This window comes from Uranotaenia lowii, chromosome 2, assembly GCF_029784155.1.
Source record: "Uranotaenia lowii strain MFRU-FL chromosome 2, ASM2978415v1, whole genome shotgun sequence".
In the NCBI taxonomy this organism is placed as follows: Eukaryota; Metazoa; Arthropoda; class Insecta; order Diptera; family Culicidae; genus Uranotaenia; species Uranotaenia lowii.
The window spans coordinates 241,840,963-241,985,141 of NC_073692.1; the positions used below are offsets into that span (position 1 = coordinate 241,840,963).

A 144,179-nucleotide genomic window follows, 5' to 3' on the forward strand; every position below is an offset into this window, starting at 1 on the left:
TTGATTATCGAAACGGAAAAGACGAGAGAGAGAGTCCGCTAATGCTCGCTCGGATAGGCAAAGCGCCTCATCTTCTAGGCGGCTAATGAGTGTCCGTAAGCCAAAACCCCGAAAACTCGTCGATCAGCGCCTAAATGGGTCCCCCCGAAATGTAAAGTTTCGCTGCCAAAGGGGTATTACGAGATGGAGGAGACAAAAAAAAGAAGAAGCAACCTTCTCTGGACCTTTTTTTTCTCCCCACTCTGCCCCACCAAAATGGCGCATAAAAAATTAACGGACTCCTTTTCGAAGTATTTTGATAACTTTGGTTGTTGTTATTTTTTTTTCCTTTGGAGACGTTCGGCAGCTGCTATCGCGTTTCTGGTTTGCCGTCCAAAATTGATACGGAGGAAAGTTTCGGATATTGGTGCGGAGAGACGAAAAAAAATTCGGCCAACAGAAGGCGGACATGAACCCGACCAGCTCGCAAATACCTGTTTTGAATTTTTGTGTATGTTGTTTTTTTTTATCTGTTTCTTCAGAGTATCATGTTTTTTTTCTCCCGCTGCTGTCTTGTCCATGTTAATAGCCGGTGTTGTCGCCATCATTAAAGTTGTTCAGCCGGGTTGACATCGACGGTTAATTTTTAACATTTTTTGCCCCTCGCCGAAATATTTGGAGAAACTTTTGGTGCTGGCCCAGCGGCAGATGTTGTAGGTTCAGCTTCGCCATGTTTGGTTATGTTGGTGTCCTAGATGATCGGGGTGAATGTGCCTCATAAATGCTTGGACAATATCATGTTGGATCCAAAAATTGATAATTTTTGCAGTTAATTGAAAACTATAAAATGTTTGGAATAATTTTAACCTACCAGCAATTTTAAGTTGATATTAAAACCATTTTAAATAGGAAACGGTTACAAAAAAAAGAGCGTTCAGTTCTTTTTTTTTTTTTTGAGTACAAGTTTGAAGAACAACAGTCTGTTTCTGAAATTTTGTTACGTAAACTTAAAATAAGCTACCTAAAAATGATGTTAATTTTGTTACACTAGCATTTCTCTTGGTAAAATTATTTCGAAATGTTTGTTTGTAAACATATCAAAATTAAGCATAAAAAGTTGACCTCACGTTATAACGCTTTATTGCATACTTGTAGGCGACACAGAATCAGTACCACCACTTTAAGTTTTAAACCTCATATGAAGAACATTCATTTTTTTTTCTTTTAAAAACTAAACCGAATTTCGTTCGATTCTCCGAAGATTCGAATTCAAGGTTTAGTGTTTATTCAAATCATAAATGTATTCCAACTTACAAAGAAAGACTCTATTCGATGAATCTTTTGTACGACGAACTTCAGTCGCTTTTAGTTTTGGAAATCAATTGCCAATGATATGAAAAAATCACCATTTTTAGAACCCGATATGTTGGTTGGGAATTCCAACCTTATATTCAGAATTCACGTCTTCGCATCGGATTTAAATCACAAACCTTCAACTTTTTGTAGTTATAATAGTGTGGATCAGTTACCACCAAATCTCTACTGGAAAATCCAAACCTTGCGTGCTGTTTTCCTTCTTCAAGGAACCGAGAACAATCAAGACGAAGAACTTATCAAGTCAATTTCATCTAAATTACCTTCCCTCTTCTCTCAACTTTCGATATTCTGCAGTAAAATACTCGGATCTTGTAGATAATAATAAAGAAAAAAACATAATCACAGTCTCCTTTGCTCAGCCTCGATCGAATGTTATGCTCCGATCTTCTCACTAGCTCGCACTCTTCCATTCTCCATCCGTGATCGTTAATTCTAAACAAATAATTTATTTTTTCCGTTCGTTCTGTACGACCTGACTGACGATCATCATTTTCATTTCGTTCTTTTTTCTTTCTCTATTTCAGGTAAGGTCACTGAATTCAACAAGAGAGGTAGACGGAAAAAAAAGATTTGTGAAGGCTAGTTTTCGTCTGCGCTTCTTTACCTTTTGGGATGGCGTAAAAATCGCAGCAAGAGATCCGGTGCTAATCGCCGGTATAGGATCTCCGAAATTCTTGTTGCTGCGCCCAGCTAGAATTTGAACAAGCATCGAGCACGTAAGTGAAATCTCCAGCCAGACAAATGATTTTCGGGATCTGATGGGATCTTTCAAACTAATGGAAAAAAAACCTCCATTGAAGAAGTGGTTGGAAGATTTTGCCTGTCTTTTGAAGATCGTAAATTATAAGTTGTTTGGATCATCTTGTTGTGCGCTTTGTTTGTGATTGTTTTTGAAAGGAAGAATTTTCAATGACTTCTGATCTGCCGATAGAATCATTCATACTTTTGTGTTAAACACGAACAATTGTTGCATGGCCAATTTTCAAAATTTCGATTAAAGTTGATAAGTTTTGAGACGCTCCTTTTATATTCAAATTCTTGAATCTTAAATCTCAAATAAAATTTTATTTTTTTGTTACCATAAAAGTCGATTTGCGAAGAAATAAATGTAGGGAAAAACGGTACAATATGCACCAGTTAAGCATAAATGCTTTTTTCAGCTCTACCAATCGTTTAAGATCCAAATTGAAGGTTTAAGACGATTCAGGGATCTGATTTACGTCTTACTAAAAGGAAAAATATAGAAAGCTAGATTTTGGAAGAAAACATTTTTGTAAAAAAAACGAATACATCCAGAAAACACGTCGTGGTGTAAAACGCCAAAACTTGTGGACAGAACGCACCATACCGAAAGGGTGCTTAGAATTGGAACGATGATTACACGTTATATATTTGAAATCTTGTTTTTAAAAAACAAAAATCCTCATAGGAAAAACGCCTTCAAGTAGGCAATGATGTTGAAATTCTTGGCTGCTTTTGAGGCAAATGTGGCGGCAGATGATTTTTTCGAATCAAAGATTGGTGCACTTTTTAAACTTTAACATTATTATGAATTTTTATCGCAGCAAATTAAAAGAAAAACATTCGTTGTGATATTTTGTTTTTATCAAAAGTTAAGAATACCATCAACTGGGGCAACATGCAACAATTTCCAACTTCAATGGCTTCTAAAAAACTTATGTTCACAGTTAATCCTTTCCCTTATGCATCAAAAGTTTTAAGGATGTTGGAACATCAAATTGGCGTAGTTAGAAAAACTATTGGTTTCTTTAGTTATTTTCTATTTTCTAAAAACCTGCGATTTTTACCCTCCCTAGAAAATGGGGTAACTTGCAACAAACTTTGTTTTTAATGAATATTTTTATGAACACGTATGCAAATTTATAGTTTTAAATATATTTGCGATGCCTTAAAGACCACTACGCATGAAAACATCAATTTCAGTAATTTTTTTGTCTGTAAAATCAAATTTTCCCATTTTTTCTGAAACTAAGGATGTTGCATACATTAAGGGGTTAAATAATACTATGAAAAATTCTAAATTCTGAAATCATAAAAATTCAAGCCAATCCGTCATACTGAGTAATGTTTTTTTTGGCATCAGAAAATGTTAAAATTTGTACAATTTTTTTTCGATTTTTCAAATTTTATTTAAAAATAAAAGAAAACTTTAAAAAACTAGCTTAAGATGCAAAAAATTATGTCATCATCATTTTGTAATCATTAAAAGATAACTTTATTACAATACATTAAATAAAAAATTGATTCAGTGTGGTATATATAAATGTTGCATCTAACCCCACTGTTGCGTTAACCATAAAACCTTATATGAGCTCAGATAAGCGGGGTTATACTGTATTTTCAATAATGAAAATCGTTGTTCGTTCATCGATGCAAAGCAATTATGATTTGCGGAGATGAGCCATGGTTATAAAACGTATTTCCACGAATATATAAATCCATCCAGTGTAGAGGAACATGATTAAGCTTAACTTTGGGATACCTTTCGAACTCTTTGAAGAGTAGGGGAAACCTGTACAAGACGCACCAGTTAAGCATAATTGCCATTTACAGCGATTGCAATCATCTAAGAACCAAATTAAAAGTTGACGACGATTTAGGGATCAGATTTACGTATTATCAAAAAAAGAATATGATAAAAAACCGTTTTTGACTATATTTTTGTAAAAAATAACCAAACAGCCTGAAAACAAGAAATTGTACAATGATTGTACGGAATGTGGTTATTGAAACATCAAATGTTTTATTACATTTTCATCTTATTTTTGTAAACTAACCATTCTTTGGTAAAAATACTTCTTTGGTTAACTTACCGAAAATTCCGCTTTTCAAAATACACTGTTCTATATGCTTAAAGGGAAAACGCCTTCAAGTAGGCAATAAAATTCAATTGCTTGACTGATATCGCGGCAAACATGGCGGCACATAATTTTTTCGAGTCAAATATTGGTGCACCTTTTTAATTCGAACTAGGATGAATTTGATATAATTATGCATTGTTATCGTTATTTGGGAGTCAGCAAATAAAAAGAATGGCATTTTGTTTTGATACTCGGGTTTTATCAAAAGTTAAGAGCATTCAAAATTTGAGCATAAAACACGTGGTCTTGTGGGCATTCTGCCGCAATTTTGATATGATTGATTTTAGTTAGAATTTGTGTGTGGGAAGTTAGTAAAATACAACAAAATATTTATAGTCTTTCAAAAGTGCATATGAGTGGAAAAACGATAACGCAGGATGGTTTACCATAAAACCTTATATGTCACCCATGAATATTAACAAGTTTCAAGCTGATTCCATTCACTCTTCTGTTCTAAGAACTTAATTCGTTTTTGTGGACATGGACATCTTAACCCGCTGGTTCGTCTTGTACAGTTTTCCCCTACATGTACTCTTTTACTAAATGTACTCTTTTTTTGTTGAAAGACATTCGATCAGAAAAATCAACGTACTTTATCCATTTTATGAAGCTGTTTTACATCTGATGCAAAAACTACGAGAGAAATACAGCTTAGAACAAATAACTGTAACATTTTGTTCTAATTAACCTAAATTTGTGGTGATGATAAACGCCTGCAAGTATGCAAATAAAATGTACACAATTTATTTAATATGTTTAAATGAGCTCAAATCTCAAATATTGATTGTAAAAGAAATGTACACGTCAAAAAAATACTCTTTTTGAAACGATTTTTTTTATAATTTATTTTGTGGTTTGTCAGCATAAATACTGATATTTATGCACCTGGTACACTTTTGCAAAAACATTTCATGAAATTATTTAGAGCTTTTGCAAGCGAAGTCGGCCGTTTTAAAATACTTTTGATTTGATTGAGATTTTGAATTTTGTAATGATTCTAATCTTTTAATGAAATACTTAGCTGCTTGTCATGTTAGCTAAGCAATGAATCTTAAGGATAGTCAAAACCAAAAATCAAAGACCAAATTTATTTCAAGCTTATTTGAATTTTCTGGATGATTTAATATGAAGACATTTGTCCTTCCATACAAATATCCATACAAAATTAAAACGCATTGCGCTAACTCAGGAATCAACTAGATTATCTCAAATTTTACACTGATGCTAGATGACCCAAAAGGCATCGAAAAAACATATGGAAGCAAAAAAGTAATTTTTGCAGCGGTCTAATGTACATCCTTTTCCTTCTTTTTTGCATACCATCCGTGCGCAAAGCTCGATAATTATATGGATCTTGAATTAACCTGATGGCTGGGATAACGCAGAAACCGGAGATCGGAATAGCGAGGTTCTACTGTATTTCGTTTCTCCTGACTTTTTCGTTAAATGATCTCAATGTACGACTCTTTTTAATGTTGCGTGATATGGAAACCCAAGCTCAACTACCAAATATTTTTCTTTATAAACCTGGATGGCAGTTAGTGACAAAACTTTTACCGGTTCTGAAAGGTAGTGTTTTGAAGTAAGGTGTTATAAAAATTAGATAATGTCAAATTCTGGTCTCGTCATCAACATTTTCAATCAGTTTTACCTTCAACAGTCATAATTTAAGGAAGTATTCGCATTTCCGACAACAGACGAAAAAATAATGTAAATCCAACGACTATTCCTTCCAGACGATCGCAAACGGGCGGAAAACTTCACTGAAACCTTCACCGAAGCATCGGAAAGTAATCAAAATAACCAATTTGCTACGCCCGCTAATCGATCGCAATTGTTTGGGTACAATAAAATCTATATCTGCCGCCAATAATCTTCAAGTGAGAGAAGGGAAGCGAAAAAGTCATAGAAAAAAAGACGCCGTGTGTCACATAACGAAATCCCAATTTGCCAGCGGCCAAAAACCTCCGGCAACTAACTGGTCAAATTCAAGCTCTTTTCAAACATCGAACGCTACCCCTTCCTCTATCGTCCGCCCCACCTGGAGAGGAGGCTTGATCGGTTCCACAAACATGAATCGGTGCTGCTGCGGTGACACAGTTAATTTTTCTTCCGGCCACTAGATGGAGGAACATTGAAAGTTGAGGGATGAAATAAATATGGCCCCAGCTCCAAAACCAGCAGACAAACTAGCAGTGGATGTAAGTTGTGTGTTATTTTTTTTCGCCGTTCAATGCCTATATGCACGAGAGCGGGTTGGCGAACGGGTTCGAGATGTGAAACACGTTTTTCTGTTCGTCTTACGAGAGCCAGCACCTTCGAAAAAAGTTGTCGAGAGCGTCTTGCCCTCCTTCACTCTGCCATGTTGCGACCATCTGACCTCGGGATTTTCCCTTCAGCTGAGCTGTGGTTTCCATTATGACTATACACAGCGAGGCGCGACGACGACGTTGAGGACCAAGCCATTCGACAATCGACAATCGGTAATGGCTTCTCGGGAACCAACATTGCATTGGTTGGGGTCTCTCTGTTTGTGGAATGGCGCGAAGGAACGTGAACGAACAGTCAAACAGTCATAATTTATCCATGGTTTTTTTCTGCTATCCGTTTGCTTTCTCCAACTCGTTCAGCCTCCACACATTCATTCGCCCGTTGGACCCAAAAGCAGCCATCATGTATCGACGTCTAGGTTCCAATAGTTGTAGATTTCGTCTACCCCTTCATCTCCAAACCCCCACATTATTGATAGCCAATAACAATATCGGGCATCGCCGAACACATATGTATGAAAGGGAACCTTTGGCGTGGAACTTTGTGACCCCGGGACAAATCAATGCAGATATCTCTCCAGCGTTGGACATTTGGCTGATTTTCTCCTTTAATGAGCAGACGCGAGCGTGCGTGTGTGTTTGGGTGCCAAAGATTGAGGTCACGTGGCCCTGGCAGGAATTTTGGTGATATGTGCCCTGAGCCTTTCCTTCACTGAAGATGTTGGAGAAAGTTTTGAACATTCGATAAACCAAATGGGCGACTCTTTTAGCTCTAATCATCATTGAATGGATATTTCATTTTTTACTTTGAAGAAAGGTGAGCACACCACGTAAAAATATTGATTTAAATAACAAAACCATAATTAAAAAGAATTTTGCTGACATCCAAGTGAAAAGGTTTATTACAAACCTGTAGTTTCTTAACAAAATTGTTAAAAAGTTTAAACAAAATATTCTGGTTCGTAATCAGAATGTCATTAATTTATCTACTCCGTATCTTGTTCAAACTTTGGAGAAAAAAAAACCCTAAAAGTATGCAATAAAACCTGAACATATGTTCAAAAAGCCTGTTCAAAATTGAAATTATAACAGTGGTCAACTCCAAATTTCCATCAATACAAAATATTGATTTAAATCTCAATTGTTGCTCTCTTCAACAGAAAAGTTTTAATATGAATAATCGCCTGTTATTGCCGTATTTATATCATTACAGCAAATTACACTTACCGAAACTGAGTTCATTGGAACGTGAGTTTTGAAGGTGTGAAAAAATACTTCTCGAGATGACCATCTGCTACCGGCTTCAGACACGATCTTCAACTTCCAATAGCCAAGGTTGCGAAAACAAAGCCCCAATCCACAATCACAGAAAATCTTGGTCTTGGCTTGGCTCGGCGTGGAGCTCAAGCTGCTGCTCCTTAAAATGCTTTGCTTGTTTATGTTTCATTTAAAATCATCTCTTCGATCATCATCTTCTGTGCACGTACTTTATTGATCGCGCACTGCCAGGTGAGGGTCGGTCATTTGCGCAACCCCGGCAGACGATCTCGTAGGCATCTCAGTATGATATCACTAATCATCTCGCGGCGAGAGGTTCTGTCGAGATTACGCTACAGCAGAACCAAAACATGGCTCTTTCGCTAGAATGGATTCGAACATTTAAAACTATTCAGAAATCATTGGAAACAAAAAAACCTAAGCCATCAGCAGTCTCTTCTCTGATTCATTCGAGACGAAGTTCAAGATGTTTTTTATTGCCTCATTATTTTGATTTTCAACCGCACGTACCACAACGTCGAGGTCTGGAAGACGGCGCTGCTGCCACTCCTTCTTCCATCTTCCAACAACCAACGCTTGGCGCAAAATTAATGATGGAGAATCGACTTCTAGCAGCCTCACTTTGGTTCGCCAGCATCACCCTTTTGAACCCTTTCCCCCAGGCTGTTGTTTCTTCTGGTTACCTCTCCGACCCTTTAAGTACAACTTTTCGTAATCTAACGAAAGATTTCGACAGATACTCATCAACCAAGCCAAAGTTTCGAACCCGCAAGAAGAAAATTACCACCTGAGCGAACACTCATACGAGAATTGCTCCGGTCCCTCGGCTCTGAAAATCCTCCCGCGAATTCTCGGTTCTGTACCTATGTGTAGAGTCTTCTAAGCGAAAAGTATCGAACCACAAAACTGAAAGAAGAAAAACAACAGGGAAGGAGGTAAGAGAATTTTAATTGCTTTCACTCCTTCGAGAGCGCTGAAGAAGAGCTGGAACGGCGATGATGATACTTCATTCTGGATTCATAGCTTTTCCACCCAACTTTGGGCGGCGGCATTCAGCCAAGGTGTTATTTACTTCCAATCCGGTTCGAAGGACCAGCGAAACGGCAAAAGGGGTTCATTTATCTAAACATGGAGTAAAGTTTTTATTGCAATCGTCGTTAGTGTTTTTTTTTCGGGTTCAGCATAAAACTATGCGCTTCTTTTGTGGTTTCGTTGTACACTGGACTCTCGGCCCATTCAAGAGTTTGGACAGAACACTTGACCACACCGCGCGGTCCCCACCGAAACTTCAACGAGCTCAGATTAATGATGATGATGATGACTTCGCATATATAAGACACCGTAAGCTGAGGCACAATTAGCACATCACAGACATTCTTCCGCACAAGTTGGGTTTTTTTCTTTCTATTTCTAACTCGCTTTGTGTAGTTGGGCGGGTGTCGAGTGAAGGTGGAGACGATGTCCAAAAATGCCGCTACGACAAATGGTAGGCAGATCCCATCAATCGATAGGGTTTCTTCCTGTGATTGAGTGTATTGATGGATTATCGAGCCGTCGCGACCTGCCGCCGCACAGGCACAGAGGTTGAAGGTCCCCTAGATGAATGCTGAGACTGATTGGTTGGTGTCAAGCGATAGCAGTAGGGTTTTAAATTCATGAGTATCATTAAAATACTCAACTGGTCATGGGCACAAGAGAACTTGAAAAGTAATTGAGGATTGATTTCAGTTAACATTGAAAATAGTTAACGTAAGCTGAACTAGCATCATGCAAAACTTACCGGAATTGATGCATTTCTATTAAAAAAAAAATTAACTCACTCGTTGCTTGCATACAGGCGTTTATTTTTTCGAAACCTCATGAGAAATTTGAGACAACATGATTTAAGACTAAAATTAGGCACAAATACTCAAAGGAATAAATTAGAAGTTGTATGTTGTACAACGTTTTATTTTCAGATTTACTTTTTATTTCTTGTTATTTATTCTGTTGAAACCATCAGTGGACTTAAAAATGTTTCAAACGTTTAAATAGATTCAAATTTCATCAAACTCACTACAGATGCAGCTAGACAGAAACCGGAAATGCCGGCAAAAGTGAGCACTAGCACAAAACTCAGTCAAGAGCTGACGGTGAGGGGACCAGGTTGGAAACTTTGCTATAATCATAACGACAGCCCATTCAAACCGAGCAGGGGAGAGAGAGCCAAAAAAAAACTACAAAAACATCAAAACCATTTCCTCCGAAAACTGACTCTGAACCGTAACACACCTTTTTCGTGTTTCTGCCACTTTCCACCAGAAGAATCCCTGCTGATGGCTGAACAAGAGTGGAGTGTTCCACCAGCAAAGAAAACTATCTGTTGAACCGACTGTGAAGGAATTTTCGCTCCGCTCTTCTTGTTTTCTGCCAAGTTCAAGACTTGTCTTGTTGGCCAAACGATGCAAACACGAAATTATTATTGTTTATCACCCCTTCTTCACCTTCCGGTTTCGGTTAGGTGAGGTTGGGGTGCTGCTCGGCGACCGTGACACTTTGTCGAACTTTTCCAAACGGTAACCTCCTTAACATCCAACGTACGAATAACGACGGTTGGAAACGCCCACGCCACGGAACTTTGAGCAACTGAACTCGTTTGCTAGCTAGCATTCATTCTTCGAGCGAGCGTCTTCGAGTCTGGGGCGAAAATTGAAACTCGAAAAAAATAGTTTCCAACAATAAGGAACCGGCAGTTTGCCGTCAATCCGGTGAACCGTTACGCTCAAAGGCGGCCACCAGTGAATGACTTCGAGGCTCGTAGTGGGTGTATGACGTTCAACACCCAAGGTCTGAAGGAGCATAATACCCTTGGCTTCTTACATCGTCAATCTGTTACAGCAGGGTACTGGTGGAGTTTCCCCAGATAGGTTGCCGTTTGTTTTTAGTCTATTCCGTTTTCCCCTATCAATGCGAGTAAGTGCGGAAAACAATGACTAGAGAAGGATGAAAACAAAAACACACAAAACTTCCACTTGTCGTAGACGAAAAACTACGATCGACGATTGCATGCAGTCAGCACATGCGTTACGGTTGAAGAACTGCATGGCGGTCTGGTGCCTTGGACGTTCCGCGTTCCTCAACGCTCAAACTAGACCTTTTGAAGGCTCAATCAAGGTGGGTTGCGTACGAACTACTCTTCCTAATTCCGAGGAGTTCAAAGTACCATAGAAAGTCTTTATTCGGTTTTCGTTATGCCCATTTGTGCCTAATAGTTGAATCATATCTCGGTGATGTCATCCGGTGCTTTCTCTACTACAGATGAATCCTCGATGTTTGCATATTGAATCTCAAGAGGACGTTAATCAATGAGGGTAACGGATCTGTTTAGGACCGCTTGGTGAAGTGGCGTTGCTTTTTCTTTAAATAAAAAAGTGCATGTTACAATTTTTTACTTCTGTATCTATTTATGAGGTAGATAAAGGCTTTTTCTATCGAAAAATATCGTCGTTCGTTGCAATTCAACAAGATTTAATCCTAAAAACTCGTTTATTCGATAGTTACTCTGGTCGGTATGATTCTATTTTGGACCACCTTCGGGACCTATTTTGGACCACCCTCAAACGAAACAAGATATTTTTCAGATTTTTGCTACAATTTTGACAACAACTGATTTAAGTGTTTACCTAATTGAGTTGAACTTTTCTTTTTATTCTCGTAGTCAAGTTTTTTCACGTTTATTCTTCCGTTAGCCAGCTTTCGTCAACTTTTCCTCAGCTTTTTTTTTCTAGATTTATTTGTTGGATATTTAGTACTTCATACAACCATCTGTTTTTATTTTTGTTTTACAATGCTGTTAAACAAAAGTTGGTGATATGACTGAAGTTACCCAACAACTGAAAACTCCCTCGTTGATATAGTTCGTTATAAATGTTTAGGAAATTCCGAAAGCATACTGCAATCTCGACGAAACTTGTTCAACGTGATCATCTTTCTGTGGCCTGTTAGCTTAACTTTAGGATCAAATTTTGAAACGCAACACTAATCACTTTCAAGCAACTCAATGAAAGTCCTTTATCATCAGTTCCGCTTCTTCAATTGATTTCTCTTGACTTTCTGAAGTAAGAGGATTTGGTTTAGCTTAGGGTGGCCATTTAAGCATATTACCTAATTTGTGTACATATTGATTACTGTGTACATACTGATTATGTTGTAAGTCGTATTCCTTTCTTAGTTTAAGCATAAGATGTGAAACAACCTCATAAAATGGTGGAAATGCGTAGGCAGTGTTCGGCATCGCTAACTGGAAAATTAGCGCCGCTAATTAAATCGCTAACTCATTCAAAATTAGCGATCGCTAATTCAGTACGCTAAATGTGATGAAAAACTTATCGCTTTAAGCTTAAAGGGCTAATCGCTAATTGTTGACCAACATTAATCCCGAAACAAATATCAAATAAATCTTTCGTCACGCCCTTCCCTATTTGATTTTAACAACTCCCAAGGAGGGATACATAAAGTTTCAAGTATTTCATTTAAAATTCGATAAATTGATCGAGTTTCCATACAATTTTATGAGCAAAACAAAACTGTCGAAGATGGGAATAAACACGAATTTTCGAACAATTACAAGAGCAAAAGAACAGAATGTGGAAGATGGGAGCTATATCTCCTTTTTTTTAAATTTTGGTTGAAAAATAAACTGGATATATCAGTTTTGTGCAAAGAAGATGCTACGCAATTTCGTGGCAAACAATTTTTTGTGTAATTTATTTCATTTTTAATTAAATTTTTGCATTTTACAATATCTTCATTTAAAATCTTTGACCTGTTTTCCTTTTTCAAACTTGCAGGAGCATTGTCAAACGTGAACATTTATACAATTTCTATTTGAACTTAAAACGAAGGCTAAACTGAATTATCAAGAACTTAACAATATCAATTCATTCTGTAATTTTATCTAATTTTAATATAAACTGATCTATAAATTCTCTAAAAAATTATTGTGAAAAGCAAATGTCTCAACCACTTTAAAACACAAGATGATTAAGGGATGTTCAAAATAGTTTTATACTTTTTATTGTTCTTCTTCTGTAAATGTTGCCAAAAAAGTACTAAAAGAGGGAAAATGATCTTTCCTCTAACTCGAGCACACATTCCTCCAATGAATCCAATCAAGCAATCAGAATGATGCCCAATGTCACCCCGATCAGGAGAGCATATCAAAATAATAACTCAAGCGTATCTCACCAAGATATTTACATATGATTCAGTTATGATTAAGTACTCCAAATTTTCGATTTTAAGTTTCTCCAATCTGAATTATATCTTATTCTGATTGACAAACTTGAATGGGGTTGAGCTCATATTCATTGATCAAGATTTTTTTTCGGATTGTGCTAAAATAAAAGGATTATATCTTATTTTGATATACGTTCAACTTTTTCTGAAACACGGCCATCGAAGTCAACGGCTCAAACCTTACATTAACAAGTTTCGCTCAACAGATTCATATAATTGAATCAAATTTTTTGGAAACCAAAAATAGGGCATGGTTTTATCAAATTACGTGGTTTATTGACCTTCCACTAGAAAATTTTCTCGAAGCACTCATATCTTGATAAGTTATAATTTTGATATAATTTGTTCTGTCCAATATCAACTATGCTATCTGAACGAGATATAATCTTGATAGGAGCATATCAAAAACTGATATAATTTAGCTATGATCGTATAGATTTTTTGATATAATTTGAGATATTTTAACATCCTACGAGTACTAAATTATAACTCATCCAGATAGGAAAAAATTGAATATCAATATATCTCATCTTGATATAATTTAGTTTTTCTCTTCTGATCGGGACCTTGACTGCCTTGACTGGAATTAAGACAAAAAGTTTATTCTATTGCTAATAAGTGATTCGAGAGATTGATACAAATATATGGAAGTTAGCGGTCTTCAATTAGCGGAAAAATAGCTGAACTATTTAATTCGCTTGATCAAACAAAACTTAGCGGCAAAATTAAACCGCTAACGAAAAGTTAGCGGACTGACTAGCGATTAGCGGATTTGCGCTTTTATTCCGAACACTGTGCGTAGGTTTTTCAGATGAAATGTATTTCGACAAAAAAGAGTACATTTGGTGAAATTTCACAAAAAGAAGAGTACGCCTATTTCTCGACCGAAAAAGAGTACATGTACTCTTAAAAGAGTCCGTATGGTAACGCTAGTTTAGCTTCAGTATGATTTAGTATAAATTACAAGAATGAAATGTAGCTTACTTACATAGATTCAAGCACTTCAAAAATTGAGCGAGAATAATGCGATTCTCTTAATCCTCTTAGATCCATTTTTTTGCTGGAAAATGCACAGAAGTTTACTTTCATGAATGCAAACCATTTTTGTTTTACAAGAATCCTTAACGGTGAGAAAAATTTAAGAACCTATTTTTAAATGGCATAACTACAGGGGCTGAAGAACTTCACTGTCAGTACTTTTTTGGTTGTAGTTTTCACACATTTCAACATTGATTCATAAATTATTATTTTTCTTTTGTTACGATTTAAGTCATTATACCATCTTAATGACATTCGCGACTTTATCAACATTGCAATTGGCGAATCGTTATTGAAAAACTTATCCGGTACAACTGTGTTCGATGTTTACTCTTGGGCTCGAATTCGCGGACATCGGCTCAGCAGACAACAGACTTGCCAACTGAGCTATATCTCAAGACCAATTTCTAAATTATGAATTTTATAAAAAATTTCTAAAAGTTATAATTTTATTTAGTTTTTGTTAAAATTTATCCACAAATATCTGAGATATTTCAACTCATATAAAACTAGCTGAACCGGTGTGCTTTGCGACCCCTTCAATGGCAAAAATTAAGTTCGTTAAAATTACTATAATTTAAAACTACTTCCTGTAACATTAATTAAATTTCAACATGATTTAAAAGCGAACTATTTTTCATGTCATCTGAGCTTCTAGATTGTCCCGAGTCTTGTCTTTTCCGAAAATTGTTCGAAATGTGTCAAAGTTTTGTAAATTTTGTATGAGAGCCCCCCCTTTTTAGATTCGAAGGGGTTTAAAAGTATCATAGAAACCATATCCGTTCTTAAAAACCGCATCGCACACAATTTCATGTTCATCGGTTAAGTAGTTTCCGAAAAGTGTTCGAAATGTGTTGAAGTTTGGTAATTTTTTATGGGAGACCCCCTTTTTGGATTCCGAAGGGTTAAACAATTTTGTAAAAATCATTTTAGGTCTTGAAAACGGCTTCACACCCTATTTCACATTGATCGGTTCAGAAGTTTCCGAAAAATATTCGAATTGAGTCAAATTTTTGTTAATTTTGTATCAGAGCCCTCCCCTTTTTTATATTAGAAGGGGTTTGAAAGTATAACAGGACTCATTACCAATCTTAAAAACGGTTAAACATCCAATTTCAAGTTGATCGGACAGTATGTTCCGAAAATTGTTCGAAATGTGTCAAAGTTTTGGAAATTTTGTACGAGAGCCCCCCCTTTTTGGATTCTAAGGGGTTGAAAAGTATCATAGAAACCATTATCGGTCTTGAAAACGGCTTCGCACACAATTTCACGGTAATCGGTTCAGAAGTTTCCGAAAATCCGGGTAAAAAAGTCATTTATACATGTTTCAGTAATATTTGATCGAAATATTTTCTCTTTTGAGTAACAATTTTAAACCGTATGCTGCTTCATTTCTTATCGAAACCCGTCAATGTTTTTATTCAATAGTTTCACATATTTTTCACATGAAGTTCCATTAAAATAAGAAATTAAAGACGTGAATCAAAAAACAATCTAAACATTTAAAACACAAATAAGCACAATACTTACAGCGTTTTTTTTGCTGTGAATTTTCAAAAACAAGTCAGTGGCTTAGTTGCAAGATTTAACAATTGAACATTTTTATTAACTCCACCAGTGAGGTTAACTACAAAGAGCAGACAAATTTTACAAAAGTAACCTTGTTCAGTTTTGGAAAAAAAACTAGCCAACTTTTGAATGCTTCCAAATGCTTTGCACTTGCGTATCGTTTTTCTATTTCAGCACTTCAACTTTTCTCGTAGTATGGAAACGAAAACTGTGGTTGAGGTCCCCAGTGTCTAGTTAAAATGTTTATCATCAATAGTTGATTAAGGATTTCATTTCATTTTCATTTCATTTATTTGACGTCAATCATTTGCGTAGACCGTTTTACATGTTTGCCTTAAATCTATATAAGTATAATGTTATGATAGAAGCACTCTCTTCAGTTCATTTTTGTTCATTGTTATATCAATTATGGTGCAGTATTTGTTATAGCAGATCATGATCTTATTTATAGGTCCATTTTGGGCATAGTTTGTTCTTTGTTTATTTATGTAGAAAAGATTCCTGTTTCTTAAATACCGAGTGGGAGAATAAAAGTTAAGTTTTTCTAAAATGTTTGCATCATTTACTCTTTGCCCAATAACATCATTTATAAAAGCTAACATTGCAAAATCACGTCGTTTACCAAGACTATCTATTTTAATTAACATACATCGAGATTCATACGAAGGTAGCTGATACGAGCTCCAACCTAACCTGCGTAAAGCATATAATAAAAACTGTTTTTGTACTGACTCAATGCGGTCTTTATGTGTACCTTGATATGGAGCCCAGACAACACTGCAGTGCTCAAGAAGGGGCCTAACATATGTTACATACAGTGTTTTGATGGTATAGGGATCATTGAATTGAAAACTAAACCCTTTTATAAACCCGAGCATATTACTTGCCTTGTAAATTATGTTATTGTAGTGTTCTACAAAGGTCAGTTCAGAATCTAGTATGACTCCTAAGTCTCTGACTTGATTGCATCTTTCTACAGATTTTTGACCAATGGTGATGGTGTCCTGTCTTACATTTCGCTTTTTGGTAAATGAGATTGAGATGCATTTTTTTACGTTTATCTCTAGCAAGCTTTTTGTACACCATACATAAAAATTATCAACTTCTCTTTGGAAGGATTCAATATCAGATGGTTTACGTATTTCCATGAAAAGTTTCATGTCGTCTGCATATATTAAAACATTTAAATGATTTAAAATGTGTTCAACATCATTGACAAATAAAATAAATAGTAAAGGACCCAGATGGGATCCCTGTGGCACTCCTGATGTAACATGCACAACAGACGACAAATTTCCTTCAAATCTTACTTGTTGCGTTCTTCCGTGCAGGTATGACTGAACCCACTTTAATAATTTATGATTGAAACCTATTTTAGATAATTTGAAAAGCAATAAAGGAATATCAACTCTATCAAATGCTTTGCTAAAATCAGTATATAATGTTTCAACATAATTCCCTTCATCTATGGCATTTATCGAGAAATTTACAAAATTTAGTAAATTGGTGGAAGTAGAACGTCCTCTAATAAAACCATGTTGTTTAGTAGTGATTGCATTTTTAACTTGAGAAAAAATGTGTTGATTAATTATTGATTCAAATAACTTAAGGATGCAAGATAATATAGCAATTCCACGATAATTTTTAACATCTGACTTTTTGCCGGTTTTGAAAATCGGAACCAAATACGATTCTTTCCAAATGGGGGGTAGTATGCCGCCTTTTAAAGATGAATTGAACAACCAAAACAAGGGTTTCACTAACTCATTTGATAATGATTTCAAAAATACTGGCGGCAATCCATCAGGACCTGCCCCTTTAGAGGCGTCTAAGGTGTTTAAAGCATTCAAAATTTCGTTGGGTGATACATTATCAACAGTGATATTTAATGAAGATTCAGGAAGATACGAGAAATAATCATAATCTCGATCCTCTTCGTTACGGGTTGTGTAAACATCTTGAAAAAAATTAGCAAATAAGTTACTGATTTCCGCAGGATTTTTACCGATTTTGTCGTTGAACTGCATATTTGTCGGAAAATTGCTAGACTTCTGTATATCTTTAACTAGGCTGAAAAATGATTTTGGGTCTGATTTGATATTACTTTCTATTCCTCTATTATACTCCTCGTGTGCGATTTTCATTTCCATATTTAGTTGATCACAGATAGTCAAATATATTGTGAGGTTCATATCATTTGCATCTTTTTTGTAGTTTTTATGGGCTTTCTGCTTTCTATTTTTAAGATTAAGTATCTTCTTACTATACCACTTCGGATTTCTATTCGGCTTTTTTCTACGTTTTTTGGGTACTGCAGACTCTAATATATCGAATATGTTTTGGTAGAAAAAAGTTACAGCCTTAGGATGAGCCTTTAAAACAGCACCTATATCCATTTCATAGACTAATGGATCTGCAGCAGATGCAAACGACTGATCATTCTGGAGGTCAGATTTGCTAGTAGAACTTGAAACCATTTCGATGCTTTTACGGTTCAGTTGCAGATGTATGGTACTTACCCCTTATCATTTTCGGTGGCATGCATGTTCCTGAAAGCAGAGACTAATCTGCTGTCATGCTTAAGGAAATTCCTTAGGGAGTGAGGTGCAAGCTTAATCCTTTTCGCGCGTCCGAAGCCACGAAAATATACATGCGCATAATGTTTATACTCAATTCAAGCATATTTTTAAGCAACTATTGAATTCTTGAACACGCGTAAACATGGTAATGTCAATGTTAAAATATTTTGACACATGACAAAGTTATATTTCATCTAAATTGAGTTAAAATATTTGTGACCATTTTACTGGTGATTTATTTTTTCCGCCTGGGGGGGGGGGGAAGTGATTGCTACACTATTCCCAGATAATTTTGAGACTAATTCTAGATAATTTTATTGTAAATGTCCAATTTTTCTCTAAATTTAACATTTTTGCCAAAACTTTTGATTTAAAATCATTTAAAAAAATTTTTTGGAGGTATTATTTCTTTTTGAAGAAATTTTGACACATTTGAAGTCCGTAGGAAAAAATATTAGCGATAACTTGAATAATTTTCTCGTGTATTTGGTTCGCAAATCTTCAAAAAATCAATGGTCCTGGACTCCCCGATCAATTTTTTCCCTGAACATTAGATAGGGGAGTCTCCTCTATAATGAGGCAAATTTTCCGAGATGCCGATTTTTTCTGTTAGAAGGTCATAAAAAAGACACCGTGCTTAAAGTTTTGTGGTAAAACGTTTCTTATCAATTTTAGCGTTCAGGTTTCATTAGAAGTAGTTAAAAATTTGCTTTATACTGTAAAGAAAATCTTTTCCTATCTCAAATGTTACAAACCTGCTGAATTGATGCAATATGAGTATATTTTGTAAACATAAAGTGAAAGAAATTTATTAACAACTTTTCCTCAATTGAGCAATCAGTATCAACAGCACAGCGCCTTCCTAATGGGCAGAAATGCAAGATGGTGATCCGCTGGCAGCACCACTCACTAAATTGTCATTTGCTTTAAAAGTTCAACCTGTCATTCGGAGAAAACCCGTTTGACCTATCATCAGGAGGCTACACCTGTATCTTCATGACGCACCCACCCCACCAACAACAGCGTAAGTAAACACCAAGATTTTCCTCGTCTTTAGGAAAACAAAACGCTGTCGCTCCCCTTCATCAACCGCTATGAAAGGAAGACTCACGACGACAGAGCAGCAGCGGTAGGACCAGGCTCATAATTGCTTTACACGGAAATGAAATATAATTGTTACAGCCACTAGTGTAATAACAACAAGCTTGGCGGTACGTACGCAAACAGTAAACGCGTCTCTCTAATGATGATGGGTGCTGCCCTAGAATGTTGCACAGCGCGACTTTGAGAACTTTTAGCTTTTTTCAGTAAAGACAAATGTCTGTCTAAACCAGATGAAAATTTTGAAAAAATAATTTCAATCAGATTTTTAAACGAAATTTTGATGAAAGTTTTCTGTATCAGACTTTAGAATCAATTTTCTAAATCAGAACTTTGTAACGAAATTCACAGTCCCTAATCTATCAGGGTGTTTAAGTACTTTTAATTAATTGTTTATGAAAGCTCACTTCCATTATAAAATTCATATTTACCGAGAGTAAGCAATAAACGTAGTTATCGATAAGACGGTTTTGGTTGATTGATACCAACTCACGAATTAACGAAGAGGTTTATTAAGTCTTCACTTAAACATTTGCGCCTTTGGGTATGCAACAAAGTACACTTTTATGAAAGACGAAAAACGCAAATCAATCAGAAGGAAATTTAGATTTAGAACTAAGCCATAAATTCCAATTGAATGAAGGTAAAAAATCCAAGTCAAAATATTGAACCTTTCTAGTTCCATCCAACTGTCACTTGGTTGGTGGAGTTTGAGGTTAGGGTTCTACTTCCCGGGTGTAAAGCCGCTGTCAGTTACAGCGCACGGCTTTTACCGAAGACGAGACATTTCCAGCGTTCTTCTTTCGCCTGCTCGGGATTCCAGATTGTAGAATAGGTATGCGAAGAGTTAGGGAGGTTGGTGTGCCAATGTTTGAAGCCAGTGAAGACGGTAAAGCGAATGTTATCCCATCACGACAACGATGACGGGTGTCACATTGCTAGCGCTAAAAGAGTTGCGCCCTTTCCTACTGAAGTGAGGAGTGGATTGGATCGGTTCGGAGTAGGTACGAATCAAGAAAAGCTCTAGGACTTCTAACTAACGCCACAGTTGGCAAAAATGACTTTCCCATCTGCACTGGCTCGGCTGATGCTGGTCGCAGCGTGATGATTGCTATGCTTTAGAAAAATGAGATCCGCGGATTTTCTCGGAAAGGGTTAGGGAAAGTCGCTTTTAGCTGACGGAGAAGTAAAGGAGGATTTTCTACTCCGATGTCGCTACCAGATCTTGAGAATACCCGACTCAAAAAAACACTAAATAAGCAAAACTGGAAAGCTGAAGTCTTCCGTTTCATCCATGACCATTCAATTATTATTTTTCCAATTTTTGGTTCGAACTGATAGGTACATTTTCAAATTGGAATCACTCCCTTGTTGGCCGAAACACTCAACAAAAAGAAAAATCTCAGCCAAAATTTTGCAACTTTGTTACAAACGAAATCTGACGATAATTAAAATGATCGTTCTCATTTCGTCGGGTTCTCACAAACTTCACCTTCGCGCCATCCATCCTCCGCGTCGTATTTCTTTGTTGGCATGTTTTCTTAGGAAATATTTCCACAATGCCATAATTGTTCTTACAGAAAATTAACTCAACGCTCTTCGTTTTGTCTCGCTGGAAAGGGTAAAATTCTCATGTGCGTGCAGAGATTCTTGTCGTGTCGGATTTTCCAACCATGCGCTGGGAAACGCGAAGTTTGAAAAAATAAAAACTCCATTGCCCGGGTAGATTTGGGCTCCTGTTGCGCTTCTAGAACCAGTCCTAAACGACGACACACGGTTACAACCGCTAAGAGTGTTAGATTCAACTCCCGCCACTTTCTCGACATTTGCACGGTATGGCGGCGTTGTAGCGTTTTTCATAATTGCAACCACCCAATGTCACACGTTTTCCCATGTTGCCTCCAGCATTTACGCGACTCCGCTGACAAAGGTTTTAAATATTTGTTCTTCAATTTCATACCCCCTCCTCGTGTGAAATCTTAGAAACACACTCATGTGTACAACCCATTAGGACTCCCGGTTATTGCCACTCGAAACGCTCGAGTGGAGGTTAAGTTTTTCACGCGCCATGTGACATACTGAGCCGAAGTATTTTCTGCAAAGTTTACCCGTTCAAAGTGAACCATCGGCAGAGTCTGGGGCGAAGAGGCAATTTAATCAATTACACCGCACCGTCGTCCCAAGCCAATTTTGCTGCTTTTCAACGGCGGAAATTACCACCGACCCGGCTTCAACACGGCTAATCGTCGCAATTTGAGACGAATTTTTCCCGTTTGAGCCGGTGCATTTTTCGACAATCACCATCCTCATCTTCTTTGTGTGTCCCATCTATCCATGATGGTTGCTTGAATGGTGGCGCTGATCTTAGGTTTTTCCTCATGAGCCGATCGACTACGACGACACGTGAACTGGTGGCTTTCAGGCCATCGAGGTCACAAAATGCTGAACGCAGCCGCGCAGCAGAAGCTTCCAATCTTCAAGTAAGTAGCGAGCTAAATTGCGTTGAACAAATTATGTGAATTCTTTGTTTTTGCGATCCACTCGCCATTCTTATTTTGTGCGTTTGGATCTTCCGATGAACCGATGGACCTTTGAAGCCATTAAGCGCGCTGGGAAGGTCATACTCTGTACGACATGGCGCTGCTGTCCCAGTTTTTAGATTGACAATTTTCGAATGGATTTGTTTTGAACACGCAAGGCAAAACGATTAAGCCAGTTGATGGTGTATGACTCACGCAAATCCAAATTTTGAAAAAATAAATCTCCTCCTCTCAAAGCCTTCTAAATTGCTGTAGTTCATTCCATTCTTGTTATAAGTTAAATCTACAATTTGTCAAATGAAAGAAACACCTTTCAAAAATAACAGGAAACAATCTCAATATAGGTAATCAACTGAACATTATTCGTGATAAAAAAAATTGAAAGTAAACATTGAAATTTCAATCTAGTAAAAATTTATCCACATTCAACAATCTAAGTAGAACAGAATGAGGCGAAAAAAGTTTTAACTCTGTTTATTTCATGCAAATTCTGTAAAATTTTGAACCTAATATTCTCTAATTCACTGATTCCGAATTCTAAATTTTGATTCTTCATTCTTATTCTGAAGTTTGATTATGATTTTTGGATCTGATTCTGAATTATGAAATACAATTCTGAACTTAAATTCTTAACTATGATATTTGGTTTTTAATCTGAAATCTAATTCTGTATTCTGATTTTGAATCCTGATTTTGACTTCTGATTCTTAAATCTAATTCCGTATTTTGATGATGAATTCTGCTTCTGACTACTATTAACTAAGATTAATCACCGTGTATTTTTTTTTTTATTAATTTTTACGGCCTTATCTGTGAATGTTATGTTCTCGTAGTGAGAACATTTCAAGATTTGAAAATTATGGATGGAAAATTACAGGAGGAAAATTGCTGGAAATTTAAAATTTTTAAGAAGCATTTTTACCACATACTTAACTTTTGTTCAAGCACGGTCAAATATTTTGAAGTGTAAGCTTCTGACTTCTGATTCTGGATTCTGATTCTGATTTCTGAGACTGACTTTTGATTCTGAATTCTGAGTCTGATTATGAACGAAGATTCCGTAGAATGAGGAGGAGAATGAGGATACTTGAACAACTATATCTCGAAACTGGAATGTCTTACAAAGATCAAATGTTCCAGAAAAATGTGCCAAATGGAGCAGAACAACTATGCTATTAGCTAAAAAATGCACTTTGTTTGAAAAATTTCATACAAAGTGACTTGAAGATCTTTTTTCATCACATTGAAATTTGAAAATAGCGCCCTTGAGCATGAATATATGGTTAATGATAACATTTTAGAATTCTGTTTTCTAACACTTGTAAACTGTGAGATGAGAACTTAAAACCCAAAACCCAGACCCAAAAATGAAGCTTTCACCTTTCGATTTTGTTTAGAGTTTGGAGCTAGAGATAGGGCCCCCTGAATCATGGATCTACTCTCTTTTTAAAAAGGATCAAATCTCCCTCAACTTACAAAATATTACTGTGTTTTTTTATGTCCCCCTAGAATAGGGATACGGGATACCATACGAACTCTTTTAAGGGTAGGGGAGAATGAGGATACTTGATCCCTGGGGATACTTGATTCCTTAGCTATATCTCGAAACTGGAATGTCTTACAAAGATCAAATGTTCTAGAAAAATGTGCCAAAATGAGCAAAATAACATTGCATGTAGTTTAAAAAATTTTAACAAAATAATTGTTTGAGTAATTGAACTTTGTTTGAAAAATTTAACAAAGTGTAACTTGAAGATCTTTTTCAATCACTTTAAAATGTTCCTTACATGGGAAAATTATGAAAAAAATATTTGTTCCAATGTATCAATCGTTCGAGCGTAAAATGAACTTCATAATGCCATATTTTTAAAGCAATGGAAAAATCTCAACTGTTTTCAGAAAAAGTTTTCGAAAATGTTGATTATGGGTACCATTGATCCCCTAGAGTTGGGTACAATTGATCCCCCTTCCAAACGGCTTATTCTTCTTCTGAATTGATCGTTATGATTGCTGATTACGAAATTACTAATATTTTCTCAAAAACAATAATTTATCACACAGTTGTCCGAAGAAAAGAGCAAAAATAATTAGTTTTCTCTTAATTGTAAAAAATAGCGCCTTTAAGTATGCAATGTAATTAGCGTTGAGACAAAATTATAGAATTTTCTTCTTATGTCTGCTATAAATTGTGAAATGAGAACAAACATGACCAAAATAGTCAATTAACATTCTATCTTGGGGTTTTGTTTGATTTTTATACAAGTATTAGAGCTTCCTGAATAAAAGATCAAGCCTCCTTCAATAGGAGATCAAGTCTCCCCTAACTTCAGAAAAATCGCAATGCTTCTGCGAAAATGCTTCTAGTTCATCAACGGGTTCAAGTATCGTTCTAATTTTTGGAGCATAGAAACTTGAAGTTAAAAGCTGTCGGAAAATGTCAAAGACGGTGAGTTGCTAAATTTTTCCAAAAAGATATGGTGAAAATGAGAAAAGGAGATCAAGTAGCCCCACTCTCCCCTACATATACTCTTCTTCGATCAAGAATTGAGCATTTATCACCTTAAAAAAAATGGCAAACTCAGTAATGATATGCGCCGGTTCTGTAAAACTGAAGTAGAAATTGCAGAGCACTTAATGTGTGACTGTGGATATCTTATGACACATCGACTTAAAGTTCTTGGTAAGGGAATCCTAACGCTCGATGATATTTGGAAGATGAAGGCCAGTAAGGTAGTGGGATTCATAAGAAACCCCATTCCAAACTGGAATTATATCACGATTTCGTCTACAACTGACATCTCAATAATTGATGACAGTACGAAGTAATCAGACAAATATTAAATTAGGTTATTCCTTAATAGATCAAATTAATTTGTCGCAGTGGATTTGCTCATACAAAAAACAAATAATTGAGCGTACCGTAAAACGGGGTAACATTGATCACCGGGGTATCTTTGACCAACAATAAACTTTTCCACATTTTCATCAATAACTCAGTCTATAGTTTGAATTTTTGAAAACTGTTTTCTACGTTTGAAGGCCTATAAATTGAGTATCAAATAGACGAAATTTGGTATGAATTTGAAATTTTTTTCTGTTAGAAAAAATTAATTTCAAAATCTTGAAATATCTACTTTTTCCAAGGCTTGCAAACAAACAGCTCTCCTGATGAAACCAAAAAGTAATTAGAAGCAAACGGGTTGTTGAATGTGAAAGAACTAGTTTTTTTCTTTGTATATGTATAGCTATGTGCTGTTTTTCAGGTTTTTTAGAGATAAATTTTTTATATTTAATAAATAAGGACATTTTCCAAGAGTAAGCCTGTATTGGACAAATGAATAGAAACCCTATCAAATGGTTAACTTTGAAGAAAAAATTAAAATGGAAATAGTGAGTGGGCCTAGAGGAATGTGTAAAGGTAAACTCCCTTTTGTATTTTTTAGCTCATACTATTTAGCAATTGTTTTAACTTTTACCCCTAAATGTATGCAACATAATAGTACTTTTTTCAATTATAAATGTTTTAAAAAGAAAACGTTAGAAAGCAAGATAAAATTGATACACTGGCATTTGTAAATATTATGAAGGTGTTTTGTATCCTTCATAATCGAGAAAACTCGTTAAAACCGTCAAAATAGAGACTGATCAATGTAACCCCAAAGCATCAAACTCAAAACAGAGACGAAATCGATTTTTTAACGAAATTTAAAGTGGTCTAATAAATTTCTGCAACCATGTTTTACGTTCATTGGGGTCCAGTAAAAAATATGACTGATTTAAAAAATATGAAAAATGCCACATTCCCCTTAACTGAAAAAATAATCGAAAAGTATTGAAAAAAGTGATCAATATTACCCCGGATTACGGTACTCTTTTTTGTGAAATTTTACGGAATGTACTTAAATCGGCGCCTTTGAGTATGCAATGAACTCCCGGACAGAAGACAAAGTTTATAACAACAACTTACCTACTTAAAAGCATAGCCCACGAATCAGCAATAATGATTTCAAAGAATGAAAAAATACGCATCTTTAAAAAAAACTCTATAATGCAGATTTTAATCAACTTTGGTGTGCTTTCGAAAACTTTGAACAATCTAACTTAAAATTTCGAGCATTCGTCATGTAAGTCTTATATCTCGCAACAAATTGGCGGTATTTGAATAACCTTGTGTCGTGTGTCTTTACAATTTTGGAAATTTTTCTCAATGTTGCTCTTTTTGGCGTTGCAGGATATGGTAACCTTACACTAGTATGCTTCCAATTCATCAACGGAATCAAGTATCGCTCTAATTTTTGGAGCATATAAACATGAAAATACACGCTGTCAGAAAATGCAAGAGACTTGTTGCTAATTCAATCCAAATAGGGTTAGTTGCCCTAATTTAGACCCTTTAAGCGGTGTTTAACCATGTTTTTCTCACAAATTAACGGTCGTTCAATATCTTTAAAGAAATTTATTAATAGTTCATGATCTTATCTGCAAGTTCAATGAGAATTTTCAACAAAATTTTGACCGTTTTTTAGAAGATTTTCAAAGATATGGATGGTCAAATTTTCCAACTTTGAACCTACTGTCCCTATTTTGGTATGAACTGGTACTCTTCATTGGACCTAGAACTAAAATTCTTATAGACTGTTTAATTTTTCGAAAAAAATAGAATAAACACACTCTTTAAAAGTGTTATCTCCAATCAAATATGATCAAAAAGTGTATTGAAGTCTTTAAACGATAAAAAGCACCTAAATTTGTGTTTTTAATATCTCAAACATTTACAAACAGCTCTATCAGCAGCACAATAATTAGAATTTTTTGAGTTTATAACCTTGTATTTTGTTTGCATCAAGCTGACAAAAATAAAGTTATAAACGTTCAATATTGGTGCTGAATAATGGCCTAATCAAAAATTCTGATTTGGGTTGATCTGTTAATACTGAAACAAAACTTGAATGATGACTGGTCTAAAAATGGAATATCAAAGTTGATAGTGACCTATTTTTGGACCTTTTACAAATTTTCCGAGTTTGCCATTGATTTTCTTTGATTTTAGGAAAAATAGGTATAATGGCTCATATTCATCACAATGATAGGAATTGGAGAGAAAAAAGGTGATTTTTTCTTATTCATTCTATTTTCTCAAAATGCGTATCACTAATTGAGCTGTCTGATTTACCACTGATGAGAAGGTAGGGGAAAACTGTACAAGACTCATCAATGGAGTAAGATGGCCCACGTCATTTTTTTTTTAATTCGCTGGCTTGGAATGATGTCTTTCCTACTTTTTTTATAGTTGCAAACAATCTTTTCTATCATTTCTTAGGTGAAAATTCCACTAAAATGACTTCAATTCTTGGAAACAAAAGGATTAGTCGAATCTGTGTAAACTTGTAATTTTTCATGGTTAACTCACATATAAAGTTTATGGTATAACAGCCTGCGCAGTCCGATAAAACTGCAGCTTTTCGCTTATCCTCTCGTTTGCCCTTTCGAATGACTATAAATATTTTGCTTTATTTTACTAACTTTCCACATTTTATTTTTCTAAAAACAATCATTTTACGCTTAAATTTTTAATGTTGTTAACTTTTGAAAAAAATCCGAATATCAATACGAAATGTCATTCTTTTTGTTTGCAGACTCCCAAATTATGATAAAAATGCATAATTATAACAAATTTCGTTCTTTTTCAAGTTTAAAAAGTGCACCAATAATCGATTCGAAAACATCGTCAATCGCCATATTGGGATGAATACAAAGTCAATAACCATATTTGCCGCGATATCGGTCATGGTTGAATTTGGTTGCCTACTTGAAAGCGTTTCAACTATAAGGATATCAAAAAGTGTATTTCAAAAACCGTCATTTTCGATAAGTTTAGCAATAACAAATTTTTTTTTGCCATAGTAGGGGTAATTTAGAAAAATACAGTGAACATGTCATTAAACATTTGATGTTTAAATTATTTCATTTCGTATAATCTTTGATCAATTTCTGACCACCCTTTTGGTATGGTGGGTTCGATATACTAGTTTTAGTGTTCTACCACACGATGGGTTTTCTAGGTGTTTTTTTTTTTCAAAAAATCATGAAAATCTAGCTTTTGTCTTTAGAGTTATACGTAAATCAGTTCCCTGAATCTTCGTAAAGGTTTTATTTAATTCTTAAACGGTTGGTAGCGCTGTAAAAACACGTTTATGCTTGATCTTCACTGTTTTCCCCTACATTTTTTTTTAAACCTTCTCAATTTTAATAGAATTACTTTTTATGGCAAGAAGCGTTATGGTAAGATTCGGGAAGAATAAGAGTTAATTGTGTGCATATGAAGAGCTTAATCCTATGTCAGCAAAATAAGTTATAAACAGTTTTTGGAATTTCAGGGTCAAAGTATTTTCTAGGTCTAGAGTAAGAGCACTCACCCTCGATATGATGGAAACAAGAAAATGGGATCAAGTATCTTCATTCTCCCCTATGGTTATTTTAATTTGAAATTGTGTTTTTAATGTGGAGCATTGTGATTTTTGTTATGATTTAGAGTTCTAAAGCTATAATCATGAATCCTAACGTTTTTTTCCAATATTTTCTCAATGCGAAAATAGCAGTGAAAATGGTAAACTGTACTTTTTGACTTTTTTGAATTAATGAATTGCTTAAAATGTGGTTTTTTTTTTTTTTTTTAAAATATGTCTTTATTTGTATCAAATCATGATTACACTTATATTACATTATTGCATTAAACTAGGTGTTCAGCTCAATAATGAACTGTTCATAGCCCTATAAGTAACTAGATTATAAAAATTTATTTATAAGATTTAAATTTGCTGAGCGCAATCAAGTTTTTAATGTAGGAGAACATCCTGTAATAGCAAAAATATTTTATACTTAAAACTAAACACTTTCTTAAAATTAAACTATACATAAAGAGAACGAATCTCTGCGATGGAAGACTGCATCGATTTGCCTCTGAAGTTGGAGATGATTTTGTTGGCCATCTCTTCGATAGATTCAATGCCTGCAATCCGATGAAGATCTTCGGTGCTGTGCCAAGGTGGAAGCCGCAAAATCATTTTCAGAACTTTGTTCTGAATCCTCTGGATGACTTTCTTCCTCGTCGCGCAGCAGCTAGACCAAATCGGAACTGCATACATGATCGCTGGTCGGAAAACTTGTTTGTAGATGAGCATCTTATTTCGCAGACACAACCGGGATTTCCTGTTGATGAGAGAATAAAGAGATTTAGTGTATTTATTACATTTAGATTGAATATCTTCAATGTGATTTTTAAAAGTAAGATTCCGATCAAGTGTAAGTCCCAAGTACTTCACGTGATCAGACCATTCTAATGAAACCCCATTAAAAGTTATGGAATGATTTTCATTAGGTTTTAAAAAATTTGCTCTTGGCTTATGGGGAAATAAAATAAGTTGAGTTTTGGAAGCGTTAGGAGAAATTTTCCACATTTTCAAGTAATTCAAAAAGGAATTTAAATTTTGTTGCAATCTACTGCGTACCACCCGTAAATTTCGACCTTTTGCTGAAAGCAAAGTATCATCAGCAAATAATCTTCTACCTTTTCCTTCTGGTATATCAGGAAGATCAGAAGTAAAAATATTGTATAAAATTGGCCCAAGTATACTGCCTTGAGGGACACCAGCTCTAATGGGTGTCCTTTCAGAGTATGAATTTTGAGCTTAAAATGTGGTCAAAATTGTTTCTTTGTGATGTTTAATAAGAGAGCCAATTTCCCGACCATTTTAGCGTTCTTGGGAATCGGGAAACCTGACTATCCTTTTACTGCGTACGAAACCTAATCTATATGGTACTTTTAAATTTTTAGGTAGTAGTGTGCCTCAAATCTTCATTTAGTAATTATAAAAACCAAGACCAACTATTCTTATTTTTTTCAAAATATGTCATTTCGTTGCCAATTATTTTGCTACTGTCAACAATTTGCGCAATGGTTCCAAATGATGAGTGTTGCAAAATAGAACATTCAGATCCTTTTCGTAGCATTTTTTTTTATTGGAATTGTTTGGTTTGATAGATTTTTTGTCGTTTTTCACTTTTACACTAAGTTTTTGAAAGGAATTTTTTTTATCATTAATTAATGTATTAATTAGTTTTTAGAGAAAAAAAAAGTTTTAGGTCTAAGTCATATATCAAGGTAGAACTATCCTTTTCCTTGCTAAAAATCTGATCCATTTCTCCAATTTAGTTCGTGTAAATTTCAAGTTTATATTGGCCTCGGGAATTCCGGAGATTTTTGTAGCGTTTTCAGGGATTCTGGAATTTTACCCCGTTTTACAATACATAACATTTCAATAATGACATGAATTACAAAAAAAAAATCAAGGCATCCGAATATCCCAAATTTATGATAACCAGTTTAAAACCAACCATTACATCAATCAATGATAAGTTTAGTACAGAGAGATCAATCTTTTACCTTCCAAGCTCAACGCCCACAAGGATCTGTAATTTCAAAACACGAAATCAACCCCAAACGAAAAAAGAGAGGTACTTCTGGCAGAAACCAGAACCATGCAAGATATTAAAATGTAAATTGGAGTTCAACGAGGTGCTACGAACTCGACCGTAAACAGCCACAAGTGGTCGATTATTATGATGTGGTTTGTTCCTGGCTCTCGGCTGGTCGGTTGGCTTGTTGGACGTCTCGTCATCGTCGTCGGAAGCAAAATTACGGGATCCGTGAGAAAATTACCCGGACTTTTCCCATCTCTGGCACCCCGAAAGAATAGGCGGTTAACGTCTTGGCGATGACAAAAACAGCACAAACACAACACCCGGGACCTAAAATAAGTGGGAAGAAGCGATATTCCTACGTAAGTATATAGGTGTTGTCGAGTTCTTAAGACGACCATTTTTGAAAAGTGCACCTTGCGTGAAATCCCGCAGAGACGAGAGAGAACAATAGGCCCTGCTCAGCCAACAGAAGAAAAAGATCAAGTCGGAAGATTAGCTGCAAAAGATAAAATTAATTTACTTTTTATTGTTCTAACTGGTCTTCCGGTGTAATTTGGCAGGTTTCGGAGCTCGACTTGTGCTGAAAGTTCTCGTTTAACGAAGTTTTCAGCTTCGGGTTCTGAGCTAGAATGTGGCGAGGGTTCGTCGCTTATTTTTTCTTAATGGGACCGCGCATGTCTCTCACTTCTTCCACTATAGTCAAGTCAGTGCTAATTTATTTGAATCAATTAAAATTCATTAGTTTGATTTTCTTTTTTTCGGACCATCCAAATGCTCCCTAACAGTACGAAACTATTCTCACGATTTCTCGAGCAATATTTCGAGCCAGTAAAGGAAGTCACACCAATGTTTTTTTGGAGGTTCCAACTTTGAAGCCAATCAACAATTCCCCGCTTCGGGGCAAATTAAAACACAGAATTTTGTGCGTGAAATTATAACAATCAACATGGTTGCGTGCCGACAATGGCGTTGGATCATGCTTCAAAAGTCCAACAATAATTGCTGGGCTCTTTCTTTGGCGAGAAAAGGAAACCGAAGAAAGTTTGGTTCTAGGATTTGGGGAAGCTGAGAACAAAACGGAAAACGGGAGAAAAGAAATGAACGAAGATCATTAAATCGGCTTAAATTGCCACGATCTGATCGGTTTAGCTGGAACAGATAAATTTCGATCGTTACCTCGGGTAAACATCATTAGAACTAGCCGAATGGATTAAATATTTAAGGCTTGGTGAATGTTAACGGTGCAGTAGTGGAGGGGGCTTAAAGCGGCTAGTAGAAATCCTATTTTACGACAATCGATCGGTCCAGCCTGATATTCGGTAGCACATTCGAAGAAGCGAGGCCATTGGTGTAGTAAATAGAGATGTTTCGAGATGGGGTGTCGTATTTCTCGAGCCTATCGGTAGCCTGGCTTGGAATGCGTAGACATTTTAGTGTTAAAGATAATTAATTCTTGATGTACGAGCTTTAAGGAGCTTCATAAAGCTGAAATAGGATTACATTCTGGAAGGGAAAATCTCCAGAAGTTAATGACCTCTAAAATCCGTATTCAGGAGAACTGCCGGACAATCGATCTTCGAATATAAAAAACTGAAAGCTTTTTTGTGGCAGGGCTCTTAGAAAACATAAATGCTTAATGTTGACAATAACTAGTCAAATCACAGAAAATGCGCCGCATACTTTCGGGGGTAAACATTCAATCACTATCACCAACAGCTTTATTCAAATGGCGGGTACACACCCAATCTCACACCCGATTGAAGCCCTACCCTAATCGAGTCACAAATTCACAATAAACGAGCTCATTTGAACCGCACCTCAAAATGAGACGAAATTCGCGTTACCAACTTCATCAAGACTGATCAGCAGAAGTGTGAGATCACGAATTGCAGCTTCCCCTGGCACTACCGGCTGAACTTTCTGTTAAGTCGAACTTCAACCAAACAAGCTTACGGCTACAAATTGCCGCTCAATTTGGAGGAGTAGGAAGTATGACGTCCATACACAAACTTTAAGAGTGCTCGAAGTTGGTGGTTGAGGAGAAGGAAGATCAAGATCCCTGAGGTTCATTGCCATTTAGGGGACTATCTGGCTGAGGATTGACGAATGTTTCCCTTTCCAAATCGGTCGACTACCTCGTCTTCAGGCGGAACCTTGCCGTAACTCTAAAATAAATTAAGTTCAAAAAGCATGGGGCATTACAATTCATCAACAGCCGCTTTTTTAGGCTAAAACATTGAAAACAAAAATAACCCAAGGTGTCTTGCCGTCGCAGACCCTTGGCCAAATCATATCGGAAGAAAGTGAGAGGAATGCCCAACCCACACCGACCGCAGAAAAGAAAAGCAAAATTCGTCGGACCGGTAATTGGCTGATATGATCTAAATTTCTTTCAGTCCACTCTTTGGGTGACTTGAGAAGTTGAGTGGAGCTTTAAGAGATCACTTACCAGCAGCAGCAGCAACGACGACGTGCCGATTCAAAAAGAGTCTCTTTGCGCGTAGTTTAAAGTGATGACCGAAAATGAATCCGCCATTTCGCCTTTCTTTTTCATCCGCTTTTCGGACGGCTGAAAATGTTGTCCAAGTCCAAGTTTGACAGCTGTTAGATTAAAAGTGGTACCATTTGAAGAGATGGGAATAATAAAACCGACGCAATTTGGGATAAGATTGCACTAATGTCTTTATTTCTCCCTCGAGTGGATAACTCGAATTCACGGAACGCAAAAAAAAACACTGAATGAAACCAAAAGCAGCAAATAAGAGAGTTTTTGCATTGAAACAGCTAGGAATAGAAAAAAAAATTAAAAACAGACCCAAAGGGTTCGATTTCCTGGTACAACATTTGAGTCATGCCTTATATAAATGAACTTGTGCGAAAAAGTACGGGCTTATTATATCACGGCACAGCACACAGATCACAGATCGGACGACGACGACGACGGTGGAGAAATCGGAATCTCGTTCGTCAAGCATTTTGAAATAGAACGGACAGCTGGATTTAATCAGTGTAACATGAGATTTTAATGCGGGCTTTTGTCTGCCCGGAGAACGCCAGCGTCGTCGTCGTTGGAAATGAACGAACCTACATATATGAAGTGTCATTGAAATCCCAACTACCAGTCACTAAATCAGCAGAATGTAGGTCAACAGTTCACGCGTCTATTAAGAAGGAGTGACATGATGGGGAAAAATGATATGTGCTGCAGATTTTGATCCGGATTGTGCGGCAAGAATAAAAAGGCGTTAATTTAATTTTTATTGAAAATATTGTCAAACTTTTATCTTGGTTCTGTCAGGGTTTTCTTTATGGTTTTTTTAAGGCGTGCAAACATGATTCTAAGATGTAATTAGTGGCTCTTAGTAATGCTTAAAATCTTCAGTTCCAAAACTACACATATCTACAAACATAATTTCAAGCAACAATTGACTGAATTTACATGAAAAGAAAATGTTTAAATAATACTTCATTCGAACTTTTGTGTATGGCGACCGTCAAAAGCCATTAAAAATGTCCACAGATAATCATACCGCTTGTACATCGAAAGTTTCAATGTTCATGGGACATCAAATTGATGTATTCAGAAAAATTCTTGGTTTCGCCAGCTATTTTTTTAATTTTCCAATACAAAATACGAGCTTCACCCTACTAAGGAAACGGGGTAAGTTGCAAAAAACTTTCTTTTTAATGAAAAATTAAATGAAAACTTATTGTGACATTTTTGATGTCATAACGCACCAATTCCAGTAATTCTTGGATTTTTTTCGAATTTAGTTTTACATTATTTTTCTCCAAAATGTTTTTATAAAAATAATCATAAAAGTGTTGCATACATTTAGGAGTTAAAAATACTACAAAAAATTCTACTACCTGGAATTATAAAAATTAATGTTTGAATGAATGAAATTTTAAAATAAACAAACGTGTAATGCAAAACAATCATATTCCAGCATATGGAAACGAGGTTTAAAAGGAGAATCTATGATTTGCATTTGGATGCATTTTAGCTCAGACTGTCAACTGATTTATTAAAACGCTAGCTGAACCGGAAAACTTTGTTGGCCCTTTGAATTTTCACAAATATAATATTCATGGAACTAAATTGGTACCGTAAAATGAGGTAAATCGGAACAATTTACGGACTGTTTTCGGAATATTTCTGTAAATTATGTTAATTGAACCTTAATCAAACTCAATTAAACAAAAAAAAAGGTGTTCGTATTTGTTACTATCAGTTTTAAACAGCTATTTCTGTTTAGCCCCTAAGTTGTGTGAATAGGGACAGTGACTATTAATCGAAGAATATTTTCATTTCTGCTTCTAGATATTGAATGTGAATTGGTGCGTTGTTTTGCGCTTTGCATATATATATATATATATATATATATATATATATATATATATATATATATATATATATATATATATTGTTTGTTCTCTTTTCCTGTTATTACCTTTACTTATACTTGGAGAAATGATAATTGTAGTGCCTATCTCCAGGGGCAAAAATTATCTTAATCTTAATAATTTAATAATTTTTATTGTGTTGGTTTCCAGCGAAAGCTGAAAGCGAATATCATCTGAGTTGAGCTTAAACGTGATTTTTTTCGTTTTTTATTATTTTCTTCGTTTACAGAGGAACCTAGACGCTGTTATGTCAATTTTCGATTAACCCCAAGAAAAGTGCGCCAAAGAATGTTTTGCTGAAATGTGTTGCCATTTAACACGTTTGTCGCCACGGCACCCATATTCGGGTGACGGGTGTATTTCCTGGTAGGCCCCGTCACATCAAAAAGCGTGTGACGCTCTCTTACTTCAGTTTACTTATTCTCAGCTCAGCTTCGCCACACGTTTCAAATATGGGAGTTCTCCCTCTTTGCTTTCTCTCTCTGAAAATTTATTTGGGCCCGGCTAGTAAAACTACCAAAATGAGCGTGGCGACGAACGTGTTAAAGCAGTTTTAATCAACCTTTCTCTTTTTTCTTCAAAATAATTTAAGAAATATTCTTCATCGTACTTATACCAATTTTGCAGAAATGGCTTATCCCTTATTGCAGTGAAGAATAGTGCATAGTTTTTAAACAACACTTCTCATGGTATGAAACGCGAAAATTGAAATTCAGTTCCAATTCTGATTCACAGCATCTTCACCCAATTGTTGATATGTAAAAATTAAAAGACTGTACTCGAAAAACGCGACAAAAGTTATTCACAACAGAAGTTGGTGCATGAATTTACGTTACAGTCCTTAGTTTCGAATATCGATTTTCAGTAAGATGAGACTCACTAAGGTTTCCTGATAGTCCGAATTTTGTTCAAATGATTTTAGTTTATTTGCAAAATCAAAGAAAAATTCAAATTGTGTGATAACAATTATGTATTTGCGTTCAAAACAATTTTTTTTAACAAAGCCTATCACAATAAAATGGCTGATGTGTTTTGATAAAAAAAAACAACTTTTCGAGTTTTTTTCCTCGATGTTAATTGAAGAATTCCTAAATTTTCCTAGATATTTCTCAGATTTTGGGTTGTGAACTTTGAAATCGAATATCCGGAATGCACGGGTAAGTGCGGAAAAATATGTGGAAAGTTTAGGTTTAAATCATTTCTGATGTTCTTATTCCGCTTTTTTCATCTAAACTTGTTGCCTGTGACCGGATTGTGGAATCTATATCCAGTTTATTATTCTTGACTTTCAGTTCGATTCATCTTTGGGACAAAATTCTGGTTCGAATCTTGGTTTAGCTTCTAAAACTAAAATTAGATTTATTTTCTATGTTCGAAACTCATCGTTCCCGGTTATTAAAAGAAAATATTTAAAATACCCAACGATTTTTAGATTTGGATTTGAAATTTTTACTTTTTATTCTTATGCAGAATCGAAACTTAAAAAAGTTCCATAATGGTGATCCAGAATTGAAATATCAGAGTCTGAGAATTTTCATCCAGATTTACTAGTTGAAAAACGAAATAATTTAAGAAAAAATTCATATAGAAAATCAAAGATTTAAAATTCAAATAAAAGATTAATGGTTAAGGATACTGTCTGTTCTGTAAATAATTATTAATAACTTTTGATTAGAATTTCGGTTCATAAATTGATTTCAAATTTGGAATTAAAATTTTTTATTCATTGTCAAAATGCTGAATTCAGATTCACTTTTTAAAATAGCATATAAACTCATTCTCCAAACTGCGTTTTTAAATTTCAAATGAAATCTTAAAGATCACTTATTTATTTTTGAAAGCTTCAAAAAAAAGATGAACACTTAGAATTTATTTTCAAAAGTAATGATTTTAAACGAATATATTAATATAAAAGAACTTAAACCCGAAAAATGATATACTCTTAGTATTACATTTTCATTCGTGTGACGGTATTTAACAAAAAATTGCAAACACAACTGAAAAATTTATTTCTGAGAACAATTTTCTCAGTGGCCCGTAATAATTTGGTTTTACTAGCATTACATAACAGAAAAATCCGGACTTTTCCCCGGATTTGTAACATTTTTAGACTTGAGCGTTCATACTCGATTACGATCAACTCTTTTTTTATTGAAAGAAACTTCACATCGCATAATAATTTGATATTTTGCAGTACAATAAGCTCGACTTGAAAACCCCTAAAAGTATGTGAAGTATTTCATTTCAATTTATTCATCTACAAATCTCAACCGAAAGCCCTGCAGGAATTCTAATCCTACACATGACGCAACCTACAGATACAAATTCAACAACAGCAACAATCAATCTTCGATTGCTTCAAATGGTTTAACCGAAAGCAATCATCAATGATAATTGCCCCTACATTTGATCACTTTCATGTGCGGCTTGATTTGTTTTTTTTTCTCCTCAGATTTTCTCCCTTTTTCCGATTTTTTCAAACCCTTCCTTCGCCGGCCATGGCGAGACATGTGGCCATGGTGAAATTCATAACCTTTTCTTCACGCTCTTTATTTTTGGCCAGTTTAAACAAAACCATCGAAAGGGTATTTTTCGATTAACCACGGATCATTTATCATCATTGCTACGAGACTTGCCTCTTTTTTCTTTTGCTATCTTAACCACGCATGCATGCATTGATTGACTGCTGGTTTATCAGTCTTTTTTCTTTGGTTCACGGCTGGAGTTTCGTTTATTGTTTGCAATTTACTTTTTTCCTTTTTCAATAATCACACTGAATTACTCATTTTATTGCTATATTTCCATATGAATGATACAACAATTGCGTTTCGTAGAGCAACGTCAGTTGATGCTGAGAATGTACGAATCCGAAGAAGAGCAGTTCTTTGTACTCGTTCATGAATGACATTAAATTCTGGTTCGAAAATCATCATTCTTTATTCAAGGGGATGAATAAATCGATACTTGTCCTACCAGAATATAGTTAAATTCTATAACTCAAAGAAAACGTAACAACAATTTTCAAATAATCAAGATTTGATTTTTCGATTGTTTTCAATTTACAAAGCCGATTTATTTAATTTCCCCAATTTTTTCTCTTTCCAGGTGAGCACGAGTCAACGAATTGCAGCTCTTTGTTCAAGTAATTCCAAAAATTGATTCAATAAGTAAGTAGTTTCCCAATCAACCTTAATAACTACTTTCATCGGAAAAATTTCCATCATTCAGCGCCATTCCATACATTGAAATCTATCCGTTCGATGCCGAATTCCACTTGAACGAAACCAAACCCAAAAGAAACACTTGACGAGGGCTCGTGAGATGGCGAGAGTGTGATGCATTCCGACGAAAATAATCATTCTATAAGAGGCACGTGCTTCAAGAAAAATAATGAGTTCCATTCTGCTGCCCATACGTAACTTATTAGTGAAAGATAGGTTTGCCAATAATGCAGTCATTGATCGAGCATCATCACGCACGATTCTTCGAGCCGATTGCCATATGGTCACACACAGACCATGGCTTGGATTGGTGGATAATCCCGGATAACTCTTCGCTCAATCAATTTTCTCCATTTTCCTCCCTCTCGTGATGGCGGTAATTGATTTCCATCTACAAACGGCCACTGCACTGATGGGTGGAGAATGGTTAATGTTTGTGATCGGCAACAATGTCGAGAATTGGCTAACCAGTAATATGAACGGTTGTTTGTGAAGTTTTCGAGTAAATTTAAATATATTGGAACTCTTTGACAGATTTAGGGTCCTAAGAAATAATTTTTGGTTTATTATGATCAGCACAACTTCGTTAGGATTATAGCATTAATCGTCATGAAAAGCTAAAGAGCATTCTTTGCATCATCAGAACTCTAATCAGTGATGGTAAATTTCGCCCGTCACGCTTGACGCGACTAGTTTTTTTTTCATCAAACGACTGGCACTGTTCTCAATTGACGGAGCCTCACTACTCGCATGACGGATAAAGCACGACAACAATCAACATTTCTCCATCATCGACTGGCGAAGCTCCTACACATGGTCAAAATTTCTCCTGAGAGTGACTGGCAAATCTCTTCACCCTTCGATCGGCTGCTGACGGCAGGTACAACTAATTGAACAACTTGCTGGCAGAGAGCAACAATAGCAATAAAAAACTGAAAACGAGCTTGCTGGCAGGAGCAACAATATTAATAAACGTTTTTTTTTTGTCATCGGTCGTTTGAATGCGATTGCTTGACTAGGTTATTATTTTAGCTTCAAATGACTGGGCAATGAATGACCGGCAAACGAAGTGACTGGTCGTTAAGGAACAGTCAATTGAGTTTGACGGACCAAGAGGCTTCACAGTCACAGCTTCACGCCTCATGACGATGACTTTTGCCAAGCCTGACTCTAATAAAGCTAAAATTTGACCATTTTTGTTGTGTTAGTTTGCAAAATCTTTAGATTTGAGCAGTCCAGGAGAAACTGTGTGGAAATTAAGGATTACTGCTTTCCTTTTCCTGTTTACTTCATAATTTTAAAGAAAAATTAACCAATTGAAACCTTAACCTTGAAACCTTAAACCTTACATTTACAAAATTACATACTCTTATTTTTATGATTATATCCATCTGTTGTCCGACGAAAAACTTTCCACTGAAAAATTTTGTTTGGCAATTTTGTTAACATTGCATAACCACAGGGGCTAAGGAACTTGTCTTTCAGTAAGCTTTTTCGGTTGTAGTTTTTACACACTTCAACTTGTCTCAAGTCTAATTTAGGACGTTTCGACTTCTCAGTCAGTTCAAATATTATTTAAAAAAAACAGCACAGCACGAAACGTCCTGTGACAACATTCACCAGTCGCAGATCCATAAATGTACCATTAAGAACTGAAATATTGAATTTGGATTTATCGCCGCGAATGTTTGCTCTTGGATTTTATCGACTTTTTTCGGCGAGTTGAATTTTAAAACTGCTTACGACCCTGTCATTGCTAAATTAACACAGACACTGACAAAGAAATGTAAACGAAAAACAAAACAAACTGTCCAAAATCAAAGTAGTTTAGACGATGGCCAGTAATTTGTAAGTTCCAATTAAAAATTAAAATTAAGATTGAATGTTTAAAGAAAAATATAATTTTAGTGTCCACTGAAGAGGAGCGAAAGCCAGAGTAGCTCGAAACGTCTGGACAACTGGTAAAAATTGGTTTTTTATATTAAAACTCGCCGAAAAAAGTCGATAAAATCCAAGAGTGAACTGAAATATTTCAATTCATTCGAAAAGTAAATATTAACATACTTTTCGAATTGTTGTCGTTGTTTTCCAACCCGTTCTTAAGCCGGAATTTATGTTCCATTTCTTCCACATTGGGTTTTTTTTTTCAAATTTTCTAAGGTATAATTCAATGGTTTTGTTTTAATTATCTATTGTGAAATTCTGTTCTTTTTTTTTTAATATTCCATGGCAAAAAGACTATAATCGATACAAAAAAATTGTTTTAAATATCTCAGTTCTTTGTAGTACAATTTAAACAAAAATTATCTAACAGTATAGCTATGAGACAGGTTTAAGTTTGTAAAAATTACAACCGAAAAAGTACTGAAAGACAAGCTGCTTGGCCCCTATGGTTATGCAATGTAATAAAAGATTACCAAAAATTTCCTCTGCGAAAAAGTTTTCCGTTCGACAACAGATGGGTATAATCAGTAAACTAAGCTTTAGTGATTTTTTAGCGAAAAAAATTAATTCTTAGGTGATTAATTTTCCCTGAATCAGTAATCCAAACTTCCCCCACAGTTTCTCCTGGACTGCTCTCCAACCCATCATGTGAATATGATTCTCAACTAAATATTTGAAAAAAAACCAAAGATTTAGCAATTTAACGCAACAAAAATCGTTGAAATCGTGGGTGACAAATTTTTTCTTAGAACAATTTTGCTGCAACAATGCACACCCAAAGAAAAAATAATGTAGGCATGTGCTAAGAGAATCTCATTAACAGGTTTAAGTTCTCTTACATAAGGCCATTAAGTTGGCAGTCTACTTTATGAAGTTTTAAAAAATAAATAAAGGATCTTGAAGGCTTCATTTGAAAGAAAAATATTGGTGAAAATGTATAAAGTATTGAACAATAAAGGTAAGAGATTAAGTTTGCGGTTTAAATCAGATTTATTTACAACTTTTGTAAACTTAAATAGAATTTGAGATTTTTGTTTAAAACATTGTTTTTGAATGATCTATGATATAAATAATGTTGAACAACAAATCAATTAATGTACTTCCACTTACATTTTTTCACCAGAAGATTAATTATGAATTTTTTTTATCAAAAAAATTATCATTTATCATTTAAATTTCATTTTTAAAATCCTGTCAAAAAAAATTCAAATTAAAATCTAATTTCTTTCAAAGAAAGCAATCTTCAAAATAAATTCAAATCTCATTTTTTAACTGTTCTGTGTTTACAAACAGATGATTATTAAAAAAAATTAATAAATTTGAATCTACAGTAGAGTTACCATACGTACTCTTTTAAGAGTACATGCACTCTTTTTCGATCGAAAAATGAGCGCACTCTTCTCTTTTGTGAAATTTTACGAAATGTAGTATTTTTTTAAAGAGAGCTATTTATTCATTACTTGAAAAAAAAAAATATGAGAAAATTTATAATTATCATATACCTTATACCTAAGTTTGAAAGAATATTTTCCAAGCGTTTTCGGGTCGAGCAAATTCAGACATTTCTACCCAAAAACTTTGCAAAATCCGGGCATTGGATTTCAAAATTTTCAGTTGAATAACCGGGCCATATCCGGGGAAATCGGACCGAAATCCATGCTTTTCTCATGAAAATTCAAGAGAAAAATTCAGCGGTATTCAATTGAAATTTTTCATTCCCAAAAAAGGTTTGCACGTTGCAAAAAATCATTCATTATGTAAAAAAGTCTAGTTATGGATTTTTGCTTAGATTTTGGATAAATCAGAGCATTCGGACCTCAATATCTGGGAAACCGGGCCGGACCGGCCTTTATTTTTTTTTTTCTTTGAAAAAGCAGTCAATCTGGAATGCTTAATCTTACCTATTAATCCCAAAAAATTGAAAGCACTTGAACGACTTTAAGTAATCTGTTTTATTTTGATTTTCTTAGCATTTGTCTTACTCTTTTGGTATTTTTTTTTATCATTGTACTCTTTTTAGCATTGCGGGATATCGCAACCCGAATCTAAAGTCAAAATTTTTGAATTTTAATCTTATTCACACATTGACATTTAATTCAATAAAAATATCTGAACTTCGAATCGATTTTTGAATCTGAATTTCAGACAAAAATTCCCAAAAAATTTGAACCGAAATGCGAATTTGGTATCAGAAAAAACAGAAATCTCTTATTCGAATTTTAATTTTTGGTTTTCGATATGAATTCTTTCTTCAATTATTCAAATTAAAAAATTTAAGGGTAAAATTTCTGTCCCAAATACAAAATGGTTTGTAATTTTAAATATTTTCTATTCATATTTCCAAATGATGAGTTTCAAACATGGAAAATTAGTCCAATTTTTGTTTGAACTGCAAAACCAAGATTTAAATCAGGATTTTGTTTCAACGATGATCTGAACTGTACATCAATACTAATAAACTCGATTACAGGCAACGAATTTAATTTTTTTTAAATCAAAATTAAGACCAGAACATCCGGGAAGATTCTAACTTTAGCTTACCAGATATTTTTCCCCACTGATCCAGCCTGGGAAAATCCGAGCTATTATATTTGCCAACCGCAACGTTGATATAAAGTCGCGAATGCCATAAAGATTGTAAAATGACTATAATCGACACAAAAAGAGCTATTTTATCTTAAAATCTTGCAAATCCGGGCATTCCATTTCAAAGTTTACAACCCAAAATCTGGCAACATCCAGGCAAATTTGGGATGTCTCAAATTTTTAATCAAGAAGAAAAATTTTTTTTATCGAAACACATCATCCAGTTAAGTTTCCAGAAAAAACTTTCATGTTTATTTGGATAAAATTTGATTTTGCATATTTTTTAACATTGATTTTGCAAAATAAAAAACTTCAGCTAACAAACTGTCTACTAATTTTGCAAACGTTAACAATACATTAATAGCTAATTTTGCTGGAAATTTCAATTAATTCCGTCCACGCATTCAAAACTTATTCACAAGAAAATATTTCGAGTTTCGAGTAATAGCCCTTAGTAGACAAAATTTTATTTCTATGTTCATTTCGTTTGTGATTTTTCTCAAAAACCACTAGACAGATTGTCAGCAAATTAAATTACTAACTAGGTAAATTGCCCAGTTAATTGTTGAAAATGAATTTCAAATACAGAAATTTTTCCACATAATCATCAAAAACTGAGTCTAAAGTTAAAATATATCAAAACTTTTTTCTACGTTTAAAACCCTATAAATTGAGTTTCAAATTGGGAAAAACTTGGTTTGTTTTTAAAAATTGCAAATGTAAAAAAAAATATAATTTCAAAATCCAGAAATAACTATTTTCGAAGGCTCGCAAACAAACACCATTCTTGATGAAATCAAAACGTTAAGAAGCAAACAGGTTGATTTATGTGAGAGTTCAACTTTTTTCCTTAGGAAATGTATAGTTTTGGTGTAGTTTTAAGTTGAATTTTGAGGTAATTTTTTATATTTAAAAAAAGGGACACTATCCAAAAGTAAGCCAGTCTAGGACAAAAGGCTAGAAACCCTATCAATAGTAAGGTTTGACGGAAAAAATTAATAATATCATTTTTTTAATTAAAATTTTATAAGAAATACTAAAATATTAAAGCCCCTTACTAAAAAATTAAAGCCCCTTAAAATTGCGTTGTATTTTTTTGGACCGCAAAGAAATCTAAACCAAGAAACACTGAAATTCAGCATTCTATATCACAGGATTCACTGGACCAAGAGTTACAAATTTAGTATCTTTGAGCCACCGAAAGTGTTGTGTTCAATTTTGAAGAGTTTCATGATAAATTTTATCTCATTTGAGTTTGTTCCGAACTGCCTTAGCAATTGATAAACTAGCATTTGTTAATATTATTAAGGTGTTTTGTATCCCTTATGATCAAGAAAACTCGTCAAAACCGTTAAGAGACTGATCCAAGTATCAAATTCTAAAAAAAAGACAAAACCGATTTTTAAATCAACTTTAAAGTATGTAGTCTAATAAATTTCTGCAACCATGTTTTACGTTCATAGGAGTCCAGTACTGGTTTAAAAATATAAAACATGCCACATTCCCTTTAACATAAAAATAATGGAAAAATATTGAAAAAAAGTGATGAATCTTACCCCGGAAAACGGTCCTTAAATATCTATCAACAAATGGGATTTTTTTTTTGAAAAATTGTAGAAGAATTGTGAAGCTGTTATAAGGTTTTGAGGTTTTGGACTTAGTTCTGAGTCAAAATTTTAACTCTTGGATCATTTCAATCGATCATCAAAATTTGATTAAAAATTTAAAATTTTGAGTTTATAGAAGAACATTTGGATTGACATTTTTGGACCCTCATGGTGGGGAGTTTTAGGATTTTTAATTTACCTTTTCGTTGTTCTGAATTATTACGCCCATAGTATCTTGATGATGATTTTGAAAGTTTAAATCATTTTCACTCGCCTTACTTGATTTTGTGAAATTTGGTACTGCATTTTTGTCAAGATAGAGAAGCGCCTTTGTGTAGGCCAGCATATCTTTTGAATGAACATTTGTGTCAGGAACAAACTATATGTAATTTAAAAGGATATTCGAGAAAACTTTCTATCGCAAAACTTCATTCTTCGTTTAAATTTTTCTTCACCGTAAGGTTGTGACGTATCTCGCGTTCACAAATCGTCACCAGTTTCGCAAATCGTTCACGAACTCCGGAATTCGAATATATTTTGTTAACTTCAAGACTTGATGTTCCCGATGATAACAGATCTCTTAAATGTCATTTTGTATAGTCAGGTAAAAATAAAATTAACTTGTAACTGTTTTGTTTCAATATTCCTCTAATAAAACAGAAAATTATCCAGGAAAAGTAAACAAATGAAATTATATAGACACAAAATGTTTTGGTATAACTTTACCGCCATTACGTTTCGATTATTAATCGATAAATCAGGGGGTAACAAATTTCGCTTCAGTGTTTATATCAGAGCAGTTTATCAGAGCATCAAAACTTCCACCATCCATCGGAACGTTATGAACAAATTGTTCCTGCAGGCTCCGTGTGTATTATTGGCCCATTGGGAAATGAGAAGTGCAAAACGAATAAAATAACCAATAGAGCCGAGGAGTGGGCTCGCCTACAATATCGTCTAGACCCGGATCGATTCTCCGGGAACATCTCTTCTCGCTATTAATTTGGTTCGCAAAAAGGAATCTAAAGCATAGACACAAAACATAACAGCCGCTACAGAAAAATAAAACAACAAACACAGTCTATATAATCGAGCGGCGAAATGAAACATTTATCCGGATCAGATCGCAATCTTTTAATTATTTTCCCATTTCGGGCTCTCGTGTTTCGCTTATGGAGGCTACCGTTGAACGGAGTGTCTTGTAGACACCGACCTTGTTGTCGGCAGGTTTATTTTTTTATGGACATCTAAATCACTCAATGCTACGGGAAATAATTATTAAAATGCTACAGTTCCTTATTCGGGTCAGGTGATAGAAACCAAAAGCAATTATGATGCTGTTTTGTGTCATGAGCTATGCTACAAAAAGTAAAAAGCTTTGTTCTCGTTGATTACCTTATGGTAATAAATCAAGGATATTCCAACCGTCTAATAATGGTTTACCAAAATTAGAACAAGTTTTATTGAAGGTGGCAACTGATTTGTGGCTTTTATCCTGTTTTAATCGTTAAACTTTTTTTTTTAAATTTAATTAAGATAAAATTCTTCAAAACAAACAGACCCCTTCTAACGGTAGGTTTTCGTCGCTCTTCAAAAACACATTGAATGTGCGATTGAGTTCAAGAGTTTCAAGCTAAATTTTGTTCTTTCATATGTTCGGAAACGTTCTTGAATATTGAACTGAAACTAAACTGAATTGCAATCGATGAAAGATCTCGACTAAGAGGTGAGAAAACATAAAATTTGTTTGAATTTTTTTCATTTGAGATTGCTTTCCGTAAGACTGTAGAATTTTTATGTCAACTTCCATCCATTTCCAATACTTCACATCATTAAATATGTACCTAATTTTGAAAAAAATTTACAACTACCCGACTTGAAGCTTAGGTATGTGATTTCCAAACACATTATGCAGTTTGCACTTGCCTTTTAAAAAGAAAACATAAAAAGAATCGGTTCAGTTAAGTTCTCCGATAGTTTATTACCATACCTTTAAATTCCACGTGAAGGGAGAAAGCTTTCTGCCATTCGTTGTTGTTTATATGTATGTTTAAAGGCTCATGACGAAAAAGAATAAAATGAGACTATTAAACTGTCGATTGCAATGTTTTGGCTGCTGTTTCTGACGTGCAGCAAGCAGCAAACCCAAGTCTACGAGTGGGAAGAGACGAATAAAAAGGGAAAAAAACAATGAAGCTTCATTATTATTTTCATTATTATCTTCCAGAAGATAGCCAAGAACACGGAACACAGAACGAATTAAAAACTTCTAAATGGTTGGTTGAATCGAAATGGGAAATAAAAACAAGACTTGTTAGGATAATTGGGGTCGATGGCTTTCTGCGCCCGGGGATCTATATGGCTTCTTGGAAAGTTTCGGTAATTGGAACCTTCTTTCAGACAACAAAAGTTCCACAATTACGATTATCTGGCGCAATCTGAAATCCGAATATGCACAGACTAATTTCTCTTGTATATCGGAAGCCAAAGAACAAAATCGTTATCACGTTTTTAGAAACCTGTATACCATCAGTAAATTTTAAATATTCTCAAATCAACAGCGTATCGGTTTGGCGCCTATATGTATGCAATCAATCCTTCTCGATGTGATGTTTTCATTAATTCTAAAATAAATGGTCATGGAATTCTCAACTGAAGCAAATGTTATTAAATTTTTCTAAGGTTTCGATCAAGAGCGCAGGATGCAAATTTTTCAATTGGTTGCTTCAATTGGAACTGTTGGTTCAATGTGTAACATTGAACGAAACCTCAGAACCAAAATTTACAAGGACTTAAAACTTCTGGATTGAAGTTGACTTTAATTCAATCTTTCTGATAGTAGTTCAAAGATAATTTAAAAAAGTCCATGAAGCACAAATTAATGAATTTTCGTTGGACCGTTCGTTTTTTCACAGGTCATCAAAAGAAGAAGGGTTCGAATCTTGCACTTCAAAGGGCTTTCAATTCCACTAATTTAAATTTAATAACATACACGTCCTCGCCACGAAAAGTCCCCACTCGACCTGGTTTTTCTTCAAACCGAAAAATCAAAGCGTAATCTTTGTGGAATCCTTAGTTGCCACTTGCTGTCACCCCTTCCTCTGTTGTGGAAAAAGTCAAACGAAAAATCCCCAGAAATCGGATAATGAATGATGAAGAGGCACGGACTGACTGTCTCTCGAAGATATCATCTCATGTCTTCCATCAGTGTTTTTTGGCTTGTGTTTTTCTTCGCAGACTTGTGGTTGAAATTGTGGTTTAATTAAAGGTTTCACTACAGCGCCACAACTCCCCGATCCATTCCGGGCTTTTGTTCCCGCCCTTTTCCCGGAGAAAATCTTACCGAGGAAGACATTGGCCTCACCAATAATAAAGCATGGCTGGTTTTCTTTCGTTTTTTCCTGGTTAGGGGGCATCTGAGGTTGTGGCTCCGGTCTCTGAATAATCGACTTCATTTTCCTTCGGGTATCAATTTTCAGGGACCCGGTCGCCCCAAGCCTGTTTCATCCCAATCAATTCGAAGGTGGGGGTGGAAGCAACTCTTTCACAGATAAAACACACCGCAAAAGCTCGCTGGCAGCATTGAGACAGATCACTATCACTCGGTTCTTTCTTTTCGGTTTCGAGGAAGTTGTCGTCTACACACACAAGAATGGAAACTCATCAATTTCGGAAAAGACGAGACAAAGTCTTCATCGTCGATGTTTGTTTCCTCTTTGCTATTGGCTGCTGTTTACTGAACTGTACATTGGAGAAGACTTTTCTGCCCCCCAAAAACGCTAAGCTTCAAAAAGTGGCAAATGGCACAAGATTAATTACTTTTCGACTTGATTTCTGAACTACCAAACGGGATCCTTTTTTGACTCTTTGGAAGATTTTTTTTTTCTTCCACTCTGGCAAAGATCCGCTCTAGAAGTTTCAAAAAGCCTGATCCAACCTCCTTCCTACCATTCTTCTTTTTTCCGGCCGACGCTCTTTTTGAGAAGACATAGCTTCGGGAAATTTGTTGGCAAGTTGATTTTTGAAATCCATCTTCCGGTTTGGCCAGTCGTCGTCAAAGTAGAAGTGTTCGTTTCTCAGGTGCCGAAGCGTGAGCTCAAGTGAAGAATAACCTCTTCGCAAAGCAGCTGAAATGGAAGGGGGCGAAATCCGAAACTGTTGCCTGCCTCAAGGGGGGGGAGGCAATTAATTACTCTGCTGATTCAATCAAATGGCGCGGTCCTTTGTTTTGAGTTGGGTAAACAAGTGCGTCGAATTTGCTGTTTATCTATCTCGACATCTGAATACGAAAGAAATAACGTTGGATAATTATATCAACATGAAATCATTTGCAACTGGTCAAGCAAAATGCCAAAAGCATCCGGCGCGATTCATCAACTCGAGACATTGTTAAAGTCGCGAATTCGATATCTTCTTTTTATTCGACAGAATTATTTTTAAACTAAAACCTTCTTGAATATGAAACACTAATTAATAGAATTACTTACTTAATTCTAAAAAGAATGCACCTATCAAATTTCAACAGGTGTTCTCTTACCGCATTCTTCCAGTCCAGAGGGGAGTTATGTTCTCTAGAAATATAAATTGCACCCTTAAGAGGTGGCATCCAACTACAAGTGGCGGACAATTCCGAATGGACCAAAAAGTCTGTCGACAGACAGCAGCAAACGTCGTCGTCGTTTATGAGTCTCAAAACTGCCACTCTCAACTTGGCTTAGCTTCACAGCTTCTATCCGCCATTCATTCGGGGCCCTTCAATTCAGCCGAAAGATGAACGGTGTTTCTTAATTACTGTGGGATAATAAATTACGGCGAGACGCTTGGGGCAGCAAAATGATGGCTAGATGTTATGTCTATGTTTAGTGTTTGCCACTTGCTTCTGTGCGGCAGTGCAGCTTATTTACAATTGCATGTGTTAAGCCATTCTCATTTAGTTTTGGAATGATCATCATTTTTATTTGCCTAAACTATTTTTTCTTCTATAATATTGTTCCTTTAAATCTAATAGCACAAGCACAAGACTTCGAACACCATCTTTCGGAATCAACCAAATTGTTCCAAAAATATCTTTCTAGTTTATGTCCTGAATTTTTTTTTTGTTTATAATATGTTTTATGATTAACTTTAAACTAGGGTTACCACCTCCTGCAACGCCAAAAGAGTAATGAGAAACGTTATGTTAAAAAAAAAAACAAAAATTATTAAAGTGATTCAAATAACGCCAACTTTTTCAAAGTACTGTGACTTTCGTGACAATTTTGGCATTTCTAAGAGTGTGCATATTGATTACTGTATGGAAGTTCATTGCATAATCAAAGGCGCTTATCACACTCTTTGTTTATTACGATTTAAAGATGCCTTTATGAAAACAAGATATTTAGGGAAGTTTTTGTCAGTTGTAGGTATTTTTTGGTATAGGCTAGTTTACAATTCTCGTCAAAATGAACCGGAAAAATCGTATTTTGTCAACTAGCATGCGTAACATTGAGAAATCGATGGGGATTGAATGAAATATGGTAATAAAGCCGGGCTCGTTCTAATAAATCTAAACTGTTTTTATTTCGATTCTCCCAATTTTTACCTGGTAAATTTCATCATGTCGGGGGAATCGGAATAAACACAGTTCTAGGAGGTTTTTTTTAAATGTTTTTTAACGAAGTTGAAGTTTCATCTTTCAAACCTTTCTCATCGATTCCAACATGCTACAAAACCTAGTTTCGTCGCGTTGATGAGTTGTTGCAATCTGATAAATAGTAGGGGAGTATGGGGGTCTTGATCCCATTTTCAACAAATCTTTTTAGAATCATTTAGCAACCCGCACCCTTTTATATTTTCTGACAGATTGTAATTTCAAGTTTCCATGCTCCAAAAGTTAGAATGGAACTTGAACCCGTAAATGAACTAGAAGCATTTTCGTGGGAGTATAAAACCGATATTTTTGAAGTCAAGGGCGACTTGATCCTTTATTCAAGAAGCTCTAATACTTGAAAACAAAAAAGTCCAAGATAGAATGTCAAATGACTTTTTTTTTGGTAATTTTTGTTCTCATTTCACAAGTGTCAGGTGAAGAAATCTCCGTAACTTTATCTCAACCCTAGATTTATTGCATTCTAAAAGGCGCTATTTTCTAGAATTAACAAAAAATCAATATTTTAGATCTTTTTTCAGACAATTGTTAGATAAATATTAGTAATTGGATGAATATTAGTAATCTGGTACTCAGCAACGATTAGATTCCATTAAGAAGAAGAATATAAATTTTTGAAACATACGGATCAATTGTGCCCATAACGAACATTTTAGAAAACGTTTTCTGAAAAAAATTTATAGAGCATAATGAAGTTCATTTTACACTCTAACGATTGATGCATTGTAATATTTTTTTTTAATTTTATCTTATTTTATTTTTAACGTCAAAAATATTTTTTCAACTTTTACCAGCCAAGAATTATACATAAACAATAATAACTTGTTTGATAAAATATAAATTGTGCTACAGCTTTTTAATATTTTTCCTAGCTTCAGAGAAATACCATTTCAAAGATTCAAATTTCGTTTCACAAATAACTCAAAATTATTTGAACTCATTTATTATTTTTGCACATCAAACAACTTCGTTGTAGAGCGGAAAATTTTGACGAATGCAACAAAAAAATCGGAAAAGTTTTAATGGTATCACCACCCGGAATGAAATACTTGGCTCCACAGAAAAATAAGTAAAATTTTGAAGGCTTTTTAGTGAATCATCGGTAGTTTTGGAAAACTTTATACCGGACACATTGATTCGAAGGGTTTATTTCGTTATTGCCTTGAACTTTTCAAAGTTTTCTGAAGGTTTCCGGGCCGAGCAAATCAAGGCATTTTGAACCCACAAATCTGGTCAAGTTCGAGTTTGAGATTTTAAAACCGGTAAATACCCGACCAAATTCGACCAAAATTCAGGAATTTCTCATGAAAATGAAAGGGAAAAGGTGTAATATAAACGGTTGTACTGGGAAATGTTCCGTTCTGGAAAAAAAAAATCTGGTAAATGATGCATTCTGGGAAATGGTTCGTTCTGGGGTTTGATTTCGGGTATTTGTCATTCTGGGGAAAAGTCATTCTGGGCAATAGTTTTCGGGTAGGGGGAAGTGTTCCTAAATGCGCATTTTAGGTAATATGCGCATACAGCCGATTGACGATATGGCTAGAGATTCAGCATATCTAATCAGTGCAGTTTGAGGGTAGTACGCTTTTAACACATGGCATGAAAAAATTAAATTTTTATATAAAGTCGAAAAAATTTAAAAATTCAAACAAGATTTTTGTCAGTTTTGATATAATATATTGAATTTTAATTATCGTGCGTACAGATTCTGTGAACAAAAATTTTAATGGTTTTTCTTTCTTATTCATCTGGAAATCGGAGATTCAACAAATTGAAGCTTTTGGCAAAGTTGTAGATGATAAGATATTGGAATACGAGACAGGTTCTGAATGCCCATATCAAGGCAGGTTAAATGCCTATATCAAGAAAAAATAGATAATTCTTATAAATTTTATACTTTCTATCATTTAAACATTAAATCTACGCTCAAATCACGATCTTACAGCGAAAAAAGAAGAACTTCATACTGATCCGATAAAAATACAATATGAACAAAATATTACCAAGAAATATGGCCATATGGCATACTTTACTATGTTTCATGCAAAAGAACTAGTGATGTAAAAAATTTCACCAAAATTTCAGCCTTGACGTATGCCTAACATCCGTTTCTACCATTTTCAATTAAATAATTTCAAAATATTGCGAGTGTGAATGAAATATAGCTTAAAACATAAATATGCGCATTTAGCCCGCCGGTTTCGGAAATCGGCTATTTTGACTTCTTTTATTATAAAATTATTTTCACAAAAACTGTAAGAGATTTTAACAGAAAAATTGCTCTTACGTATAGAAAACAGATGTCCGCTCATGTGCATATAGTTTTCAGGCTCCTATCTATCGGAATATGGGAGAAAATGAGTGTTTTCCTTAATATGCGCATATTACCTGCCTCTCCCCTAAATGGGATACAATCATATAAACACATTGAAATGTATTTGAAATCGAAACAAGTCAGTGGCGTTCAAATTTAATGCTACAAATAAAAAACAATATGAGTTTATGTCGATGAAACAAGCTAAAATAATATGTTACTTAAAACAAAAATCATAAATAATGTTAATTGAACTTTAGTTTTCGGATTGGACTTTGCAAATACTGTGGAATCCTGGCTAAATCCGGATTTGTTTCCTCAAAATCCGAGAAACCAGGTTCCTCATTTTTTTATTTAAGAAAATGATCAATCTGGAATTCGGTTGTTTTGGAGCCTAGAATAAGATTGAAAATCTTTCGATAAGTTTTGATGAAGACATTTAATTTTTCCATTTCTTTTATGTTGATATTTGTTGAATAATTTTTGGACTGTGACAAAATTTGCCCGGATATTGCCTAGATTTTTGGTCGTCAATTCTAAAATCAAATGCCCGGAATTTTGCAGGTTTTTATATAAAATTTCCAGGATTTGTCCGGCCCGGATACGTGCAGAAAAAATTCTGGCAACCTTAACTTAACACAAATTCTGAATTTTGGCTCGAAGATCTGTTTCTAAATTTCGAACTCTAATTGAAAGTTTGATTCTGGAAGCGGATTCAGAATTATTTTCTCTCACTTGTTTTGATTGTGGATTTTAATCTGACTTTGGTTCTAAATTTAGACGCTGCCTTTTTTAGAACAGCCTTTAGAACATAATTTGTTCATCTGTGCATCCTACGAAATAAGAAGTCAAATTAAAAGTTAAAATCGTGAATTACCGGATATGATGAAACGAATATAACCTCAGTCGAGTGACAGTGTTTTTATGCAGCTGAAGATAAGTTTCCTACAGCAGAGAGAAGAAAAGAGCCGCCCACAAGTTGATGATCGTTATTCGTGCGCCAAAGTTTCCCAGCAAATTGTCTCGGCGTCGAGTTGTAAAATCCTTTGAATATTGAGGAAATTTATAAAACACTCATTTCCACCAGGTGACAAACGGGTCTTCCGCTGCTGTTCTGCTGTTGTTGTTCAACACGCGAATGCGAGCACGGAGCACGATGGAAAAGGTGGTAGTTGGTGGTGGGTGGCGAACGAAAAATTGAGGAAAAACTCCGATGACGAATGAAAAATATTCCCCAATCCACTTACGGTCTCATTCGGCATCAGCTTGGGAAATTTTCTGCAGAATGAAATTTCTTCTCTTTTGTCCCTTCTCGCTGAAAGTTGTCTAGTTTCCGGTGAGTTGTTGCCGGAATGGAAGAAAAATACTTTTCCTGCGCCGGGGTGTATAGTTTGAAACTTTGTTATTGGAGCTTCCGAGGGACCGAGAGACAGCCCGCGAAAGATGAGAAAAATTCTCATGGCCGACAAAACATATTCCTTCTTTCCATACAATACCTGGAAAACTGGAAGCGGTTTTCAGTTTTTTTTCTTGCTTTCCCTCCTTCCAAGGGTTGCCAGTGTAGTATAACTAGAGATAGCGCGAACGCACTTGATGGAGCAACTGTGCTGCTTTCATTCGATTTGCATCAGTTTTCTTTGCTTCGCCAAGATGTAGCAACTCTCTGGCGGAAAGTGTTCTGTAATTGTGTGCGGTAGCAGTTCGCTAGAAAGCTATTCAAATATAGAGAAAAAAAACTATTGCACAATTGACTCCAAATTTCAATGTAGCAGCTTCTTGTACAGAATCGAAGAACGCGAGCTTTCCGCAGATCCCAGGTTGATCATGCGTTATGCAATTTCATATCTGAATGCGCTTCGGTTCAGATGAATGAAATGAAAACACTTCGATTAATTCCTTTGTATGGCTCTCAATTCGGGCGTTTTTGCAACCAACTGAAGGGAATTGAATGAAGCCTTTTGCTCATTGATCGCTACCCCCGCAATCTTGTTCAACTTCCAAAGCCTGACTGCCCCGATTAATTCAAGTTAAAGGAAACCTCGTTTGTGTGAGCCTAACTAGGGCCATATCAAATATCTGAAAAGACCCGATCTTACCTGGACCGCTCCATTCAAGAGTTTGCAGCATTCGGCCCGTGTTAGATTTAGCTATGAGCGGCTAATCGCGGTGGGTCAGTCGGCATTAGTGAATAGCCAAACCACACCTTTGTCCGGGGGCCGCAATCAATCAAGGCAACAATCTCCTCCCGGTTAAAGCAGATCAACCTTCTTTTAACCACACAGCCCATGATAGAAACTATCCGAGCGCCACCGCGGCCGCCGAACTTTAGGATTTTGATAGTAGCAATTAAAATTGACAGCTTCTATGGAGTTTTGTAGCTGACCTAAAGTTGAACCGTTATTGTTGAATAGCAAATTTACGATATTATGTAACTGAAAAAAAAAACAATCTTCATCCAAACTTACTTTTCTCATGCACTAATCTATTCTTTTTTCTGCTCTATTTCCAGGTTGGTAGCACTGTTTAGACCAGTTGATCTTAAACTTCTTCAGGACACAATCAGAGAGAACGTATGGCAAGTACCAGAAAAGTGACATTTAAGGACATCCGTCAAACGGGGCGTCATGCAACAGCAGGGTTAGATTAGGGTTACCATGTCCAGCAATACTTAAAAGAGTACAATGAAAAAAAATCCCAAAATACTAAGGAAAACCCTATAAAATTACAAAAAAAAAGAAACATAGTTATTTAAAGTTATTCAAATACTGCCAATTCGTTGGGAGTAAAGGTATGATTAAGCATTCCGGAAAAAGCCCGGTCTAGCCCGGTCTAGCCCGGTCACCCAGATATGGAAGAAAAATGACCGGATTTATCCAAATTTAAGCAGAATCCAAACCAAAACTACATTTTTCTATACATAAAGTATAATTTTTTTAGCTTGTTTCATATAAATACAGAGGCAAACATTTTTTGGAAATTTAAAATTTGAATTGATCATAAACTCAATAGAAAATATTTTTTCTTGGATTCATTTTTCACTTTTTCTCTTGAATTTGCATGAGAAAAGCCTGGATTTTGGTCAGATTTTCTCGGATATTGCCCGGTTTTTTTCATTTAAAATTTTAAAATCCAATGCCCGGATTTTGCCAGGTTTTTGGGTAAAAATGCCCGGGTTTGTCTATCCTGAATCAGCTCAAAAAAATCCGGAAAGCTTAGGTATGACGTATATAATAATAATAAATTTTCTCGTAATTTTTATTAGGTAACTAGTGAAAAGAGAAAAGTCATGGACTGAATATTCCTATTTGGATTATTCGTAGAAAAAGAAGTATTTGATGATATGCCAAAACACACCAAACCCGATAAAATACTTAATTTCAAAAAGAGATTTTAGGCGCGTAATTCCTTTGAACAAACAATTTGTTAGATTTGTGCGCTACGAGTATTCGAGTATATTGGTCTGTGCTCTTTCTTCTGCTCGGGGATTTATTGCATACTCATAGGCGCTTTTTGCGCTCACTGTAAATTACGATTCGACGATGCCTTCATGAATACGGGATATTTTGGTAAGGTATTCAAAGTTTTTGAATGTTGTGTTTCTTTCGTATTTCTTGTATAAGATTTGGTAAACACACTTCATATACAGAAATAAACAATTTGATTGTTCTGATTAAATGGCTCTCATGAAAAAGAGAACATTTAGTAATAATTTACTTAAAGAAGAGTACGCCCATTCTTCGATCGAACAAGAGTACATGTACTCTTAAAATAGTAGGTACGTATAGTAACCCTAGGTTAGATGCAACATATGTTTACCACTACACTTATTCAATTTTTAGCCTTTGAATTTTCACAAAAATAATGTTCATGTAGGTAGACGTTAAATCATTATTCATGTTCATGAAAATGGATTGGTAGAATGAAGTGAATCGGGACAGTTTACGGACTTTTTTTCGTAATATTTCTGTCAAATAAATCCATCAGAGACCAAAGGGGCAAAGTGCAAAAATGATCTACTTTGAGAAGATGATGCCGTAAGATTTTTCATATTTCCAACTATATTTGGTTATTTTTTCAGATGGTTAGAATATTATTTACATACTTTTATGTTCGAGAGAAAAATACTTATTTACGAAAAATGTATGAAAATGGTCAAACACAACAACTTAAAAGCTCTGGCTCTGAAGGCTCCAAACTATTTTAAAGGGATCAAATCAAAGAAAACCCCGTAGTTCGGATTTGTACTATCAATTTAAAACAGCGTTTACTCCCCATTCATTAAAGCTTTATCGTATTAACGGTGGATCAGGGCATTGTTTTTCGCTTTGCAGCAATTTTTTGTTTATTCCTTTTCCCTGTAATCATCTTTATTTATATTCGAAGAATTGTTATTTGTAGTGCCTACTTCCAGAGGCAAAAATTACCGTAATAAATAATTTATTAGATTTTATTTTTCAATTTCCAGCGAAAGCTGAAAATGAATATCTTCTGGGTTGAATTTAAAAATGTTTTTTTTTACGTTTACATAATTTTCTTCGTTGACAGAGGACACTGTTATGTCCAATTTTGACAAACGCAAAACAAAAAGCGCCAAGGAATGATTTGTTTGAATGTGTTGCCATTTTCAGCAGTTTTAATCAATTTGCATTCTATTTTTCCTCAAAAATCATTTTAAAAGTATTCTTTACCGTATACCAATATAACATTCTGTTTCTCGTTATCTGTAATAATAACATTAAACAGATTCATCGAAGTCTGATTCATAGCAACTTGGAAACATAGGGTTATGAACCTTTTTTTATTCAAAGAAAGCATTGATAATTCTCAAATTTAAGTAAAGAAGCATTCTTCATTTCTTCTTTAAACTCACTTTTTAAAATAAAAACTCACGATTTCAGAGTCTGTACATAGAGTTTGGAAGCCGGGTTTCTTTTACAAATTTCTCTCTTAGTGTTCGGATTCCTGAAGTAAAACGAAAATTGAAATTTTTCGCCATAAAAATTATTTTAATTCCTAGTTTTATAATATGTATTAAAATAAGAAATAAAATTAAAAATTGTAAAATTTCATTAGTTTTGTTACTTTTTCTCATCAATGTTCAAAACTGGCTAGAAGAATAAGATATTTCTTTTGATTCAATAATTGGATTTTCATTGCTATGTTGAGTAAAAAATCAGAACTGAAACTCAAAAGTTTTCTTTGCAAATCTTTATCATTTTTCATGATATGTAACATTTGAGTGTAAATCAATGTTAAGTAGTACAAGTACTTTATTCTTTTTTTTTCTTTATTGTTTTTTTTCTTTTTTTTTCACTGATATAATCGATTTATACTATCTTTTTTATTCTAGCTCTTGATTTATGTTATTCTTAAGACACAAATTTTATTGTCAAAGCATCATGTGATTGAGATGTAATTGAATCAATACCTTCTTCTGACTTCTTATGGTGAGTGTCGGATATAATTATGAATTTTATTTCTACAAAGTTAACTTTTTACATAAATTCCGCTTAGTTTTAAGCATCTAAGCATAAAAGGAAAAAGAAAAGCTTTTCTAACATTTTATAATTTTTTCACTTGTTCCTTTCCAAAGATGAAGTCCTCGAAGAATCACAATGCAATTCCATTCTATATTCAAACTAACTTAACATTTGATAAAAAAAAAAATCAACTCAAGGTTGCCATACTGATGAGTTAAAAAAAACATTCTCGTAGTGTTACCATAAATATGTAATGGAATATTTCATCGTTATCTGTTTATTTGTGTGGACCATGTCAAAATTTGTACAGTCATATCGTTGAATAATATTTTCCTTGAGTAATATGAAATTCTCTAATATGACCGTAAAACTTATCTGGGCTGGGCAAATCCGAGTTATTTTATCAAAATCTGTTGAATTAGAGTTTTATGTTTGATATTGCAAATAAAGTAATTACCGGACTTTTCTCAACAGTATTCAGGCAAATCCAGATATTATGGCAAGCGTTGAGTATAACAGTCAAAAAAATGTTAAAGTTGGCTTGATTCTAAAGCAAAATTCACTATTTTCGGTAATATGCTCCTTTCCGGCTATCAGCGTTTACTTCATCACATAAGGAAGAGTAAAATAAAAATCGGAGATTCGCCTTTTAAATCATGTTTCCATATGTTGGAATGTGATTGTTTTGCACCACGCGTTTGTATATATCACAATTTCATCAATTCAAACCATTATTTTTATGATTTCAGCTAGTAGAACTTTTTGAAGTATTTTTCACCCCTGAATGCAAGCAGCACCCTCAGGCATTGTTCATTAAAAACCTTTTTGATAAAAATTTAATTCAAACACATCCAAAAATTACTGCAGTTGAATCTTTATGCATTATGACTTCATAAATATACCTAAAACTGCAAATTTTTAATCGTTTTCAATTGATTTTCATTAAAAACAATGTTTGGTGAAATTTACCCCTTTTTCTAAGTAGGGAGAAAATCGCAGTTTTTTTTGTAAATTTAAAAACATCTGGTGAAATTTGATGTCTCATCAACCTTGAAACATTCGATGCAAAAGTGGAAAGATTATCTGTGAATAATATTTTTTAGAAGCCATTGAAGTTGAAAAGTGTTGCATGTTACCCCGATTGACGGTAAACTATCAACAAAATACCCCTAACTTTATTCAATATGTTGAATATTAGAATCTTGGTGTTAAAAAATTGTGACAAATACATTTTTAACAGATGAGCTAAAATAATTCATTTGTTTCAAAACATGTTTCTGAGAAAAGTCGCATTTTCTCAAAGCTGTGGAACATTTTTGAGCTACTCTATCAAAATTTAATCTTATAGGCCTTCGTAAAGTTTAACGGGCAATAAATACACCGATTGCGGAAAATGGTATTAATTATAGAGCGTTATTACCTTATATACCAGTGTTCGGCATCGCTAACTGAAAAATTAGCGCCGCTAATCAAATCGCTAACTCATACTAAGTTAGCGATCGCTAATTAAATACGCTAAATGTGCCAAAAAAGTTATCACTTTAAGCTTAAAGCGCTAATCGCTAATCGCTAATCGCTAACTGTTTATTTACCAACATTAAGGCCGGAACAAATATCAAATTTTTCTTTAGTCACGCGCTTCCCCCTTTCGATTTTTCCAACTCCCCAAGGGGGAATTAATGAAGTTTCAAGTATTTAATTTAAAATAAGTTTGATCGTATTGTCATAAAATTATATGGACAAAACCAAAACTGTCAAAGCTAGGAGTTTTAACAAGTCTCTGTGTTCTATAAATTAAAACAAACGATTTTCGAACAATTAAAGAAAGAGTAAAAAACAGAATGTGAGAAATGGGGGCTATACTTCTCTTTTTTTTAGTTTAAATTTTGGTTAATAATTTACTCGATTTATCGGTTTTGTTCATAGTAGATAGTATGCAATTTTGTTGCAAATAATCTTTTGTGCCATTCATGTTTTTTTTTATTTTGGCGTTATTTTGCATAATCCTCATTTAAAATCTTTAACCTGCTTTCCCCTTTTTCAAATTTGCAGGAGCATTGTCAAACGTGAACATTTATACAATTTATATTTGAACTTAAAACGAAGGCTACAAAAGTGATTTCATCTTATTTCTATATGAACTGATCTGTAAAATCTTTAAAAAACTGTATTGTGAAAAGTAAATAGCTCAACCACTTGAAAATAAATGCTGATGAAGAGATGTTGAAAATAGTTTTATATTCTTTAACACCTTTTATAGTTATCTTCTTCTGTAAAATTTGCTAAAAAAAGTGCTTAAAGAGAGAAAAATGACACCAAATACTTTTTTCTCTAACTCTAGTACGCATTCCTCCAATGAATCCAATTAAACAATCAAAATGATGCACAATGTCACTTTGATTTGATAAATGAAAAAAAGTTTATTCTATCACTAAGAATTCGAGAGATTGATAAAAATATGTGGCAGTTAGCGATCTTCAATTAGCGGAACCAAAAAAATAGCGGAACTTTTCAATTCGCTAAATCAATCCAAACTTAGCGGCAAAATTAAACCGCTAACAAAAAGTTAGCGGACTAACTAGCGAATAGCGGATTAGCGCTCTTGTGCCGGACACTGTTAAATACTTACATAATCCATTTAAGATGATGATGATGATGATATTTATTTAAGATATTAAAACCTCAGAGGTTATTCGGGTCTGCCCATTTAAAAATAATTTGATAAATTTCATTTTTATTTTAATTCTTAGCAATAGTTATATTGACTAAGAATTTGTACACAATTTGTGAAATTTGAATTCACAATCAGCAATGAATCATCTGTAAGGTTGAACATTTCATTGGAGCTAGGCATCAATTTGATCGTGGTTTAAGACGAACTGTCATAATCAATCGAAGCCCGATCTTCGAATCAAGATAGCGAAGACAGTCGGACGGACAGCAATATGGTCGGACTGTGTTTAATTGATGAGAATCTATCCATCTATCGCACTCAACAGGACGTGTAGGTTAATTCCGAATGCAAAGCAGAAGCGACTCAGCCAAACGCACCATCTCAATTTGGCGAATGATAAATAGACCTGATCATAACCGAACTTGGCAGGCAAACAACAGTTAACCTCCTGTTTTGCCGAGCGTTTACTTTGGATCGAATTGTCTCTACTCTACAGCCTCAAAATTATAAATTTTCCTGTGGCTGGGTTGAATTTAAAACTGGCACATCTGTTATTTGAAATTTGGATCAGTGTATTACCGGATAAAATAAATTATTTCCAGTTGCTAAATTTTAACGAAAGACGCGTGTTCTAAACTCAATTGGTTAAGACAATGTTGGATATTGAGACATTGAGATACAAGAGACCGTAATGCATGGTACGCCTGTGTAGTTGTTCATTCATCGATTTTGCATACATTACGGCTCAATCAGTGCAGAGCCAGCCGGGTCGGTCATCGCGATGTGCGTTCAAAATTGACCATTTCTACATCCACCCGAGTCGAGTGTAGGGCTCAAAAGTGAAATCGATCACCGAGACCGGCACGAGGCCATATTGCTGTTGTCTTTCGCTTGGCCGCTTGGCACAAAATGTCTTTGGGGAGCAAGACCACAAAGCAGATCATCTCTCTCGGTTGTGGATTGAAGCTACTCCTAGCTTTTCGGATGCTGTAGTTTTGCGGAACCGATGCACTCGAAGGCCTTTGTTCCTGCACCCGGGGTCAGTACCGGGAAATAACGAATCGGATCAATGTCGTCGTCGTGATGCCACTGCATTCAACCAAACTCTTCAAATATGCATTAGAGGCCCTGTGTGACAAATCAGATTATGTCTGTTTGTGAGCCAGTTAGCATCATTCGAGCTGAAGGAGTTATGTATTCGCCACAACAAGCAGAAGGGGGCGGGCCGCATCCGCCTTTGGCTCGTACCCTTTTTTACTTTCGCTCTCCTCCCAACCTAAGCTTGTCACGGCAAATGACTCGAATCGGATTTGTTGCTTCCGTTTAATTTCGATTTTAATACTTTCTCCGAGCTCGGCGCTCCGTGTCAGCTCTTTTGAGAAGTTGTGGTCTAGTTTTATTTCTTCGGGCGTTGTTAATCTGCGCTGAAGTCGCTACTTGTTGTCTAATGCCAGAGTCCTACCCTCCGGGAGGTCTCCTCTGAACCGTGAGTCACACCATTTTTGACACACGTATTATCGTCTTGATGGTTGGTTTCTTTTTTTTTACGTTTTCGTCGTTTTCCGGCTTTGTTCCGAAATGGCGTCTCAAGACCAACAGAAGAAACAGTGATCTGAACGTGTGTGGCTTTCCGAACATGTCGGATGACCCCCAGGGAGAAATGCATTTTTGCATCAGCCATACTGCAGATCAGATGTTAACCGCTGATTTATTGCTGTCTAGATATCTTTCACGGTGCACTGATTTCTATCTGTGGTAGTCGTAAATTATCATAATGGCGAAATGAAAATTATATGTTGTGCTGGCATGTCATGTTACATGATTTTTGTCCAATATTATTTTCCTTTTGACTATCAGTCTTAAAAAAACATTCCCGCGTCATAAAACACCACATTATAGTCTGCCGGATGTTCAATACTCGAAGACTAAAAAACAAACAACTTTCATTTGGCAACTATAGCCGTATTCAGGGATCGTCAATCACCCTGGGAATCTTTTCTTCCGGAAAATGGATAGACCGGTTGCTTCAGGTATGGTAAACGTAAGCCCTAGCGCTATTTGGTGTATCAATAGACTATATTCGAAGAGCTCCTTAAGGCGGATCTTCTCTCAACAACAACGACGACGATGGCGACAACGGGTGGCAGACCAAATTGATTGCTCAAGATTATAATCAATCCCGGTTGTTCCCTTATCGGCCAAAGGAAGCACAGCCCATACATGGTGTATAGAGTGCTACTTCGGCGGAAAACGGTTCGTTATCGTTCCATCGAGCGCGCTGCAACAAGAACAATGCCCGTTGAACAGAGTCGAATCTATTCCTAATCTGCGGAGAAATTTTGAGCTTAAAGTATCAGTCTTCCATTCCTTTTTAAACTTTTGTCGATACGTTATTTTTGAACGCGAGCCAAAAAAAACCCACAGTTGTTTGTCACATTTAGAACAGCTCTTTTCTGCCTGCCTCAAAAAGCAACCGACACACCGGAAAGTAAGATCCGGAAGCCAGCCCTGCTTCCGGAATAAATCCCACCGGGAGTAAAAAGCATTCAACCGAAGGAAACAACATGCATCCTACGAAGCCTCCAGTAGCGAAGAAGATGCACATTCATATAGAACATGGAGCACATGCCCCACCGGGAGTGCACTTTGGAGGCTGTATGCTAGCTCGCTACCAATCTACGTATGTGTAGGTATGTGGCACGCAAATTATGCGCTCACTCCGGTGTGCGTTCAACTCCTTACTTTCTTCCCTGGTACGCTTCCGCCACTTCCCAAAACCATTCAGCCATACTCACAGCAGCTCGCTTGGTTGCACCTGAAAGATCCGATTTGCATCTCTAGCGATGGGGTGCTTCCCGCGGATAAACTGCACGAACTAACAACAGTGCGATAGTCGTCGTCGTCTTCGTCGACGTCGTCGTTGTCGGTGAGTGATGAAGGACAACGGTAATTAATCATGATTCGAGATGGATCCCATCCCATTTTTGTTTGCCGCTGCACACTTGGAAGCTGCTGGAGAAGAGAAAAAAAGGGGGACATATCGGTATTTCGTAGATAGGTAGATAGTGATGGTGTGTTGACGCGCTTCCCCAGTTTGGCCCTGCGCCGGGAAGACGAGTGATAAAACCGTTAAAAACGCTCATTCATTATCGCGCTTTGACTGTAGCGTCTCTGGCATCCACTGTCGTCGAGCGAGGGAAGAGAAACTGGATCGGCAGCCAACAAACACACGACCAACGATAGGTAGGGATAGAAGAAAAGAACTAGATTTGTCAAATTAATGCTTACACATGCGGGGCTCTTGGGTGATGCACTTCAGGCAGATTACCGGAAGATAAGTGACGGCTTCGGATGCTGCGGATGGTTTTTGAAAGATGTTTCAAGATTAGCAGGAATTAGTGTCAGCAGTCCCGGCTTGAAACAGATGTACTGAAAGGTGTTGAAATAAAGCACCTTTTTATGTTTCTACCAACAATCTTCTGGATGTAAGTAGAAGACATTCCTAGTTTACTTAATTTGAGGATAGTGGTTCAAATCCCATCAGAAGTTTAGCACTGTTTTGTCAAGTAGTTGCAAGAAGTAGTAATTTCAAGATTTCCATGACTGGCACAAAACTGCCTAGAAGAACGTTGATTGTAACAGAAATAATATTAGAGACTTAGGTTTCGATATAAAACAAATATTGTTGGCTGACATCAATAATCTCAAGTCTGTTTGGGGGAGTAGGCGTTGATCAATTTGGAATGCACGCATTATTTTTCCTCCCCTTGTGAATTTTTTTTAAATTTTATTTATTTTTTGTTAAAAGTTAATATAAACTTGGAAAAAATATCATCTATTTATACTTTAAAATTGACACTTGATGTGTTAATCAGTTGAAGTCGGAAAAAGTGAAATATCAAGCGAAGAATTTGATGTCTGGAGACTGAAACCCTCCATATTCAGAGAACCATTTCATTTTAAATTTAACTTTCTTGGTAACATTTCGTGAAGATAATCTGAAGTTTCGGATAAATTAAAGGCGTCGAAGAAGATTGTTTAAAAATGTGTCAAACCGATAATTGGTTGGCTGGAACAAATTTCAAATCCTTCTTTTGTCACTCGGAGTTGGAACATCGCGAGGGGGGGATAATAAAAAAATAATGCGAAAAACAAATAAACTTGAATAAATTGTAAAATCAAGAATACAAAAGGTGAAATAACTCCCATCTCTCAACATTTCTTTTTTGGTCTTGTAATCTTTCGGGTATTTGATTTTTTCGTCAAAATGTACATAAAATACATAAAACTTTACATAAAACTTATTGGGAATTTATAACTTTCAAACTTGGTTTTAAACGCGGATGGGGGAGAAAAAAAAATTACCCCACGGGGTATCAGTTTAAAGTGGAGTGTAGTGCTTCCGATCATTGTGTTTTCAATAGGAAAATTCGGTTTCCATTTGTTGTGATGTGTTTTCCCCACGTTTGTTTATCGGTTGCCAGCAAGAGCCAATAGCATGCTATGATATTTTTTTCGGTGGTCATTTTCTAATGGCATGGGCGCATGGCACTATCTGGAAAATCGCTGAAGTTTTGAGAAATGGAGTTGCACTGAGATAAATATCCTCGACAATGAGACTATTCATAACTTTTTTAAATATATTTTTAAGATTTTTAAGATGCCAGATGTAACTTATATCCGCTGGGTCTAATTAGTCAAATTTACAAGAAACTCAATATTTTCAATATTTAATAGACATTTATTCTTTGCCTTGATTTACAATTTCTGTGTACAAAATAACTCATTTCCAGCCGCAGAATGAAGAATGATACTCCCACTAACAACAAGGTGCAATTTTTAGACACATTCCTTTGTAACAAACGTGCCGAGTGACTGGCTGAGTTTAGGAAACCTCAAGCATAATTCCTCAGGGTCGATAAATGACGATGAAATTTCTCAAGCCTGCCGACAATGACGCCATCTTACACCTACTCGAAAGGCTTCCAAGGCGTTGGCGTCATGAACTCTGACGATATCTCCTGGAAATCCTTGAAAAAAAAACTACTTCGGATACGGTAATCAAACCCTGCAGTGGAACTGCGATTACCATCTTAGAATGTAAACCGCTCGACCATCGAGGAGTTGTTGAGATTGGCAGCGAGGTTTCCTACGAATGCACGGAGAAAAAAATATAGTTCCATCAACAATATTCCGCCTATATTCAACCATATTATAATTGATTCTCGACAAACTATTTTTATTAAGTATTCAGCAATACATGTATGATTGGTTTTATACATTCAACTATAAATATGATTGGTTCAATTATAATTGCATGATTGGTTCAATCATAAATATTATCAATGAAACTATAATATACTGATTGATTGTAGATTCAACTATAGTACTATGGTTGATCTTGTATATAAAAATGGAAGCGTTTTCTTTGTAACACCATCACGTATAAATGGACGGTTGGAAAGAAGTGAAATTTGGTATCCGAGGGTTTTTTGGGTTAGAGATGGTTTGTATAATAGTTTCAAGAATCTCACTTTTTATGGAAGAGGAGGTCCCATACAAAATCAACTTGAAATGGGACACAACTCGGACAGTTTTATATCGATTTTCATGAAAATTGATTCACGAACACGAAGAAGTTATAGACATGTAGATGAAGTTAAACATTTTCTAACGATTTATTAACTAAAAGGTAAAAGGAAGTTTACCGGGTCAGGTATTTTAACTATTTAGAATTATGATTGAATCAATTATACTTCTATGATTGAGTCTATGCGTTCAACTAAATGTTTATAGTTGTTTCTTCATATTTTCCCCGCATAAACTTTTATTTCCAATTTGGTTTAAAACATATTTTTCACAAACAAGAGTATGGATACAAAGATTAATATGATTTTGTTAGTAACCAGCTCATCAATAGTTTTGGCATTGTAATTGAATCAAATATATTTATAGTCGAATGCCTAAAATAAATCATACAATTATAGTTAAATCAATTATACCAATACAGTTGAGTCCATTATATTCATAGCTGATTGCGTAAAGTCAATCATCAGTTTGTTGTTCAGTCTATTATATTTATAGTTGAATTCGAAAAAATCAACTAGCCAGCTGAAATAATAAGAACAACTGTCGTCTTTTTTTCTACGTGTGAAGCAGAAATACATCTACATACATATCCCCCAAGTTCTGCGCTAACAACTTAACACCCAAACCTAAATCTGCCACAAAGGAGGTAAAGAATCAGATTTGCCTAGAACAAAAATACCTCAATAATGAATTCTTTGCTTGAAGGGCAAGTTTGACGTAGTTGAAAGCTGTGATTTTTTCACAACCTTGAGTTTTTGATATTGAACTTAGGTTTTGGGGGTGGGGGTTCTCAGAATGCGGATTTTAGGGTCGATTCTTCGCCTAAAAAACCATTAGATCCGTTTATTTTCGATTCGATCTTTCGACCCTTCTTTCTCGATGAGCCGGAGTCATTTAGAACTAATTTTGAGTACCGTTTTGGTTTCTTACATGGCATCTATATGGCATATTGTCGAAATCGGTAAACAGAAATATATTTGTTTTCATAGACTTTTTGTCAGCAGATTTCGATATTTTGAGTACATTAGAACTCCGATTTTAAGAGCTGCTTAAGACTTATTTGGAGACAATGATTCCAAATATACAAGTAATTATTTTCTGACAGCTCTTCTTTTCGAGATAACGCTGGAAAATAAGTAAAAACTAATTTAATCAGTTTGTGCATGATTTTGGCAAAACTGTAAAACATTACAAAGATTTGGAAATTAAAAATTTTGATTTAATAATCAATTCCCACGCTAGCCGTTTTAACTTCTGAGAAAAAAAGTTTTAGAAGTTTTCTTATTGTTTATTTATCCCAATTTTGCAAAAAACGGGAATTTTTACGACAGTTTTAGAATCTGTGAATACGAACTTAATCTTAGGTATTTCTCAAACCATAATCCAATTGTTTCGCAATCTTCAACAAAGTTCTAAATAAATGAAAATCTTTAATATGCAATAATCAAATACCTTTTTCAGCAGTGTCAGAAAAAGTTATAATGCTATCTTCCAAAATTTCTAATAATTGTAGAATTTAATATTTTTGAAGCGATGTACCTCTGGAATCTAGAATATCTAGACAAAATCTGAATCCTTGACTGAATGCAGGATAATAGAAAAATCTGTTTTGTTTTTCATGTAGGTTTGTTTATTCATCATTTATCAATGATCGAATTTACTCAAAATCTGTAAATTTCATACTTTCCACACGCCTTGTAACTAAAACAATTACACAAATGATTGGAATTCAGGTCACCAAAATCTTCCTAAAACAATTACTGAAACATACGCACCAAAAAGGCTGTTCCCTAGTGTAATCTAGAAATCAATGAGTAGCAAAATTTTGGTAGGTTAACATCTTATAACGGTAGTAAAAAGTAGGTATCACAAGTTACTTCTCTGTGGCACACTTATTGAATCTTAATTATAAATTAGCTGACATATTTTATTAAATCTGTTTTCACAGATTACATGAATTAAATACAAATAAACATGAGTGCTATTTACCTGAATGGATAGAACGGCAAATAACAAATTTCAAAACAATCCAAACATGATTTGTTGCTAACCCAGTTTTGCCGTGAATATTCTAAGATATCCTTGTTGGCTGAATGCTAATAAATTAAATTCTGTGGCTGGCTCCGAGTAGGAAGGTAGATCCCTACCCAACAATAATAAACTTTGCCAAACTTCTACCAAACCGAGAGATATTTGCTTGCCTTGCCGGGGCTGCGTAACAATATTACAAATCAGGTAGCTGGAAACGGATGTTCCATCTTTTATGATTTGTTTAATGAAGTTCCTCCGCTCGATTTGCAATGACAAAAGACACGATAGCGCTAGGTCGAGTGATACCTACGCATTTATGTAGGTTCCATGTTGATACCCGGGGAGCAACTTTTTCGGCAGCAACGACAATGAAATCAACAATAATAACAGAGACCGCCATCAACAAGTTGAAACAAGTTGTTTATTATCATATTTTTTCGCGAGTTTAAATTGAGGCTCTCGAGCTGTGTAAAGCTTCCCGTTCCAAAAAGGTTCTGGTAAAATTATACGTTGGGACGTGTCAGATTTTTTTTTGAGGCTTTTCATAAAGAATTTGTAAAACATGCATTACCCTAATATCTTCAATAGTGCTACGTTATCAGAGAAATTATGCATAATTTACCAAGACTTTAAGAATGAAATCATCGTAACTGTACTCTGCAATCAAACTAGATCTACAAAGTTGTATAAAAAGTTGCAAATGTTCAACTTCAACACGGCTTAAATCTATTGTATACTTGGAAAAAACACAATCCAATTTGAGCAAACTTGCCAACCAACAGAACAGGAAAAAAAACCATGATCTCAAACCTGACCTGGCCTCCGAAAATTGCATCCAAAGTTACGAGTTATTTGCGACACACAAACATCATCCACAAGCAGAACAATAATGTAATGTAATTATGTTTTGATAATAATCGCTCACCGCATATTTGCTAGCATATTTGAGGGAACTTCAAGCCATTCCTCTGGCTCCTTCAGACTGATGGTAGCTGACTCGGTTGGCTTCAGCAGATAGCAAGGTTTTTCTTAGGCCAAGCCAGCCAGCGCGCTGTAGGTAGGACAGATTGTTATTTTTCTCCGGTTCTTTCGACTTGGATGGCAAATCTTGGAGTAAGTTAAAACAACTGTACCTATGGCAAAAACACACCTGAAAAATAATACAACTTCAGCAGCAGCCTCGGAAAAACGGCAAGAAGACAATGAACCTTTGCCGTTTTTTTTCCTCTGTTACATTCACGCATGCAATGCTCTGGTGAGGAGGAGATGGCTAAAAAAACATCACAGATCTTGCATACAATGGTTTTTCTCATACCTCATCCTTCCTCCATTCTTGGCCAAGCATTTTCTTCGCTTGAACCAGCGACCAGCAACAGTTACCAACACAATTTGCTCAGCATACATAAAATGTTGCCTAAAATTCTTGTTATATTCTTTTTTGCCTCTGCTCTGCCCAATATTACTGAGATTTGAACCGCAGCTAAGCGAACTTTTTGGGAGTAGGTACAACTTTTTTCCCCCCGAATGTGTATCAAAACGTGAGTATGTGGGTGGACGATGTGGACGTTTTTCTTTCCCGGGTCGCAAATGTTTCGTTTGATAACAATGGCAAAAGGTCAACTGTAATTTTGTTTTCGCAAGAAGTTCTGAACTGAAAACCCAGTTTAGCAAGAAACCTAGGAAGAAAAATGAAAGAAATATCAATTGTGTTTTCCTTGCTTTAAATTACTTTTTGCTGTAGACTTTAATGGTGGTTCTTTTAGTTCAAATTTCTTAATAACTTTTACCGTAATTATGCAAAACTAACACAAAAATATTACATTGTTATAAAACGCTTAAATATTAAATTTTGACAAAAAAGATTGATTCTTTCTATTTGATTTTCAACTGAGAAATTCTACCAAAGATATGTACCTAATAACTGTGTTAAAAATATTTATCGTGGTTCGCATCACTAATTAAATTTCAATTAAACCACTTCTGAAAGCCGACTGAATGTGCTCCAGAAATATGAAGGTTAACGAAAGTAATTGAGCCAACTTGAAACAACAGTTAATTTTCCACTTGTACGTACAGCTCTCCAGCCAACAACAACATCAAAAACAACACAACCATCATCGGATATTATGATTACCGTTGCTAATCTGGTGTTCTTCTTTCTCATTGCAGCTTCCGTCCCTCGCGGATACGCTCCGCGCTAGATAGATAACCAACCGCAAACGAGGGCCACCTTCAGAAACATGACGCAACAACGAATACTGAAGACGGCCACGGCTAGGGCCAGTTTGCTGCTGCTGATCTCGATCCAAGTGCTGCTAGTGGCGGCCGATAAAACCATGGACACCCGGGAGGGCGAAGACGTCACGCTCAAGTGTCGCTTCAACGAGCACTACTCGGACCGGGAATACTCGTACTACTGGGCCCGCCAAAGCCTGAACAAGTACGACAATGTGGCCATCAAGTCGGACACCTTCAACCAGAACTACAAGTGAGTATCAATTTGTAATTGATTTGATTTTTAACATGGATTTATATTTCCAACACTTTATAATTTCACAGTGGAACGAAAACTCGTAACTATAATATCCAAGCTTACCTTCAAATTTAATGAAAATTAAAAAAACAAGAGATCAATGCTCTAAACCAGCGTTGTCAGATCGCGTCAGCGTCAAAATCAGTACATTTTTCGATTTTCGTCTAACCTACGGACTTGAGCGGTTTGCAATCTGGCAACGCTGCTGTAAACTGTCAAGCTTTTCCCACATGCACATTGCACATTGTTCCTCTAAAATTTCCCATCAACTTGGAAATTTGATCATTTTCAGGTAAGAAATTCGTACTCTGATCTCTCTTCAATTGTCGAATAAATCTTTCTTTTACTAAAGGTACGAAATGTATCAAGACAGTATCATAACATTTGATTTTATTGGTGAAAAACTATCAAAATTTGAATTTTTCGAGACTGCTTAATTTAATCAATTTAAATTTATTAAATTAATTTCAACTTAGCGAAGCTTTAATAATTTTTTTGAAATTGGAAGTTAGGATTGAAACAGCATAGTTTAAATTCGTGTCAAGCTTGGTTTTATGAAAATAAAATTAAATAAAAACACTCATATTGGTAGAATGTGCAATGTGCATGTGAGAAAAAATTGACAGTTAACAGCAGCGTTGCCAGATTGCAAAACGCCCAAGCCCGTAGGTTAATCGAAATCGAAAAAAAACCATTAAAATGAATTTCAATTCTGTAAATCTAGTTTCAGCTTTAGTTCTTCATTTTTAAATAGGATTAAATTGATCAATTCAAAGGAATACTTTTCCATTTCTCATTAAATTTTCTCGCATTTGAGGCTTCGGTATCGATTTTTGAAAAGGGTGAATGCGCAAACTCTTATCAAAGATACAGCAGGGTAAGTGGGAAAGCGGGGTACGTAGAGACGATGACTTATTAAACAATACTGTAAACTATTTTTTTCAATTTTTCAATGCAGAATGTAAAATTTCCTTTGAATCTATCCGATGATTGTAAAAAAGAAACGATCCTGACAATAACGGATGTCAACTGTGACAATTTGTTCACCTTAGATTTTTAACTAAGATGTAGATTTGATGTGTATAATTTTTAACTGCAACTTTCTCGTAAGCTGATATGCTCGGGATAAAAATTGTACATTGATGCAAACCTTACAACCGAATGCATTCGGAAAATGAAGAAAAAAATTGTTTTTTTTTTCAAAACACTAGAATTTTGACGGCTGCTTTACAGGCTTTATATTGACAATTTTTTTTTAATTTTCTTTCCGGCATCCTATACAATTGCAGTACTAGCATTTAAACGATGTAAACTCGAGAGATGAACTTATTTGTTCTGGAATTAGTATATATTTTTTGGAGAAATCTGTTCGTAAACTACCATAAACTACCCACAATTATCATTAAAAGATGCCTTACTAATAGTACCATACACTTTTTATCAAAATTTAAGTCTGTTCAAGCTGTTAAGTAACGTAAGAAACCAAGAAAATACAAGTTTGTTCAAAATTCCAAGAAATCAACTGATCTACTTCCCATACCATTTTACTCGATTTTTATCTCGTTTTACATGTCTTTAGAATTTGTAAACAACATGTTCTGCATCACATTGAACCTAATTTTATCAAAAATGACCCCTGATTTTTAAATGGTCCTTTAAAGTTGAACTATACGAAAAACTGCCCCCACCCACACCGGTGCACTTGATATGATTGTTTATTATATTCTATAGTTGCATTGGCAAAATAAAAGAATAATTTCAGAGCCCAAATTTCCGATCCTGTTTCCAATTTAGAAAACTTCATTTCATTTAGTTTCGGGATAAGGATTTTAAAACACTATCAGATTTGAAAATTACTTCCTCTAAACTGATTCAGACTTCGAATACAAGAAAGGATTCAGCTAAAAAATATGGATTCAAAAATGAGACATCAGAATCAAATTCATAACTCAAAACTTATATATTTTAGTTTAGCTTCAAAAGTAAGCTTTAACAAACATAACTAAAATGAAAATGACAAAACCATTGAAATAAGAAAATTAGAATTTAAGGTTCTCTGAGTTGAGATTCATAACCAGATCCGAAGTTAAAAATTTTAAATTTTGGTTGACACTTCATACGCTTATAATACAGATGCAGTTTGCTTGTATGGAATTGAGATGGTGAATTCAGATCAGCATCCAGATCCATAACTGAATACCAAATTCTAATTTCCAAGATCAAGGATCAAGAATGCAATAAATTTTCGTAGCTGCATTTTATTTTCAGGTTGAAAGATTTCATGAGTGGTTTTCATCGAGATGACATCTTATTGACTGAGTCATTCTGAAAACGAAAAATCATCTGCAAGATTTTTATCAGGGATAAATACGAAAATAAATTCTATTTACCGCAGTAGTTGTTCAATATAAGCCTTTTAATCTTGCTCGAACATGCAATTAATATGTTGTTTCCACATTTTGATTCTAATAAAATATTCATTCTCTCGAGGAAGAATGACCTCAATGGGTTAAACTCCTATGCTCCTATCAAAAACAAAAAAGTTCTCATAAAAACCATTGCAGAAGTTTGAAAAAGGATTTGACTAGAGCAAATTCATTTCGATTAAATAGTGAATTAGAGAGCTTCATCCTCTTCTCACCTGCATTTTTTTTTAATTTAATGTTATTTGTTCGGATACTGCCCAGGATTCCTGGAATGTTACATTTTATATCAAATGCCGGGCAATCTTCCCAAGATGAAAAAAAATAACACTGATTTGCCAACTCGGGATAAACAACCTCTAGAGTGTCCATTTCCTATTAGCGTCCATATTAGCGTTCCCAGTATTCGGGAAATGTAACGATCCTTTTCCCGGGAGTTCCAGGGAAAAATTGAAAATCAAGATTCAACACTCTAATACATACAAAAATTATCTCTATGGTATTTTTTGGTAGTAGTATTGCAAAAGATTTCAAACGTTTCAATTCAATTAGCAATTATAAAACCCAAGACCTAAAAACTAAGTACTTAAACCGACAAACAATTCTGCTGCAAAAAATCAAAGTAATTGAGATTGATTTTTCACTAACGATAGAAGTTGGTTATTCATCAAATATCGTAAATTTTCAGATAACTTTCTTTTTGTTTCAAATATGTCATTTTTGCCGATATTTTAGCTACTGTCAACTGTTTGCGGAACGGAAGTTCTAAATGATGAGTGTGCAAAATAGAGCATTCCAATTCTTTTCGCTGTGTTTCTTTATTAGAATTGTTCGGTTTGGATTATTTGTCATTTTTTCACTTTTACACCAAGTTTTCGAACGGAAAAACATTTTCTATTAAATTCAATGCATCAACCAGTTTTAAGAATATAACAATTAAGTCTAAGCCATATTAATGTTGAACAATTTTCATTGCTCAATCTGATCTATTTTTCCAATTTAGATCGTCTAAATTTTTATAAATTTAGCAATTTTTATTGGCTTTGAGAATTTCCAGGATATTTTGGCGTTTCCCGATATATGGAAATTCCAGAATTTTGTTTATGTCTGACAATTCGGGTCGGTCGGTTCGGTCAGGAAATCCCGGGTAGAACACTTTAAACCTGGCATGCTTCCAATAAAGTTTCGAATTTCCCGGGAAAATCCGAATATTCAACGTATTTTTTGTGAAAAATTCGGTACTTACGGTTGTCCGAACATCTTGAATAAATTTTTAGGTCCGTCCAGACTTGTTTTCACTATTCTTGAAAAAAAAAGAAACTTCAATTGAATTCATATAAATTTTATTTTTTGCTCTGTGAATTGGTTTTTTTTCTAAATAAAAATGCATTTTATGAGTCTGCAATACATTTGGATAGTCAGAATATTTCGAAAGATGCTCTTTCATTTTTTTATGTTTGCTGTTTTGAAGTAAATATTTCCCGAACATTTCCTGATTCTTGAGTTACAAACTTTTAAATCTAATGAACGATTTTTTCTAGAATTTAAAAAAAACTTCGGATTTGTCCGATCAAGATACGTACCGAAATGCTCAGTAATAAACCAGCGAAAATTTTATTTTATTTTCATTTTTTTTCGAAATTCAAACTTGAAGATGAAAAGACGATCCAGCTAATTGAAACTAAAACGTTGGCAGATTGTTCTGTAAACTTGACAAATGATTTTTTTTCAATTTGTTTGTTCTAAATGTTTCACTTACCCACCAATTTTCCCTTTTTTATTGATGAAGATTTAATTATGCAAATAAAATTTATTTAAATTTTTAATTTTTGTTTCTTTAAACAACATAAAGTATTCTTCAAAATTTTAGATATTCTGTTCAACAACCCGATCGTTAAAGTTTGTATTATGAGTTTTTCATCTTATGTTTTATATCTATCCACGATGCAAAGTTAACATTTTGGCTGCAATAAAACTGAGGACTGACCTCATATAAGATGTTTCAACCTTACCTGTGGAAATATTCAAAAAATTTAATTTAAAAATAAAATTAATACAAAATCTATAGATGCTTTTCTAAATATGTAAAAACAAGCTGGGTATTCATATTTTTTTTTTCAATCTAACATCAGTTAGTCAACCTTGTCACCTTATGTTTTCATTTATTTTCATGCTTAGAATATTTTTAAATATAGGAATAATGCCGAAACAAATTTTAAATCCTTGTTTTGTCACTTGCACAATGCACAATCACTTGAAAAATTGAAGAATCGAGATATTTTAGATCGAAAAATATAAAAACCTCGAATACATAATAGGGGAATTGTATCTACAGTTTGACTCTCGCTCTTTCGAACGTGTGAATTTTCGAAGAATTAATCATTTTTTTAAAAATAAAATACCTTAAACTTTATTTATTCCTCTCCTTCAGAATTTGAAGGGGGTGGGGGGAGTGGGGGCCGAGCGACTGAAGAAGAATTTGATATTTGTTCCGGCCTAATCAAAAATCAAAATAAATTGAATGAAGTCTACATTATAAGATCACTTTGAACTTAATATTTGTGGACCTTAAGCCAAAGAGGTATAAGATAAGTGCATAAAAGCTGAAATCGAGAAAACACGTTTTTGAGTTGTTGTTTTTGACTATTTTCCATATATTTTTCAAAAATTTCAAAATTGTAAAACATCACCCAGTACAAATAAAAAAATAGTTGGCATTATTTATTCAAAATCGATCCATTTTGCACTTATACCCCGTTGGCTCTAAGGGCCGCATTTGTAAAAAACAAATTTTTCAAACTGCTGTTGATTTAAATGCTGTCTCGATACAATTTTACAACCCAAAACTGACAGATCTTTTCGAAAGGTGCTAAAAGCTCCAAACAACGAACAACTATGTTATAAGATGTTCAACGAGCTTTGAAGGTCACCTTGTTGATCGACACAGTCAGTTTGACGAGGCTGATCGAATTGATTTGAATGGAAACGTAGCTAAAATTGGAAACCCCAACAATAGGCTAAGAGTCTATGGCACTGTTTTTTTCTTGTTTCTATTACTGCGCCATGAACAGAACTGATCAACTGATCAATATGTTAAAAGCTAAACGAACCTTCCTAAGATGTCGGCATGTGGATGTTAATTTCATTGGAAAAACTGTAACCGTGATCAATTACTGATTACATTTTTCAATTTTTTCAATGCTATGTTTTCATGTTTTTTCCAGAATCGACTATCGACCGGACAAGGGAATCTACGATCTACAGATCTTGAACGTGTCCTACTCACGGGATAATGGCCGTTACGAGTGCCGCGTCAAGTTGTTCGGTGACGGTGAGGTCATCTACGAGGACTACTACAATCTGACGGTTCTTACGCCCCCGCAACCGCCGCTGATTTTTCCCGGCAGTGAAACCACCGCCACCGAAGACAAAGCCCAGGAGCTGACTTGTAGCAGCGTGGGTGGATCGCCGGATCCGATGATCTCGTAAGTATTCGAAACGGAAGATTTCCAAATGCACTTGAAATTGTAAATATTTTTAAAATTAACATTGCAAAAATGCGCTTTTTCTTCTTCCACAGATGGTACCGTGAAGGCAGCACAACTCCCCTGGCGGCAAACCTGATATCCGGTGGATCACGCGATTTGCAGACGACCAGCACCCTGACTATAATTCCGCGCCGCGAAGATGACGGTGCCAAGTTCATGTGCGTGGTGTGGAACCGGGCCCTACCGGAAGGCCAGCGGCTCGAAACGGTGACGACGCTGTCTGTCAACTGTGAGTACACTTTTGTGGTTACAATTTGTTGTTTTTTCCCTCGTACCTACCTGCTACTATTGCTTGCGTAAACTCGTCACTTCAACGCTGTTGCCATTTGCTGGATGACATGTGAATTTTATAACGTGTTCTGCCGAGAAGCTGCTGGCTGGGTGCGGTTCAACACGCGGTGGCTTTCAAGTGCACAAAGATGACAGACACGCTGACGCACAAACACACAAATTTTCCTCCTACCGTCTCTAATGGACCTGTCGCTCGAGGATGGAACCATTGTAAAAACTTAGCATCACATCCACCCCCCGTAGACAAATAATGACAAGATTGGACCAGGATGGCCGACACGGTCATCCTCATTCTTATGATAGCCCTGGACGGACATCTTTGGTTCCGTTTCGTCAAGTGACAAGCTCATCCCGTGCATAATGACCGGTTTTCCGGAAAAGTTGGAACATGACTTGCACCGCACTGCCTTGTCACGGAAATCTCCATTGTTTGCCCAAATTTGGCCCCAGGCTTAAAACGAGTAACATTTTCTTCACTGCTCTCTCACCAGAAATTGAAAAGCACTAGCACAACTAGGAAGATAGCAACAAAAGAAAAAAAAATCATGTATTTTTGAGCAAAGCTTCCAGGTCGGAGAATTTTATCGTTCTGTAATTGAGATCCGTGAGTCTCAAACCCTCCGGCGGCCAACCAACGAACATCGGGGAGGCTTTTCGGTGAAGTGAAATGAATTTTAATGCATTTCAATGCATCCCCAAGTGGTCCTCGAACGAGTTGTTGCCCTTCGGTGGTGGGTCGGAAGGATGAAAATGTAACACTTGTTGAAGCTTTCGAGAGGTTTGTTCTTTTCTGCCGCCACACAGACAGCCAGAGGGCTTCCGGATAGCAGCAAAACCAGAACATAGAAGCAATCTGTAGTCCTGCTGCTAGACCGGTAACTGCACTATATCGTGATCTGGTCTTCGACTGGAGCCAGCGGCCTTCAGCTTTGGGATGCATCGCTTTGTGCTTTGTTAATTAGGGGATGAAGCTGGTTAGTTACTTTTGTACAGTTTGTTGCTGATTTTCCCTGTGGTCCAATTCAATGATTCTGCACTGAAGTGAAAATGGTCTTTCAAAATTTTAACACTTTTTCATGCATGTTTTTCGTTTCAGCAGATGTATTTTTGTTTAGTATTCCTTGCAAATTGGAAAAAAGTAGCAGTAGTGCATACATTCAGGGGCTAAGCAATGTATAATTGATTGCCGATTTGATAATTTTCACTAAGATCCCAGTCAAAACTGAGAGCCATTGTTTTTTTTTTAATCTAAAAAACTTGTTTTGTTCTCAATAGAAGTAGATCAAAATATTCTGTGTCATTCGAAACTTTATATCAACGATGCAGTTGGCGAAAAATTCTGTTCAACTGCTTTCGATGATAACTTTTGAGCTCAAGCTCATTGACATCGGCTTAGCTGCTGGATGAGATCTAAGCTTTGCAGCTTGATGTTGAAACTAGGATTGCTTAATATTTCATGAACTAGTCTTACCCGTGTTCCCTCGCGAAGAAAAATCTTCCACGAAAATCAGCCACAATCCGGGCGCTAATTGCATGCTTATCCCGGAAGGCCATCAGTTTGCGCTCCGGTTTGTTAATTATGGCAAACGGAATTCAACATTTTATCATTGCCTTATTCTGTGGCCGAACGGGAATAATTATGTTTTCCGCGAGCTTAATGCAAACTTCAACGTGAACTTGCGGATATAATTTGTAAGAAAATATGTTTCGAACACAAACATTTTTAAATTTTAGTCAAGTGACAAATTTAAAGGTTTAAAATTTGTTCAAGACAACCACTCTTATCTATTGAATGTTGCAAAATTCGAAACATAATTTCAAACAAAAACACTAACCCGCGCCTTCTGACAGTTGAAAAGCGGTTAATAGTCGCTACCGCTGTATACGTTCCCAAAATGTTGCAGGATCAAGTTTTACACTTTAGGTTGGGCCGCAAAACCTAACTGTTTTGCAGCAAACTATCACCTGGCAAAACAGTGACAAATATACAACCAGCCACAATTTCCACTCGTTGCACAGATTTTTCCGGGTGTATGTTTTCGCAAGTGCTTCGAAGTTACGCTCATACTCGAATTCAACCGTCATCGTCCTCACCGTATCAAACGATAGACTGACGACGATGGGATAAAATGGAAAATGTTCTATTGTACAGGTTTTCAGCACCGTCAGTCGGAATTACCATCCAAATCATTTCGTATTTGAATCAACATTGTATTAAAGAGCGGTTTTTCCATAAATTAACATTTATTTCAACTCCGTAAGAAAAATTGCTATAAATTAAGGTGATTTCATCAATTTATTATAAACTTTATTTACAGTTCTTAAATCAGGGCGCAAATGAATGTTTTTGCTGAAGTTGAAGGGATAGCGAATGATGTACAATTGTCTTCAATGGCTGTTGCGCAAGGATGAATTCATGCGAATGTTTTGCAGTTAAATCCTCTGTTTTTCCTTGAAGCATTATCCTACCTATTTCTCCTAAATAGACTCATCGGAGATTTTGACTGAGTTAATCTTAAAATGAACATATGTAGGTTTTCTTATAAAATTCATAGATAAATTGACGCATTGTTTCAGTAGGCACTTCAATAGGCGCCGGAAGCGGTGCCGAATTTGGGTGATGGTTTTCCACTAGTGCAAGGAGGCTGCAGCTAAAATTTCACCCAACTTTTGACTATCTTACGGATTTTTTTTTTAAGGAGAGAAGGAATAACTTTTCGCTTTCATCGCCTATTGCACACAGGACTAAAAACGACTGAAAATATTCAATACTTACCAAAAATATTCGTTTCACTCGCGAATTTCAGTAAATATTTGATTTCAACTTGTTCAACATAAAAGTTTTTTTCAACTTTTTAAAATACCAGATCCATATATTTACATATTTCACCGCAATTATGTTAGCTTTAATCAGCATAGCTTTCTGGCAAAGAGTGAGATTTTCAATACTTTGTTTGCATTTTTTAATGTATTGACTTGTGTTGTATTATATGGCACTGTTTAGTACTTATCTTACGTGAAATATCCTCAGAAGTTCAAATCTTCAGTAGTTACTCGAAAATTTGCAATTATTTATTAAATCCTATCAACATGAAAATTCAAGCCATTGTACAGGTCGGACTCGATTCTACGTTCCCCTATTTTTTTTCGGAACGAGTAATCGAATCCGACGGATAATCGAGTCAGAAAATTTTACCCACAAAAACCTTTTTTTTAATTTTCCTGGATGTGAAAAAAAAAGAAATAAAAGGTCCTTAATTCGATTGAAATGCGATGCGTGTACATTGAAACTTAAGCATGGAACTTTCATAAAATTTTATTCCGAATATTTTTCAAAAAATTATCTCACATAGTTTTACATCTCTATTTGCGACTTGAAATAAAACTATTCTACGAAAATCGGACAGTCAGCATTCGAACTAAAATATCGCAGAAATATCGCAACGTGAGTTTTAGTGAGTTCTCAAACATAGCACTATTATATATTGAAGTTTTGAATAGTTTTACCGGTTGGTCAAAGATTAGACCCGGTACAATATTTGTGCTTGTGCTGAAGATACGATTTCTATAAGATTTTGGACGATTGTTTGCAAATGAAAACAATATTTTCTTGTAAATCTATTTTGTTTCAAGAATCATGAGATTTTTACTTTAAAAAAAAAATAAATCATTTGTTTATTTTTTTTTATAACTGTAGCCAGAAATTCATAGACTATTTGGTGGAGTAAAAAAATATTGTTTCCATGATCCTTCTTAAATTCTATACTACTCACATTTTTCAGTTCAACTCAGTTTTTGCCCAGGGTTTTCCGGCTCAGGGGGCCTCGAGGAAAATTAAAATTTAACCAAAGCTTTAATCTGCTTTATGTTCTAGAAAACTAGTTCAGAAAATAAAAATCGGAATTATAATGTTTAATATTACAGGTAAAAGGCCCCTTGAAATAATACTTCGTATAGTTTCACTCTAATATAAGATAAGTGGGCCCCTTAGAGTAAGCATTCATTGCAGTATTTTTTTAAGCATTTTTCGGCTGAACAAATTAGCAGTGCTAATTTAGAACAAATTTTTATTAAATCTAGCAATATCTGGGCATCTTATCTCGAATTTTTAGACATTAAATCCGTACAAATCTAAGCAGAATTACATAAGTGAAAAATCGATTTAAAAAAAACTATTATAGCATAGCATAGCATAGCATTGGGTGACTACACACATCTTGCATTGGCTGATACATGCGACGATTTGAAAAAAAACTATTATAAAGTGACTAAAATCACCTAAAATTTTCATTTTTTATCGAAACACGTCAGCAGCGTTCAAATCTCTTTTCAAATTAAAAAAAAATGATAAAACAAGCACAGAAAAATTGAGCTTAATTTAAAACTTATTTAGTTCGCTTTATTTATTAGGGCTAGTCCGAATAAATCCGGGAAATCTGGAATGCATACCTTTCAAAAAATTCAAATAAAGAAATTAATTAAAATCCTTTTGAATTTTTTCTCGGACTTTGATGGGAATAAAATTAATATTTTTTTTGTGTTTTGAAGGTATGATTGTGAAATAAACATTTGGATTTGAGTTATAAATTTTGCAATTTCTGCTCCATTCTGATTGTAACTTTGATTCTCAATTTTGTATTTGCATTTCATTTGAAATTACGAGTTTGGAATTGAAATTTAATTCTGTTGTATTTGTTATTTTAGATTCTTTGTCTGAAGTCTTAGTTTCACTTCCCAATAGCCATGAGAGAAATATTTATTCTGCTTCTAATGAAGCTCATACAAAGTGATTAATAATTCAATGAAAAGGTTTTTGATATCTATCTTTAAATTTTTCTAATCAAGAGATTTTTGGATGGTGATTAAGTTTTTAAATAATTGTGAATTGTATTTTTCAATTGCTCGTTCGCGAAAATTTTTCGAAATTATTAATTTTCATGCAGTTTAACTTCCGAAACCTTTTAGTTCATATACCTAAAAAGTGATAAGTTGCTTGAGAATGTATTAAACGAGTTGCCGGGTGTGCATAGAAATACTGATCGGCGGAGGTATTTTCAACCGGCTTGTGGATGAGTTTCAAACTGGCCTATGGGTGTACAGAAATTTGCTTTGAGCAGGTGCTTTGAGCAAATAAAAGGAAGTTCATGGCATCAGGGAGGAAAGTTATTTTACTTCAAAAACTGTGTGCTGTGGCTGGAGTTTGTCATATTTAGTGATAAACGTGTGTTGATTGACTCGGTAGGCTGTGACCGTCGATGACGGAAGTGTTTTTTTCTGCCGAAAAATGTTCAAGGTCTCTCGAACCCTAGTTTTTGAAGTTTAGTTGTGGATAACAATATATAATTGAAGAACTGAAAAGTGCAAATAATGACGAGTACGATAAAGTTACAATTATCTACAATGAAATGCAAGCAGGATTGATACCGGACGTCTAAAGGATCCAAACCATTCTACAACTTAACGAAGCTAAGTATCTTTTGATTAGTCTTTTAATAATTTCTTATTTACAGCACGGAGATATGCCAGATGACTACTGTATAAAAATTTATTTCTTTACCTTTTACGCCCCCAGAACTGCATTTATAAAGATTTTAGTTTCAAAGCTTTTATTCAGTATTCCCAATTAGTTACTTGTTTACTGCGTTCTTTGAATCATCGTTATTTTGAGCAAATTATAGAAAATCATTGGAAAAGTTTATATTTCGAACATCTGAGTATTAGATTAGATTAGGTATTAGATATTTTTGTAAGAAGCTATACAATCTTATAAACAAATTTTATCAAAAAGTATTGAATTTGTTATAATCAAACCAAATCTCAAGATATCGAAAGGTTATTACTTTTCTAACCTAAAGTAAAAGAATCAGATGCAAAAAAGTATGTAAATTTAAACCTCTGATAATTTTGAATACAACCTCTTCAGAAATACAAAAGTTTCCGTAGACAGCTCGGGAGATTAAGAGAAGAAATTCCATGCGACTTCATTACCTGTCAGGGTGATTTCCTTGTTACACTACCTTTTCTCCAAACACTCGGTGTGGAGATTTCTGGATAGATGGCATTTAGCCGAATTTCAAATCTTACAATTGCTTTATTCTAAATGAGGCATATGTTAGTTACACGTCAACGAACTAAAAACAGCGAATTTAATTACTCATGAAAAAAATCAAGCACCTATTTATTTTAAAAAAACAAATATCATTGCATTATTTCTTATTAGTTTCAGATTAGTACCATTCACATCCTTTTTGGATTTTTCATAGAATAAAATCCTTATAATAAACACTAGAAGGATAGGGAAATAGGTTTCGAAAATAAGATGTTTACACTTGTCAAAAGTGTTTCCTGATTATATCCCTTTTCCCCAAATCCACACCAAAATTGTTTTGCTAGGATGCAGAGGTGACCTCGGTCCTAAAGCATAAGTTTGTTTTCTTTCATCCTTTTCTCTTATTTTCCTCTCTATCAATTGACTACTAGGACGTGGCCAGCGCCGTTATTGATGTATAAAGAGAGAGCATCAGTTTTGTTCATTGAGAATATGCTGTCAATCCCAGACACGATTCTTTTGACCTCTGGACAAAAATGATGGCCTCGGTCAATCACGGAGTAGCAACCATTGGCGATGTGGAATTCGTTCTATTTAGCCACGCCTGCGGTTATGGAATCCGAAATGTTTAACCATTAATGATGACGGAATAAAGTGGAACACAAAAGTATAAAATCAGTTTCAGTAATAGTTTAAAGTGGCATTTCGGGTTCAATGACTTAAGGTGGATGTGAGTAGTCGATCAAGCTAAGCTAAGCTAAGCTAATTGTGAATTGTATTTTTCAATTAACAGCTCTAATCAGCATTTTCATTTTCGATGAGTTGATTGATTCTTCCGCAATGTTTGTACATGATAGGTTATCAAGTATTGTTTGAAGATATCAGCCATACTGGTTATTTGAGGGCAAAAATTTCGAACTCTAATAATTTTATATGTTCGCTTGGACAGCATATAAAAAATCATTCATGGCTAAATCCGACCTTACTCAGATGTCCTTGAAAGTTGTTACTGATACACCGATAGCGTTGAGCGTTATTTTACTGATGATGTTCCTGAAATAAGTTCTCCAAAATACCGATTTTTTTGTTCAAAACATCGATCATTTTTCGGGAGAATAGATAATTTGATGGAACAAATTTGAACTATTTTTTATGTTTTCATGGAACAAATTTCAACAAATTAAAAAATCTGATAAATCTTGAGATAAAAATATATATTTTATTCGAACTACTGGTATTTTCTTCGAAAATCATAAAATATTTTTCCAAAAATGCTTAAATACAGTAATATACATATGCAGACATTTTTGAACATTAACCCTCTAAAACTCAACCCCGACTTTAGACCTGTGGTTATGCTATTTTTGAATTAAAAAAATCCTAATTTTTTCTACGATTTTCTATGTCTTGTGTTTTTCGTTGAACGAAAGTTGAGAGAGTTAAGGTTGAAGATATTTTTTAAGATTTTCAAAACTACTAGCTAACATTTTTCATTCACTGTAGTATATTTATGGTTCATTAAGACTAAAAACATTATTTTAATTTTGGAATCTTTAAAAAATTAAGCAATTTGAGCTGTTCATGTTATACAACTCACACAAATTCTCTTCGGGTAACAGTTACATAATGTAATATAAAAAAAACAATAAGCGGTTGAATTATAAAAGGGAATTATAAAAGGGAACATTTACATTTCTGTGTTAGTTTTCCGACAGTTCAACAATTTTATCACTTGAAAATTTTAGCGTGTCGGATTTAAATACGGATACGCAATGTGGCCATTTCGAACACCTGTTAAGGCTTTCTGTTTTAAAACGAGTCTTTTTTCACTATCCGTAGTCTGTCGATTATACATCCATAGAAGAAGTTGCAAAAATCCAATGTCTATTAAGCAAATATCTGTGCCGAAAAGCCTCCGCACAGCTGCATCAAAGATGATATGATTGAAAAGACACTACTGGCATAAAGACTCGAGCCCCCAATCAGAATGATGCACGACCATTACATCTAAGCTAAAAAAAGAAAAACAATTTAGATTATTTTCATCCTATTGGTAAATTCATCTAAGAAAAAACATAAAGGAATCGAACTCGCTGCAAAACTTCATCTTGGTTTGCAAGTCCGATATCTTACCCATTGCACCTCCTGAGTCGGTTAGCAAACAAAAGTAGGGGAGAGGCGGGCTATATGCGCATATTAAGGAAAGCACTCATTTTCTCCCATATTCCAATAGATAGGAATCTGAAAACTATATACACATGAACGGACATCTGTTTTATATACGTTAGGGCAATTTTTCTGTTAAAATCTCTTACAGTATTTGTGAAAATAATTTTATAATAAAAGAAGTCAAAATAGCCGATTTTCGGAACTGGCGGGCTAAATGCGCATATTTATGTTTTTAGCTATATTTCATTAACACTTGCAATATTTTGATATTTTTTAATTGAAAATGGTAGAAACGGATGTAAAGCATACGTCAAGGCTGAAATTTTGGTGAAATTTTTTATATCATAAGTTCTTTTGCATAAAACATAGTTAGGTATGCCATATGGCCATATTTCATGGTAATATTTTGTTCATATCGTATTTCATCGGATCAGTATGAAGTTCTTCTTTTTTCGCTGTAAGATCGTGATTTGAGCGTAGATTTGATGTTTCAATGATGAAAAGTAAAAATTTTATAAGATTTATCTATTTTTCTTGATATAGGCTTTTAACCTGCCTTGATATGGGCATTCAGAACCTGTCTTTTATTGTCATAGCATATTACCAAAAGATGGGAATGAGATAAGAATGGGAGGGGAATGGGAGGGGAATGGGAAATGAATGGGAGGTGAATGGCGTGGGAAAAAGAAACTAGAAACTGTTTTCTATTGCCGGTTTACATACAAACGCACAGTTCATCTTGGTCGGTTGACAACAAAGAATTTTTTTTTCTAATGTATATTTTGATACACACACAGCGCTTGGTACCATTATTGGTATCCATCCTGCTTTTTCTTGTGATAGGATATAGTATGTGACTTATTTGGTTTCTTTCAGACACATGCAATGCGGTTGTGCTGGCAGAACAATGCCGGTTATTAGAAAGCTTGTTAATGCCGGTCCTGCATAGAATCTTATACCGAAAATTCCACCTCCAAGGAAGTTTATTATTGGAGTAGAGTCTGGATTGGTGTGTGTATGATTTAGAATTCATGAATGGGTGTTTACACATACTTTAATTGCATTTATATAGAAATGTAGTTTATGGATGTTTTTATAAGAGTTTAGTTTCACCAGCTCTTACAAGATTTCAATCGAAATCCTGCTAATAGTCAAGCTTCTGCTATCATCGTCTCAGAAAAAATACCTTGTTGACAAAAGCTCCCAAAACCAAACCGATCTTTATCACCCGCAAAATTATGCAATTGTGAACTTTCCCAGCCAAATATTACTGCAACATCGAAAGTCTTTCAACGATGTTGACGGAGATGACTGTTGACATCTTTATTTGTCTGTTTGTTAGAATGTAGTTGATCCACAGAAACCGTGTTGCCTTGCTTGACTACCAAACTACGAAGTCATCATCTCTTCCTTTGGTGGAGAGCCATACACAATAAAGTAGAGTTGGCAAAAAAATAACAATCCTCTTCCAGAACATCGATGCTGTGTGAATGTAGATTTAAATAAATTATTCCACTATGAAGTGGAAATTTTCCCAATTTAGTTACTGCTCCCGGGATTGGGAGAAGAATACCTTCCAACCACGACGGGCTCGAGCTTCCAAGCATCCATGGGGAGGACTCTGAAAAGCGTAGCTCTAGGTACACAAACACTGGATCACTCTGGGAAAAGCTCCCTCTCAAACCAACTTTGGTGGTACCATTTTGTGCTACATTGTCGATAGGGATGCTGCTGCACACCGGAGGGTTTTGCAAGTGCAATGTTTTGTTTTTTTTTTTCTGCTCTCTATCTTTCTCTCTCTACCTCTTCATGGGTGCAGTTTTGCTTATATTTTCACCAACAATTAAGTTCATTCATGCAAAAGGCTCCTGTTGTGCTGGGAAGGTTCAACAGGTTCTGAAACTTTGTAGTGCAGTAACGAACCGTCAACAGCTGAACGTAACATGTTGTAAAAAGTAATTCCTTTGATTCCGATAGAGGAACACTGAAGGAGAAGGATTCAATTAGACCCCTTGTGAGAACCTGGTTACGTTTGCACTCAACCCATATTAGGTTTAATATATTCTGCTCAGCCTTGAGGTTTTTATTTAAATTAATTACACCAAACAGGCCAACATATCCTCCAACATCAAGGAAAAAGATAATATGTATGTATGCAAACAGATAACAAATTAAAAAATAATCAGAAAACTGAAACAAAACACTATAGGTTTTTGAAAGGCAGTTTGAATCCTACCCGTAAGAAAATCTTAATCGCTGATTTTAACTATTCATGGTTGATTAATTAATATCCCCTGGAAGCTGGCAATCAGCGATGTCACAAATCTCGCCCCAATGGAAACAATAAAGCGTCTTTCGTTGCGGTGATAACAAACAACTAGTCACGGACCGAGTGAAATTTGAAATGGAAAACTAAGCACTTCTAGCTAAACGTCACTTACTTATTTAAAGCGGCTTCAAACGATAGCTGGAAACCGTTGCGCTGGGCTGCAGTTGAATGGTAATTTTAAGTCCGGCGCACAGCGCAGTTTAGTTGGAGTTGGAATGAATGATGGAATCAAAGATTTGAAAGGCCCGTGCGCGCCGTAACAAACTCCAATCCGTCACGACCGATAAGTTATGTCTTTGGCTTGGGGTCTACTTCCATTGAGACGCGGCTAAGCTGTTTGAGGAGGGAAAAAAGACCATTACGATTTGAAAGGGTTGATTGTTGTTCGGGAGATTTGTTCCATTATTATTGAGTCGACCCTGATTTCAACAACAGCAACGACAATCACCCATTCGTGCAATATGGAGGCATATACGAGGCATATGTTTGGCCATTCGTCGCGTCATGTGACTCGCGTCTGGAATGGGCTGGTTAAGATTTCTGCTGACGACGACTATTTACTGGCTGCAGGGTTACACGTTCCACGAATTCGTTCCGATAGACGGCCACTCAGTGACACAGACAGCTCCAAACTCCCGGGTTTCATTTTTTTTGTCTATGCTTCAGCATACGCGCAGTTGATGAAAAAGTGGGTCCCATTAAAATACATATCAGTTACAGTCCATTCTACTTTTTTTCGGGTGTCCCGCTCGGATTGAGTAGCACAAAATTAAAATAATTCCAGATATGAATGGTCTAATCCGTCCATTATTGTTAAAGTTGGAGACAAGGCGGAGAAAAGCCTAGATTTGGTCACGATATTACCTCCGGGCACGGTTTTTTGCGGTGTATCTAGAACGGCCTGTGGAAAGTCTTTATTTAAGTCGATAGAACGGTACTGGCAGAGTGTTGAATGAATGAATACGATTCTAGTGGCAAGGTTTGTGGTTTAATTTTAATAATAGATGCTGAAAGGCGATAAATATATACATTAAGACGTCTCAATGCATGTCAAGAAATCAGTGTCAAAAAAAGAAGTTCAAACGTTAAATAAGTTCTCATTGTTCAATCGCTGTTGTCACTATACAATCGCACAGTAAAAAATCAGAACAAATTAAAAGAATAAAATTCTAAGTAAAATCTCATACTGCATGCATTTTATTTTGAATTCTCTTATTTCTTCTGATTTATATTCAAAAATCCCAATGTTGATAAACGTGTTAATTTATCATCAAGATTCGAATCACTGAACTTTACACTCATTCCTTTTTATTTTAAATGTTGATATTGATTCCGAATTCTTATCATAACTGTCGATATTTCTCGCGTGAACTTTCATTACGTCGTAGGGAACAAAATGTAACCAAGCAATTTTTTACTACAAAAAATTCAAAAACTGACATGTGGCTATTTTTCCATCTTGAATATTTGTATTCTGAACAACATATTCTATATGTGAATTACAGATTTCAAAGTTGTTTTGGTATCTTTCGCAGTAGTTTTTGTGAATTCTTAATAAGACTTGATATTTTAATCAGGGTGCCCTAAGCTTCGGCAAAAATCATGCAAAATCTAAAGATAAAAGTTCCATTGACTTTTTTTACCATATTAGTTTTTATTTCACCGTTTATAAGTGTCAGACATAAAAAAAAATTCTAAAATTTTGTCTACTACGTTAAATTCATTGCATACTTAAAGGCTCAATCGTCTAATTTTCAGATAAAAGCATTTTTTGAGTCCTTTTTATCCGGAAATTATTGAATCAATATATGTCATAGGATAAATATTAATAATTTCATGTAAAGTAATGATCAATATCCATTTAGAAGAAAAATATATCTTTTTGGACTCGAGGGATCATGTAAACCCATAACAAACACTTTGGAAAACTTTTCTTGAAAAAATTAAAATTTACTATTGCTTTCAAATTATGGCATCAAGAAGTTCAACTACTGACATATTAGAATAAATATGTTTATTTTTATTTTTTGGCGAGGGAAACATTTTTAAATGATGAAAAAAAAAAGATTTTAAATTCATATTTTGTTAGATTTGTCAATAAAAAAGTGTGATAACTCAAAAATAAAATTTTAAAACAGGTTTATTGTTTTCTGCTATTTGTTCTATGTAAGTTTCGAGATATAGCTGAGAAATCAAATATCCTCTTTGTCCCCTACTATGTATAAGTGAATAACATTTCTTCTACGAACTAAATATTTGAACTAATTTGATATGCGATTTTTAGGATTCCAACAGGATTTACTTGATTTCTTAAAGCACTAACGAATTTGACACGTGCGAGCTATAGTACTTAATCAAACCTTATTATTTTTTTACTAAAATAATAAAGGGAAGAGTGAGGCATCTTGGGCCACTTTTTTTATTTGGTCTTTAACTTCTTTATTATAAAAGATATAATGGAAAAAAAAAATGGTATGGTTTTCAACATTGCCAACATATCATTTTGCAATAATTTTTTTTAACAAATTCATTCCCCCAAGATCTAACTGTTTAAAAAAATAGTTATTTTTTGGATTTTGAAAAACTGTGGGGAAAAATTAACAGGTAGTTAAATTGTATTTTATGTTATGATTGTGTATGAATACACCAAAATATAAGTTGCCCAAGATAGCCCACAATATGTAAAGAAGCATATGGCACATTCCAACAAGACGTGACGGTTTTGACAGGTTTTTTTGCGTAATATGTCAATTTTCTCATTTTTAGTCAAAAAACCCCAGAAAACTATACCGTATTCTTGGAGATTATCGAATCCCCTTAGCTAAAAAGATAATTTTTGTCTTTTAAGACTTGCGGTTTCGAAGTTATTCAAGAAAAACAAACGTCATGTGATGACTTTATATTTCATCGAGTTCCAAAAATTTGCTTACATTGAATAACGAAAAAATAATAAAATCACGAATGCTTTTGTTTTACGACAATTTTTATATTGTTACTAGGCATACTTTACATCTAAATGAATAAAATTAGTTTTTTAGGTGAAATTGAAAGTTTTTATATGGAATTTATTCATAAAAACGAGTAAATTTTAAAATTATCGAACTTCAACTTTCTATAAATAAAAAAAAACTGAACATAACTCCGCTTAAATTTTATGTGGATTGATTCCCACATTTCTGAACTGCAACATATTGCAAATTGGGCTGCCTTTCTTGCCATTTTTGAACCACGGTTTCGAACAGTAGAATCACTTTTTCTTCAAATTAGACTTCTGAGCAAATAATCTTTCGAATCAAGAATTTCTAATTGGATCTTAAAATTCTATTGTCTCGAAAATTCATTCAAATCCCCTTGATTATTTTAAAGCAATTTCAATATGAAGTTTTCGGTATTTTCAGTTATTGATTTTCGGAAGTTTTCAAAAGCTACTTCCAAAACACGGTTTAGTTACGGTTTCTCAAATATTCTACTGATTTTTATCAAATCATAGAACCTATTTGCAGGTCAAAACACATGGAAACAAAACAGAAACATTGGAAATAAATAGAAATTATGAGAGTACCTAATGTTAGGTTGCAGGATTGGTCGGTTTTATTCGGGTTTGCCTAGATATTTAATACAAAATTTAAGAATAGTCCGGCCCGGCCCTGTTGCCGGATTATATTGAAAAATGCGAATTTGATCCTTTATTTGATGCTTTATCCAAATTATTTGGCAAATCAAATAAAAAAACAACAAATGCCTCAAAAACGAAAGTTTTTGAGCAAGTTTTATAAAAATAATTAGTCTTTTAGGGGCCTAAAATACGATTAAAAAATTGCCAAAAAGTTTTGTTAAAAAGAAAAATTTTTTTCCAGGGGCTTGTGATAAAGCTCAGTTGGCAAGTCTGTTGTCTCCTGAGCGGATGTCCGCGAGTTCGAGCCCAAGAGTAAACATCGAACACAGTTGTACCGGATAAGTTTTCCAATAACGATCCGCCAACTGTAACGTTGATAAAGTCGCGAATGCCATAATGATGGTAAAACGACTATAATCGAAACAAAAAACAAAATTTTTCCTTGATTTTTGTTGAGTAGTTCTAAGTTTTGGCAAAGTTTTGCCTGGTTTTCTGATCGACAATTTTGAAATTAAATGCTCGGATTTATTGTAATAAAAAATAAAATTGTTTTTTTCTACTTCTCCTTTATACCTTTATTTCAATTTTTTTTATAAATATTTGCGAATTTGTTAAGAAAAAACTCTGATCGTACATAGAATATTTCTTTTGACTGGAAAAAAATATAAAATTGATCATATATTGAAAAAGTGTTCAGAACCACATCTGAAATTTATGTCAATCTGATTTAATTTAATTTTAATTGTGTTAAATTTGAGTTGGTTTTAGGTTCAATTAACCTTTCTAGGATATGAGAAATTTTGCAACAAGCTGTTAGTCAATTTTAACTCTGGAAACAACTTACTTAGCTACTAATTTTTTTTTAATTTCTGTCGTTAAAATTTATTTTTTTAATGGATAAGGAAACAGCAAGAAATTTTCAGAGAAATTATAATTTTTGAACAATTTTAACTAGTTTCGGAGGAAACATTCCATCAGCCAAAATTTTCGAAATTGGTGACGGACAAGAAAATGGCTTTTCCAACCATAAATAGCAGATGTCGGATTTCAGCTGCCTTACATTTTATCAAAAAAAAAAAACAATATTCTTAAGATGTGTAGCAATGAATTTTCTCACAAACTTTTCTTTCACTGTTTAAATAAAAAAAAATATCCAAAAGTTATAGAAAAACTAGTTCGAAAACGTGACGTGAGGATGAAGGAATTTTTGAAAATAAGTTTTTCATTTCGTCGTCACGTCAAGCTTTAAAAGCACTGCAACAGTATGGCGAATTATTAATTTTCTAGGAAGTGGACTTATTGTATTTAAAAATTCCGTCACGTCACGTTTTCTATAACTTTTTGATTAAAACAGTGTGAGAAAAGTATGTGAATTCATTTGCTACAAATATCTAGAATATATGTAGGTACAGTTCTTTTTGGCTAAAATGTTAGGGTGACGAGAAATCTGGCTTCTGCGATATATAATTAGAAAAGTCGTTTTCTTGCCCGTGGTCACGTCACGCTTGTTTTTCTTGAATAGCTTAGGAAAGCAAAAAAAAAAAACATTATTTCAACAGTGGATAGTCACGAGACACCTACACAAATGTTTTGTGCTGTGAAATTTTGTGTGTAAATACTAGATATACCCGCAAAGGCTGGCGTTGCAAAATTTGCGCATTTTGATTAAAATATCGATTAAAATCGTTTAAAAAAATACACTAGATGCGCGCTTCAATTATTTTAAAAAACATTAAAATGTATTAGACAATTGTAGATCTTGGCTTGTTTCAACATTGTGTTGAAGACTTAGGATGAAGTTGGACAACTTTAAAATGTCCAGCAAAGTTGTGCAGTTTGTTGAGATAAACAACTTTGAAGAAAAACTTAAAGTCCTTAAAAGCTTAATAAACATGTTTAAGCTGTAGGAGTTATTTGGAAATTTTGACTTTCAGGCAAGGTTGCCGAAATCACAGAAAAATCTATAATTTCACAGAATTTTGAGCAAATTTTCATCACAGAATCTGCGTCACAGAACACAGAATTTTAGAAATATTCACAGATTTCACAGAATTTTAAAATAGAATACGTTTTCCAAAATTTACTTATTTTATGTAAGTGTAAATGATGGATTTTTAACTATGAATTGGAAAATATGATAAGATTAGTAATGTTATTTGATTTTTCTCAAGTAAAATGTTAAAAAGACGCAATTTGGCAGGACTTTTTATTGAAATTATTGAAAAAAAGCATCACAGAAAATCATCACAGAATTTTTGGCTAAAATCATAGAAAGTCAGAATTTTTTTTCGTCAAAACACAGAATTTTTTTCAGCAACCTTGCTTTCAGGGCGTAAGTGCGTGTAATGTGTCATATGATGCGTACAGAAGTTAACAACATATGGAAATATATGCTTTCGCAGGGCGATGACGATGACAATTGGATGAGATTTTTATCTCAACACACACACGAAGTATTTAAGGTTGCACACGATGCCCCATAGAATGATGGTAATATCATTATTTTTTATATTAGAAAGGTACTAGGTTGAAATTGGAATTAAAAAAAAAGACTGCCCAATCAAAATCTACGCTTTGAATCTCAGTTATCTATTCAAAAAGTTCGTAGAAGCATTATTTATTACTAATATTTAGTAAATTCAAGAAATAATTTCGATTTTGTAAAAATACATAAATGGAGCAATTTTGGTGCGGAGGTGCGAAACCTTTTCATATTTTTGAGCCTAATTGTGAGTCATTGCAAAAAAGTAATCTTATGCCTGAATTATTCGTTGAAAAAAATTAAAACCAACTAAAGAATAACATTTTGACGGTAGCCAATCATTCATTATTTAACAAGCAGAAAACAGAGTAATGCTATTTTAGTTTCGCTAAGTGTATAGAAAATAAAACGATTTCTGTTTTACGTAGTGGAAAACTGTACAAAACGCACCAGTTAAGCGTAATAGCTATTTACGGCGATACCAATCATCTAAGAACCAAATTGATTCACGTCTTACTAAAAAGAAAAAGAATAAAAAAAAACACGGTTTTGATAATAGTTTTGTGAAAACTAAAACATCTAGAAAACACACCGTGGAGTAGAACGTCATAACTAGTGGACAGAAAACGCCTTCAAGTAGGCAACGAAAATCAATTTCTCGGCTAATATCGCGGGCTGCAGCAGACTTTTTCGAATCAAATTTTGGTGCCCTTTTTAAACATTAAAATGGACGAAATCATTTGGGTGTCAGCCAATACAAAGAATGACATTTTGTTTTGATTATCGGTTTTCTTCAAAAGTTAACAGCATTCAAAAATTGAGCATAAAACACGTGGTCTTGCGGGCAGTATGCCCAATTTTGATATGGTTGTTTTTAGTTAAAATTTGTAGGAAGTTAGTAAAATACAACTACATGATTATAGTCTTCCGAAAGTGTATAAGAGTGAAAAAAACGATAAGTTTTAGTTTTTATCATATTTCGCATGCTGGTGAACCATAAAACCATATATACGAAAAGAGAAAAATAACAAGTTTCACGCATTCAATATTTAAGTTTAATATAATTTGAATGAATTTATTTCCATTTTTGACTAAGTTTATCACATAACTTCTGGCAAGCAACTTGGGAAAACAGCACATTAAGTTGGAATAAAAACCATCTTCCGCTTTTCGGGACACGTGAAGAAGATCGATAGTCCCGGAGAGTGCGCTTCCCTGCAATTCGCGTTCAAGTGCACCACATTTTACCCACCGCCTTGTTCCCAAATAACTCCATCAAGAGACGCTGACAAAATTAAATATCCGTACCATTAAATTATCCCCATCCGTTGACAGTATCTTGGCTTAACAATCTTCCGGCTTATCGAAGAAAGCATAAGAAGGAACCCGTTCCGGGGAGAGCGCCAAGGGTTGTAAATTTCTTCCCTGGAAGCAGTTGGTTCTTGGTAGAGTAGATATATCGCAGTGCAACTGCAAAAATGCCGGGGGTGGTGGACGAGCTTTTTATCGCAAACGTCTCAAATTCTATTAATTGCGTCCTGTTCAAGTGATGGCGGGTCACTTAGAACCAGAAGTCCTTAGTCGTCGTGGCAAAACTTGATGCATTCCTTCCGAGTGGAATAAATTATTAATCCGACCAGGTGGACATCATCGCAGGTTTGTACTGTATAGACCTCCAGTGTGCTGAGGTGGTGCCCCGAAAAGTACAAGAAGCATATTGCAACTGACCGGGCTCGGACGATAAAAGCAGGAATATTTATGGTTCATGAGGTTGATGAAGGAATTTGTACAACCACGAGCCGGCCGAGTTTGTTGGACAGGTGTTTTATAACCTGCTTGATTACGATTTGCGTTGGAAATTTTACAAAAGCACAGAGGAAAAGACAAAAACAAAACAGCTTAGTTGAAATATTCTTCATAACAAATACTTGGAATTGCAATCGCAAGGTCTTTGGTAACCAGTGGGGAAATTACGGAATGCATTTGCCACCACAGCGATGAAAACTCGCAGGTTTTTCTCTGAGTGTAACCATTTTCCGGAAGCTAACTTTTGCAGCCATCCAGGATGGATGAAGCAGAGGCCAAACGACGACGACCCGCTGCTGCTCTATGTACGACATTTTTTCGCGCGAAAACAATTTTCACTCCATAAATAAAAATTCTTTCTATCTATAAGGAAACCTTTGCCCAACTCGCGGTGCCTCTTAACAGTTTGTAGGCCACTTAGGGGACTAGCTTCCTAACTAATGGCCACTGATGTTATCGCAAATTTACTTTTGCAATCGAAGAGATATGTTCCGGCAAAAAAAATACGGTGAGAAAAAGGGGAGCGCATTGCCACCAGCAGCCGACAGGACATTATTAAAAGCAACAGTAAAATGTGACTTCCGGTTCCACTGCTGCTGCAACATATGTAGTTGTGTTTTAGGAAAGAGGGCACTATAAAACACCCACGCTAGTTTACTCTTAACATTTTTGGCACAAAAATAGAAATGAATTTTTGATGATACACAATTCAAACTTTTGTTGTTTTTGGTCCTATGTAAAAATATTTTTATCCAGTTTTTAAAAGTTTCATTTTTGATCTCAAGAAGCAAACCGATTGCAACCCTTTGGTCTTTTATGTGTTGCCAAAAGGCTACATCGTTGAGTTCCGCAAGTCTTCCGTTACTTTCACTTATGTCGAGCTAATTTTCGTCTGATGACGAAAGTAGTGGAAAAAGAGACGCGGAGATATGGAGAAAGCAAACGAGTCCTTAATAGTTTAATTTGGCAACGTATAGCAGCAGCAGCAACCAACTTTGCCTTCATAGACAAACTATAAAAGGCTAAACGACAGTTTTTTTGCACCGATAATGTTTCGGGTTCGCCATTCATAGTCAAGTGCCGCTGCATATCGTAGTCTGGTACACGGACTCAAACGTGTTTGCAACTGCTGCTAGTCACAGCCTATGGCGGAAACGAAAAAGAGCACTCCGGGCAATAAATTCAGTCCGGGCTTCGAGTGAGTTCATACACAAGAAGAGCCTTACATTTCGGAATCTCCTTTCACCCCATCTCACACAAACAAGCATGACGATGAAAATTTATTAGTCAACCAACATTTTTATATTTTTGTTACCAAGTTTTTCCTAAGCCCTCTCACTAATTCAACTGCAGTTTTGCTATTATCCAACATTCATTCGAAAAAAACAAACAAAATGCAATGGCGCACGATTCCAGTAGGAGATACAACTTTTCGTGAAAACGTGAAATCAGCAGCAGTTCTTTCACGCGGGGAAATAGATTGCTGCAAGTGGAATTTTGACAACTCTATAGAACGAACACTGAGCATCTCAAGACTTTTGCAAGAAAAGATGCATTTCTCTGTAGGTTCTATTGCTGTTCAAGATTATTTCCTTTTTTTTGTGCTCTTTTAAACTCATCATCGCGTTTCAGCTGCGATCCGAAAGAAATGGATAGCAATTTTTTATTCACTCGAATAAATTCCTCAATAAATAATGCTGCCGGCAATGTTAGTCATTTTACTCGAAATTGAAGTAGACAGATTTCTCGGCAGATTTAATTTCTTTAGACAGATCCCATTAAAAGAACCTGTATTCAGGATCAGAATTCAGAATTCAGAATCAGAACCTGGATCAGAATTCAGAATCAGAATTCAGAATCAGAATTCAGAATCAGAATTCAGAATCAGAATTCAGAATCAGAATTCAGAATCAGAATTCAGAATCAGAATTCAGAATCAGAATTCAGAATCAGAATTCAGAATCAGAATTCAGAATCAGAATTCAGAATCAGAATTCAGAATCAGAATTCAGAATCAGAATTCAGAATCAGAATTCAGAATCAGAATTCAGAATCAGAATTCAGAATCAGAATTCAGAATCAGAATTCAGAATCAGAATTCAGAATCAGAATTCAGAATCAGAATTCAGAATCAGAATTCAGAATCAGAATTCAGAATCAGAATTCAGAATCAGAATTCAGAATCAGAATTCAGAATCAGAATTCAGAATCAGAATTCAGAATCAGAATTCAGAATCAGAATTCAGAATCAGAATTCAGAATCAGAATTCAGAATCAGAATTCAGAATCAGAATTCAGAATCAGAATTCAGAATCAGAATTCAGAATCAGAATTCAGAATCAGAATTCAGAATCAGAATTCAGAATCAGAATTCAGAATCAGAATTCAGAATCAGAATTCAGAATCAGAATTCAGAATCAGAATTCAGAATCAGAATTCAGAATCAGAATTCAGAATCAGAATTCAGAATCAGAATTCAGAATCAGAATTCAGAATCAGAATTCAGAATCAGAATTCAGAATCAGAATTCAGAATCAGAATTCAGAATCAGAATTCAGAATCAGAATTCAGAATCAGAATTCAGAATCAGAATTCAGAATCAGAATTCAGAATCAGAATTCAGAATCAGAATTCAGAATCAGAATTCAGAATCAGAATTCAGAATCAGAATTCAGAATCAGAATTCAGAATCAGAATTCAGAATCAGAATTCAGAATCAGAATTCAGAATCAGAATTCAGAATCAGAATTCAGAATCAGATTTCAGAATCAGAATTCAGAATCAGAATTCAGAATCAGATTTCAGAATCAGAATTCAGAATCAGATTTTAGAATCAGAATCAGAATTCAGATGCTGAAAATATTTTTTTACACTATTTAAACTATTTAAAATTTTCAAATATCACCAAAGGGAGAGGCCAAAAAAAAAATCGGAAAATTAAAATTTTAATTTTGATGCCAACTGACTAAGAAATGCCTGAAACGTCGAGATCGGGTGTTATCTCGAAAAAAAATGTTTGCCCAAAAATCGACTTTCTGGGACTCCAACGTTTTTCGAAATACCGAAATAATCAGTCCCAAAAAGTCGATTTTTGACCAACCTTTTTTTTAGAGATCAGACCAGATCCCTACGTTTTATGCATTTCTTAGTCATTTGGCATCAAAATTATTTTAAATTTAGATTTTCGAATTTTATTTGCCACCCCCCGCTTTTGTGATTTTTGAAAATTTTAAGTCTGTTATTGACATTTTTTTTTCGAAATAACACTAGATTTTGATGTTCAAAGCATTTTTAAGTCATTTGGCATCAAAATTAAAATTTCTATTTTTCTGATTTCCTTGGCAAACTTTAAAGTTAAAAACCCAAAACTTTGAGCGCTTCAAGGTACCCCTAAATCAAGTCCGATTGAGCTGAAATTTTGCACAAGTCAGTTTTTCTGACCCAATCTACAAAATTTTTATGGTCGGTTTTAGAAATTCGACATGACCCATTCGGCTACCACCCTAATGTACATAAGCAGACATCTGTTTCTTGATCAGATTATCTCGTTCCATCATATCTTTGTGGAAATGTTCAGCAACTTGCTGTCTTATCAATTTGCTGATAGCGTGTAATTTTAAATCTATAAGCTCCAAAATATAGTACGGTACTTGATTCCGTTAATGAATTAGAAGCATTTTCGTAAGACGAGTGATATTTTTAAAGTTAAGGGAAACTTGAAGGAGGCTTGAAAATTAATTTGGAGGGATCTTATCTATGGAAAAAAAATTAACAAAATCTCAAGATAGAATGTCAATTCACTATTTTGGTCGTATTATTTTTCATTCCATAGTTTATGAGTGTCAGAAGAAGAGAATTCTAGAAGTTATATTATATACCTATCATTGAGCTCGTGATCAGCAATGATCACAGTCAATACAGAAGAAAAATATACCGTTTTGATCTCTAGGAACCAATTGAACACATAATAAACATTTCAGTAAACTTTTTTTGAAAAAAGCTGAGAGTTTACCATTTCTTTGAAAATATAACATCAAAAAGTTCATATCATACTCTAACGATTAATATATTGGAATAAACATTTTTGTTATAATTTTTGTTCTTGTGAGAGAAGTTTTGATGTAATGAAAGTCACAATTTGTAAATTATTTCAAACAAAGTTGAATAACTCAAAAACATATTTTGGTATTTTTTTATAGCATTGTTGTTTAGCTCCATTAGGTACATTTTTCTAGAACATTAGATCTTCGTAAGGAATTCCAGTTTGGAGATACAGCTAAGGAATCAAGTAACCCCAGGGATCAAGAATCCGCATGTTCCTCTACATAAGCATAAGCAGCTCTACATTTTATGATGAAATCTCGAACAGTTTTTGAGTAGTAGTCGAAGTAGTCAAAATAGCTGATTTCCGAAACCGGGCGGGCTAAATGTGCATTTTTATTTTTTGACGATACTTCACTGATATTAAGCATACGTAAAAGCTGGAATTTTAGCGAGAATTAGATATCACAAGTTCTTTTGCATTTAAAATAGTTAGGAGTAAAATTGCATATATTACCATTACTCGTTCATATGATATTTTTAACAGATCAGTTTTAAGCACTTCTATTCACACTGTAAAATTACACAAAGCAACAAAATACACATTTCTTGAAGGTGCAGAATGTAAGAACTGATTTTGAGAGACAAATTGAGGGCCCTGTTTCCAAAAATGCGATAAGTTTTTATATCAGCTCTTGTTTCCCAGATAAGTTTTGAAAATAAATAAAAAAGAATTCTAAAATAATTTGAACTATTTTGGCAAAACTATAGATCATTACAAAGATTCTGAAAATAAGGTTTTAACATAATAATCAACTTCAAGTAATTTTGATTTCTGAGTAAAAAGTTACTGAAACAACCGTTTTAGTCATTTTTTTCCTATTTTGTTAAATACGGAAATTTTGTTCAATTTTTGAAGAAAATTTTAACAAAATGAAATGTGATATTTTATAAACCATAAGTCAAATCGTTTTGCAGTCTTCAACAAAGTTGTCAAATGTGTTGAGTACATGGTTTTTCTCGACATCATAGTACATATTTTGTGGTGATCAATACGAACTTTTTAAACTTCCGATTAATGTTACAATCATAGGTGGTTTCTATGTGCACAAAGAAATCTTCGCGTATATCAGCTATAATTTTAGGTTAAATTTATGATTTAGACCGGGAAGATGTTTTTAAATTATAATTTTTGGCTTTTTGCGGTCCAAGATTTTAACCAAACAACTTTCTATTTGATATATCCGACTTTTCGACCATTTATGTGGTCTTTCTCAAGGGAACTGAAAGTTTAGTTGAGTATAATTCATTTTGAGCATTGTTAATGGACTATTCAAAAATGTGCAAACTCACTTATCTGTCTGCTGTTATTGTCAATATCGTTTTTTTTCCAACGGCTAGGTGTCCAGCATTTGCTACTCTGTGGGGTGTATTGTTGTTTTTACATTTTCAATCAAATTTTTAAATTTATAATCTTACAATTTCAACCGGATAGAAAAAAATATTTTTCATCCGATTCCCTATGGTCGCACTTTAACGTGCTTTCTAAACTATGGATATTGTGTTATGTGGATTGTGTGGGTATTGTGTTGAGTACTTTAACATGAAGAACCCAACAACAACTATCAACATTTTTGAAAAAAAAATAGAATGTTTTCTTTAAAGCGTCGTTTCTCAGAAAGTAAAATATCTTGGCAAGATTTTGAATCTTGCTTGAATGGAAGATTTTTAAATGAATTTCAAATCAACCTGCCTGATACGGACATTCAAAACATGCCCTTATTCCGAAATTTTATCATGTATACCTTTGATAAGAGCTTTAATTTGATGAATTTCTGGTTCTCATTTTAATTGGGTAGATAAACTACTTACATTTTAGTTTTGTGATTCTTTACGGACGATTTTTAAAATTCAATATGTTGTTATGTAAAAAAAGGATTTTGTTCGGATTTATTAGTTTTTCTTTCAATAAGAATTTTTTTTCTAACTATTTTTTTAGCTAAGGAAGATAGTACGCGTGTGAAAAACTGTCAATACGCGTTTTTTACGGCTCCGTAAATTGTAGTCTAATTTGATAGAAAAATAACAAACATTAACAACCAAATACTGTTCAACTGTTACAGTTCGCCACAAAATGGTTCATGCGAAAGTTACGAGTTGGAATCGCACAAAAGCCTTTGGAAGCAATTTGTGGTTCAGTAAAAGTAAAGAAAACCTCATCCTGGAAACCTGGTAAAGGTATTTTGTAAATAGAATTGTGTTTCAAGATTTATTAGGTTCAGTGGAAAAATTAGGTTAATATCAACACGGAGAAGCTATAGTCCTCAAAATTTTTAAGTTTGCTAATGATCACTGGAAATGTCGTCATAGCTGGAAAAGGCATAAAACATGTTTGTAGTTGTATCTGCAATGCAATCAATAAGTAACAGATTCAACGTTGAAAAGAAAAATGAAGGACGCAAGTTTTGTATTTTCCAACATGCTTATAAGTTTTGGCCATGTTGATATTAGAAGACTAAAAAAAAGAAAAACTAAAAATGCCTTTTTTAACTAATTTTATCAAAATAATCAAGAACGGTTTCTTGAAATAAAAAAATATGATTTAAATATGCTGACAATTTCGATAATTTTTTTTTCAAGTGTTCTTGATTTTTTTAGAAATTTTCCTGAGTTTTTGACAAATTTGTACGATTATTACCCGGCTTTTGGGTTGAACATTTTAAAATCAAATGCTAGGATTATGCCAGGGTTTCAAATAAAAATAGCCCGTATTTGCACAGACGTGGGGCAAAAATTCTGGTAACCTTATACATGGTTGTTAAGTAAGCTAATCACAAATCTCAAAACCTTGCCAGTCCACTGCCTCAGGCAAATGCCAATAGGGGAAATCTTCCCCCAAAACAAGCAGAATTGAACCTAAGCCGCACGACACCTGCTTCCGTGAGGGGAGGTGCTGGGTGGGTAGTCTCGATCGCTAACATTTAACCGGGTCGTGACACTTTTGTCTTATTTCTCTCGATCGCTTTCCTCGACCCCCTTCCAAGTCATCACCAGACAAGACAGGGCAAAACAAGACGCCAAAGGGGTGTCTGAGACGCAAAATGAGGCTATCCAGCAGCATTGTGCTATCAGCGGGTTAAGATCTCTCGGGCTGGAATCGGACGCAGTACAATGGGACACAATGTGGCAGGTGCCCCCGCTCTTTGGCTCGATCGAACGATGCTTTGAGGTTTCTTGTTTTTTTTTCCTTCTTTTTACTGTGTCGAGGTCCCAACCGGGAAAGCACAAGACATCGGCAAGAAAGTTAGTCGTAAAGAGGAATAGAGGACAACTCGTCGGGGAGTCACACTTTCCCGGTCGTATCTTTCGTATCTCTCTGGCTCTGCCTTTGCCTCTTGTATCGAGGGAGCTGGTTTTCAAGTGGCTCCCAGTGCAATAGTATTGGTGCAATCTGGATGGGTTCGTTGAACCACTTGGCTGGTAACTCGGGCTGATGGGTGGCTAGCGGAAAGCAGGCAGGTTCGTTTCTTATGGTCCCTGTTTTTAGGCCAAGTTTCTTCATACGCGTATTGGTTGAGAGATTCTCGCGGGGAGCTTTTGCCTTATTCGAAGCACGTCGAAGGACCGATTTTCTTTTCCTCAAGTTTCTGCACTTGTAAACACCTTTAAAGTCATAAAGTTAGATAGCTAACATCTACCGCTTCTATTCAATTCTGAGGGCTGTTCAGACTGCTAGCAAAGTTTAGATAGAATTTGGCAGTCAAACATGACACCCCTACATTTGCACTGAAATAATGAGTTGTCAAACTAACTTTCTGCTGTCTTAAAGTCAACTACCACTTGAAGCCTAATCGTTGCCGTACATCTCAGAAAGAGTTTGTTTTCCCAAAAACGTATGCATCCAGGGGTGGTAAACTTGAGTCGTTTCCCCCAAAAAAACTCCATGCAACTCTTGTGTGCTCCAAAGCAGCGAAAACTTTGCCTATGCCATATTATCATCTAGCGACAACAATCCCACCTTAAGACCGAAAACGAAGACGACGACGATGCAGGGTCGTAAATTTTTACGACTTTTCAAACTCTTTTTTATTGCCATTTTCTCCGTTCTCCGATATATGCAGGCGACATTCAAACATGGGTTTTTGAAGTTTTTGGAGAGCAAGAAAGACAACATGCGTTAAGATGGTGATATCTGTAAACTCCTAATGGCACGTCGTAAAACTTCACACATACATACACATACACACTTAATGCCCTGGGGATAGAGGAGAAAGAGGGGCGGGGGGGGGGGGTATACTCTAATACGAGATTAGCATTGGCAACTTCTCTCTCGGCTCGTTGCGATATCAATTGTACTTAACGAATGTTTAAACGGAAATTTGATAGCAATTTGAAGGAAATCAACCAGTGAGTTAAGCGGAAATGCATTTCGAAATAATATAGCGGGAATCCCGCTGAACAACGTTAAAGATTTTAAATACAAATTTGTTTTGTCAATTTGTCATTTTGTTTGAGAATCTCAAAAATGTAAAATTATTGCTGTGTAAGTTTTTTTTCTCAAAGCCTAACCAGAATTTGTACCGATCGTTTTCTTCAAGAATTTCACATTAAAAAAAAATACTTGTAACACTAACCCTAAAGAAAATCTGCCGAAAAGTCAACCCGGTCAACCTATCTGTTCACCTAACGGCAGCTGTTTATTATCATTTTGATGGCAGTCAGCCGATAGGTAGGCCTACAACCGGAGCCATCTGACCGATCATTCCTTCGCCCCACGACGAGATGCGCCAAACACAAAAATGGCTACCGCTGCCGATCGTATAACGGCCATGTTTTTTCTCCCTACAACGCATACTTTGATTGGCAACGCACTTTGTTCGACTACCAGGCTACAGGTGTCTCCGGTTCTGCTGGTAGGGGCTCGGTCGTTGAAATTAAGTATCGAGTTTCAAGAAATAACACAAATGTAGGTATAAAAAAACTGGTTCCTTCGACCGTAGCTGCTGGAGCCTACCATCATCACTGCTGCTGCTACTGCTGAGCTGGCATTTCTCCCTCTCTCTCTGGTTTTGGGTGCTGGAAGTTGGTCCTTTTGCATTTTACGTGACCGTTTTTCGACTTTTGGTCCCTGAAAGGGAAGCCTTCCAACTGCCGAGAGCAAATTCGGAGTTTTTTTTTTGTTGATGATTTGTGTTTATTTCGTTAGCACGTTAGCAACGTAGAGCCATGGGTGTAGTCATAAAATTGTGACGTCCTTATAAATTTTGGAAACAGCTTTTTGCAGCCTATATGTTGTTGGAAATGATAGCATGTTGCGTATACGTTAAAGATGTAACCTGATGCCAAAACCCGATGGCGATCAAAGTTGGCCTTTGGTTCTGATGATGGGTCGTCGATTTCTTGTTTATGATGATTGAGTTATTTCGAAAGGACGAATGTGATGGGAAATGTTTCAAGGTTTTTACACGAAATAACAATATTTACATTTTTTTTTCTTCCGCATTTTCGCGTTATTTTTACCTATCGAGTGGAAGCTGACCGAATTTCCGGTGCCCATGAGCATCATGGTAGAACACGTGCTCCGATCCCATCAACAAATATTCCAATGTGAAGGATGAGCTCAGGGATTCGTTCGTGGGAGGGATTCATCTGTCTTCGATCGAACCATTTTTCTCCCTTGGTTCGAATAGCTTGAGGCTTCGCTCTGGTCGGTTTTGGATGAAACCAGGTGAAGTTGCTGAACTATGTTGTAATTGAGTGCTGTTGAATGGTCGGTTCGGTATGTAATATTTTTTGCTATTTTGTTGACAGTGCAAGAGCTGTCATTTTGGTTTTTACACTGCTCAACCAGAAGTTCAGCGGTTGACCAGTGATCCGGCACACAACACTAGTTCGGGTCCAATCTTGTGTTAAACACTTCAGGATCTAAACCGCAATCGAAATAACATGACCGGAAGAAGGAGAAACAATTTACATGTTGCCACCTACAAAAAAGTGACGATGCAGTATAGTTTTTAGAAGGCATACAAAGTAAAAATTCAATTTGTTGTCCAATATATTGCATATATGCTGCTAAATAGAAGCTAAAGTTTTTCTTTTTTTTATCTGTATAAAGTTTTCGCGTTGTTTTTAATGCGCGACGAAAAGCAGTTAAAAGTAAAAACCATCGTGATAAAGGATCGAAATTGTTTGAGTAATAACACAAGGAAACGCCACAGGAATAAAAAAATATTTTTAGAAAATTCAAAATCTTAACAATCTTTGAACATTTCTCAGCTATTGATCATAAAGATTATAACTCAATCAACCACAACGAATATGTTTATGATAGCAAAACGTTTTTACACGTGTATTATAGCGAAGATTTAGTTTTTCATTTAAACTGATATAAAAATGTACTAAAATTGTACTATGTATTCAAACCTTCTGTTACTTTTTTCAATAGAAGAAAGTTGGTAAATCGCCGCGAGGTATTGCTGTTGAATTTTATTGACGCTTTTCGGCGAGTTTTACCATTTTAAAAACGTTTTTTACCAGTTTTCCAGAGGTTCGAGCTACTCTGGCGTTCACTCCTCTTCAGTGGGCACAAAAATATATTTAAAATTACGAACTTAAACTTCAATTACAATTTTACAGATTTACAGATCGTATAAAACATTGTCTGAATTCAGTTTAAGTCGGATATGATTGAAAGTCCGCCATGTTTGTAAATTTTGGATCGTATAAAATGTCGTCTGAAGTCAGTTTAAATCGGATATGATTGAAAGTTCGCCATGTTTGTAAACTTTGAAATGATTTTGCTCCCACGCGGTTTTCAAGTGAGAAAATCATCGTCATTTTCTCTCTGCTACCAGCAGTGCATCCAGATATCTAAAAATCCGATGGAAATTGAGTAATATTGACCAATGAGTGATTTGGAAAATATTGTCGCTGGCAACGATTTGATGGCTATGACAGAACAATCCTGCGTTCTCTTACATTATTCTGATAGCTACGAATAAGGTGTCGGGTAACGCCCAATTCGTGTATTTTTAGTCGCTTTAGAACAGATCCTGGCAACGTTACACGATTTGTCTATGTATCGTGTGTCCAACATCTTTAAATATGTGCTCGAGAGACATGAAATTTATGTATGTTTAATTCCCTTAGGGGGTCCTTCAGTGTTGCCAGAGATATTTACAAAATTATTAACAAAACACATTTAGAGAAGAAAAGTATTAATCTGAATTGGATAACACTTGGCACCAAGTAAAAATGATATATTTGCAGACCTGTGTTATAGGTTATTCATAACATAAACGATTCTTATTCAACAAGAACTAAGCAGTTATGTTCAAACAAGCGAAGAAATCGGCTAGCGTAAAAATGCTGCCAACATGTTTTCCTACCCATCGGCAACAAAACGCAACACCTTTACATCACAAATTCTCATACACGAAAGCCTCGGCAGCAAGAGTTCGCAGCAGTAACACGACCCACGAGAGCGAAAAATCTTCACGAACGGCAACAAACAGTCAGAAATCAACAGTGTGATCCCTTGATTGCCATCAACGGCCTTCCAATAAAACCATCAACCTTTCTCAATTCTTTTCTCCCGATAGTGCAATTGCCGCCTGAAGGTTTTCCGACCTGCCGGGTCAACTTCACAGCTCGGTCATAATTGCCTCCCGAAAAAAAAATAAAACTCCTAACCAAGATTAAACCCAATCATCTCCGAGAAGAGGGCCCAGCCAAACGAAAAAACGGATTATCGCGTGATGGTGCGCCATTATCTGCCCTCTTTTCGCTGTGCGTGTTGATGCTTAAGTTATTGTTTTCGAGTGTGTACCTAAGTACTTCAAAAGGCACCACAAGACATCACTCACTGGTTCCCCAACTGTTTGCAGTTAAACTGTCTGGTAATGGTAATAATCAACCTCGCCAGCCAGCCGCCGCGCCGTTGTTTTAGAGCTAGTTTAGCTCCACTAAATCATCTTTCGATTGCATAGAGAGCGCAGTTATTTTTTTTTGTTTTGCTTTATATAGTGTTACATAACCATTCGCCAGCGTGCTTATGATTGGTTCAAGAAAAAAAAAAGTTTAGCATCATAGCTCAAATTACTTGCAGATGAAAAAAATCGACGAGATTTTTATGTAAACCCTAATAGAACTTGTAAAAAGTGATTGATCAATGTTTTTGGTTACATCTTAACTAGAAGTCGTGTTTAAAAAAATTAAGGAAAAACTTTGTGAGAGCAAATTTGAAAAAAGAAGGTAATCTGCTTATGCTTAAATTAACTGACATATAAAAGTCTATTTTTTTTAAAAAAAAGTGCATCTGTGACATATACACATATGTACATATAAACGACTTATGTACGATTCGAGTCCAATATCTTGTTATCCAAAGCAGTGTAGACAGCCAGAAACGGTTTGCAAATCGCTACTTTATCGAACAATACGTGACTCCGGGATCGTATTTAAAATTCATCCCCAACAATCACGTCTGGGCGAGAAATTGAAGCGGAGAAGGAGAACCACTCAAAAATTACTAGCCGGCTACCATCAACATACTAGTCGACGAGACGCGGCGGATGTCCAACCCAAACCCGGCCCTGAAGATTGCCGGAAGATACGCAGCCAAGTCTGCTGTTGGTCAAAGTTGGAAAAAGAAAAAAAGAAAAAGTTAAGGCAGGCAGACAGAGAAAGTCTCCATTCAATTACCACACTCTTTCGAACCTCCCTGGAAGATTGTTGCTCTTCAACAGCCCCTGACCGGACAAGACCTTAATTTAACGGACAATCTAAATATTTGTTTGGTTTCTGCTCCCGCCTCGCAATTTCATGCTCTTTACAAACTGAACAAACGGAAAAAGCTCTCGTCGTCGCCCATAGAATGAAGAACCATTCCTTTCCAGCCGCACATTAGTCTCGCTAGCAATGTTCCTCATACCTACCTTTACTCTTCTGGAAAAGCGTGAGCCCCCCACAAAAAAAAACAATGAATTCGAGAATCTCCCATTTTCAACCCAAGAACATTCCTGCGCTTCAAGTACCTAGCCTGGGAGTCTGGAACCATGGGTTAAGGGGAGACCAGCAGGTTTTCACAGTGAATCAAAAAATTAATTGAAAATATTTGTTGCCCGCAGTCGTCCGCCCGGTGGCTTGCGGTGGAGACAATCTACGCCGTAAAAAGCTCGCCATCAAACCTCAGCAGAACAACAACCGTGAAAGATTTCACGCCCTACGGAACGCTCTAGCCAGCATGTAATGTCCGGGCAATGCACAAACTCATCAAATAGATACCTACTCGAACCAATAATGTAGGTACATTCCTCACCTTAGTATTGGTAGTGGAAGATTTGTTGCTGGATGCGTGCACCTAAAATTTAAAATTACGACAATATGTAGGTTGTTCGTAATTTTGGAAAAACTATTTAATCATTCAATCATAAATAGCAAAGATTTTAGGTTTTTTTTCCTAATTTTTTTTTTTTTGATGGAATTAAATAAAAGGGCTTAAAGCATAGTTCAGAAATTAAATTAGTACAACAAAATCATCAAAATTACAGCAAGTATTGTCGCAAACGCTGGTACTCAGTATGACTGTTTGACTCATAACAAAAATGCGAAAATTTGTCATCAAGGTTCAAAATCACTTTCCTTGATGTTGTGTCCACTTTTGTTCTTAGTTAATCTTTCCAGGCGAGATCTAGAGAGCCCACGTCTGAGAGATCTAAGCCTTCAGAAAATCGGCACCTGGCTGAGAGAATCCTCAGGCCTTACGCCTATATCAAATAGTGGAGGGGATTCAACTCCAGACTGCTCGGAGGCCAGAGATACTTCGTCCAAAACTTCGTATTTATATCCAGCCAGGTTGGCGTTCATTTTGAGGTATGGCATGAGCTCCGTCTTGTTGGAAAACAACATTCTAGGGTTCATCGGAGTTTGCCCGAATACACGGAAGCACCAGATTCTTCAAAATGTTCATTTTAACAGTATTAACTTTTACTCCAGCATTTATGATAGCAGAAGGCATCTTGAATTCTTTAGAAACAACTACTCCAAAAACCATTATTCCGGCGAGATTCTTGAAATTAAACTTGAATTTTCATCCTCTGGAAAATCCTTAGCCTACAGGGGTGAAATATACCGATCCGTACGTGAAATGGACACCGGATCAATCTAAAAAAGTTTCTCGTCTGAGAACACGACAATTAGCTGCTTCTTCTTCAATTTAGACAACAAGCGTTTCAAGCGCTCAAGTCGCAGTACATGAATTCGCCTTGATATCAAATGGCGCCTTGCTAATGCCCTTGATGATGCATTCAAGTTGGTTCCTTAGCCGCCCCCGGATTGATCCTACTGGATTCGGCTTCACTTTCGTCGTGACCGATTTTACCACTTCTACAGTGCATGTAGATCGTGGCTATACACTTCCCGACTTCCGTGGACATGTTCCATCTAGGAAAGAAGGTCTGACGCGGGAAACAGGAATCTTGCCGATGTAGCGTATACAGTACCTACTAGCGCATTGCTGAATGAGGTATACTTTTACGCTTTTACTAAGCTGGCACAGAAGAACGCACGCTATTGCACGTTGGAGAGAAAATAGAAAAATAAACATAAACAAAGCCTGCGTCGCCGCGCGTCGTTGTCAGGGAGCTTCATTTATCCTAGGCAAAATGCGTCGCGAAAATTGTCGGTAATGATGTTTCTTTTGTCATGGTAACTATGTTTTCGAAGAAAAAACTTTACCTCTATTTTTACAACGTTTCTTCCTCATAACCTCTCTTTCCACCACATCGCGCATTGCTTACGTTAATTGACAGATGAATGTTAGAGCTAATACACCCACAAAAATATCCTCAAAAATCGACAAAAGCATTCCAAAACAGACCGCTAAAAGTTTTTGCATTTTTTATGGGTCATACTTCACATAAGTATGAATTCTACAAAATGGAGAGCAAGTAGAAGTTAGTAATAATGGTCGATGCATGACTAGGCGAAAATCACTCTCGAAATCTTCCATTGCGCTGCACTGCTTAGTTGTTAAATGTGTCTGCCAAAGCAAATAGTCATATTCACGTGTTGGCTGGAGCCTTTCAGGTTGAGATAGGCGACAAATATCGAATTAGCTTTCATGCACCACATGGTTCAATTTAAAAAAAAAAGTTTAATTCCGAAAGGAATGTCGAAAAGACGAAAAAATATATCAAAAATCATCCAGCAAATCAGATTTAATGTTGACAACGTTGTCATCTAAAATCACTGTTTTGAAAAGTTCTCAAAACTAACTTTACTTCCCTTTTTTATCATTCACAGATTTCCCTCGTGTCGAAATTGGTCCCGAAAATCCGCTGAGCGTTGAACGTGACCAGACGGCTAAACTGGAGTGTATCATCGATGCCAAACCGAAACCAGAACGTATCCAATGGACCCGCAACGGTCGCTTCATCTCGTCTCATCCCGTGTACACGATCCACCGGGTATCGTTGCAAGACGCTGGAAAATATGCATGCTCCGCTGATAATGGGCTCGGAAAAACCGGTGAACAGGAAATCAACTTGAACGTCCTTTACCCTCCGATCGTTCACATCGAATCGAAAACCAAAGAAGCGGAGGAGAAGGAAACCGTACAGATCAAGTGCAACGTGACGGCCAACCCACCGCCAGTGACAATCGAATGGCTCAAGGAAGGTGATTTGGAATTCCGACGCAATGGAGATACCCTCACGCTACGAGATGTTCGCGCAGAAGATGCTGGAACTTATATTTGCCGAGGAATCAACATCATGAAACCATTCGGTGGTAAAACTCTGGAACGTGAAGGTAACGCCTCGATTGCACTTTTGGTTCGCCATCGCCCTGGACAAGCTTCAATCACTCCCGAGAAACCAGTCGTCCATGTTGGCAACAGCGTTAGTCTGATGTGCAAGGCTGATCCTCCGGGTTGGCCACTGGCTCAATATCGCTGGTATCGCGATGTTGGAGGTGAAATGTCCACAAACGTTATTGCTCAGGGAGCACAATTTTTGATCCCTAAGGCAGGACTGCAGAGCGAAGGAAAATACTACTGCCATGCTGGAAACGATCTAGGAAACGGAGGTATGGCCAGCACCGTTTTGGAAGTTCATCAACCTCCACAGTTCTTGGCCAAACTACAATCGAACATGATCCGCCGTGCTGGAGAAACTGACTTTACCGTAACCTGCAGCGCTAAGGGTAAACCAGAACCATCGATCACATGGCTCAAGGACGACGTTGAGATAACTACTGATATGCATATGTTTGAAGTCAAGTCTAACATCGTAAAAGGACCGAACGGAATGGTAACAGTCCAAAGTATGCTGAAGTTCGCTGGTAAAGTGCGTCCCAATGGAAATGATCTCATCTCTGGTGATCGTGGTCAATACACTTGTCTGTACGAAAATGAGGTCAACAAAGCTAACTCTACCATGCACCTCAAAATTGAACACGCACCTATCGTGCTTCACCAGTACAACAAAGTGGCCAACGATATTAAGGAAGTTGCTGAAGTCGTCTGCAAAGTTCAATCATACCCGAAACCGGAATTTTCATGGCAATTTGGAACTATTCCTACACCAATCAACAATAACGAACATTACGAAATTAGCTCAACATCAGATAGTAACGACATCTACACCAGCGTTCTCAAGATCAGCAACCTTCGTCATCAAGATTACGGAGACTACCATTGCCGTGTTTCAAATGCCCTCAACATCATCAATGTTCCCATCCGCCTGCAACCCAAAGGACCCCCAGAGAAACCTTCCAAGCTGAAACCCGTTGAAATCGGTTCCAACTACATGGTTTTATCATGGGTTCCAGGATTCGATGGTGGTCTCGCCAATACTAAGTATTTCGTATCTTATCGCAAAATTGCCATCCCTAACGAAAGTCTTGTCACGGATGAGTGCGCAAACCTTGCCGCTAGCGGTGCCGAATGGATGGAGTTCGACTGTCAACGAGAGGTTCCCTGCACCATTACACCTTTGAATCAGCATCAGAGTTACGTTTTCAAAGTTAAGGCCCTCAATACCAAGGGAGTTTCAGAGCATTCCAATGAAATCAGTGCTACTACTAGGGTTGAAAAAGTCCCAGTACCCAAGCACGTTTCATTTGATCCGGAAACCCGCATGTTGGCGTTGAACGTTGAAGCTACCTGCCTTTCAATGATAGCTATTGTTGAATCAGTGGTTTATGGAGATACCCCAATGGCAGCCTGGCACATTATTGATTCCGTTGAACTGGACGTTAATGGCCGAGATGCCACCTACAAAGAAAAGGAACTCGAAAATTTCGCTAGCAGCAGACGAAACAGTGGACGTGCCCTCGGAAATGGACTCGATGAAATACCGTTGCCAGCACTGGAAGATGAGCTGAACCCTCGAGTCCGAGTGAAACTCTGCCTTAAAGTCAATCACGAGTACTGTGGAGAATACGTCGAAGCCGATAGTAAGTTCTAAATCTCAAACGTTATTCGAAGCTTGTTTCTAACATTCATATATTTACTTTTCCAGTTGGTGCTTCGCTTATTCAGGAAGCGTCTATCGTGGACTTGCCAACACTTATCGCTATTGTGGTGTCGTGCATCGTTGCTGGTTTGTTTGCCGTGCTCCTTGTCATGTTCTGTCGCTGCAAGCGTAAACAATCAAAACAAGCAGCAAAGGCTAAGGAATACGACATCGATTCCATCCATCCGTCGATTGTGGCTCAGCAAAACCAGGCACCACCACCGTACTACTCGGCCAGCAGTTTGGAGAACAAGGCTCTGGAACACTCGATGGATTTGGCTATGGATCAAAATCAAGCCCTCTACGCTAGCCAACAAACTTATGGATATCATCAACAGAACGCCATGATGCCTCAGGTGCCGCAGAATGACTGTAAGTTATCGCAAGATTATGTTCAGATTTTAATATTTAAATGACTATAATTGTTTTTTTTTCATGTATCAGGGTCCAACATGGGTTACGTCGAGAATTCCTACTCTAACTCAAACAACGGAGGAAGCGTCAATTCACAGGACTCGATTTGGCAGCTCAAGATGTCGGCCGCGGCTTCAAACTCCGCTAATATGATTCCTCAGCACAACTACATGGACCAACCGTTGCAACAGAACTACGGCTACGATCCGATGACTCATGGAGGTTACGGAGCTGTAGATGATTACGCACCTTACCCACACCTGATGACTACGGCCAGCCAACATGGAGGAGATGACTATCACCACAATATGCGTAACAGCCAGAACCCATCCCGCCAGGACTATTGCAGTGATCCTTATGCATCAGTTCACAAGCCCAAGAAACGCATGGACCAACACATGGGTAAGCGAAAAAAAATTAAAAAATCATTCTTCATTTACTCAATTCTATCATTTTTAACAGATTTTGTAGCCGAATCACCGTACCACGATGTCAGCGGCTTACCGGATCCGTACATGGACCAGGAAGAGGTTAAATCTCCAGGACCCAATCAGCACCTTTCGATGAGCTACGACGATGCCCTGGCCATGGAGAGTGGGTACTCGACTCCCAACTCCCGGAATCGTCGGGTGATACACGAAATCGTCGTGTAAGCCGTCGTGTGATCGTATGAGGATAACCAAAAGCAAAACTGGAAAATTGGAAAAACGCTGATAGACAAATGCGACGCAAGCGATTTAAGCAACACAACACATACACAATCATACTAAATGAATGCAAAGATACAGACACAACGAATAGTTCAAATTTTAACGAACCGATACGAATGGTTGATAGCGATAATGAAAAACTTTGTTACAAGCAAAGTTTTAGATGAAAAAGAGAGTTTATTAAAAAAAAAATAGATGTATTTTGAAAATAACGATCATCTGGACGGACGGCTTCAGCCCAAAGGGCTTTATTTGATCTCAAATAACTCTTTCTGGTAATTCATCTCATTTTCAATATGTATTCCCTGAAATGCTTAACAATTTTTCTTATTTTTACAGAGGCAATCGCTGGATGGTGCGGCCAAACTGTGATTGTATATATAATTTTAAGCCCTTGAAATAAGTTTAGCTCCAGTTATTTTAACGTATCAGCTGCTATCATTGAACAACCAATCGTATCAAGCCAACAGTTCTGTGTTAACGAAACTCAGTACAATTATGCTGCTTATACGTGACGACCAACGACATGACGAAAACCATAAGAAACGAAATGAGATTTGCTTCGACGTGTGCGTCTATCACGAATGTGCCATTTTGAATTTTTGTCATAATCTCGATTGAAGGAATGGTAGTTTTGTAACCAGAAGATAATTTAAACAAAACAATGCTTAGTCAATGAAAATTTCATGATATTTTCATGAACAGCTCAAGATGTTACACAAGTAAACTGCTGTTCCTTCTTTTAGGTTGCTTGCACAAAAATTGTATGTTTTGTCTTACAATATGCATACTTGTTGTTTATGGAATAACCATCTATAATAGCGAAGTTTAATACGTCGAGATTCCATGAAAATTATAGAAGACAAACGATCAAATGCATAAATTCTAAGCAGGTGAATTGCAGAAGCCAATTTAATTGAAGTGACAAGAACGAAATTAATCTAAACTTCAAACCAGAAATATATTTAAGGCAAACGGTGCCATTCGCAATTTGACCGAGTTGGATTCTACGTTTGATCAAAATCCAGCTTCAGCGATGAATTTTGATAATTAGCGGACACAAGAAATGTCACCAGACAATTTTGTCACATTTTCAGAACTTTTCCACACTTTTCGTTAATCGATTCGAATGATTCCTTAAAACTGTTAACATCTCCGCTGAAAATTCTCCCGTGTCCTGTGAGTATAAATCAGATTATAAGGAAACTTAAAGATTAACGAAGTAAACTCATTATAGTTCTGTCTTCCAAACGCAATTTTCAAACAAGATCTTACTAACGCTATCGAAGAAACTTTCAAAGTTTTGTCGAGACGCTCCCGGTTGTAATAACTAATTTTTATTCAACTAGATCGATTTTTTGTCTATAACTTTCAATAAACTCTTTCTGCTCCTCGTTGAACTCAACCAAACTTTCTGCTCAAATTCAAATTGAACTTCAGAGAAAGTTCATCGTCAATAAACTGCTTCCTTGGGCCAGCTTCTTGCTCGGTCCTCGTTGTACAAAGCACTCGAAAAACACTGTTGATCACTTTCGTGAGAATATTAAAAACTTGTAAAATGTAAATTAAACTTTCTTTAATTTGCACAACGACACCGTTTTGACTCCGTCGTTTCCATACTTCTCTGTTTACTTTTACTCAAAGTTGCACTCGTTCATTCATTCATCGGACAAAAGGAGAGTGTTCAGTGTTTTTGTCGTATTTATCGATACGAGACTGTGCCCGGATTTTCTATTACATACTTACATTTTTTTTAGTTTCTCGTAGTTTTAGGTAGCGTTTACTTCAATAAGAATATATATAGCATACAACTAGGCGAGAAAAGAGTAGTTAAAAACTTGTACATAGCAAAAAAGTGCGAATAGGTGCGGACAAGTTAGTTGAGTTTTCTGTTATGTTTCAAAGAGGGAAAACGATGCTGTATATAGAATGTTGCACAGCTGGAAAACTTTTGTCGCCGTCCCGTCCGTCGGGTTCGAGAAATTCCGTCCAAGGTACTGCTGTAAATTAAATACTAATCGTCGTTCGTCCGGCACAGACAAAACGATGCAGTATGGTTTCCGAAATATGTCATTATTCATCAATCGCCGTGTCATTTGACAGATCGCAATTGGTCTCAAATGTTACGGCGATGAACACATTTTCAAACACACTGCATCGCTTTGTCTGTGCCTGACGGAATTGCCACCGCCTTTTTCCTACAGTAAACTGAGATTCTACGTCCATAAAAACCGTCGCCTAACAAACGGCTTTTAAGAACTTCTTTAGCCGAATAAATCTACTACACTTTAAACTGCCAAGCTCCTGGAAGAAGAAACTTGAAAATAGTTTTCCCTTAAAAGAAAATTTAACAAGCTGAAAAGCTGCTGATGATGACTGCAAGCTTTCAAGACTACAAACAAAATTGGCAAACAAGTTGGCACAACTTAACGTGAGTCCGGTCATTTCTTATACTAACGACAGGCTGCCAGCCAGTGCCATTCAGCTTGCGATGTTCCGGATGAAGGTTGGTGGCGATAATGGCCGTATATACGAGCAAAAAACGTCTCGAAAGAACCCAAAACTAGTCGACAAAAGTTTTGCTCCAAGCTCAAACAGAAACCGGCGACAACCGTTTCGTTCCGTTCGCCGCAACTTCCGGGGAAACTCAAGTATCTCACTATCAATTAGTTTAAACACGCGGGGTGGAGTAAACGTACAGAAGAACTAATTCTTGCAAACGCTCCATAAAACTGCCCAATGTTAAGCGAAATTATAAGATGTGCGGCTACGTAAAACATAGCACAGGTTTGTGCTGTCGACTTTTTCTTAGTTTAGTAAAGTTTAAATTACGAAACAAACAAATGTTACAAAAAAGCAACAAATCGTGAAAAAAATGTGTAAATATTGACTGAAGCGACGATCGAGGGCTACTGTCCGAAATCGTAACGCAAATACACACAACAAACACACAATAGATTTATCTCGATGAAGAAGACGTATTACGAAACGTGTGCCCAGATGTGGATCTACTTATTTTATAGTACGATTTGTAAGTAATTTTTAGCAGCTATTGCAAGAAAATCGTTTTCGGAGAAAATATAATTTTATTTAAATAAAGTTTTCGTTGCATTTTACTTTTAAACAAATATCCGAAATTCATTTTCACTTAGCCTAAAGCAGTTGACAGGTATTGATGCGGCCAAATTTTTTTTCTGCAGAAGTTCTCAAATAAATACTTTGAAGTTCCACTCACTCAATTATAAATTACTACCATAACCAGAAGAATGGAAGAGGATATTGATTATTGACTCCAATATTTCAACAGTAACACCTCGTTAGTGTGTTAAGCTAAAACCTCAATCCAAATATCATCGTCGTCGCACTGCTTAAGCTGTTTTTATATATTCATAAATATTCAAAATAGCCAAAATAAAGCTTAGTTCTTTTAGAAATGGGACACTTTCTTTTGCCAATAGCTCGTTTACTAGTGATCGGACATTCAAAGTTTTGGCAGCATTTTTTTGCCTGTAAAAATTACTATCCGACCTATTTTTTTTTTTTTTTCAAAATTTAAAAATGACGCGTTTTTAAGATTTTTACGATGCAAGAGAAAAAGGAAAAAGGAATTTCGCACAGTTTCATTCAAAATCCATCATACTAAAATTGATAGTTGACAAAACCGTTGATAACTTAAAGAATTACAGTGTGTGAGTGCTGGAAAAGTATGCAAACATTGTCAAAAATGTCAACAAAGTTCAAATCAAACATTGGAGTGAAGCATATTATCGGTAACTACAGCTAAGGGTCATCAGGAAAGTGAAGTCCCATATGAGCGTTTTTAATAATGATTAAAAAATTCCGATAAGCTGAAAGTGTTGCCTAGTACTGAATCAGTCAAACCTAACCTTAAACAAGAATTTTTTGCTTGTTTCACAGCTCGTAAGCTGTATAGCCGGTACCGAAGCTATGGGACAGATGATTTCTGATGAAAAAAAAAAGATAATGAACGACGAAACCTATGTAATTCCGTATTTAAAACAAATTCCAGCGTTTAAATCCTATACCATGTCTGCTCGTAGCAAGGTCCCGAGTATATTGAAATATGTATTTGCTGGTTATTTTGTATAAAATATAATGATTTACCCTGTTGTGGTATGAGCCTACTTGGTTGAATGATTCAAGTAAGTTGCTATCGAAATACTGGTATATGAACTTTTCATTTACCGTGGTTGAATTAAAAGGAATCTTTCGATTGCTTTGATTCAATGATTTACCAAAATTCTGCTCCTGCGGAAAAAAAATCAACAATTTTTAAAACGAAAACTTTGGTTTTCGTTGTTTTTAAAAGCCTAAAAGAGTAGGTAATCTTGTATGTTCTCTTTGCCGTTTACAATCTATAATAGCTAAATATACTTTGAGTTCAATCTCATGATGGTTTTACTTCGTTATTTCCAGATTTTGCCAGCGGAAATTCCATTAAAAGTGCTCAAATAAGTGGCTCAAAAATAATCAAATTTGTTCATTTCAAAACAGCTGTTTCCACTAAATTGCTCTGAGTTTCTTTTAAAAGAGAAGTATTGGACCAAAAAGTTACCGAAGTCAAAGGAGGAGGTTGTAACCATATAAAATACAGATTAGACGAAGTATTAGTTTGAAAAACTGATCAATATCATGACTGAAAAAAGTGTGCGCCGGCCGATGGGAGGTACCAAGAATAAAGTAGTTTTTTTTTCTTACGTAAAACGTTTTTTTTTTTTCAATTTTTTTCATGAATTATCATAAAATTACCTACATTTCCTTCATAGAAAGTATTTAGATAAAACAAAAGGTGTTTGAGATACACGTATTCGTAACTGTCCCATTTCTAAAAGAACTAAGCTTTACCTAAATGTATCCCAAATTTTTCAAAGTGTCCACAAATTGCATCGGTGTGAAACCTTACGACCTTACGAATCGAAGTTGCAGGTTTTATGGCCTGGAATAGTACCTACTAATCTTACGTGAAATTTTCTTCGAAGTTCAAATCTGCCGTCAGATTTGACCGGAGCCATCTGAGTGTATAATGTTTTTTTTTAAACTTTGTTTACCCAGAAGAAAGTTTTTTTCATTAGATATATGTCCTTGCAACGTTTAAATCGAAATAAAAGGTTCTTAAACACCTCTTGTCCCACATCAAATTGCATCATAGTAAAAACGATATAAAAAATACCTAGTTGACCGATTCTTTCCAATCTTTCAGACAATAAACTATAAACCATTTATGTTTGGTATTTTCACTTAATTTTAGTTCAATGCCATATTCGTCCCAACTTTATATAAAAAAATGCGCATCATCTGTAAGTAGGTACAGAAACCTATTTTCGTATTTTTTTTTATTTTTTTTTTTTTTCAAATGGTTTTATAAGGCATTTTACTTACAAAGTTTATTTGCCGGGAGTATTTTTCCTAACTTTGGTTTATTGTTTTCATCGACTTATTTCGGCGAAAAAACACAAACAATTCATCGCGGTGTTTAAACCAGTTAATCAAATTTGGTTTGGTGCGAGGGGGGCTTCCGTCATTTATTCTTCAAAAATAACTTTTATGTTTCTGGGAAGAAAAGTGACTTTATTGGCTTCATACAGTGAGCGAAATAAGAATAACACCACTTTGTGTTTCGCTTGTTAAAATATGCATGTTTGAAAATCACCAAAATTTTCTTCTACAAATTGTTTTGAATTGTTTAACGGATAAATCAAGCATAAGTTTACTTTTTTTGGGACGTTGCAATTGGCGTTGAGGATCAAAACTATGGAAAAAGGGTGCGAAATAAGAATAGCACCACTTGTGATTTTCGACAAAAACAAGATTATTTCTAAAAATTTACCGTGTAAAAGTAAATAATAATGCTTCTACGAATTATTTGAACAGATAACTGTATTTTAAGGAGTTTTCTAGAATTTCAAAGGTTTTAAAAGGGGGTTTTAAGAGTTGCTCCTCTAGCGTTATGGAATTTGATACTTGATCTATAATACTTTATCAAACTGCTTTATTTCTTAATTAACATTCATTAGTATGTTGCAAATTAACGAAACATAGATTTGAGGCTGAATTTGAGTAAAAAACAGGCTTCAAATTCAAAAGTACTAATGTTTTTAAATAGTCAAACGCTACTTCTCCAGTTTCAAGTAATAGATGGCAGCACTATTTTGCAATTAAACCGAATTGATGCCCATTTTCGAATATCTGGGATTAATTCAGGTGTTCTGGATGATTTTGGTCAAGAAATAAGTACTTGGTATCGTGTGACCGCCTTAGAAATTCTAAGATCACAATATAAAAAAATAAGAATTTCATCAAAGACCGATAAAAGTGAATTTCTTGGACCGATAATCAGAATAATTTTGTACTTTCCGATGGAGTTGGATGAACCAGATAACTAGCAGTATTATTGGTATGATTTGAAATTGAATCGGAAGTTGAGATGAGAAGGAATTTTGGCGGTGATATACTCGGGTGCTGGTGATTTTGTTTGCAAATCCGGAAAAGATTTCTGCAGCGTGAGCTCCAACAAAACTGTGTTGGAAAACTTCGAAATTATGAATACGGGCCTAAACAAACCTGAAAAATCAATAATGAGAGATTTGGTTTTAACGGCAAGATAAAGCTGCCATCTATGACTTGAAACTGGAAAAAGTTATGTTTACTGAAAAAAATCTAAGTTTATGAATTGCAACCTGTTTTTTTTCTGATTTCAAATAAACCCAAAATGTTTGATTCATCATTTCACGTCATTTTAATGAAGAAAGTAAGTAGTTTGGTAAAGAATTACAGCTTAAATATCGAATTCCTTAGTTCTAGAAGTTCTAGAAGAGCATCTCATAAAACATCATTTTAAAACCTTTGAAAATCTTTGGAATTATAAAAAATTCCTTAAAACACAGTTATCTATTCAAATAATTCGTAGAAGCATTACTATTTACTTTCACACAGTAAATTTTTAGATATAATCTTTTTTTTTGTTGAAAAACACAAGTGGTGCTATTCTTATTTCGCATTCTTTTTCCCATAGTTTTAGTCCTCAACGCCAATTGCAACGTCCGAAAAAACTTATGTTTGATTTATCCGTTAAACAATTCCAAACAATTTGTAGAAGAAAATTTTGGTGATTTTCAATCATTCATTTTTTAACAAGCAAAACTGTGGTGCTATTTTTATTTCGCTCACTGTATCACTACAGGGCATCCTATAAATAGTGGAACGAATAAAAACAGCTTATTTTATACTTTAAAAAGAATTAAAATAAAGCTGCAGAGAGCTTTAAAAGAATTTTTCAAGGTAAATGGTTTTGTTAAAAACAAACATCATTATCGTTATTATTTATTTATTTACATAGTATTCCGTCTCACGACATAACTTGACGAACATAATTCTTAAAATTCACTCGGTCCATGGCAACCGTTCTCCAATTTCTCGGACACCCCACGTTCGCCAGATCACGCTTCATTTGGTCTAACCACCTCGCTCGTTGCGCCCCCGCTCGTCTTGTTCCTACCGGATTCGTAGCGAACACCTGTTTTGCAGGACAGTCGTCCGGCATTCTCGCAACATGTCTCCGTTCTCCTGTACGCCGCCAAAAATGGTTCTTAACACTCGTCGCTCGAATACTTCGAGTGTACGCAGGTCCTTCTCGAGCAATTATCGTTATTATTATTATTAAATTTTACCACACCTTTAAACATGATAACAACAAAGAAGTAATTGACCCTCATCCATCCTTGAAATTTTTACCCTTTACCCCGTTATCCGTTACCACGTTATCCGTTAGCCGTATTTTTACCCCCTGGAGTGTCAATTTGACACTTCTGACTAAAACCAATAAATCTCTCTTGTATTTGAACCGATTTTTAATAAATTTATAGTTTTGGAAACCTCGTGATGTAACTCAAAGATGTTGCTTAGACATTATTCACCTATAACACTTAAGTTTTCCGTTTTTTCAATTTCCAAGAAAAAAAATCCGAAAAAACATGTTTTGGAAAAAAGACTGCAGATCAGCTATGGAATGCTAAAAAAAAATCACTATGTGTTCATGAAAACTGCAGGTAATAGCTATACGTTGCATATAATGCTATATTTTTTTAAATACTTCAAGTACCTGTTAAAAAAAAGTTCAAGTTCAAAAGTGTAAAAAAGGGGTGTAAAAACCGTACTTTTAAAAAAATTAACCGTCAAAATTGTTTAAGTCACACCAGATGAATTTAAAAAAGAGGATTAAAAAATTGACGTAATTTGGCACATTTTTGCATTTTTAGATTGTTAAAATACAAAACAAAGTTTTTTTGATCAATTTTCTAAGTACGGATTCACACCACCTTTTTACCTGTTTTGTGGTCATGATCTTAAAAAATTTAAAAAAAAAAATCTTTATGAGAAACGTATAGCTCTTTACTCCAGCGTGTTTGGGCAGTAAGTGAAAAATTTTTTGAGCATTTCGTAGTTGATCTAGGATTATACGCAATCTATTTACCGAAGTATGTTTTTGTTTTTTTTTTCTGTAAGTATGAACCTACCACTCCCACCGGCGTTTATGGGACTCCCTTTGTTCGGCCTCAGGGCGGCACGCTTACACAAAACCAAAATCGCAGGAAATGCCACTACATCCACAGAAAAAAACCCCAAAAGTTGCACTTCTCAATAATTTATATATTTGCTATTTGCACACACCTCCCTTACTCCCACGTTCTTAAGTTAAGGCCAAACCTGGAGGGCAATGCCCTGGTGTTGCTGCTAAGCTGAAGGCTGTTGGCTTCGTTGGGTTAGTAGTAGGTCAGCCGGGTTGGAAGCTTGTGGACCACGGGCTTGTAGGACGTCTGCTGCTTCAACGGGGAGGTTGTCGATCCGATGGGTTCAATAATCGGAATCGACTAAACACCTTCGTCCGTCTTGTTTCCGAAGCCACGTAGCAGCTCCGGAATCCTTGCCGAAAACCAAGGGGTCCTATGATGGAACAACGGATTCATAAGCGGGCATATTCTGGCGATACCTAAAATGGCGGTTCGGCGGCTTCTTGGCTTACCTGGTGTCTGGCTTTTCACACTAACTGATACTGGGTTCTTAGCTAAGTATAGCGTTTTAGCTTTCCACACGTCTGTGGTTAATACAGAAGTGAGCCAGCACCAGGAAGCCGCCTTTGACCGGCCTTGACTCGAGCGGTCAGGTCGTTGCTCTCTTCGCGCTCGTCTTTGCGTCGGGGCGTCGCTGTCGTTCAGCTTGGCTACCAACAGCTTCGGCTACTACGGTTGGCCCTCTGATTGTGGAGTGCTGAAGCTTGATGTGTGCGGAGGCTTGTGACTTGTGGCGCTGTCGGCGCATTGAAGGCTTTTTTGGGGAAAAATTTTGCACATAGTCACAATCACTGCGATATAATGCTGAAACCTACTGCTACTCGAGACAAATCTCAGAAACCTCGATGGAAGTGTTATCTGACGCTTACATTTCTTAGACTTTGAATAACTGGACAACTGAAGTGTTGTAGGTGAATAATTTCTGAGCAACATCTTTTAATTACATTACGAGGTTTACAAAACTATAAATTCTGTAAAAATCGGTTAAAAAACAAGAGAGATATAGCGGTTTTAAGTGAGGAGTGTCAAATTGACAATCAAGGTCTTATTAGGGAGTTTTTCCCAGTGCTTTCAGGGTGCGTCCATAAAAAAGTAATACCCGAATAAAGTCACAAGCCGCCACACTTTCAATAGTGTCATATTGACTCTCAAGAGCGGATTAGGGTTAAGACGAGTCCTAAATGGCATTTGTGATGAAAATAGGTCCAGTAGTTTCCTAGATGGAATCAAAACTGTTAACCTTTTTTTTACGAATTGTGTTTTTGATCCAGAAGTTTGCTAAAATCACTTTCAAACGCTAGGTATACCTATGGAATGCTGTAAATTATATTTATGACAAATTTTATTAATAATCTAATGAAATATCATTAAAAGTGCAAAAAAAATTAAAATCAGTTTGGTAAAAACTTTATATGGAGCCGTCCTATAGTTTCCTGAGCGAAGTTTAGAGATTCAGCCTAAAACTGTACACAATCGTTATTAGGGTCCAACTGCTGAAAAAAAAACATCATTTGGACCCTTCAAATCTTCCTCTGTTGATTCTCAGAGCCGTGTAATAACGTTAAATCATACACAGTTTCAGCACGATTTCAAGTTGCTTTCGAACGTCGCGTTTAAAGAATTGATTATTTTTCTAATTATTTGCTCAAAACAAATTCGCCTCATTGCTCTTTGATTGGCTTTTATTTTATCAATTTTCAAAATACAGGAAACTGTTTGCTTACTTTTTGCAAATTTTCTAGCAATTTCATGTGGGACTCCCTTAATTGCGTTATTCCTCATTATTCAGTTTCACGAAGCTATGACATTTTATTCTGGGTAATACACTCCCGTTCTACGCAAAAGTGTCCCATGTGACTTTTGGGTCACTATTTTGCTGGATAAACTGGTAAACTGGGGGAACTTTGATCACCGGGGTAACTTTGATCAACATGAAATTTTTGCAGATAATCATCATTACCTAAGTAAAAAAGTTAGAAAGCCTATAAATTGATTTACAAATAGGCGAAATTTAGGTTTTTTAGAAGATTTTTGATATTACTAAAAATGTATTTTTAAAATCATAAATTATCAGGTTTAAGCTCACAAAAAACATCTCTCCTGAACATATTTAAGCATTTAGGAGCAAATGGGTTGTTCTATGTGAAAGTTAAACTTTTGTCTTTGTTTAGGGTTAGTTTAAGTGTTATTTTTATGGTCATTTGGTGAAAATTTTTGGATATTGAAAAAACGGTGATTTTCCATGACAAAGCACGTACAGTAGAAATTGCTTGAACCCTATCAAATGGTTCAATTTGAAGCAAAAAAAACACATGAGAAAAGTGCAAGGACCTAAGGAATTCCATGAAGGCTAAATTTCAATTGTTTGTCAAACATTTTCTCCATTCACTCCGTTTTACGGTAGGTGTTTTGGGCCAAAGGAAAACAAACTCCCCTACATGATGTTCCACTGCAAACTAAATTGAGTTTCACTGAGTGATGTCACCACAGAGAACCAGAGAACGGGCCCCGAACAAATATGTGTCGAATCCGTGTGTAAGAATTTGAATCGTCGGCCATTTTAAAACCGTTAAAATTTGCCTAAAAACAGCACCATCTAGTGGCTCTTAGCTAAGTGACTCAGCTGTTGTTGTCGATTTTTTTTTTGTCAACAGTTGAGAACACTCAGAACATAAACAACCAAAAACTTGCTTCCAGGTCGCACCAACACAGAGTTCAGTTAGTTTTCTTTTTTTTGGGGTGTAGAAAAAGCAACATAATGAAATTTGCAGCAGGAACTATATGCGCTTTTAACGAAATCTTTTTCTTTTGGCAATGATGCCTCATTTGGTACTCGTTTTGTATTGAGCCACTGATTTTGTTTGAGAAAAAAAGCAAACATTATTTAGTTGTTTGAAGAGAAAGTTCATATAAGATTTAAATTATGTGTCTGTTTTAATATAAATTATAATTTCAAAAATAGTTCAGTAAACATTTGCCGCAGCAACATTTGATTTCTGTATGATGTGTTAATTTATGATACCCCTCTAATGGATAAACTCCACTTTTTGTTAAGGATCAAATTTTAATCAAATTTCACCCATAACGAAGCATTTCAAATCTAATTAATCGAAAGAATCACCACCCATCTTTGTTCGAACATTGCGAAATTCTAGCATGTAAACATCGCGTCATTTCTGCCAGGATAGGACTTCAGTACCTACTTCCGAAAATATTCGAAAATTGGAATAGCTTCCTAATATCGAATTTAGCCTCTTAGACAGAGCAAAGTAATTGTATGGAGGTTACCCGGACACCTAAGAATCCTAAGAATTTAAGGGAATAGCAATAGGCATTTAAAAGCAACTTGATATCAAAATTTTATAAATTCTTCAAATATTCCCCCCTTCTATTATACCAATTACAGATATCCGATAACACCATGCGCCGAGTTTTCACTAGTCCTACCGAGATAACAATTTTGTGAAAGAAAAAAGAATACTGAATGAATTTTTAAATTTGTGTTCATCATCGAAATTGATTCTAAATTATAAAAAAATCAATTAAGTCTTGATGTAGTGAATTTCATATCCACAAAAACAAACACAGGCCAAAACTGAAAAACCATACAATTATTTTAATTCCTGATTGGGTGACTGAAAATAAATTTGGCTTTGAGTGCATTTTTCATTCGTTGAAGGTACTATCGTCTGAGCGTGTAGAAAAAATGGAAAAAATAAAAGTACCGGTAACGACATCTGGTGGCTCTTAGCTAAGTTGCAAAAATGGCGTCGATTATTTTGAAATCACGGTTGGTATTTTTACACACGGTTGGGGCTCCAGCCCGAACTCTGGTTCTCTGTGATGTCACTATAAGGGTATATACGGACGATAGTATTGGCAAAAAATTGGCCTCAGCCATAACCTCAAACTTTGATTTGCTGGCGGCCTTACCAGTGATGCTAGGTGCGTTACTGAAATCAGTATTTGTTTGATTTCAACTAATTATAATATTTCTGAATTGATTAAATTTTTTAAATGTCAACAGCTAAACGTTTGAATTCATTATGAGGCGTCCCAAAATGGATGAAGATAAGCCATATTTTTCTAATGAATTTTCAAGGTGAATTTAAAACATCTGAAATATGTTTTCATATACTGCTTGATAGATTCAAAATTTGTTTCTATCTTCTAAACGAATGCCAAATCATTAACTGTTACAAAAAAAGTAATTTGATGAAAGCCCGTCTATGCTGACTTTGAAAATAATCTCCTGCATGCTCTGATTATTATAAACAAATCCACATTATTCGCTACATCGTTTAAGTGTGCGATACAGGCAGTTGTTATTCCGTTCAGATAAATGTTGCAATCAATTTCTATGCATTTGATTGCATTTCATTTTTTTTCTAGAAATCTACGGGAATGTTGCAAATTCTCAGTACTTATGAAAAGGTTTTTCAATAACAATGCAATTAAAAAATATAATCATTTTTCAAATATCAATGCACTTGGCAACCCTGAACGCCCAAAAAAATCAAAACACGTACACCGTGTATCGTTTTCCCACAGGGCGAATTTGTCGATATGAGTACCGGAAAAACACGTTTATCGTGCGCCCTTCTTAAAAATCGATTCTGTTCTCCCATGGTTTGAGGTTAGGGCTGAGGCCTCCTGCTAAGGTGGTGTTCGTGTAAAACTGTCAATATATCCTAATTGGATGAAATTGGTACAATTGAAAAGGTAAACAATTTCATCTAGGAATTTTATTGCATGAGTCACATCATCTATGCTCAAAATAAAACGTCGTCATTCAGTAGACAAGTAGTACGTACCACGTACGCACATCCTTGTTAAACTTTTGTCAATTTTGAATTTCTTAGAACCTAATGACTAAAATGATGTGTGTAAAAAAACAATTTGAATTTTTGTTTATTAGATAGCATATCGTGTTCAATTGGAATGTGAACATCTGAAACAATCTCTTTAAAAGAAAGATACTTCATAAAGTACGAATAAGAATGCTTCATGAATGATTCTTATTCGGAAATAATGATTTAACTTTTTTGGCTACATTAGTTCTCGAATTATGCCAAAAATTATGTATGAAAGCCTTTCTCCTCCTTCTCGTCGTCCCTCTGAAAGAAAGATTCAAAAACACATTTCTTGAACCCCAAAAAATTAAACTTTTTGTGTGCTTAGTTTGGTACGCTGTGTGCGCCAATTAATTAGTTTTTGTTCTATTCGAACTTAATTTTACATTTTGATACAATAAGAAATATACAAATGTGCTGCATACATTCAGGGGTATAAACTGCGTGTGAGACATTAGGCATAAGGCAGCGCACCTAGCGGTATATTTCGGAAGCTAGTAGTTCCGCTCAAGATCGAAGATGGTTCCACTCAAGATCATATTTTACTTTTAAAAACTACGCTATTAATTGATATTCTGATGAAAAACTTGCTACAAAAACCCGAATAATGCTTTTTTATGAGTTTTTCTACCATTTTAATCATTGAGAATTAGTTTACAACGGTCAAGGGTGACATAAATTGACGTTCAAAGTCAGCGTAGATTGATGAAAATTGCGGCAGAAATGCGTATGTTTTTAAATCTTCTAATAACATTATTTGAGTTAATAAATTTCAGCAAAAATGTCAATGCTTGTATGGAAAGATCTTGAAAAAGTGTTTTTTCAACAGTTTGGTAAGATTCATAAACAATCATTGCCTAGAACTTAAAAAAAGTAAATGGTTCCGCTCAAGATCAGATTTTGACTAGTTCCGCTCAAGATCATTTACCCTACGCACATCCTTGTTAAACTTTTGTCAATTTTGAATTTCTTAGAACCTGAGGTCAACAAAGTTTCATTTTGGTTCTAAAGTCATAATTATATTCGGTCAAGTAGAATAATATAACGACTTTATTTCACCTGCTTAAACAATTGATTACTATCAAATTACTACCATGTAAAACATAAATTATAATACTACCACAGCTTAAAAATTACGATAGAAATGGGCTGCACACTCGCTTTACCCGGTAATCAAATTGTTTACAACACGGTGAATCATCGCCAGCGATTTTGAACAGGGTGACCGGTTTGAAAAGAAAGGTTTAGTTTCTTGGAAATATACAAAGGCATTTTGCTTTAGAAAAATTCTTTTTTACAAACTGGTTAAATTGCTCCGCGAAATAATCTATAAATCCAACAACACTAATAAATGCCTGAACAGAATTGAAAACAAACACACCATTTTCATTTTTGTTCCATTTTAGCAACGGATTCTTTTTTCTAACGCAATAGTTTGGTTCCAAAGCTAGAAAACCAGTCAATTAATGAAATGATTTTTCCATAATTATCCATTCTTCTTCCTAATGCAATTATTGCTTCCGCCGTTGATTTTTCCCCAAAGAAACAAAAAGTCGGGAGACGCTGCCTGCCGTTTCTCCTTCTACCTACAGATATTTCCAGGGAAATCATCTTGCGCTACGTCCTAACTATTTGCACCGTCAACAGTGAAAACGCGAGGGACCAACAAAACGAAACAACAATTATCTTAATGAATAGTTTATCATCGTTTGCTGACACTTAACGGTGCCGCGTAAGAAAACAGGCGCCATTGTTGGTTTTCATTTTCCTTTGTTGAATATAAAAGAGTCCTTTTCCGTAATTTTGTGATTTAAGTATCAGATTTTAAATTTCTTTTTTCTGATTGAAAAACAAGCAAAAAAAAGGAGTTAATAATGAAAGTATAAACAACAAGATATCACAACTATAATAGCAAAGTTCTGTTTTATTGGATAATACATTACTGAACGATGCAATACATTTGAAGGATTGTACTCGGAAAATTCAACACTTTCTTTTGAGAATTATTATCACACCGTCAAACGGGGCATCATGGAACAGCGAGGTTAGATGGAACATAAGCTCTTTTTTTTTAATATAATGTTATCGAGGTATCATTTAATCGTTACAAAATATTAGGACATAGTTTTTAACATCTCAAGTAAGTTTTTTTAAATGTTTTTGATTCTCTTAGGAAATTAAAAAAAATCGATTTGAAGATATAGGTACAATGCCGAGAAGACTTTAGCCAGTATAACAGATTGGTAAAATCATCACCAACAAGCTTTATGTTGGTTTTATTATCTAACACCAACACTGTTGAGGTCAAACTATTTTCCGACAATCACAATTTTGTTAAATAAATATCTTTATAATTCAGTTTTCTCTCAGGGGTAAAATCCAACATAAATCTCGTTTTCATCTGCTGAAATGAGATTGTTTTGTATTACGCGTTTGTGTGCATTAGAATTTCATCCATCCAAACATTTACATTCAAGATTCCAGGTAAATGAATTTGTTGTAGTTTTTAAAATCCCTAAATGTATGCAGCACAATGTAACATTAGTTTTTTAGAAGCCATTGAAGTTGAGAATTAATGAATGTTGCCCCAGTTGACTTGATCGCACAAATATGTCGTTCCTATATCATCAATCGCTTCTTCATGGGCAAGTTTAAATTGCTTTGTTGAAACTTTTAACAATCACAAAGACGGGAGATCTGAATAACACTCCAATAAATTGCGTGCGTCAGTATTTAATCGAAATTCATTGATCTATACAATGATACATGGATGGATCGAAGCACGTGTTTTTCGTACCCCGATTGAAAAAAAACACGTGCTTCGATCCATCCATGTATCATTGTATAGATCAATGCAAAGTCAGCCTATCGACTTTGCTTCTTCTAGACAATAATACGGTGTGGGACGAATAGTCTTGTGCGGCAAGAAGTTTTCTCAAATCACGCTCTTGGCTCATTTTCAACACCTTTCATGCTTCCTAATCTAATCTATCCGTCTATAATTTTCATTACTTTCATTTGATATTCTTCCTATTAGAATGTATAGTTCACCGAAATGCCATTAATCATTCAATTAAATCATAAAATCCAGCGGTGATAATCTGTTAACACGAAATACATAAACGTAGCTGAGGTATCCAGTCACCCTAAGGATCAAGACTCTTCACTCCCTCCTACACGGAAAATAATAAAAAAGTAAAATCTACCAAGGTACAACGCTCGTGAAAACGAGAAACGTAACTTCTACCTCTTCGAAGTTAAACTCACCTTGTAGCAAGGTAAAGTTTACTTGAATCGTACTGAAAATGGTACAATTTACTTGTAGAAAACCTTGTAGTTTACCAAAAAACACATACCTGAATAGAGTTGACTAAAAGAGTAAAATTCACTTAGCAAAAAGGAAAATACAAAAAAGGTAACTTCTACCTCGTTGCAAGGTAAAATTTACCTCAACTGAGCTATATAGAAACAACCTCCTACTAGTTAGTGGAGTCGTTTATTAGAGTAAGGCAGTTTTTTCATCCTAAGGGTATAATTTACATTTTTACTAAGCGAATGAAAAAAAGATAAAATTTACCTTTTCGCTATGTGAATTAACAAAAGGAAAAAAATTGCATTTTCACAATGTGAATGAAAAAAAGGTAAAATTCACCGAGAAAGGGGAGTGGAAAAAATTCACCTCTGCTTCTCGGTAAATTTTACCATTTTATATTTTCCGTGATCAGATTGTATAATAACATAGTCAATCACTAAAGGGTGATACGGTCAAAATTTGGTCAAGGGAAAAACCGTGTAAATCGGTGAAATAGTTTATTTAAAAAATCAAATTAAATTTCTTTTTCAAGTTTAATTAGTAGAAAATTCAGGAAAAATATTCAGTTAGGCTTCCGGTTTTCCAAATCCGAATTGCCGGGCCTTACGCTTAACCCCTACCATCAGATTTTGTACACCCACCTTGTCCACCTTCTTCGCCGCAGATAGCCAGTTTGCCTTGAATTGCTGCTCGTCCTTAGCAGTTTTTTTGGTCTTCTTTAGGTTCCGCTTGCCAATAGCCCAGTATTTCTCAATTGGGTGGAGCTCTGGCGTGTTGGGAGGGTTCTTGTCCTTGGGAACCACCTGCACGTTGTTGGCAGCGTACCACTCCATGGCCTTTTTACCGTAATGGCAAGATGCCAAATCCGGCCAAAACAGTACGTAACAACCGTGTTTCTTCAGGAAAGGCAGCAGACGTTTATTCAAACACTCTTTCACGTAAATTTGCCAGTCCCGGAAGCTATGAAAATGCTGCTTTTCAAGCCACAGGTACAGATGGCTTAGATATTTCTTTGCGAACTTTGACAGTTTCATATGCTTGAAAATATCTGCTACCTTTCCCCTTCCTTTTGACGTATAAAACTCCTGTCCCGGAAGCTGCTTGTAGACGGCTTTGACGTAGGTTTCGTCGTCCATTACCACGCAGTCAAACTTCGTCAGCATCGTCGTGTACAGCCTCCGGGATCGCGCTTTGGCCGTCCTATTTTGTTTATCATCGCGATTTGGAGTCACTACCTTCTTGTAAGTCGATAATCCGGCTCGTTTTTTGGCTCGATGCACGGTTGTAGACGATAAACCAAGCTTATTTGCGGCATCTCGGAGAGAGAGGTTAGGGTTTCGCTTGAAACTACCGAAAACTCTCTTTGTCGTCTCAGCGGCTTCCGGTTTTCGATTTCTCCCCGATCGTAGCCAGGAAGCGCGAGCAAAATTTTGATACGCTGTTTTTCTTACTTGGACGGCATTTTGACAACTGAAGAGTGAATTCCAAAATCAAAATTGGAGCAACATTCTACACACACACACACCTTCAAAATGAGGGGTGTTCAGGTTTCTTAAATGCAAAATGGAAAGAAATACGTCAAGTGGATATTGACCAAATTTTGACCGTATCACCCTTTAATATGATTATTCTCTGTACTCGATTTGCCTGGACAAAACATTTGATGGAAACATTTGGTGTTTTTTCCTCCGTCTAAACATAATATGGAATTGCTTCCCAGTTCGAACAGATTTTCTGAAATCCGTCATAAATAGTGTCAGGAGATGCACACTGTTATCAGTTTGTATTCTTCAACGAAGCAAGATGATCACTAAAAAAACCCTCTTGCTAGCACTCATTTCACTGAGCTGCTCTCTTAGTGTCAGATCCAATCCAACTACTGGTTCAATTGAAGAAGATTGCGGAATCGGTGATTCTAATTTGTGGCATGTGTTTATCCAAAGGACCATACACTCTGAGAATGCACCAGTCTGTGGGGGAACTTTGTTGAATGATCAGTTTGTTATAACGGCTGCACATTGTGTTTATGATTTAGCTGGAGTTGAGATCGATATCAGGGAGCTTAGAGTTTCGGTGATAAAGGATGGAATCACATTGAGTGTGGAAGTAGATCATATGTTTAAGCAGCAGAAGTTCAATGTAGAAAAGTTTGACTATGATGTTGCACTTCTGAAACTTAAAGTTCCTGTGAGTTTTGTCGATAATTATGTTTGCTCTGAGGCTACTGGCTTTTCTCCTCCGACTGGCTCAGTTTCAGTGACAATCGAAAGTAAACATTACCAGATTCCTAAAACGGTGCGATGGCCGATATCCGATACATCTCTATGTCATGGAACAAATGACTTTATTTTTGGACAAACTTATCAAGCAGCTTTCTGTATAGGATCTATTCAAGGTGAGTAGAAAATCAAACCAAACAATCTTGACTCATCAAACTGATTATGTGCATAAAGTCTATTTGTTTTATGCACATAATCAGTTATTATTATTATTTTGCATCCATTTTTATGTACAGAAATGTTAGGTTATATGTTACCAAGAGGATTATTTCAGATTCTGTAAATAATGAAAATAAAAACTCGAAGACTTGACTTTTCCAGTCAACGACAAGTTTCAAATCAACCGTGGCAGTGGAATACTGCAACAAATCAACAATCGCTGGTATTTGGTGGGGATTCTATTGTATACAACGGGTCCCAACAACATGACTCCCAAATTTGGTGGCGGAATTAATCTTTCACCTTTTTGGTCCTGGATTAATCGAATCGCTTTCCGTGACAGCAGAAAGTCGGTCTCCGAGCAGAGTAAGTTAGAGATGATTATTTATCCGATTTAACTTATATTCCTATTGTTTTTTTTAGAATGCGACGAATACAAAAAAATATTTAATCATACAGCATACGAATCAAGTTTTATTCCAACAATTACTCTAAACGAGCCAGGGCAAATGTGGATGGACTCAAGCTGCTATGGAACCTTAATCAGTGAACGCTTTATTTTGACTTCGGCCATCTGCTTATCAGGAACAAGTAAGATTTCGGAAGCTAATTTTGCATGATCTTATCACATTCTGCTAGAGCAACCATTGATCCATCGATTGAAATACCGATATAATCATTTTGATAAGTCCTTAACTGTATAACTTCACTCCAATCAATGGTAAGCTCGATATTAAACTTTATCAGTTTTGATCGCAAATCGCAAGTGCGTTGGCACTGTTTAGTTCGATGAATCTACGTTGATACTTCAATTTCATTAACCGTTTGAGAAAATATATTGACGTTTTTTTACTTTCCCTTCAGTTTAGGAAGAAGTGGAGTTCATTTTATGGATAATTTGATGAGAAGCTGCTAGCTTATGTTGGAAAGTTCTACTTTTGATGCCTTTTTTTTAGCAAAAATGCAACCCTCGACCTACATGATTTGAAATTATTATTATTATTGAAATGTGTTTCTTCTAAAGATAATTTTTCAAATTTGCATAAAATTTATTATCTTTCTCGTTGGTAAAACTCGATTTTCCGGCACTCAACGTAAATTAAAAACTCGTGCTGGAAAAATCCACTTTTAGCAGCATTTCAAATAAATAACTACCGTAAAACGGGGTAACTTTGATCAACATGATTTTTCTCCATATCATTATCAATAACTAAATCTACAGTTAAATTATCTCAAAACTTTTTTCTACGTTTAAAACCTATAAGTTGAGTTCAAATTGGGAAAAACTTGGATTGTTTTTGAAAATTTTAAATGTAAGTAAAAATATAATTTCAAAATCTTGAAATATCGATTATTTAGAAGGCTCGCAAACTTCCTGATCAAATCAAAGCGTTTAAAAGCAGCAGGTTGATTTACGTGAGAGTTCAACTTTTTTCCTGAGTGTTTAATTTTGTAAAGTTTTATGATTAATTTTATATCATTTGAGCTTGTTCCTAACTGCTTTAGCAATTGATAAACTAGCATTTGAAAATATATGAAAGTGTTTTGTTTTCTTAATGATCAAGAAAACTTGTCAAAATAGAAACTGATCAATGTTACCCCAAAGCATCAAATTCTAAACAAAGACGAAATCGATTTTTAAACCAAATTTCAAGTAGTATAATAAATTTCTGCAACCATGTTTTACGTTCATAGGAGTTCAATACTGGTTTTAAAAATATGAAACATGCCACATTTCCCTTAACAGAAAAAATAATCGAAAAATATTGAACAAAGTGATCAATCTTACCCCGGGTTACGATACATATGTGACAAACTACTCGTTTGACAAGAGAAAAAATAGCTGATTTATATCTAGCAAAAAACCTGCGTACAAACGTTTTTATCTGAAAGTTAAAAATTTTACTGTCAAAGTGCCGAAATAAAGCTGTTTTCGATGGGGGAGAGTTAGGAGAATTTATCTCTGAGTTGACTTGATTCCTTAGCTATGTCTCGAAACCGGAATGTCTCAGGAAGGTCAAATGTTCTAGGAAAATTTTCCAAATTGATTGATTCAACTATGCTGTTAGCTCACAGAATTTAAACAATTTTTTTGAGTAATTAAACTTTGATTGAAACATTGAAACAAATGTGAATTGAATAGCTCTTTTATTTATTTTTTTGTAATTTTATTAACTTTAACGCAGCCTGTCGGTTACATCAGTTTCAAATGTTTCCAACATGAAAAAAGAATAAATTTCTTTTATCAAACAATCAAGTCTCATTACACTTTCAAAACATCACAAATTTTTCGCCCCACGAAAATCCTCCCCTTTTGTTTAAAAAACTCTACTTGGTACACAGATTGATTCTCACGTGTTTCGTCCAGCTTGGTTAAAAAAAATATATGCGTCACCAATGTTGGTTGAATTTTTAAAAATATTTTGGAAATGATGAAGAAAAGATAAGAGATATTATGCCCTTATTTTCGCTCATGCATAAGCGCATCTGTTCACTTCTCAGTTCAACAAAACGAAAATACCAATGACGACATGTCCTACCATTAAAATATTTCCAGACTTTCACCGAGTATAATGAATTGAAAAATGATGTTTAAATTCAAGCAGAATGTGAGCACCCTTTTAGAACATTTCTTAACGAAACCTAGATACATAATTATTTAAAATGATTTAAACGTGCGTTGCAGCCTCAGTGTTTATGCAATATGGTATCATGTCGATGAAACGGTTCTCCAAATTGAAATTCCACTACCATCCGGATGATAAACATCACGAAAAACTGACATTGCTCGAATTGAACGAAGATGCGCCGTAAGAAACTTTTCGTTAAGAACTTGTCTACATATTTCTTAAAACTTTCTATTTTACAGCACGTCGGAATTCATTCATTGTTTGTGGAACGATGATGAGCTTAACGGTGTAGCAAACGACATTGCACATCACATGGGATTATTAAAGTCTAAAATAAATGTTTCTCTCAAACCGGACAATTCAATAATGGTGGTATTGGCAGACAAATGTTACAAATTCACTATATCTTTAATTACCAAAGCAGGAGACGGCATAACAATGCAGAAGTCTGGTGAAAAAATAAGACGCGTCGTTGGAGTGATAGACCAAACCCCGGAGCGTTGCAGCAACATTCGGACCACAAACGTGATTCCATATCTTGATTGGATTGAAGCAACAGTTTGGAGAAAGCCTGCCAAAACATAATATTTGACCTTTACTTCAACACTAGGTTTACAAAGGAATTAAAGCATTTTTGTTTGAATTGAATATTTTTTTCTATTTTTAAAGGAAACATATTTATGGTTAAGTTATATCTTATGTCATATTGTTAGATAGATTTCACCTTTGCAGGTAGGTTATTCAAATGAACATCTCAGTAAGGAAAATAATTTCTTCTTAACCTACCTTTGTATCGAATTATAAAATGTAAATCTCATGTTGCGTTAATATACTCAAAAAAGTTTCTGAAAGGATAAGTGGTATCTGGTAAAAACCGAAGCGCTCCGTCTCCGTCAATAGATTCAGTTTCCGAACTCCAAAGACACACAAAACTATAGACGAGAACGATCCCTGGCGATTCTTGATTCCTTCGCTATATCTTGAAAACGTAATGTCTTACAATTTACAAATATTAAATATTCTAGAAAAATGTACCAAACAGAACAAAACAACAATGCTGTTAACTCAAAAAATATTAAAAGTTTTATTTTACAAGTTATTGAACTTTGACAAAATGTGATTTGAAGATCTTTTTATATGACTTTAAAATGCTTTCCACATAAAAAAAATTATAATAAAAACATTTATTCCAATATGTCGATCGTTAGAGTAAAATTTAAACTTCACAATTCCATATTTTCAAAGCAATAGTGAACTCTCAATTAAAAGTTTTCTCAATAAAAAGTTTTCCAAAATGTATGTTATGAGTTTAGTTGATTCCTAGAGTAGGGATACCATACGTACTCTTTTAAGAGTAAACGTACTTTTTTTCGATCGAGAAATAGGCGTACTCTTCTTTTTGTGAATATTCACCAAACGTACTCTTTTTTGATGGAAGACATTTAATTAGAAAAAACCAACGTATTTCTTCCATTTTATGAAGTTGCTTCACATCCTATGCAAAAACTACGAAAGGAATACAGCTTACAACAAATTACTTTCATATCTTGTTTTAATAAAAATGAATTTTGAGTCGTTATAACCAGTGAGCGCGATTAGCGCCTTTGAGTATGCAAATAGTCATAAATATGCACAAAACTTAGGTATAGTACAAGAATATTTGAAAAGAAAATTTATAATTGCCATGTAAGTCACATGGAGCCTTGAGTGTAAAATTGAACGCATTTTCGCTTGATGCCCTCCATCAAAGTCTTTACAGTGTCATCCGGTACCAGCTTCTCAGTTTTTTTTTCCAATTTCTCAACATGTCCTTCTCGTCTTTGACTGTCTTCTTGCTTTTCCGATATTCCCACTTCATTATCGCTCAGTACTGCTCCACCGGGCGCAGCTCCGGACAGTTTAACAGGGTCATGTCCTTTGGAACAAAATGGACAATTGGCGGAACACTTTTAGAAGAAAGACTTACTCTTCAGTCCGTTAGAGCAGGTGGCAGCCAAACGAGATATTTGGAGGCGAACTTCGACATTTTCTTCTTCTTATATTTGTCGTCCACATCGAACTTTCTCATGCAGATGAAAAATTCCAACCCCGGAATTTGCTTAACATCGGCTTTTCTATACGTTTCGTCGTCCATCACACAGTAGCCATATATTGTCAGCATCTTCTCGTAGAGCTCATCGCGGCTTAGGAAGTTTTGTACCTTGTAAGTCCAGCTCTCTTCTTTGCATTCTCGACGTAGCTCTGCGACATGCCGACCTTTTTAGCCAAATCACGGTTTGAGACGTTGGGATTTGCTTTCATCCGCTTTACCTTTCCCTCCGTCTTTTTGTTCTCCGGTCCCGGTTTTCTCAAAGCTCCTTTGCCGTGGTCCAACGTCAACCGCTCATGGGACAGCTTCAACACTCTGGAGACCGTTGAATTGTGAATGTTCAACATTTTTCCCAACTGCCAGTGCGATAGGTCAGGAATTTCCAGGTGTTTGGAAAGAATTTATTCTCTCGACTCGCGTTGGCTCACCTCCATTTTCGTTGAATCGAAAAACACGAGTTTGACAGCATGTAGATAATACACATCAATAAGAAAGTATGCAAAATTTCGTTGATTTTTACCCAATGGACATCACCACGCGCTGACTCAGAAAATGTCGATCCTTTCGGCGTCGATGCAAAAAATCAGCCAGTTTACCTCGTTTTCCGAAAGAAAAAAACAAAAACGTCAGTTTGACAGTTTGGGGTTCAACAAGTCACTCAGCTGGGAATGAACATCTATCACTTCATCACAGCTTGCTATCACCTCACTTACACAGACTGTCGGAATAAGGTGACAAGATGGGGTGACTCGATAATCGTCACGTCACGCGCTGCCAATAAACCTTCGTTTGCCAACTGACTCAGTTGGTACACTGGTTAAGTTATTCTTTATGCCAGTAGCACTTTTTAAATCATATAATCTTTGGTACAGTACACTTTTCAGTGCATTTTTGGCATAGAGTTAGCGCCGAGCAGCATTGAAATTCTGTGACCTCTTCTTTGGGTGTAGGTTAGAGTGCCCCAAATGACCCGACTCTTGAAGAAGTTATACGCTGCAGGCTAAAATTGATCCTTAGCCTAGTACAAGATCTCATGCCAAATTTGGGCCAGAACGGATCACGTTTAGGGGTCGCTCAACGAGCCTAAAGTTTGTATGGGATTTTGAGACATTTTGTTCGGGAGAAACATGAAAAACCAGTTTTTCATGAATAACTTTGGTTCCCGTCGGCCGATTTCTTTCAAAAACGGGTTTTCTTAAAGCCTAAATTCATCAATAACTTTGGTTCCCGTCGGCAGATTTCTTTCAAAAACGGGTTTTCTTAAAGCCTAGATTATGAAAAATATTTCATGCAAAGACTGCATCTCGATAAAAGTTAAGACAAGAAAGTTATAAGGCTTCAAAAATGGGCTAACTTTTTTAACGGTGGTATTCAGCACTGTTAATGAGGCGTCAATATGTTCGACCGCCTCGACTCATTAACAGTGATGAATACCATGCTTAAAAAAGTTAACCCATTTTTGAAGCCTTATAACTTTCTTATCTTAACTCTTATGGAAATGCAGTCTTCGGATGAAATATTTTTCATAATCTAGGCTTTAAGAAAACCCGAAAGAAATCTGCCGACGGGAACCAAAGTTATTGATGAAAAACTGGTTTTTCATGTTTCTCCCGAACAAAATGTCTCAAAATCCCATACAAACTTCAGGCTCGTTGAGCGACCCCTAAACGTGATCCGATCTGGCCCAAATTTGGCATGAGATCTTGTACTAGGCCTAGGATCAATTTTAACCTGCAGCGTATAACATTTCACAGGTTTTGAATTTCCCATACAAATTTGGGGCAGTCTAGTGTAGGTGTTACATTTTTTGTTTCCGGAATACTACGTCTCACGACATAACTTGACGGACATAATTCCTAAAATTCAACCGTTCTCCAATTTCTCGGACACCCCACGTTCGCCAGATCACGCTCCACTTGGTCTTACCACCTCCCTCGTTGCGCCCTCGCTCGTCTTGTTCCTACCGGATTCGTAGCGAACACCTGTTTTGCAGAACAGTCGCATGTCTCCGTTCTCCTGTACGCCGCCTAAAATGGTTCTTAACACTCATCGCTCGAATACTCCGAGTGTACGCAGGTCCTGCTCGAGCAATATCCATGTTTCGTTCCCATAGAGAACAACCTGTCTAATGAGCGTCATATACAGGTCACACTTCGTGCGAGGGCTAAGTTTCCTCGACCGCAGTTGCTTGTGGAGTCCATAGTAGGCACGACTTCCGCTGATAATTCGCCGCCGGATCTCACGGCTGGTGTCATTGTCTGCGGTCACCAGCCGAGATAGACAAAGTCTTCGACTATCTCCAGCTCGTCGTCGACTGTGACCTTGTTATTGCTGGACAAGCGGGTTCGGTCGGTCTCGGATCCGCAGGTCAGCATGTACTTCGTCTTGGACGTATTAATCATCAACCCAATCCTTCCTGCTTCACGTTTCAGTTTGCGGTAGATCTCTTCCACCGCCGCAGATGATCTGCCGACTATATCAATGTCATCGGCAAAGCAGATAAGTTGACTGAATCTGTTGAAAATCGTGCCCCGCATTTCGCCCACCGCTCGTCGAATAACACCTTCTAACGCCACGTTGAACATCATGCAGGATAGACCAACCTTGTCGAAGCCCCCTGCGCGATTCGAATAAACTCGACAGTTCACCCGAAGTCCGCACACAGCACTGCGTTCCATCCATCGTCGCCTTGATCAGTCTGATCAGCTTCCTGGAAAAGCCGTTTTCGTCCATGATTTTCCATAGCTCGTTACGGTCGATCGTGTCGTATGCGGCTTTGAAGTCGATGAATAGATGGTGCGTAGGGACTTGGTGTTCCCGGCATTTTTGGAGGATTTGCCGTAATGTGAATATCTGGTCCGTCATTGAGCGTCCCTCCATGAAGCCGGCTTGATGACTTCCCACGAATATGTTTGCTTGTGGCGTAAGGCGGCGGAGTAGGATTCGGGACAACATTTTGTAGGCGGCATTGAGAACAGTGATCGCTCGGTAGTTCTCACAGTCCAATTTGTCGCCCTTCGTAGAAGGGGCATATTACCCCCTCCTTCCGCTCCTCCGGTAGCTGTTCTATGTCTCAGATCCGAACTATCAACCGGTGTAGGCAATCTACCAACTTGTCCGGGCCCATTTTGATGAGTTCAGCAGCGATGCCATCCTTCCCAGCCGACTTGTTTCTATTCAGCTGGCGAATGGCATTAAGCTTCTATTGCATTCTATTCATTCCACGCTTAAATGTATGATTTGTGCATTTGCTCAAAAGGTCCAGTAATCGAGTTTTCTCCTTTACAAAATAGAGCATTGTAGTGGCTTTGTGTCGAACTGTAGTGAACTATTTTAACGATGAATTTTATTTGATATAACTTTAATATAAATTATTAGAAGTGAAAATGAAAAAGGTTCAAGATCATTTCGATAAAAGATTCTAAGCTTTCATTATCACGTCGCGTTAAATTCACTAAAGATTCTCATAGTTGTAAGTGGTGTTTATAAACAACAAGGCGTTAACTTATATTGTTCGTACAAGTAGTTACATGAAAGTTTACCAAAAAAAAATATGTAGCTTTTCACGTAGCCACTACATGTAGGTTATTTTGCGTGTAGAGCTACTTCCCCATCAGAAAAGACTTTTTTTAAATCATTCATAAATACTATGATCAGTTTGTATTCTTCAACGAAGCAAGATGATCAGTGGAAAAACCTTCTTGCTTGGATTGATTTTGCTGAGCTGCTCTTTTAGTGTCAAATCTAATCCAACTACTGGTTCAATTGAGGAAGACTGCGGGATCGGCAATTCAAATCTGTGGCATGTTTTTATCCAAAGGACCATACACTCTGAGAATGCACCAGTCTGTGGGGGAACTTTGTTGAATGATCAGTTTGTTATAACGGCTGCACATTGTGTTTATGATTTAACTGGAGATGAGATCGATATCAGCGAGCTCAGAGTTTCAGTGATCAGAGATGGAATCACATTGAGTGTGGGAATAAAACGAATATTTAAGCTGGAAATGTTCCATGTAGACAAGTTTGACTATGATGTTACACTTCTGAAACTTAAAGTTCCTGTGAGTTTTGTCGAGAACTATGTTTGCTCTGTGGCCACTGGCCTTTCTCCTCCGACCGGTTCTGTTTCTGTGACAATCGAAAGTATTCATTTCCATGCTCCAAAAACAATACAATTGCCAATTTCTAATACTACTCTATGCCATGGAACAAATAGTCATATTTTTGGACAAACTTATCAAGAAGCCTTCTGTATGGGATCTATTCAATGTAAGTAAGAAACCAAACCAAACAATCTTGAGTCAACAAACAGATTCTGTGCATAAATCGTTAAGATGAACACTTTTCATTTTTTCAGTCAACGACAATTTTCAAATCAACCGTGGAAGTGGATTACTGCAACAAATCAACAATCGCTGGCATTTGGTGGGGATTCTATTGTATACAACGGGTCCCAACAACATGACCTCCACATTTGGATGCGGAATAAATATTTCTCCTTATTGGTCCTGGATTAATCGAATCGCTTTTCGTGACATTAGGAAATCGGTCTCTGAGCAGAGTAAGTACATTCAGGTTTTTTCTAAACCGATTTTACAAAATTCGTTTTTTTTTGCAGAATGCGACGAATACAAAAAAATATTTAATCATAAAGCGTACGAATCGTCTAACGTACCAACAATAACTCTGAATAAACCAGGCGATTTTTTAGTAGATCCCGGCTGCTTTGGAACATTAATTAGCGAACGCTTCATTTTGACTTCTGCCATCTGCTTATCAGGAATAAGTATGCTCTCAGAACTAAATTTGGCATATTCTTATCACAGTTTGTTAGTTACTCGTTTGATTCACACACAAAAGTAGAACTCTGCAATTTTATTTTCAAAGTACTTTCAAATATAACTTCGCATACCACACGCTACCACAATTTAGAAATTTTTGTAAAAAGGATTTTTTTCTTGAAAATTTTATTAGATGCGTTTGTTCTTCATTATTACAAACTGTGAACCTGTTTTTTAAAGAAAATTATTAAAATGGTTCGAAATGTTTATTGCAGCCTCAGTATTTATGCAATATGGTATCATGTCGATGAAACGGTTCACCAATTTCAAATTGCACTATTATCCGTATGACGAACACCACGAAAAACTAGCATTGCTCGAGTTGGACGCAGATGCGCCGTAATGCATATTCAGAATTTGGAATGTTTCCTGCATTTTGCAGATCATTTTATTTTTTTACAGAATGGCGACATTTATTCATTGTTTGTGGAACGACATTGACGAACTGAATGGTGTAGCGAATGACATAGAGCATTACATGTCATTTTTCAAATCCAAAATAAGTGTTTCGCTAAAGCCGGACAACTCATTGATGGTGACATTCACGGAAGGATGTGACAGGTTCACGGCATCACAGATTACCAAACCAGGAGACGGCATCACATTCCAGAAATCGGATGAAAAAGTAAGACGTGTCATTGGAGTGATGAATCAACCCCCAACGGATTGCAGCAACATTCCGACCTCAAATGTGGTTTCGTATCTTGATTGGATTGAAGCAACAGTTTGGGGAAAGTCAGCCTAAAGAAACCAGATTGTGAATTTGGAACAGTTTCAACTTTCTACAAATAATGTTTGACCTTAGCTTTTAGGTGGAGTAAATAGATTCCGGAATTCGAACTCTGAAATAAATTATAATCATCCTTGTTCACGAGTAACATGCCCAACGTTGAAAAGATCAATCAAATTTATTTTAGATGATATACAGAGTGCTCAATAATTTCGAATACAAATAAAAATCACGATTATTTAAAATCAACTAAGCAGAATAAAAAAATTGTATTCGGATGGAAACGAAACCTTATAATGATCGATCACACAAATTGTTTAGCACAAATTGAGATTTTTTCAAGGATTTTCATCCTATTAGATGATTTATCCCATGACCCCAACGGGCAAATTAAACCTTAAACCACCTTAAACAATTATAACGAGCTTCAGAGGTTTCTCTAATCCATCGTATGCAGCATGCCCCTTTTTTTATGGACAATTCCTGATTGATGATTGATGTTCTAAAAAAAATTGAAGGGGTCTCCAAGAGAAAAAATCATTTTCCGGAGTCCCAGGTCATGAATGATTTTATATTTTTTGCCATATTTTCCTGCAACTAAAAGTATTTTTTTGTGATTTTTCCATAAGAAAGTGTGTTTTTGAAATCAATTCGAAGATGGCAGCTGCACTAGCGTAGGCTCATTTCAGCTTTTTACCGAAGATCATAATTTAAATTGCAGTTTGTTATGAGAAAAAAATTACTACGCAATTATTAGGATTCAATTGTGAATAAATAATATGCAGAATGTTGACTTATGCTATTTTCTTTGAAATTTCTCAGAAATCGAACTCTAGACTTTTAATAATCTCTCTGACACCTTACCAATAGGCTAAATCGTCGGATGTAAACTAGT

The 144,179-nt window shown here is 35.6% G+C and overlaps 3 protein-coding genes across 4 annotated transcripts; all 3 read left to right on the plus strand.

Moving 5' to 3' along the window:
• The first annotated feature begins 37,901 nt into the window (after window positions 1-37,901).
• LOC129744309 (hemicentin-1-like) lies at window positions 37,902-116,898 on the plus strand. Of its 2 annotated transcripts, XM_055736779.1 has the most exons (9): window positions 37,902-37,945; window positions 70,041-70,359; window positions 76,052-76,312; window positions 76,408-76,604; window positions 110,463-112,616; window positions 112,682-113,047; window positions 113,120-113,491; window positions 113,552-114,074; window positions 114,139-116,898. In XM_055736779.1, the coding sequence occupies exons 2-8, from the start codon at window positions 70,112-70,114 to the stop codon at window positions 113,740-113,742; spliced, it is 3,789 nt and encodes a 1,262-aa protein (XP_055592754.1). In that variant the 5' UTR covers window positions 37,902-37,945; window positions 70,041-70,111; the 3' UTR covers window positions 113,743-114,074; window positions 114,139-116,898. The 2 variants fall into 2 exon arrangements, with proteins under 2 accessions (XP_055592754.1, XP_055592755.1); XM_055736780.1 differs by lacking the exon at window positions 37,902-37,945 and having other exon boundaries at window positions 70,039-70,359.
• Window positions 116,899-132,321: 15,423 nt separating this feature from the next.
• On the plus strand, window positions 132,322-136,269 carry LOC129744311 (uncharacterized). The gene is made up of 5 exons (XM_055736781.1): window positions 132,322-132,948; window positions 133,154-133,357; window positions 133,415-133,582; window positions 135,678-135,801; window positions 135,861-136,269. Exons 1-5 carry the CDS (start codon window positions 132,357-132,359, stop codon window positions 136,204-136,206), a joined length of 1,434 nt encoding a protein of 477 aa, XP_055592756.1. The 5' UTR covers window positions 132,322-132,356; the 3' UTR covers window positions 136,207-136,269.
• Window positions 136,270-141,381: 5,112 nt separating this feature from the next.
• On the plus strand, window positions 141,382-143,472 carry LOC129744312 (mast cell tryptase-like). Its single transcript, XM_055736782.1, has 5 exons — window positions 141,382-141,982; window positions 142,071-142,274; window positions 142,332-142,499; window positions 142,770-142,893; window positions 142,957-143,472. Exons 1-5 carry the CDS (start codon window positions 141,391-141,393, stop codon window positions 143,297-143,299), a joined length of 1,431 nt encoding a protein of 476 aa, XP_055592757.1. The 5' UTR covers window positions 141,382-141,390; the 3' UTR covers window positions 143,300-143,472.
• The last annotated feature ends 707 nt before the right edge of the window (window positions 143,473-144,179 follow it).

Excerpts from the sequence above, each read along its gene's own strand:
- LOC129744309 (XM_055736779.1), top strand. The coding sequence starts at position 70,112 with ATGACGCAACAACGAATACTGAAGACGGCCACGGCTAGGGCCAGTTTG. Across the intron at positions 76,313-76,407 it reads TCGCCGGATCCGATGATCTC|ATGGTACCGTGAAGGCAGCA; the intron begins GTAAGTATTCGA and ends CTTCTTCCACAG. Across the intron at positions 112,617-112,681 it reads AGAATACGTCGAAGCCGATA|TTGGTGCTTCGCTTATTCAG; the intron begins GTAAGTTCTAAA and ends TTACTTTTCCAG.
- LOC129744311 (XM_055736781.1), top strand. The coding sequence starts at position 132,357 with ATGATCACTAAAAAAACCCTCTTGCTAGCACTCATTTCACTGAGCTGC. Across the intron at positions 133,358-133,414 it reads AAAGTCGGTCTCCGAGCAGA|AATGCGACGAATACAAAAAA; the intron begins GTAAGTTAGAGA and ends TGTTTTTTTTAG. Across the intron at positions 133,583-135,677 it reads CATCTGCTTATCAGGAACAA|CCTCAGTGTTTATGCAATAT; the intron begins GTAAGATTTCGG and ends CGTGCGTTGCAG.
- LOC129744312 (XM_055736782.1), top strand. The coding sequence starts at position 141,391 with ATGATCAGTGGAAAAACCTTCTTGCTTGGATTGATTTTGCTGAGCTGC. Across the intron at positions 142,500-142,769 it reads CATCTGCTTATCAGGAATAA|CCTCAGTATTTATGCAATAT; the intron begins GTATGCTCTCAG and ends TGTTTATTGCAG. Across the intron at positions 142,894-142,956 it reads GAGTTGGACGCAGATGCGCC|AATGGCGACATTTATTCATT; the intron begins GTAATGCATATT and ends ATTTTTTTACAG.